The 144179-nt window shown below is 45.4% G+C and overlaps 1 protein-coding gene across 1 annotated transcript; it reads right to left on the bottom strand.

The window, feature by feature from the left end:
- Nucleotides 1-32059: 32059 nt before the first annotated feature.
- On the bottom strand, nt 32060-103437 carry TNFRSF21 (TNF receptor superfamily member 21). Its single transcript, XM_067544908.1, has 6 exons — nt 102918-103437; nt 89868-90525; nt 87631-88134; nt 60307-60572; nt 34820-35042; nt 32060-33503 (listed from the first exon to the last, which is right to left on the bottom strand). The coding sequence occupies exons 1-6, from the start codon at nt 103002-103004 to the stop codon at nt 33274-33276; spliced, it is 1968 nt and encodes a 655-aa protein (XP_067401009.1). The 5' UTR covers nt 103005-103437; the 3' UTR covers nt 32060-33273.
- Nucleotides 103438-144179: the final 40742 nt, after the last annotated feature.

The raw sequence follows: 144179 nt of genomic DNA, 5'->3' as shown, positions 1-144179 counted from the left end.
TCCATCTTCTAATCTAATGGCACTTCCCAGAGTTCCATATGTTTCTCAGTAAGCTTTCTCTCCCGTTTTGTTTACATACAGTGGTTCCTGGAACTGCTGTGATAATCACACTCCCACACAGTTGTTTCATTCAGTGACGTGTCCAGTACATTATTCCCAAAAGCAATCATTAACGAAGTGTTCTTCAGAAACTCTAAAGTCCTTGTTTTGCTTTTACTTTCAAGATTACTACACCAGTTCATTGCCTGGTTAACACGCGTGGGAGCCTCCTCAGAGGAAGTGTTTTCCTATTCAAAGAATTTATTAAAAACCAGAGGTCCAAGTCCCCAGCTGCCGTAAATCTCTATAGCTACACAGAAGTCAGTGCAGCTGTGTCAATGAACATTATCTGAGGATCTGGGCCAGATAATGGATTACTGCATGTGCCCTGGATAGTTAAGTTTTAATTTACAAACCTGGCATCCTTGGCCAGTCCATGTGCTCTGGAGGGGGTCTCAGATGAATCAGAGCAGGTGATCAGAAAATCAGCCACAGGCCAAATTCTTCATGGCCGTGCACCTATGGTCTCAGCAGCGTATAAACACCTGAGCTGCTGGCATTATTTGTCCCATGCCGTAATTGAGCACAGCCCTTTAAAGACACGTGTAGGAAGACAAGGACCCCCCCATCCTGAGGAATGTCAAGGCTGAGCTACACAAGTGATGCAAGACCAGGTGTTGTAGTGAGAGCAGAAAGCACAGCTCAGCAATGGAAGGCTGTGTGCAATAAGTGGGATAAGATGAGAGGAGGAGGTTATCCAGGAAAAGAAGTTGATGCAAACATAAGTGGTTGCTTGGGCTGGTCGCAAAAAAAAAAAAAAAAATCATTTATTCAAAACCCCAATTTTCCATCAAAACTGTTTTTGAATAAATGAAAATTTTTGCAAAAAAGTGTCTCTCTCTGTGGTAAATTTTGATTACGTTTCAAAAAACAAATGCCTGGCACTAAATATTTTACTGTAGCTATACTGCTGAAGTGCCTCACGGGAGCAGTGGTTCAGTTGCCTCATGTTCCCATTCTCTTCTGTGGGCTGGGCTCCACAGCGGCAATCTCCCAGGACACTCCGTGGCTGACTTGAAAGTTGCCGTACTTCTACAACAAAACTTCAAAACCAGACTTCAAAGAGAAACTGCAGAGCCGGAACTCGTCTGAACTCGACACAATTAAACTGGGTCTAAATAGGGACTTGGAATGGTTCTCTCATTACAAGAAGTAATTGTCACTGTTCACACATTCGCACCTACTAATCAATGGTTGTGAATAGGCCTCAACTACTCTAACTGAATGGACTTTGCTCATACCTAACTTCCCCATTGTTGTTCCTTACCCTTAGATGTACATATATACCTCCTCTCTGATTTCTATTCCTTACATCTGACGAAGTGGGTTACAGCCCACGAAAGTTTATGCCTGCAGAAATTAAATGTGTTAGTCTTTAAAGTGCTACAGAACTCTTGTTGTTTTTGCTGTATACAGACTAACACGGCTGCCCCTTTGGAACTTTACATCTCCTATGATGCCCATAACAAAGGACTTCACTGCCTTTCCTCTCCCAAAGGGCAGACCATGGTGCATCATGGGAGATGTAGTCTGACCAATGGTCCAGACTATAGAGGAAAGTGGGAGCATTTGGACACCCAAACTATAAGTCCCACAAGACACCATAGCACCATACCATATTTCCAAATAGAAATATTTCAGTTTTCAGATTCAATTTTTCAGTTTTCAGATTTCCACTAAAAATTAAAATTTTCCTTTGGAAAAACAATCGCCCAAAACTGTTTCTGACTGTTCTAGAGGTTCCAACTTTGGGGGTGGGGTGGGTGGGAGTACACTGCATGGAGGGGCTATGCACAGAGCTGCTCCTCTCTAGGGTCACATTGTTGCTGCTTTTGTAACATGCACCTGTGCCCATTGAATGAAGAGAGAGATAATATCTGTCTCCAGATACCTGCCAGAATTCGGCTGATCCTGCTTCCCTCTGATTACTAGGGTGTAATTCTTCTCTCACATCAGCTATGTATTAGTGTAGCATCAATAGCTTAAATGGATGTCATTGCCAATTTAAGTGGGAAGAGAATCAAGCCCATTGTGCATTATTTATATTATCTGTGCCAGCTACAGGCCCCAAGCAAGATGGGGGCCCCCATTGTGCTAGATGCTGTACATAAACATAGTAAGAGAGAGTCCCTGCCCTGAAAAGCTTACAATCCACATACACAAAACATACAAAAGGTGGAGAAAGGCAGTATAATCCCCATTTTACAGATGGGGAACTGAGATAGGGAGCAGTTAAGGGCCAGATTTTCAGAAGAACACTGGGGGCAGATTTTCAAGTGCTCAGGACCCATAAATGGGGCCAGATTTTCAAAGTATCGGAGTTCCCATTTAGGGACCTGAATAAGGGCCATACCTGAAAACACACTCAGCAGCCAGCAGCTACCCTTTGTCACACGTAGGGTCAGGTGGGGAGCTCAGCTCCTGAGCATAAGTGACTCGCCCAAAGTCTCACACAGGGAGTCTGTGGCAGAACCAGGAGATGAGCTCAGCACTCTTGACCCGGAAGTGAGTACTTTAGCCACAAGTCCACTCTCCCTACAGTCAGCTAATAGCTTCGTGGGCCAGGAAAGGCCTTTATGCCCTCCTAAGTGGGGCAGTGCTAGTGGGTAGAGCCCTGGACTAGAATTGAGGTGACCTGGGTTCTCTTCTCAGCTCAGCCACTTGCCTGCTGTATGACATGGGTAAGTCACTTCACTTCTCTGTGCCTCAGTTCTCCTGTCTGTAGAATGGGGATAATGACAGCGGTCTCTTTTGTAAAGCACTTTGAGCTCTACTAATGAAGAGAGCTAGGTATTATTAATCATAAAAAGGAACAGGAAGAATAGAAAGTTCCCACCGACCCGTGGAAATACATTGAAAAGAAAGCAACTGCACTCTTATGAAAGTGGTGCAAGCACCAGGGAATCCAATCTGTCAGATTAATATCCTCTCCAGGAACCTCTTGGTTTCCTCACTGAGGTCTGACAGGTTCAAATGAAAGCCACTGTGTGGAGAAGTTGGCTTTGGAAATGAAACGCTTGCATCATGATTAATTCCTTTCAAATACAATTAAAATGAGGTTAATCAAATACATGCTGGAAACAGAGCAGACGATTAAAGCTGACATTTCAGCCCTGAAGCCTTCTCGGGGTCATATGGAAAAAAAGGAGGAGCCAGGCACCAGTGTTGACATTTTTAAAGGTATTTAGGCATTGTTACACTCAGCATCGAAAGGCCTGAGTTCTAGATCCTCAAAGGTATTTAAGTGCCTAACTTCCACTAGAGATCTGGCTCTAGGTGACTAAGGCCTGGTCTACACTAGAAAATTAGGTCAGTTTATAAAAAAATCCACCCCCCTGAGCAGCACTGTTAATCCAACCTAAGTCCCCATGCTAAATTGATGGAAGAATTCTTCCATCAACCTAGCTATCACCCCTCAGGGAGGTGGATTACCTATGCCAATGGGAGAACCCCACCCGTCGGCATAGGTAGTGTCTGTCCGCAGTGAAGCGCTACAGAGGGGCTGCTGTGCTGCTGTAGCATTTTAAGTGTAGACAAGCCTTTAGACAGCTAAATCCCATTTTCAAAAGTGGCTTAGGCCTAGAAATACCTTTGAAAATCTGGGCCTAACCTCCTAGCCCACCTCAACCAGGAGTTCAAAGTGGAGTTACCACAAACTGTTTCTTTGCAGTGCATATAGTTTCCAACTGCTGACCTGAAAAATATTGACTTCTTCCTACCATCTACAAAAGGCCAGGAATCCATACTGTCCCGGAGCCAGAGTGTTCCAGCCACCCTGCAGCGTGGCCCATTGGATAGGGTGAGGAAATCAGGGGACAAGCGTTCTTTTCCTAGGGTTCCCACTGATGCTGGGACAAGTCACTGCACTTTTCAGTTTCCCCACCTGTTCAGATGGGAATGGTGAGACACATCCTCTGCTAATGCAGCACTGTGAGATCTATGAATGTAGGATGAATTCATCAATCTCAAAGAGTTCCTACCTTGAAATATTAGTACTACCCAGAAAATTCCCCCTCTCAGCACTGCCCAATCTTGTGATAAGTGGTGTTTTCCTTGAAGCACTGGCTTCTGGAGTCATGTGATCTCATGAGAATCTCAGCTTCCAGTTAAATAAGAGTACTTTCTAGCCCTGGGGGTTACAAGGAAAGGCTTGAAAACATGACCCTTAAAGGTTCAAAACTCAGAAGGTCAATTACAAGGATCCAACATTTCTTTTTTAAAAACTGCATGTTTTTAACTGATCTTCTGATATGGGTGGGAGGGACGAGATCTTGATTTTGGGGTCAGCAGTTCTGCTGTCTGACAAGCACATGGCCATGATGTTAATCCCATGAATCTATGCTGCAGAGCTGGTGCGATTTTTAAACTTCCTTGCCAGTAGCTGATGTTCCCCTTTGCAATTTTGGTGAGGCAAAGGGTGAAGCTAGTAGGAACAGTCTGAATTTGCTGCAATGCAAATGCAATGCTCTGGCAAGCCCTTGTTTATTTGACCTGTCTGCATCCCAGAGAATGTACAGGGACCATGGGCATAGAAGTGGGGGCAGAGATTCATCTCATGTTTTCCACCACAGGGGCTGTGCTGTCTGGTGTTGACACAACCTTCAAGCAGTTGCTTAAGATTAATCATCATAAAAAATGGAATGGCATATTTTATGCTGAGTCATATAATGCCAGGGCAGGGAGCTCCCATGTTCACAGGGAGGGGGTGGGGGGATTTTGCTATAGAACAATCTCCCACCAAGAAATCCTGCTCCCAGATGTAAAAGGCGTTACCCATGCAGCTGTTTATGGAGCAAATGACCAATATCTTAGAAGGGCAGGCACTGTGGGCATTACAGTAACTGAGTTCAGTGTTCACTGCTAGATAGAGCGTGATGTGTTTCCCGGGCCAGCAAAGGGCCCTCTGCCAAATCTTTAATTATAACGGTGCAGGAGGGGATGAGAGCAACTGCACATCTATTGCGCTGAGAAAAGCTTGCTGCACAAATTAAGGAGGGCTGTCAGATGCTGGCTTGGCTCAGTGCACGGGTTGACCTGCCTGTTAGTGGAATGATTGATGAAAGGACTAAACAAGGCTGCAGAGAATCCAGCTCGTACAAGAAGGCATCTGGGGAGAACCGCTTGGCTCCTCCAGAAACTGCTCAGCATTGGCACCTGACTCTGCAGATCTTTGCCTTCACTATTAAACAAAGTGAGCTGCTGTTCAATTGACTGTTGCTCTCATTAATCCCCAGGAAATAGCCTGCATCACCCAGTGTTATTGCTTAATTTGAGAGCCTTATTGCTTTGTGTTACACGTAGCAATATTCCTTACGTGGTAAATGGCCATTTAGTTGCCTAGTAAGTGCTGTCAGTGTCGGGATAGTTCCATGACAATTACATAGGGCTGTCTCTTACTATCAGTTTTTAAGCAGAATCTCCCATTGATTTCAATGGGGAGCTCCAGTGAAAAATCTGTAGCACAGTAAGATCCCGTGTAGCAGGCTTATTGCTGACTTTTAAATGGGAATGTAGCCATGGGACCAAACCAAGCCATATTCCAGAATTCCATAACTGCCTACTGCCCGATTTCTTGTACTCTCCTCTAAAGCATCCGGTACTGGTCATTGATGCAGATAGAATATTAGACTATATAGACTACAGGAGTCATCCAATATGGTAATTCCTATGTGTCAAACCTCTCCTCGACTTTTGGCGAGTCCAGATCAGGACTGAATTTTGCATCTGGCTCTTGGCTCTGTCCCAAGGTGATCCTAGACCCCAGACATGCACAGCACTGGACACGAGATTCTGGATCTAATGCTGTGGCTCAAACTTCTCTCTAGAACACAAGTTACAAGAACATCTGCACCAAAGAATTCACTTTCATTTTGCAAACTTGTACTGAGGAAGAGAAGGGGGAGATCCCTGCCTCCCAACTTCGCCCTGTGTTAAAGTCACCTCCATGTGGTTGCAAGATTCATGCATTCTCACATCTAGTTCCCCACCCTCAAAGTATTATTTGTCTTTGCACCTATACCCAAAAAAGGGTGAAAATGCCACTTCAGAACAAATCAACCTCAAACTAACATTTTGCTCCATTAATAGCAGCTAGAGGCCCCAGCTAGGGATCAAAGTCACATCATGTTACGTGCTGTAAACATATAATAATAAACAATAAAAAACAGTCCCTGCCCCACAGTGCTCACAATCTAGGCAAAATGTTATTTTCACACAAATACCCTCATTTTCACAGCAAAACTAAAGATTTTTCCCTTGCAACAAAAATTGCCTTTAGTATTGCTAGAAACAAAATGTCACAGGTAAAGATGTTCAATTTATAACATAGAATCATAGGACTTAAAGAGACCTTGTCTCGTGAGGTCAACTAGTCCAGTTCCCTGCACTTATGGCAGGACCAAGGATTATCTAGACCATTCTTGGCAGGTGTTTATCTAACATGCTCTCAAAAATCTCCAGTGATGGAGATTCCACAGCAATTCCACTCCCTAGGCAATTTATTCCAGTGCTTAACAGTTAGGAAGTTTTTCCAAATGTCCAACTTAAACCACCCTTGCTGCCATTTAAGCCCATTGCTTCTTGTCCTATCCTCAGAGGTCAATGAGAACAATTTTTCCCTCCTCCTTGTAACAGCCTCTTATGTATTTGAAAACTGTTATGTGCCCCTCTCAGTCTTCTCTTCTCCAGACTAAACAAACCCAATTTTTTCAATCTTCCCTCGTAGGTCATATTTTCTAGACCTTTAATTATTTTTGTTGCTCTTCTCTGGACTGTCTCCAGTTTCTCCACATCTTTCCTGAAATGTGATGCCCAGAATTGGACACAATACTCTAGTGAAGGCCTGATCAGTGCAGGGGAAAGCGGAAGAATTATTTCTCGTGTCTTGCTTACAACAATCCGGTTAATACATCCCAGAATGATGTTTGCTTTTTTTGCAGCAGTGTTACATTTGTAGCCCCAAGGTCCAGTGTGCTTCAACTACAAGTTGTGGACTACAAACTGCAGCATGTTGGGAGAACTTCCTGGTGCCTGCCAGGAAGTACCCTCTGCCTTCCCAGCTGGGTGTTTTTTCAGCACTGACTGAGGCTGGGAGCCTGTGACAGGCAAGCAGAGAGAGGCCGATGGACTGTAATCCTGTTCTATGTTTCCGTGCAGAATAAAACCTTGTTCTTAGTGGTTGGTCTGAGTGAGTCTGGTCTGAGATGAATACACACTGATACACAACGCAGAGCACACAGATGAGCCTCAGGCCCAGTTTCCCAAAGTTGTGTAAAAAGTCACAAGACAAACTTTCCCTATCTTGAATACTCTCATGCTGGGTGGGTAGAGTAGAGAGGAGGAGCCACACATCTTTGACTCCTATTTAGCTTGTGATCCACTATGACCCTCAGATCCCTTTCTGCAGTACTCCTTCCTAGGGAGTCATTTCCCATTTTGTATGTGTGCGACTGATTGTCCCTTCCTAAGTGGAGTACTTTGCATTTGCCCTTATTGAGTTTCACCCTATTTACTTTCAGACCATTTCTCCAGGTTGTCAAGATCATTTTGAATTTTAATCCTATCCTCCAAAGCACTGGCAACCCCTGTCAGCTTCGTACCATCCGCAAACTTTATAAGGGTACTCTTTATGCCATTATCTAAATCATTGATGAAGACATTGAACAGAACTGGACCCAGAAATGATCGCTACAGGACCCCACTCGATACGCCCTTCCAACTTGACTGTCACCCAGTGATAACTACTCCCTGGGAATGGTTTTCCAACCAGCTATACATTTAGGTTGTATTTCCCTAGTTTGTTTATGAGAAGGTCATATGAGACAGTATCAAAAGCCTTACTGAAGTCAAGATATACCACATCTATCACTTTCCCCCATCCACAAAGCTTGTTTTTGACAAATCCATACTGACTGTTACTTATTACATTATTATCTTCTAGGTGTTTGAAAACTGATTGCTTAATTATTTGCTCTATTATCTGTCCAGGTACTGAAGTTAAGCTGATTGGTCTGTAATTCCATGGATTTTCCTTATTTCCATTTTTATAGATTGGCACTATATTTGCCCTTTTCCAGTCCTCTGGAATCTCTCCAGTCTTCCATGACTTTTCAAAGATAATTGCTAATGGCTCAAATATCTCCTCAGTCAGCTCCTTGAGTACTCTAGGATGTATTTAGTCAGGCTCTGGTGACCTGAAGACATCTAACTTGTATAAGTAATTTTTAACTTGTAGCATGGTAGCTCCATATTAAGTAGGGAGAGCCAATGATTATATTACTGTACAAAAGTAAACAAAAAGTGAACAAAAGTTCACTGTTGTAATGATTATTGTATTGTCTGTGATATTTACATGGCTGGGATTTTTAAGTCTGTTAGAACTTCTTAAATAAAGACCTTGTTTAAGAAAAAACACCATTACATTGGGGGAAAAGTGAACCAAAATAGAGGCAAAACAGCAAAATGTTTTGCTTTTTGCAAAACAGGTATAAGAAGTGGCCCTGCAAAAATGCTACGTGGATATATATTTGCAGAGTCCTAATGGATTGGTATGAATGACACGGGGAGCTAAATGGTATTTAGGAAGGAAAATCCTATTGATTTTATCAGGTAGGTAAAGAACACAAAGAGTTGGACCTGGTGACCATGCTGGAAACATTAACACCCCGCCTTCCTTACTCAGATTCTTCACCACAGTGCAGCCAATGAGGACTCTTGTAAGGAATGCAGAACGAGGCATAATGGCTGGAGCTGCTAAAGATCCGCAATCTTTATTTGATGAAAACTCCCTTCCAAACCACCCGTAGGGTCCCATGAAGTCATCAAAACTACCACCAATAAAAATTATCGCCCATGAGCCCGAAAGAACTTGGCCCTGGAATGAATAGCAAGAGGGAGAGATTTCTGTGCAGAAAATAGAGCGATTACAAGGAAGGATGATCTTGTAGCTGAAGTACAAGCCTCAGGGTGCTTAGGAGATCCGAACTCTGTAGCTAGGCATGCTACAGACTTTCTTTGTGGACTAATTACTCAGTCAACATTTTCAAGAGAGGACCCTGATTTGATGTGTCTCTGTTTTTCAGGGTGCATCTTGAAATACATTAAAGGGCCAGATTTTCAGAGATGTCCTACACCCCCAAATCCAATTGCATTCAATGGGAGTTGTGGATGCTCAACAACTCTGGAAACCTGGGTGGCACACATATTTCCCCAATGAACACTTCTCCAAAGTCACAGAGGAGGGTGATTTTATTGACTCCAGCCCTTAGGCCACACTGCCCTGATGGGAAGGGACGCTTTATTGACTCCAGCCCTTAACCCAAAACCTTTAGTTTTGGTTACTATAGGATTGGCTAGCAGCGTGGTATTTTAGGTAAGATCCAAACATACAGAACTGGTACAGTGGCTGACCCCTTGGGGTCAGAGGGAACCTTTTTAGTAAAGAGCATAGAGTTTAAATAATTGGTCTCTTTACTGAACCTAGTGCTTAACCCATACTGCCTAGAGGGTAGGGACCAACATATTGATTCCGTCTATTAGGCCATACAGATCTGGGAGAGAGAACAGCCACATTGACTTTGGCCATTAAGCTGCACCCTCTGAGGATAAGGGGGTTGAGAGACAGCTGCGGGGCTATAGCGACCCCTACCCGCCCCAAACGGAGGATGGGCACACTTGCCCGAAGACAACTGGGGGGAGAATGCAGGCATGCCCAGGACCTGCTAAAGAGGTCCATAGGAGGAGAGAACTGTGACCCACCTCCTTCCTCTTCTCTCCGTCTGTCCGTCCGTTTGGACCGCCCCCCATGCCGAGTGAGATGGAGGTAGAGGAGATCCTGAAATGGCTGCTGGAGAGCTAACAGATGACAATCCAACAGCAGCAGCAGCTGTTGCGGCGGGAAGTGTTGGCGCTACCCCAGGCCCAGCAGAAGTGCCTGGTGCAGCAGAGGGCGACACTGATACTGCCCACCATTCCTCTGGCCAGGCACGGCCATGGGGCAGTGGCCACAGGTGACTTGATGGGCCCCCAGTATGGCTAAGCAAGATAGGACCAACCAGTGACCTCAGAGATATGAGCCAGACAAGACTGCAACCCCCACAGGCCCAAAGTGGGGAGCCTGAGACCCCAATGCAGACCACCGACAACTGGGGAAACAATGACCAGGAGATGCTCGGTAGGTCCGTCCCCTAGTCAAGGAAGAGTGGCCTGAAAGGCAGCCCAGCGGTCATGGATCCGTAGTCACTGGTGAGAGTGGGTCAAGGGAGCTGCTATGAGTGTGGCTAGGAGGAGCATTTCCATTGTGATGGCCCTTTCACGGACTGTAGCTATGACCAAGGCTTAGCTCTTCCCCCAGGAGAGGAAGAGGGGCCCTGCTAAGCTCATGGTGACTATGTGGGTGGAGGGTACCCTGGTGACAGCCCCTGTCGACTCAGGGTGTAGTCAAACACTGATCTGGGCCAACCTGGTAGAGTGCCCCGAACCGGAAGAGAGCCCCGTTCTCCTGTAGTGCATCCACAGGGATATCTGAGCATACCCGGCTGCCTGAATATGGCTGGCAGACGAACAGTGAGAGGAAGTGTTCAGAGTCGGATTAGCTCAGGTGTTGGCTTACCTTGTAGTATTGGGGTGAGATTGGTGGGTGTTCGGTAGGATTGTGCATGACTGGAGCCAGCAAGGATCAGAGGAGGGCCAGCCGCAGCCACTGAAAAGGGGGTTGTGGCTCAAGAAGGCCCGAATGATGCGGAAGACAGCCATGCCCCCACACTGGGTATCCCCCAGAAACCCCCTCTTGAAGACAAAGCAAGCACAGGGACTGACCCTGAACGGCTAAAGGCTGATAGGGATTTTCTGAGAGAACAGTGGGAAGACCAGACTCTGAGCTGAGCATGGGAACAGGTGGCAACACCCAATCTGGAAGAGGGCGGGGATCAACCGACCTTGTAGGGTCCCCGGTTTGAGGTGCATGGGGACTGGTTATACCGCATGGTGTGGGAACCCCACATGCAGGAAGATCCATGGCAGCTATTAGTCCCCTGGTGTTACCAGAAGGGTCTGCTATAGCTAGCTCACTCCGAAGCCTGGGCAGGGCATATGGGGAGAGAAAACCCTTCCGAGGGTGGCCCAAAGGTTCTTCTGGCCCGGCATCCAGCAAGAGGTACGGAACTTTTGCACAACTTGCCCTGAGTGCCAATGCACTAGACCAAAGGGAAAACCTACGGCCCCTCTAGTGGCCCTCCCCCATGGTCGGGGTATCCTTCAAAAGGATTGGCCTAGATCTAGTAGGTCCCCTGGAAAAAAGTGAGTCTGGATGCCACTGGTGGTGGTGGATTATGCAACCTGGTACCCTGAAGGGGTGACACTGCGGAACACCAAGGCCCCCACCATAGCAGCTGAACTCTTAAAAATCTTCTTGCCAGTGGGGATACCCAGGGAGATCCTCACAGACCATAGACAAACGTCTCATGAAAACTAATGGCAGAGCTGTGCCGACTGCTGGATATCTGGACAATGAAGACCTCCGTGTATCATCTGCTGACGGATGGCCTTGTGGAAAGGTTCAAAGAGAAGTTGAAAGTCAGGCTGTAGAAATTTGTGGAAGATGACCCATGCTAATTGGAGAAACTACTACCAAGCCTGTTATTCACAGTGCAGGAGGTTCCCAGGCCTCCGCAGGCTTCTTCCCTTTTGAACTACTGTACAGACGACAGCCCCAGGGGATCCTCAATCTCCTGAAGGAGACTTGAGAAGAGCAAGAATCCCAGGTCATGGGGTCAGTTCCATTTATACTTCAATTCTGAGAACGACTCCAAAAGCTCAGGGCATTTGCCCACAAAAACCTACTTTAGGCCCAATAGAACCAAGCTTGCTAACAAGTGAGGGGCGAGGTTACGTACCTTCAAATCAGGGGATAGTGTCTTGCTCCTGCTGCCCTCCACAAAATCAAAGCTGCTCGCCAAATGGCAGGGGCCGTTCGAGGTGGTCAGATGGGTGGGGCCTATAGACAACAAAATTAGTTTATTAGGGAGGCGAAAGGAAGCCTGGACCTACTATGTGAGCCTCCTAAAGTAATGGAAGGCCCAGGTGGGTCTAATGATTGCCCCTTACCCCTCAGAACCCGAGGTTTGGTGAGCCCATTGAACCCACACCTATTGTGATCAGAGCTGAGTTAGACCCAAGGCAATGGGAGGCACTACTACAACTAGTGCGAGCCTTCCCCACCGTACCGTCTGCCCATCTGGGACAGATCCAGCTAGTGAGCCACCGCATAGCCTCTATTCCCAACCAGAAGGTCCGCCATCACCATTGGCCACTCCTGAAGAAGATGTGAGATGTGATCCATAAGGAGCTACAGGCGATGCTGGAAATGGGTGTGGTAGAGGAATCGCGTAGTGAATGGAGGAGTCCAATTGTGCTGGTCCTAAAACCAGATGGGAGTGTGTAGTTCTGCATAGACTTCTGGAAGGTGAACGCAATCTTACGGTTCGATGCCTACTCCATGCCCCAGGTTGATGAACTGCTTGAACAGTTGGGCGCAGCCAACTTTGTCTCAGTATTAGACTTGACCAAGGGGTATTGACAAATGCCACAGACCCCTGCCTCATGAGAGAAGATGGCCTTTCCTACCCCCTTTGGGTTATACCATTTCACCACCATGCCCTTCGGTCTACACAGGGCTGCTGTGACCTTCCAGCAGCTCATGGACCAGGTATTGCACTCCCACCACCAATATACAGCTGCCTCCATAGATGATATAGTGGTGTAACTGCTCCACCCGGGAGGAACCTCTCTGCCAGCTCACTGCTGTGTTGGAAGCCCTGTGAAAGCGGGGCTCACGGCCAACTCAGACAAATGTCATCTCAGACAACAAGAGGCGACTTACCTGGGGTATACGATGGGGTGAGGAACTTTGCGGCTCTTGGTAGACAAGGTGCAGGCCTTGAGCACATACCTGGAACCCACAACTAAGAAAGAGGTATGCTAGTTTTTAGGCCTGGCTGGGTACTATTACCGCTTTGTGCCTGACTTTGCAACCCTTGCAGCAGCCTTGTCCGAACTTACCAAAGGCTCCCAACTGCCGAAGGTGTGATGGTCGGAGGAGCGCAAGAAAGCTTTTCAGGACCTGAAGGACCAGTTGACCAAGGAGCCTGTCCTATTCCTCTTCACCAATCCCTTCAGACAGACGTGTCAAATGTGGTACTAGGGGCGGTGTTGTCCCAAAAGATCGATGGAGAGGAGCACCTCGTCCTCTAGTTAATCAGGAAGTTGTTCACCCATGAAAGAAAGTACTCAATTCTAGAAAGAGAGGCTCTTGTGGTGAAGTGAGCGGTTGACAACCTGAGATATAACCTGCTGGGGAACCCCTTCCGTCCCTCAGATAGCTCCACAGCATGAAAGAAACCAATGCCTGGTGGTATCTCTCTACAGCCCTATGATTTCCAAGCCCACTCAAATGCAGATTTCTTCTCCTGGGAGAGAGGAGAAGATGGGGAAGAGGAAGTACCACCAGACACCCTCGTGAAGGGGAGGGTGTGTGATGGGGCCACCTTTGCCCTGCACTGGCTTACCAAGGGTTAACACTACTCCATGGGCTGAGGAGGCCAGGCCCCCTCGACCCTGCTGGGCATGCTCCAGCAGGAGACAAGGTATAAGAGGGAACCAAGCAGCTCAGGGCTGGCTGCTGAAGCGGGAGGATGCAGACTGCTGGTGCTCTCCAGGGCGCTGACAGGCTCTGAACCCAGAGCTAAGGCACACAGACGGATTCCAGGCTGTCGGATGAACCTAGAGAAGGGACCGAGCTGAACTGGCTGAGGACCCAGGAGGACCGTGGGGAATCGTGGTTCATTGCCACAGAAGACAGGGCTGGAAGTAGTCCAGGGGACTTGAACATCGCTACAATGGGAGAATGGGGGAACTGGTCAGCGTGTTTCAGGAGGATCCCCGCCGACTCGGTGCTGAGTACCCCCGCCACTGCCAGGGCCCTGTGTTAGGGCTCAGAGGATCAGGGAGGGCCTGAGCCCTCCTGTCCCAGGCACCACACACCCCTAATGGGTGCCCACTACCAACGTGCCAATAGGCCACTTTATCCCACAGAGGTGGGTGACTTTATTGACTCCGGCCATTAGGCCATGCTGCCCTGTGAGCTAAGGCCATCCTACTGACTCCAGCTACTAGGCTTCCTACCCTGTGCAACAGGGCCAACATATTGACTCTGGCCATTAGGCCATACAGTTCTGAGAGAGAGAACAGCCACATTGACTTTGGTCATTAAGCTGCACCCTCTGAGGATAAGGGGGTCAAGACACCCAGCCGCGAAGCTATAGCGACTCCTACCTGCCCCAAACGGGGACAGGCGCACGTGCCCTGGGATATACAGCATTCCCAGTTCACTCGTATTGAACGCCCCAAGTTCTGAGGGCTTTACAGACTCTCAGAGCCGTACATTTTAAAGCCAGAAGGGAACATTACAATAGTGGCTCTGAGGGCTTTATTGACGTCAGTGGGAGGTGGAGGGACTCATATTTAAATCAATCAGTAGGCGCTTCAATACATTTGAGGATCTGGGCCCCAGTGCTTCTTCAATACAATCCCAAACAGAAGGATTAATTCAGTACTTTGCGTTATCATCAAATACAGCAGATAAACCAATTAATTGGTTTTTTTTTTCTTAAAAATAATCGTCTCTAAATGACTGTTCTCTTCAGACCCGCAAAGAAAAATAAAAGCTTTCAAGGCTGACATATATTAAAAACTAAGAAGGCTGACAGGATCTCTGATATCTCCAGCTTTGTTTTTCACCCACCATTATCTCAGCCTCTTTTTGATACTTGCCGTTTTGCACCCACATTTAGCTACCTGAACGTATCTGCTTACTGTGTTATTAGATATTTCAACAACAGAGGTCTGAACCTTGCAAACGGCTGTACCTGGACGGAACCCCTTTGAAGTCAATGGGTGCTGGTCCCACTGCTGGGGCAGCTTGCAGGAACAGGGTCATCAACTGCTCCTGTAATTATTTGTTTCTGCAAAACTGCAGATGCCAAAGGGGACGCCAGGTTTTAAAAAACATCCCTTAATGTTCTGGGACTGTGCCGTGCTCCAGGCTTAGAGTTTTTCATTTTAAATAACTGAATTTAGAAGAACAAAAGGATCCAGTTAGAGATGGGTGTGTGAGGGGCAGTTGGTTTTTTTAGGGTAGGTTTTTTTTTTTCCTTGAGAAGCCCTTCAGCAAAACATGCGAGCAATGAATTGCTGACAAGGGTGGCCTGAAAACATTTTTAACCACAGTATGTGACAACTGCACCAGCAAATCTGCTGCATTAAGGAGGATCCAATTTTAGTTGTGCTGCCCATTGCGGAGAACATTTTTCCAAGGCAGGAAGAGGAAAAAGGGAGAGAGACAAAGCATGCTTTTAAAGTATCCCAAATTGTACAGAGCTTGGGATGGGATCCACAAAGGAACCCAGATTTAGGTGCCTATGGGTATGTCTACACTGCAATTAAACACTCGCCACTGGCCTATGCCAGCTGAATCAGGGTCCTGGCGCTCAGGCTATGGGGCTGTTTAATTGTTGTGTAGATATTCGGGTGCAGGTTGGAGCCCAGGCTCTAGGATCCCTGTGAGGTGGAAGGGTCCCACAGCTTGGGCTGCAGCCTGAGCCTGAACTTCTACACTGCAACTAAACAGCCCTTTAGCCCCAGCCCTGCGAGCCTCAGCGGGCATGGGCCTGCCACGGGTGTCTAATTGCAGCGTGGACATACTGCAAGTCTTGAATTTAGGCACCTAGGTCCTAGTTTTGGCTCCACTGTGATCCAAAAACTCCCGCCAAACCCTGACGGTGCCTAAACTCACTCAGCGCCTAAGTTTCAGCCTCTGAGCATGAGCACAGCTGCCTGCCTCTAGGTGTCCGGACACCCAGCTCCCACGTAAGCCCCAGAGTGAATCACGAAGCGGGGCAAGACAGGCATTGGGCAGCCTGTCTGCTGTGCAGGGCCCGATCCGGTAGGCAGCTTCAGAGCACGCCTACCAGATCAAGTTCCATTAAAAAATCTGGCTGGAGACAGAGCCCACCTTGTAACTTTTAGCTAGTGGTTACAGCACTCACCTGAGACATGGGAGACCTGCTTCAACCCACCCCTCTCTACCACAGGGGGAAGAAATCATTTGAACAGGGGTCTCCTACCTCCTTTAACCACCAAGCTATGGGATGCTGGGCAGGGGAGGGGCTCAATCACTCCTGTTGAAGCAGTTCCATTGTGGTTAAACCATTAAATAGTCGTTGAGCTAGAGAGAAAAAAGCAAGAGAGTGGTAATGACTGGAGTCCAGAGGTTAGGGCACCACCCGGGAGGTGGGAGACCCAGGGTCCTGTCCGCTGCTCCAATCACTCATTGTTTATCCGCAGCAAAACAGCTCCAACAGGAGAGGCAGAGGGAAGCCCCATCTCAGACCATCTCCAAGCTCAGAGGTGGGAGACCTCTGCTCAAATCCTTTCTCCTGCTCTGTGAGAGTGGGGAATTGAACCGGGGTCTCCCACATCCTACAGGAGTGTTCTAACCACTGGGCTAAGAATTATGAGGTAGGCTCCCTTCTCTCCACCTCCCCCATCAATTTTATGTGGAGCGAGGCAGGCATCTAACTCCTTCCCTCAAGAAATGCCTAAGCCCCATGGAGTCGGGTGGCAGGTGCCCATTCATGGATCTCTATTCACTAAGCAGAGGTAGGGGCCTATCTCAGAGAGGGTGCACACCCCTCTCGTTGGTATCTTCCATGGGCTAGTTTAAGTGGCTCCCTTTTGTGAACCCCAGCCAAAGGTGCCTCTCTCTCCCTGTGCATTGTATAGGGAGCAGAGGCACCAATCGGCTTTACGGATTGCAGTGTTGTTCCTGAGATTTTCTAGGTGACTCAGCATTGCAAAGCCTTAATCCCTTTGTGGATCCCAGCCTTAGAGAGCGTCCTGGCAGCTCAGTAGCATAATTTATGCAGCCATAATTCTCTTTAGTAGCACATCTTTTCACTTGCTTAATGATAGCAAAAATGAATAATTAGCAGAAGCAGAATGGCATTCTAGGCTGAAAACAATTTGTGTCAGAGAATGAATGTGGAGGGGTAAATCATCAGCCTTAAAGATTAGCTAAATGAGATAAACAACCTATTAGGTCATAATCCCTCAGGCTTCAGTGCAGAATTTTTCCCTGGTCTGGTCCAAACCTGATTTCCTGGGTGTGTCTGTTGTTGGTATGCAGAATTAGATGAGTCACAGCAGAATAACTGTAGAGGTACAGGTCTTGAAACAGGGGAAGAAGAAAATGGATAATGATTATCCTACTTCAGTCCAATCCAAAGGGGGAATCTTTCACTCCCCACATATTTTTGGTCATAGAATAATTGTTAACATACCAGCTTTTTATCTCTGGAGATGGCATTTAAACCCCACTTTAGGGCACACAAGATGAGTTTTCGTGCCCCATGCTATCTATGTAGGTACTTGCATGGCCCTTGTCATCGTAGTATGGTAGTCCACGTTAATGCTGGCTGGAAAATGATATGCATGTGCACCAATATTCCTGGGTCCAGCTACTTTTTTTTTTTTTTTTTTTGCAATGTCTGTTGGCCCACACCTGCACTGTTGCTCTCCTCATGCACTGACCTGAGGGCATAAAAGGAGGCGTTGGCTGACACCTTTCCAGTTTTCTATTCTTAATGCAGTTCGAACAATCCATAGCAGAGGGGATGGAGGCAGGTAGCAAATATAGATAGGGACCGCACATCTCAAAGGACCTCCAGTTACAGATAAGTAGCCTCCATTTCTTCTGAGTGATGGTCCCTATGTGTACTCCAAACGTAGGAGATTAATAAGCAGTAATCAGACAGGTGGGTGCGAGGACCCAGAAGTGATAGCTGACTGTAGTACTGCTGTCCCCACAGCTATATCCACAGGTGATAACTGGACCAGAGGGTAACATCCCATGAAGGTATTTCTTTATAAGAGGTGTTATATGGCAGGTTTGACATTACAGCTGTTATAAATGCCACCCTCACAGGCAGATGGGCCATAGAGCATGTGGCGAAAGGCTCAAAGTAGGGTTTAGTGAAAGATGACAGAATAAAATTGAGGTCCCACTTGTGCAAAGGATATGAGAATCCCCTTTGGAAATCTAGTTGAAAGGATGAGTGAATATGGTACAATTACCCACCAGAGGATGGAAAATGCTGATAGCTGCTAAATGCGCTTATGAAGAACTGAGCATGAGACCAGAAGAGTTAAGGGTAAGTAGATATTTGAAGACAGCAGGGATCCTGGCTGATTCTGGTGAGCCCAAAAGGAGAAACTTCCATTTTGGTGAGTGGCAGCTTCTTGTAGTGTCTTTTCTTTTGTGGTTAAGAATGGATTGCACCCATTTGGAATATAAGCACTATTTCCGATACCCAACAAAACACCAGGCTCTGAGCTGGAGTGATCCCAGATTGGTGTGCTTGAACTAGCCCCTGTTCTGAGTTTGAAGGTCCGGCAATGTGGGAATGTTCATGGGTGGTTGAACTGAGACCTTCAACGGATCTGTAAACCAGCACTGTCTCAGACAGCTGAGTGCAATCCGGATGACTTGTCTTGGCGGATCTTCTGTGGAACTCTTGGCATCAATGGAATGGGAAGGAAGGCATATCCCAGGGGATCCTTCCATGACACCAGTAGGGCATCTGCTATCCAGCTGTCGCCCAGGGCTGCTCTGAAGCAGTATCAAGGATGTTTTCTATTTGCTCATGAGCAGAGAAATCCCAGGCCAGCATTCCCCATGGGGATCAATGTAGATTTTTCATAATTAACACAGACACCCAGGGAAGGTAGAAGGCTGAGCAGAACACTGGTTGACTGCTGGACTTCCTTGTAGGAATTATCAGCCCAAAGCCAGTTGTCAAGGTAAGGGAAGACTGTAAATCCCTCTATTCTCGACCAGTCTGCCACTAAGGCGGCTTCTGAATATCAGAGGAGGGGACTGAAGTGGCATCAACAAAGGGAAGGAGGTGTTGACAGTCCCATCAAAAGAATCCCTTTGCTTGGCGGCTAGAGTACAATATGACAGTGTATGTTGCAGAGGCTGGGTTTCTGAGTCTATAAACCTCTGTCTATGGTGGTTCCTCAGGAAGTTGGTAATAAGGGTGAGGAGGTGTCTTGCCCTATACCCCTGTCTATGGGGTGGCGGTATAAATGCCCTGCAAGCAAAGGGTTGTCCTCAGGTCTTTGAGGGAGTGGAGACACTTATTCGTCTTCTGTGGAACAGGTTGATAGTATCGAAGGGCAGAACTTGGATGGAACTCTGCATTTCTGGCTACGGCTACACTGACGGTGGCAAAGTCACCGCCATCAGATCGATTTCTCTGGATTGACTGAGCAGTCAGTGAAGACCCGCTCAGTTGATCCAGAAATCGATGTACTAAGACCACCTTGACAAGTGGTGTAGCGCTGCATCGACGGGAATGCGGTTCCCGTCGGCGCAGTGCAGTGAAGATGGCGCGCAGAAGAGGAGCAGAGAAGTCGATGTGAGCTACGCAAGTTTTTTTCGTAGCTTGCGTAACTCCCGTCAACTGTCACCAAATCCCAGAGGTAAGTGTAGACAGGGTCTCTCTCTGAAAACCAGAGGATGGAAACCATGAATCCCTCCTCATAACAAGGGCCATAGCCATTCTCCCTAGATGCAGTATGTCCTGCATCCACCACAGCTTGGAGGGACGTTTTGGCCACCAATCCGTCCTTATCCACTAAGATCTGGAAGCAGGCCCTATATTCCTCAGGGAGGTTGGTCTTAAATTCCATAAATTATGTATAAACAGTAAAATCATATTTGGTCAAGAGGGCCTGATAACATGAGATTCTGAACTGGAGGGAGGTGGAAGAAAAGACCTTTCTTCCTACAGGTTGGGTCACTTGTGTCCCTTATCAGAGAGAGTAGCCTTTGGGTGTTGTTGCTTGGACCACTCTGTGGCCACCTGCACCACCAAAGTGTTAGGTGCTGGGTAAGAGAACAAAAAGTTCTACACCTTTGGACAGAACAAAGCACCGCTTCTCGGCCCTTTTAGAAGTGGAGCACAGGAAGCAGGAGTGTGCCAAACCGTCTTTGCTGGGTCCACAATGTCCTTGTTGATGGGGATGGCCACTCGAATAGGACCAGAAGGCTGAAGAATGTCTAGTAAACTGTGCTGAAGCCCCTGGACTTCCTTAAGGTGACTCTGTAGCTCCGCAGCCATCCTATGCATGAGCTCTTGATATTGCTTAAAGTTGTCTGGTGAAGACAGAAGATGGAGTAACCACCTCATCTGGTGAAGACCATGAGATTATGACCAGCACTATTGGGACTGGAAAATTTGGTTCACCTTCCCCTTCTGAATATTCCAACGGGGCTGGTTGTGAATGTCTGGGCGATGGGAAACAGGACTCCTGCACTGATCCTGGGTGTCTAGGGTAAGGCTCCCACAGTCCCCAATATTACCAGGAGGATGGATCAACTGGTGAAGGACTCCATGGGTACCATCTGTCTCTTGGCCAATTTTATCTGGTCAGAGGTCTGACCCCTGATCTGGAGCTCCTGTCTCATGCCACCTCTGCCCAATGCCACAGATCCCTGTGGGGCCCCCGACTCATCCAAAGAGAAAGCCAGTTCCTTGATCTCCAGTGGAATCAATGGTACTGATGGAGGCACTTCATGGCTAGTAGAGGGAATGGGAAAACAATTGCATCATCAGGTTAGTCTGTTCCTGTGGTGTAACATCATCTTGGAATAGAGCCAGTCCCAGTAGGTGGGATGAATGTGGATAGGGAAGAGCAAAGATATTATCCAGCAAGATGCAGCTCATAGATCACCCTGCAATATGAGGAGAGTACATTGGCAGAGCCACCAGAACCAAATTTTCCCTGGTCACCATGGTGGTTGGCTCCCTCTGGGGTCATGTTGCTACCAGTACTGCATCAGCTCCAGAAGTGATTGGGAGTACCAAGAGCTGATTATCCTGAGCCTTTGCCATCAGAGATGAACTGGCAGATCCATATCTTTGTGTGCATCCTCCTGTCAAGAAGATTTACTTGGGCCTAAGTCCTTAGCACCTGTGTGTGCTGGTTCTTCTGACTTTTACAGGCCTGGGGATGGATCCTCTTTCTTCGGACAAGTTTTAGATGAAGATGCCTTGTCCTTGTGTCTATGAGAGTGTCCCTTGGTCTCATGTGAAACCTTCTCCTTAGCTTCCAGTCCCGAGCTCATGGTCAGAAGGGTGCTGCTCGCTTGGTGAGGCTGATGTATTGCGGGAGATGAACCCAGCCTAGATCTGACTGGGGCTTCATTGCCTTCTCCATGAGATGTTTTCGGAGTCTCAGTTCCTGACCCTCTTGAGTTCTGGAGGGGGGAAAAGAGTGGCAGATGCTGGACTTGGCAGAAATATGAGCCTCACCCATGCAGTAAAGGCAGTGTTGACGTTCGTAGCTCACCAAAAGGATCAAGGACAGGAAACCCTATTTGAACCCTGTGACTCTGGACATAATCCCAGACTTCTTGGGGGAAAAAGTCTCTGGACGGGAAAGAAAATGGGGAAAACACTATCTAACTATACTATGCTAAGCTATACTATACAGACTACTAAAAACTAACTGTACTCAATACCTTACACCAACGACACAGTAAAAAAAAAAAAAAAAAAAAAAAGGAGCTGGACACTGAAGATGCCAACTCAACCAGGTGGTGGTAAGAAGGAACTGGAGAGGCGTCAACTTGTACCACCTTTTATGCCCTCAGTTTGGAGCACAAAGAGAGCTATGGCACAAGCGTGAGCCAACACATACGGTGCGCATGCACATCCCATGGGTTGAGTACACCGAGGGAACACCACTCAAAGAAGAAACAATAATTCCCTTTAGAAAAATGTTGAATTTGTTTTTGTTCCACATCAGAATGAAACAGACCTTTCAAAATTTTTCACCAAAAAGGGGTGGGGGGCTTGGGGAGCCGGGGAGAAGAGCTCCCTGAAATTAGGCAGTAGAGCAGTGGAGAGGGCACTCACCTGGGATGTGGGAGCTTCGAGTTCTTGCTGTGCCTGATTCAGAATCTGGCTCTCCCCCATGGCGGGTGAGGGCTGTAACCATCAGGCGATAGAACCAGTCAAGATGTATTCTCTACTCTTTCCTGTGGGAATGGTTCAATTTGGCATAAATAATGAAATAGTCACTGGTCTACACAAGACGCATGCAGTTGTTATTCAAATAACAAATATCACAGCATCTTTTTCAGGGGATAAGGCAACGAGGCACGTTTATTGTGAATACAGAAATTTGGTGAATAGTATCAATCAACACTGTAACATCATCAATATTGTTCTTTACTTAGTGAAATAGTATCAATAATGTAAATACTAGGAAAACAGTATCAACATTGTATCAATACTAGAATTACAGAGAGATTCTTGTTAATAAATATACTTTGTTGACACACATTTCAATTGGTACTTTCATTCACACTCACGCACACTAACAGGCATACACAGACAGGGAGACAGACAAACATACATAGGGATCTCACAGATGCTATAGTTACCAGCCTCTTGGTGCTTGTGGTAGTCACTGGCCAGATGACTGTAGCACGAGGGTGAGGAGCAAGGTTCTGCCCGATTAGCATCGGCACTCCTGGCTGGTGTGGTGATGTAGACCCGAACCTCCAGCCTTCATCTTTCTGTCCCATTTTATAGGGAAAAGACTCCATGTAAGTCTATGGGTTTTTGCTCTGTCATGCTGCATCTGGTGTGACCCTTAATCACCCACATTGTTGCAAGCCTAAACAGATTTTGTTCTTTGAAGTGGGCTGGCTCCAAAGTTATCAGGGTGGACTCCTCTTCAGCCATTTGAATGGTGAAAGTTGTTATCTTCACTCCTTTCTTCCTCCCTCAAGCATTTTAGGTGAGGCTGGTGTTTTCTTCATCTGTTTCGACATCCCTTACTCAGACCAATTGTTCAATCACTCTCCCTGTCTACACCCACCTCAGTTGCTCAGCCACTTACACTTCAATCACTCAGTGCCAACTCCTAGCTGAAGAATTCACATATTTTTAAGCAAACATTATTTCATTTTTGCCAGTGTCTTTCACAATTAGGTTGGCATATTACATTTCACAATGTGGATTTTTATACTTAAAATAGGGGTTTTACAAATATATTGAAAGTGGGTGAAATTAACAGATAAAATGGTCAGTGGAGTGGTTTTACAAACAATACTTGAACTATTATGCAGTAAATGGATATTTTATGAAGACTGAAGTGAACATTTCAACGGGTAGAACAATAGGAGTCAGCTGAGGTTTGGATTAAAGTTACAATGTATCAGGCTGAAGTGCCTCTTGGTAGAAGGGGGGGGGAGGTGTTTGTGACCCTGTTCTTTCATGAAAACAGGATTGGGCCAACACAGTGTGGGGACTCGAACCAGGGCATGTAGCTGTACTGCAAACAAGGGGTGGGACTGAAGCCCACCTGGAACACTGGGTAATAATTACTCACTGGGCTAGCCTGTGCTGAAGCATGTGCTGCAGCAGATTACCTACTCCACTATCCGAATCAAAGCTAGCACAGGTATGACTAACTCCAGCTGCCCTCACACTCAGTGACTGCAGTATAGAGATGCTCTGCATCCCCCATGTCTTACATGGCTGCCCTAACCCACTGGGATATCGGACTATTCTAGGGCTGGTCTCTCTTGCTCATATTTATATATAATTTATTCTGGAGCTGAAAAACCATTCTGACAAATCAGCATTTTCTGACAGACAAACATTTCATGGAGAAATTCACAACCAGCTCTAGTCCACATCACAAAGCCGGGGAAGACTACCTTAGAGCAAGTCAAGGATTGCATCAGACAACCCTCAAAATGGGAGCTTGGGTAATGAGTTCAGTACTGAGGACCCTCAGCAGATCCGTGACAGGAAGTTGCATCCTCCAAAGAAATCAATGCCTGGGGAGCATTGAATTCACACAACATTGCAAAGGATATAGACTAGACAACTGAAGTGGGGAGGAACCAGACAGGAAAGGGACAGCCACTGGCTAACCAGCGAGCACATGGTGCACCTCAAATGTGTCCATTTTAAAACTAATGATCCTGAACCCCTTATTCCTTAACAGAACCAGGAATCAGGACTGTAAAATCAGTTCCGCGTGGGCCAACGCACCTGGGACCTTCAGAGCTAAAGGAGTAAGGCCCAGATCTTCAAAGATATTTAGACACCCCACTCCCACAATGGGAATTAAGTGTCTAAATACCTAGAAGGGGACAAAGACCCACAGCGTCCTAGCGTGGGTCACACTGATCCAGGATTTTTCTAGATCGTAGACTGACATTTCAGCAGTCCTAATGACTACAGGAGGAGACGCCCGTACTGTCTCACATTTGCTCCACTGTCTCCTTCGAAATACTTCTCTGGCCAATTCCCAGTCCCTTCCTCAACTACTGGACCTGTCTTCATTCGTGGAAGGGGGTCACGGAGGGAATGTCTACACTGCAGCCAGAAGGTGTGATTCCCAGTGCGGGTAGACAGACTCAGGCTAGCTCTGCTGGAGTGAGCATGCTGAAAACAGTAGTGTGGACGTTTCGGCACTAGAAATGGCTCAGACTAGTTGTCTGAATCCAAGTCTGCCTGACCCCTCGGCGGTTAGCCCTGAGCTGCTGCCCATGCTGCATGGCTCACACTGCAGTTTGTAGTGCACTACCTGACACCGAGGTAACACAAGTCTGTCAAGCTGTGCAGGGAATCCAGATGCAATGCAGAGTGCACATACCCCAAGAGTCCAGAAGCCAGGTAAAGAGCAAGAGGGGACAGAAGGCCTTTGAGGAGGAGAAGCAGCTTGTCTACACTTCACATTATGTCGGTGTAACTGATGTCGCCCAGGGGTGTGAATAAGCCACCCCCTGAGTGACGTGTTATGCTGACCGAAGCACCGGTATGGACAGCGCTGTCAGCGGGAGTGCTTCTCGCAGATGTGGTTTTATTATGCCGACGGGAGAGATCTCTTCCATCGGTATAGAGCGTCTTCACCAGATGCGATGCAGCGGCACAGCTACACCACTGTAGTGCTTCTATCATAGACGAGCCATGAGGGAACCCTGAGAAAAATGGCATAAGACGTATGTTTGTCTGAACCCAGGAACTAGCTGTCTGCATGCAGCTGTGAGCTCATCACTAAGAATAAGATTATGTCACGGAAGTCATGGATTCCGTGACTTCCAGAGACCTCCGTGGCATTTTCCACCCTCAGCCCCCAGCACGGGGGAAGGAACTCTGAGCCACGGTAGGGGGTCCCCAGAGCTCTAAGCTGCCACAAGGGGGCCTCCGGAGCTCTGAGCCAGCATGAACAGTGCGGGGCCCCCAGAGCCATCAGCCACCACAGGCAGTGTGGGGGTGCGGGAACTCGGAGCTCCAAGCTGCCGGCTCTACGGTGCAGGAATGCCCCCTCCTTTCCCCCTCAACCACAGCAGGGCTCAGGTCCTCATCCCCCCCCTTGTCATCCTCCACCAGTCCCCGAGCCTCATTATTTTTAGTAAAAGTCACAGATAGGTCGTGGGCAATGAACAAAAAGTCATGGAAGCCTGTGACCTGTCTGACTTTTACTAAAAATAACCGTGAGAAAATCTTAACCTTACTCATCACCATTCCCACTTTGTCTGGATAGCTGAGTTTCTTTACTGTGTGAACATGAAACAAGCACTACAATTCTTGTAATAATTATGTAAATTACTGACAAATACAAGCACGGAGGAAAACCAGTTTACACACTTAAGGCTCAGTCCTACAAGGTGCTGAGCATCCTGCAGTCCACGCACATCAACATCATTAAAGCAACAAAGGAAAAGAATGAAAGAACAAGATACATGAAGATAACATGAGCTGAGGACACTCAGACCCAGATTCTCTAAACTAGTTAGGTGCCTAATTCCCTTCAATTTCAATGGGAGTTGGAGCCCGGATCCTTAAAGGTATTTAGGCTCCTAATTCCCATTGAAATCCATGGGAGTTAGACACCTAAATAGCTTTGTGAATATCACCCTAGGTGCCTAAAGATCTAGGTGAGTTTAAGTACCTTGCAAACTTAAACCCTCAGATTGGAATGGTTATATGACTGGAAGCCATTAGTATCTAGGAAATAATGGTAATTGAAACGAATTACTACTATTTGCATTACAGTAGCACCTAGATACCTCAGTTGAGATCAGGGCCCTAAAGTGCAGTGCATTGTACAAATACAGTAAGAGTGACCCTGACCTGAAGAGTTCACAATATAAACAGACAAGGAGTGGAATAGAGGAAGTATAGTTATCCCCATTTTACAGAGGGGCAACCGAGGCAGAGAGATTAAGTGATTTTTCCAATTTTCCACAGGTTGGTTGTGGCAGACTTGGGAACTGAACCCTGATCTGCCAATTCCCAGTCCAGTGCCTTAAATATAAGACCATCTTCCTCTGAATTAATACTGACTTACTGATGGATTTTAATAACAGTAGTTAGCCAGAGGGTCTTGACAAAATTCACATTAAAATCAATGGCTCTCAAAATGTCCACAAATATCCCGTTGAGAGTTTCTCTCACTCCTTTTTGCTTAACTGATAACGCCTTTCATGGACACAAGTGCCCTTGTTAAGAATTCGTCAGCTCATTGCTGTTTCCTTGCTCCAAATCATAATCCTATTTGTAACAAACACAATTAGTTGCTGTGGAGATTATGATGATGTCACAGAGAACTATGACTTTGGGTGGGGAATAAGCAACATATTTTCATCCTCCCCTCCCCCACAGTCCTCTTCTTTATGCAAGTCTCCTGATTCATGAAGAATGAGAAAAGTCACTGTGGATTGTACATAAATAGTAAGAGTATCTTTAAAAAAACAGTTCCCCATGGAACATCAGCAGCTGTTTTACTGACTGTGAAACGAACATGTTTTTACATTGGCCTCTGGGTTTAGAAGACACTAATGAATATTAGATGATTCCCAAAAGCTACAGAACATGCATTTGTCCAATAAAAGGAGTGTCCTCAGCTGTTTTATGTATGCACATGCCTGATGAACTTGGAATGTGGACATTACTATTTACGGTGTGACTGCTTCAGGGTAAAGAGTGCCTTTCAATGTGTGTTTGTACGGAACCTGGCACAGAACTCCACAGGCAAACTAGGAAAGTATTCTCGTCTCAGGAAGAGTTCAGTCATTCATGGTGACGTGTCTCTAGTCCATACATGCGGGTTTAGGTTTAGACAGCTTAACCATTACCCTCCATATGCACAGAAAGTGCTTCCTCTGCCTCTTGCCAAAAGGACTCCTTGCTTGGTCCTTTCTCTTCCTGCTCAGCTTTCCTGGTTCACAACCATGCTTCCTCTTTCCTGCTCAATTAGCATGTCTACTTTCTATCCCTCTGACGAAACAGAGGCTGGAAGAAAACCCCTTTTCATAACAGTCTGTCTGGACTGCTCCTGTTGAGCTGAGTTTCATTTCCCTTGTAAAAACCCTTGACAGTTGGCCAAACCAGGACTTGTTAGAGTGCTTCCAATCTTGCCACCATGGAGGGCAAGGATGGGGCACCAAAACCCCTGGACTGTGGCAGAAGAAATTTTAGAAACACACAGGGCCTGATTTTCAGAGGTGCTGAGCCCCCACAACGACAAGTGAGGTCAGATGGAACTACAAGGGGTCAGCCATCCTGGAGATTAGGCTCCAGGTATTAAGAATGCTCCATTTAAAAGAAGAACTGCAAAGCAACCATGAAAACTGAGTAAAATCCAGGTTTTTCACTATCAACTGAAAGTTCCATGTACCTACGGGCATTCAGCATAAAAATAAGTTTTAACGACCGTTTTTAAAATCCCCTGTGAGGATTCTTGTTGGTACGGCCCAGTTCACTGTGACATTACAAGCACCTTGGATAGCATGGGGGTTCAACAGGACATTGGACAATTGGGAAGTCACATTCAGTAAGTACCAAATTCACAAAGGGAAAAATTATTTAAAAACAATGAAAGCGTGTTTCTGTGCTGAATAGCCCCAACCACTTGGCCAGCAAGAACATGTAGTACAGAAAGCCAGCACAAGTTTTGCTGTGCAGCTTGCCTCTCAGACATTGAAACATTAATCTGTCATTGCTGAACACTGGCTTTTATTGACAATGTCTGAATGAAAGAGCAGCAAAAAAAGCCCTGGGGAGCCGGTGATTATTGTGAAAACTAAACTGGTTACAAAGAACTCCAACGCTATTAAACACACACGTGAATCAACACACTTCTCATGCTAAATGGCTCCAAGCCAACTTGGCTCAAGAAGGCCCATGGTTCTAAATCACCAGATACATTTCAGATTTTACTTTGTTTCTGATAGAGAGATTAGGATTGAAGGTTGTTTTATTATATCATCCAGCCTAAGCCCTTGAATCAGGTCTCCCTCCTGCACCGATTATATCCCCTTATGTGCCGTCTCGGACATTCTTCCCCTGAGCTCATGTTCCCCAGTCACATCTCAATTGGTGTGGCCTCATCAGTCACTCGGGTGTGGCCAAAGTGCAGTGAAAAGAAGGCAACAATGGAGCTGGGTGAATGATTGGTTTTTTGTTTTACCCCCAGCTCAGAAGGAGTGGGGCGAGAAGGGGGTTTGTTTTTTTGGTTCAGGTTGAATCCAAACATTGCATAAAGTTCTGGCAATTGAAAAAAAATCTGTTCCATTTAACTGGAAATGGATTTTTTTCCAGTTATTTTTAAATGGCTAGATTCACAAATGATAGCAGCAGCAGCCACCCATCTTATGACTTTTAGCCCAGGGGTCACGGCACTCCCCTGAGGTGTGGGAGACCCAAGGACTAATTATTTATAAAAAGTGGAACAGCTCCAATAGGAGAGTGAGAATGGGAAGCAGACACTTAAATACCTTTGAAGATCTAGGCCCTAGTGGGAGTTTCAGAAGTGCCTGGACATCTAATTCCCATTGCGCCATCTATCTGCAGTCTCCAAGGCTATCAATCCAGTTCTAGTATTAACCTTCCTCCCCTGTTCCATAAGTTCTCCTAAAAGATTGCCCATCAAGCTGGTAGTCACAGCTCTAGAATACATCACTTAGATCGTGAACAGGGCATTCTCCCAACTGGTTCGTTAGTTCCTCTGAGGCAGTGACCCCATCTCTGCTGGTGGTGTGTACCTATTAAAATTATACACCTATCAAAAGTACACACGTGACGGAGCAGCTCAGGCTGTCGCCTGGGCTGTTACTTTAAACAGGAAAGTGCAGGAAAGAGTGGCACAATGCCTACGCACAAGAGGAATAACTACAACACAGGAGGCCATGTGCTGTCTCAAATGCAAGATAATGCACAGCTAAATTCAGGCAGCAATTCATGATCAAAAGATGAAAGGGAAGGAACACAATTCAAAATGGGCACACCTCTGCTCTGTCAAAATCAAACCCTGCTCAATTTGTACAGGTGCAGAGCTACGGGAAGGGGTAAGCCACAAAGCACTCCTTCTCACCAACAGCAGTTTTCTGACCCATGTTTTGCTATTTCAGCTTTGTCTAAGCTTCACTGGTTTAACCACAGCTTTCACCACATGGGACAGTGCAATTTCAAAATGAAACAGCGAGCAGAATTCTTTCCCATCTCCTCTGATGTCTAAATATCTGTATTGACTTAGTGTCCCACAATAATCAGCTGTACCCATAAAAATGACAGAGTTCCAGCCATGAAGTGTCCTTTATATGGATTTTTATGGTTTCACTTTGCACCGCCAGATCATGAACCAATCCAGTCCTACCCAGCTGCTTGAGATGGTCTCCACGAAGAACAGGGGATCTGTTAGTCTGAAGCTCTCACACCCGCTACGGGGTGGTAATATCCGTGTGATAAACTGAACATCGACTACTATAAGCACATGCTGGACACTAACCCATCTCCCCACGATCTAACATTCCATGCCCCTGAGCAGCTCTGAACTGCTACCTCTAAAATGCTGCCAAAAAACGGTTTCCTCTTTGTTCCATTTCCCACCACGCAGTCTATCCTGCCTGAGCTGAGAAAGATCCAGTCCTGCGCCTCTGACAGGTTAGAAAAATAGAGAAGTTTATATCACTGGGAAAAAAAGATTCCCACTTCTCCAGCACTCACCTTACCTTGGGAAAGTCCTTAGATATTCTGCTTCCAAAGTACTTTGTGTATATACTGAGCAGCTAATTTAGGTCACTTTTAGATACGTTTGAGGTGTGTGTGTTATTTCTCTCTCCCCCCCAGTTCTTGAGTACTCAGACTTGTGGTAACTCTGGCATCTGGCTTTACCAGAGAGATACAAGAGTCCCAACACATTTGACTCAAACATTTTAAAAAAATAGTTCCATAAAAGGCGAGTCATAGACGGGACGCATGGTACTGGAGCTTTTATCGCCATTTGCTTGCCACGACTTGTATAAAAAGTGGTGCACTCCTGACAGACCACAGTAGAAATGGAACACAGATCTATTAATCCATATTTTAGAGATAAGGTGGGTGAGGTAATATTTTTATTGGACCAACAGCTGTCGGTGAGCCACAGTAGCTTTTCCTCTCATCAACAAAAGTAGGTCCAATAAAAGATATTACCTCACCCACCTTGTCTCTCTAATATCCTGGGACCAACAAAGCTAAACAACACTGCATAATATATTTTTGCCGGTTTGTGTTCTCTGTTCCTATGCATCAACAAATTTATTTAATCAGTTCATGTGTTTAAGTTCTATTCTGTCTCCGTATTTATGCTGCCATATTGGGAAGCATTTTGGACAACAACTACTGCACCTGAATTAGAACATCTCCATGGTCTTCCTGCCAGGTATTCAGTGACACCATACAGAAGCTCTCATTTGCTCAGGTTTCCATTTGTAAAATAAAATAAACCCAGGAGCCATTATTTGTAAGCTGCAATTGGAAACAAGGACATCGATAACAATTTAAACATCAGTTCTTTGCCACTGAGCTGATCAGTGTAGTAGCTGAAGACCAGAAGTATGCACAGGAGATTAACACTAAAACTGCAACACCAACCTTGGAATGTATCTGCAAGTTGCACACCATTATCCATTCTAAAATCTCCACCACCACATCCCTGTGTATCCCCTCTTCCTACAGCACACCCAGAGCCTTCCACAGGTGGCTGGTCTGTTCAGAGCCACTAAGGAATGGAAGGTGTTAGTTATAGCACCACTTTATTCTGTTTAAGATCTACTATGCCTATCTCTTCCAAATGAACTCTGGGTTCTCCTAATACAACCGTACCTACCCTGGGGTCCATATACTTTAGTTCCCTTAACATGGCTTGATTCAGCCTTTGAAAAATATAGCCGCCTGTTAGCCAGAAGCCAACATGAAAAATAAACAGATGCCTACCAGTACTGAAGGGTAACAAAATGAGAAGTCTCCTCCTCCAAACCTGCTGGGAACAAAAAGGATGCTACACTTCTACCAAGGTTGGATTTGTTCACCTTTGCCTTTGTCGTTTACTACATGCACTGCATCAGGCTCAGGCTTCTAGAGGTGGCAAGTTATGTTCAGTCTCAGTAAACAGAGTTGCAGCCACCTATCCTGGAGTAGTGGATCATCTTGGCTAGGTTGTGTTCGAGAAGAAAGTGAGGTTTCCAGGCACAAGGCACCATTCCTCACTGCTGTGGCAGTCTGCGCATCCAAAACCACCAACCCAAATGAAGAGAAAGTGATTATTCTTGTGTATGAATTTAATGCAACAGTTTCACTTATGACAGTCACCCATCATGCCTAGGTCACGTACAGAGAACTTCAAACCAAGCTACATTCTTAGAACTAGTTCAAATGCCCCTGATCAAAACTACGGCTTATTGAAACAGATTCCAATCACCTTGTTTATAGCAGCGATTTGAAGACTTCCAACCCGCCCAGCAAAGCATCAAGGAAGTTAACACAGAAGAACGTCAAGTAACAAACATCTAGTATTTATTAATAAATTAGTACACCGGAAGGCAATTTTTCCATGTCAGAACTTCCCCTCCCCTCGACCTCAGCCCATCCCAAGGTAGCAATGCCACCCTTGTATTATAGTTCTTCACACTGAGCATATTACAGACTGTTTGTTACGGGAGCATAACACTTGCCGATATAATCAGACCATTCTCACAATGCAGCTTTTCTGGTTTTTGTTTAATAAAAAGTGAAGTGTAATTTGAAGAGACAGCTAAGACCAGGCGAGGTCTTTGGAACCTTATCTCTAGGCCAACATCTGTATAAAAATCCCAAACAAACAAGAAACAACTGTAAAAGCATAGCTCAGTATGTCTTACGATCACAAGGAGAGTGTTACCGCCAGGGCTCTCCCTCACCTTCCATAGTTCAGCACCAGTGCTGACTGAGATGATTTATGCAGGGCCTGTTTATCTCTTAAGTTGCAAGGCAAGACACTCCTTGTTGTGGTTGGTACATTCAGCGGCAGGCCAAGTGACTTCGTTATAGTCTTGAAGGCTGGAGGAATTAAGCCATTTATCTTCTTTAAAACACTTTTGCTTTAGCTTAAAGGAGCACAAGTACTCAAGCATTCTATGCATTGTCCAGGTGAAAACCATACAATAAATAACTGTGCTAGTAAAATCTCATCAAGGAATAGGAACTATACAATAGTACATTAAAAAAAGTCAACTCAAGAAAAAAAAGCTAGTTGCATTATAGAGTAACAGACGACACTCAACTCTCACATTTTCCCATTTTCCACCAAGGAGAAGGGGGGGAAGGGCGGGGAGAGAAAGGTTTGTGAAGAGGAAAGTTACTTTGGAATAAGACAAATATGACAAAAAACAAAAATGAGTTAAGAACTATTCCAGATTCAATGTGTATGCTACACCGGATTTGTGGGCTTTAGTTAATTAACTGTGTTTTAAAGTGCATAAAATGATTGACTGGAATGAAAACAGAAAAATAATTCAGAAGGGGACAGAGGGAACAAAGATTTTAATTCTGGGAGAAAGTTAAGCCTGAAAGGTGCAATGTTTGCCAACTGCCCCTTCCAGAAACAAGGGAGACCTTGAAGAAAATACTGGCCATGTATTCTACAAAAACCCAGCCTGCATGTTGTCAGTCATCTTTAACGAGCGCCAAGCTAGTGCTAGCAAGATTCAGAGTGTGCAGTGGCCAATGTCTACAATAGATCAGGAAGGTGACTATAGACAGAGTCTAACAGCGTTTGGCTGGCTTCCTGGCTCTTGACTCCAGCAATCTCAAATAGCCTGTCCAGCTTATCCTCTGCCTGCGGAATCTCTTCGATCACATGGAGCTCCTCAGGGTTCAGGATGTGAAGCATGTCGTCAAAGATGGGTTGCAGGTCACAAGGATCCAACCGCACCTGACGTAACACTGTGTCTTTCTTTTCTGTGAAGGGAAGGAGGGATTGATGGTCAAGGCACTGTTGGGAAAAGCACCATTTGCTGGAGGAGCATCCTCCCAAAGAGGAGACAACTGACAAATTCACACCTTGGAGACCTCACTCCCCATTCCCTGCCCCTTGGAAGCAGGTCAGAGCTTGTGAAGAACATGAAAAACCTGGGTGTGTGTTAGTCACAGAAACTAGAGATGGAGAAAGCCTATTGAGTCACCCAGTCCAAATCCCTGCCACAGCAGCATGGTTCCCTACAGCGTATTTACATATACTGAATTACAAACAGAGAAGAATCACAGGGAAAAAAGAAAGGCCAAAAGCAAAGTGTGCTATAGTCTGTTGGGTTCAGTCATTTTAATAGGTCAGATTACTTTGTGTACTCAAGTATAGATGACTTGGGTTAGATTCCAATGAGTCATGCTTCAAATTATAGGTGACCTTAAAGAAAGTTTAAAAAAAAAAAAAATGTAAAACTATAGTTCATGGAACAGGAAGAGGCTCAAGCATGAAAATCTCCCTTCCTTGGACCTCTCAGATGTCAGGTCTTCCCATAATACTGACTAGGAAAGAGGCAAGTGACACGGAAATAAAAAATTCTCCAGGGAAATCACCATGTTGAAATCTAGTTTGTTTCAAAGACAGCAAATTAAAAATAAATTCAGGTATGATCTTGCCAATTCTTGTGGTTTTACATCCACGTTTTCCCGTTTAAAAAAAAGATCTCTCCCCCTATGTGTGAAAAAGCTTTACAAAGGGAAGGAATTGACTGAATACCCAGGGAAAACAATGAAATCAACTATAATGCTGGACCGACTGCAATGCCAAAATGTCAATGGAAGTCTATCCATTTCCTTTAATGGGAGTTTGATTAGGACCCATCAAGATACTAAAAAACCATCTCTGATCTGAGAGATCTTAGACATTATGTATAGCAATAGTAGACAAAGTTTGACAGAAAAGTGATTTTTAGATTGAGTGTCTCTTCAAAACACTTTGTTCTTTCTACTTGGGTCTTTATACCATGACTACCACTAAGGTATCTGGTACCTGAATCCCCATATCACGAGCCTATACTGTCAACTCATAATAGACTCTCCAAATTGATATTCAAACTGTGTTTATTCTAGTGACAGTGTGCTCCCAGTAACTCACTATCTAATTTCTTCTCCACATATCCTGGCTTCCTAGTTTTGCCAAATGCAGCACAGAAGCAGTAGCCCCTCCAATGGCCAGACATTAGCACCTTCTGCCTTGTATGTAGTTCTGAAAACACATTTAAACTTGCAGACTAGCATGCTGACTTGGGTACCTTTGGTAATAAAAGAGCCTGTTCGGCTGAGAGGAGAGGAGCCACTGGAAGTCGAATCACAGCGCAGAAGAGGTTCCGATTCATCGACAAAGAAGCCCTTGTTCTTCTCCAAAGGAGATGGTTCCACGGTGAGGATGGTGGCATCGGGAGGTTTTGGATTCGGACTGGCAATGGGACTGAGTGGGCTTGGGCTCACCGGAAGGGCCAGTTTGTCAGCTTCTAGCTGTGAGGAGAAAAGGTGATTATGATTGGTTATGCAAAACCTGAAGTACAGTTCATATTCAGAACCATTTGCATCGCAGCACACCAAACAGGGACGGATGCAGGAGATGAATATTGTGACTTTAAGTAGACTCTAGCCCCTTCTCAGTGGAATTTAGAGTAAATACTTAATAGCTCCACCTTTTAACAGGGTTCACGATATTCTGGTCATCTTCTCCCCCAAGAAAATTGAAAGTGACTAATGTGAATGGCCTTTTCTCAAAGGAATTTCCTTCTTACAAGTCTGCAGACCCAGTAAACAGGGAACAAATCAGAGAGCTCAAAATGATGGGATCTAAATTAGCTGTTACCACTCAAGAAAAATCTCGAAGTCATTGTGGATAGTTCTCTGAGAACATCTGCTCAATGTGCAGTGGCAGTCAAAAAACCTAACAGAATGTTCGGAACCATTAGGAAAGGGATAGATAAAACTAACAGTATCAGAATGCCACTATATAAATCCATGGTACACCCACACCTTGAATACCGCATTCAGTTCTGGTCACCCTATCTCCAAAAAGATATATTAGAATTGGAAAAGGTACAGAGAAGGGCAACAAAAATTATTAGGGGTACAAAACAGCTTCCACATAAGGAGAGATTAAAAAGACTGGGAACTTTTCAGCTTGGAAAAGAGACGACTAAGAGGAGATAAGAACGGCCATTCTGAATCAGACCAATGGTCCATCTAGCCCAAGTTCCCTGTCTTCCGACACTGGCCAACGCCAGGTGCTTCAGAGAGATTGAACATAACAGGTAATCATCAAGTGTTCCATCCCTGGTTGTCCATTCCCTGCTTCTGGGAATATATATGAATCTGATAGGACAGAAGTCTATAAAATTATAAATTGTGTGGAGAAAGTGAGTAAGGAAGGATTATTTACTACTTCACATAACACAAGAACCAGGGGTCACCCAATGAAATTAATGGGCAACCGGTTTAAAACAAATTTCTTCACACAACGCAGTCAACTGGTGGAACTTGTTGCCAGGGGATGTTGTGAAGTTCAAAACACTAACAGGGTTCAAAAAAGAATAAGATAAGTTCATGGAGGATAGGTCTATCAATGGCTATTAGCTAAGATGGTCAGGGATGCAATCCCATACTCTAGGTGTCCTTGTCCTTTGACTGCCAGAAGCTGGGGGTGGACAACAGGGGATGGATCACTCGATGATTGCCTGCTCTGTTCATTCCCTCTGAAGCACCTGGCATCAGCCAGTGACAAAAGACGGGATACTGGGCTAGATGGACCATTGGACCAAGGATGGCTGTTCTTATGTGCTGGAAAAGGTTACCAGTATTTGGTATACTTATTCATATGTCAGAGAGATCAGTACTTGTATTAAAAGCAATCACAAATATACTGGTCATTATGTATCTCATATCCATATTCAAAGTGTACATATATACTACAGCTTATCTTCATGTACTTTTCATTCCTTTGTGTGGTTAATGGAAATAGAGAGAGACAGTAAAGCCCTAGGATGGCTTGTTGATACCAGGAGTCAGGATTCCATAGTTCAGCAGTATAACATACAGGCTGCAATTCCTCACTATGGCTAAACTGTGCTGATGTACTGGAGAGCAGCAGCTGCAGAGAGCAGGTTGTAGCTCCCTAATTCAGGGTCAACCAGCTCTGGTGAGAGGCTCCACACACCAAAGGGGGTTCAGAAGTAGCTGAGCTCAACTCTGCTACAATCCTTCATGCCACAGTATAGACCTAGCCCACCCCGTCTTCTTATAGCAGGGTTGGAGGGGACTCGTATTGACAACAGAAATTCCCAGTACATGGGAGGAATTATCCACTGGGAATCACTGGCCGCATACGGTTGCAGAGCAGATTGGAGACCCATGGCTATACCTCTATGACCTCAGAGTAGTCAATGCGGTTGCAAGAGTGGAACACAGTAAACAGTTCTGCTGCTGACGCACCAGAGGACAAGAATCTAGCCCTCTCTCCTACAGCTGCAGATATTTTCATTAAGTGAAGCTACTTTTCAGAGTTACATTACTCATTTATAAATTATTCATTTATTTGGCCAAACTGTGTCTCCTCCCCCAAAATAAACACACCTGTTCTAAAAGTTACACCGTATTCCATTCCACTGTGGGCTTACTCTCACATCACAGATTTTAAGGCCAGGAGGGACCGTTAAATCATCTAGTCTGACCTTCTCTGGGAACACAGGCCATTAAAATTTCCCCCAGTTAACCCTCTTGTTGAGCACAATAACTTGTGTTTGGCTAAGGCGTAAATTCCAGAAAGACATCAAGCTCTGGAGAAGCCACCACTGTCCCTGGGTAGTTCATTCCAATGGTTAATCAGCCCAGTTGTGCTTATTTCTAATTCGAAGGTCTGCTTTCAGCTTCCAGCCATCAGTCCGTATGTCATTCTCTGCTAGATTTAAGAGGACTTGAGTAACCAGTTTTTCTTCCTGCAAAGATACTTATACACTAATCAAATAACCTCTCAATCTTTTTCATTCAGCTCCTTATGTCTCACTGGAACGCATTTTATCCATGGACTAGCCAGATACACAATGAAGCCAATTTAACTATACCACTAGATTAATAATAAAGGCTTAAGGTATCTTAGCATTGTTAGCCCAATAGTATTTCATAGCCACACTTGAACTCCACTCTCTAGTGCAGTGGTTCCCAACTGGTGGCCTGCAGGGTTTTTCAAAGTGGACCGCTGCTCCCCTCCCGCTGGTTGCAGAAGGGAGCCTCTGCCTAAAGACCCAGATGGAGTGTGTTGCTGTGGGGCTACAAGACCAGAGCAGGTACCTTGCTGCAGCCAAGGGGATGGGAGATCAGCGCTCCCCTCCCCCTGGCTGTAGCAGGAAGCATGGCAAAGCACTCTGCCTAGGTCCCTAGGCGCTGCAGTCCCTGCTGGAGCCAGAGGGAGGGGAACACCTATCTCCCACCCCCTGACTGCAGAAAGGAGCCACTGCCTAGGGACACAGGTGGAGCACACAGGGCTACAGGACACATGTAGTTTCCCCGCTGCAGCTAAGGGGACTGGAGAACAGCGAGGCGAGGAGGCAGCCTCCTCTCTGAACTCCTTCTGTCTGGCTGCAGTTGGGGAAAAGGGGTGACTGCTGGAAGAGCAGCCAGGACTCATCATGCTTGAGGAGGGGCAGGACTCTAAAAATCAGTGCCTTCTGGTTTGGCCTGCACTTAGCAGGCCACCCACCGTGACTTAGCTGCCAGGCCATGTGCTTCAGTGTGTAGGGACAGTCATTCATCTACACTAGTGCTCTGTCTGTGAGTGTGACACATATGGTGAGCAATTTGTAAGTGTAAAATAGTGACTGTAAAAATGAGCACAGTGGCATCAAAATGTTAACTTTAAATATATAGTGATTTGTAGTCCTTAATGCTGTATATTTTTTAGCAGTTGATACATTGGTGGCCCTTCAGGGTTGTAAAAATGATATTTGTGGCCCTCAGGCCAAAAAGGTTGGGAACCACTGTATCTAGAATACAAAGGAAATATGTATCAATGTTTGCATGCTATTGCCTTGTGCAGATTGTTTAGCATAGCCTCGCTCTGCTAGGCATTTTAGGTGTTGTATTAAGAAAGAATCTTGCTCCATACAGCCCTTTGCATATGTTGGGAATGGTAAATTGTTTCTGGTTTTTGCTCTGCAGCCTGGCCCCCCAAGGCATATGACACCTGCAGTCACTCCCTCATACCCATACAAATGTCTTATGCATCTAATACACAGCGAGTTATTTGTACATACAGTGCGGCTCCCAAGAACTTTTCAATGATCTTTCATACTGTGCATCACATTAATGTAATTCTGCATTCTGTGTGCGCAAAGAATGTACCTCCCACAAACGTCCATTGAGCCACCCACCTTATTTCCCATCAATTCATTAATTTCACTTTTAATCCTGTTCCACTGTAATAAAAGGGCTTCTTTCAGTAGGAGACAGAGGATTTGTTCTACTTCAACCTGTTTTGTAATATATTTAACAGTGGTGGTTGATTTTTTTTTTTCAAAAATGATTTTGTACGCTCCATTAAAATGCCCTACGGGATTCTGCACAATTTGTTCACAAGAGTTGGCTTATTGTTCTTAACTGAGAAAAAAGAAAACCAGTAGAGAATCAGTGTAGTAACCTGGATGCTTCCCAAGTGGCACCCTACAGGATAGGGATTTTACCTTTAAAAATAATGTGACACCAGAGTTAACTCTTCCAAAACTGTATATGTGCAATTTGCCTACTCAATACCCAATTGCAAACCTATGTTTTACCAACAAGAGGGGTCTTAAGAACAAGGGGCATGAAGAGACCAGACCAAAAGGATCAGAGAAGATGAATACTTAATGCCTCCTAACAAACACCAAATAAATCAAACAGCCACTAACGCATTCAAGAAAGGGTAGTTTTCTAGAATGTAAAAATCCCCAGAGCCTGATCTGTTTTGAACAAACAGTTGTTAGTTTGTTAGGCAAAGTAAACAGGATTCTGGAACATGTGTTAATGTTTAAATGAAGAGGGAAAGAAAGCAGAGTGGAATGACAGTGTTTAGGAGGAGAATAAAATGCTACTCTGGAGGTGAGGCCTGGGAGATGTGAACAAGAACTATTAATAGACAGACTCTATTAATAGTCTTATTTTTAAAGCTTGAGTCTTATTTTTAAAGCACTAGTCTAGAAAGCTGCTGTCCTAAACTGGGGTCATAGAGTGTTGTATCCAGCTGAGCACTGCACCATGGGAAGCAATGTTTCAGAAGCCGGAAAAAAAACAAAAAACAAAAAACAGTTCCCATACAGTTAATCCAGTACAATGGGCTCCTTGGAGAGCGAAAGTGCTACCAGAATCTGTGCCCAGCTGATCGTGAATAGTCTTATGAGTAAGATGCTGCCTGGGATCCTGGAGATCTAGATTCTGTTCCCAGCTCTGCCCAGGCTTCCCGTGTAACTCTCGCAACACGGCTTCTATGCCTGAGCCACCACCATTTGTGGAAAAAAGGGGGACAATACAATCTACTTACCTCCCATTGGTTAGAGTTTACAGATGCTCAAAGAGGAGCAGCTATGGAACTTCTCAGTGTTCTCATTCCCTTTTTGCATTCTACAGGGGAGCATTACATTACTCATTGTAGCTAGTGTCTAATGATTGTAGAAGCAAATATTGTCTGTAAAGTGCAGAAGAGGCAAACAAGAGCAATCTCACTGCACTGGGAACGGCCATGTCTAATCAAAGAGGCATTCCCTACCACTGATCCAAATACAGTTACTTCACCAAGCAGTTACACATTTGTTTTTCACCCAACTTGTTAATGGGTTTGATGAATCAATAACCCTCTGCAACGAAGCATGATTAAATAACACAAGGGGCACTGGGCCAATTTTTCTAAGTTATTGCAGCTAGAAATTTGCACCGCAAAAAGCCATCTTCTACTGCCAGGCTATTCCAGGCCCTCAGGACTTGACTGATTCCATCTCCCCCTGTGTCTGCTCAATCCCTAAATGTGATGTGCCAATGGGAATTGGCCCCATGGCAAAACAGACAGCTTCAAGCTTCCTGCCCTACCAGACGTGATGGATTAGTTTCTAGTTGGGAGCAGAGAGGCAACAATTTAAAAAAAAAAAAAAAAAAGTCCTGGAAGGCATTTAAAATGGCCTGCCGAAATACATAGGGCTTGTTTCCTAAACACAGCTGTGAGGGCCTTCTGCAACAACTATCGGCCAATGACCATTTGCCAAGAGCATCTTGACAGCCTGTATTTTTACAGCTGGTTCTTTATTTTGGCTGAAAATGTTTGCATTGGCTTTATTACACTGCAGTACTGACCAGACCAGATAGCCCCCACAATAATTTATCAGCCAGCTGAACTGATCTTTATGTATTAATGTCTGCGAATATATCTATTGATGTCCTTATACTCATTCATTTATAGGCGTTTCTAGAGCACTCTTCACGATACCAAAGTAACTCAGCCAGCAGCATCAGAAGTTGAGTGATCTTAAATGCAAGAGGAAGGAAGATCTACGTCTGAACCACTTCTAAGAGGAACTGTAAAAGCAGAGAAGGAACACTGAGGCTTGTATCTGAACACCCTTGCCTTTCCCCACCCACAACCACCAGCCCCATTAATCAGACTCTGGGCAACATCCAGACATCCTTGTCAATTCTTTCCCATTCGTGATGGCTGCCAGCTCTTGCTGGTTTACTAATAGTATCCCAGAATTTATCATTTTGACACATCACCAGTGTCTTCAGGGCGATGGAAGGTTTGCCAGTTGGGGGAATTTAGCAAATGATGCTGGACTTCTATTCATTTTAGCTTTGCATGACCCCTTCAAATTATTCTTTCAATTTAGCAGTAGTTTTTTGGGACATAGACAAAATTCACCTGACGAGCACAAGAAAGAGCCATGAAGCAGTCGCTTTAACTGTAGCTGGAAAGACGATCTGGTTCTCCGCATGCAAGGAGCCTTTCAGGAGTTTTCTGTGCATGTCAGCGAACTGGCAAGGCCTCTTACATCAATGGTAATTCTATTACAGCCAGTGCCCTATGACTCACTGAATACCTTACTTCATAAAAATGGAGGGCTCTGGAAATTAAGCAAAACACTGGGCTCAGCTAAATTCAATTCACATTTGTACAAAGCTGCATTCATACTGGGATGTCTGAGGACTCAAGTGAACTCAAATGTGTATTTGTTGCTCCTTCCATGGAAAGGAAAAAGTCAAGGAACATGTTTCGACAATAGCTGTTTGGATTGTTTTTTCCCCTAAAGAGACCCGTGTTCCTCTCTCTGCATTCTCTCACACCAAGAATCTTTGTTATCTCTTCACCTTACAGAGACCTACAGACTGCATAATGGGCTTTACATTTAAATGCGGCTCATGAACAAGCACTAACAGATGAATTTGTCTCACTTGCATCTTTTTTGTTATTAAACTACGAGGGAAATTAAAATGTTTGGACCTAAAGATTAAAAAGAAGCTCGATGGTAAGTTTTAATTAAATCATGCATTATACTGGCTAATTGCCTAATGCCAACGAAGCAGCAGCTGCCTGTGTTTTGGTTAAACTGCAATTTTCTAGCTTAACACACACAACTAATGGGGACCACTATTTTTCTGGCCAAATTAGCAGCTGGCTATAGTCAGAGAAAATCTGAGACAGATTTTATGGTCACTGGGTCAGGTGACCGCCCAGATTTCGCTGCATGAGAGATCAGGGATTTAAATTCAGGAGGGGGCTGCTATTTTCTTGTTTCCTTGCATTAAGATTCCACAGCCTTGGAGGGGATGACAAAAATGAAACAGAGAGCCCAGTCAGTTCCAAGCTGTGAGGGAGGACATACTTTGCGCACACACAGTGAAATAGACTAGACATGTCTCCACAGGCATTCACTGCAAGCAGGCACAATCTTACGGGAAGGAACAGAAGGCACAGCAGGTAGGAGGAACAAGACACTGTGCAGTCCCGGCCAGACTGCAATTAATAATCTCTCAAAGCACTTAACTCCCATTAAAGCTAATAAACCCTCCATGAACACGTGTAGAAGAAGATACTCCCTGATAAATTGTGTACATCAGTGTTTCTCAATTAAATTTGGCCACGGAACCCTTTCGAACTCGATAAATAGTTGCGGAACCCCCCCAAACTCTTAACAGTATTTTTCCATATGGGGGCCAAAAAAATGTCAAAATAAGCAAATTGTATACAAACAACTAGGTCAGCGTTTCTCAATTAAATTACACTTACACTCGATACCCTCCGCCGAAAAATCCGGGACATCTTCCCTTTTTTGGCAGCCCGGAGAACAGCTGCTCTCGCAACCCGGAGAACAGCTGCTCTCGCAGAACCCTAACAGTGTTCCTGCGGAACCCCAATTGAGAAACACTAGTGTACATATTCAACTGGCACCAGACTTTGTCTATCTTACAATCAGCCCTCTAGGTTAAAATTTCCAGATTATCTGCACTGGTGGAGGAAGTTAGGTTGGGTCATTAATGTCCACGGCCTAGCAGGTTTGACCTCTGTCTGCGGTATAAGGGGTGTACACCGGGTTAAGTTCCTGAACAGAATTTTAAAGGAGGAAGACATTTATATTGCAATTCTCTTCCCAACCCTCTTCAGAGCTCCAAGCTCATTTTTATCACTTCTCCAAGCTACTATATGTATGTTCATTAAGGGGTGACATTTTATTTCTGAATGGTCTTTTTCATTCAAAGTCAGTTAACTGCTGCCATTAACTGGACAGCCAGCCAAAGGAGTTCGACTGTGTCTACTGAAAGGCAAACAATTGGCTTTTCCCTATTACACTTTTCCACAGTTTTCCTGGCTTGAAACCAACTGACTGGCCATTTGGAAAGAAGTTAAAAGTGCCAGGAAGACACATACAGCATTTTCACACCTGTCTCCTGTACAGAAGAGGCAGAGAGATGACAGAGACTGTGTGTTCGCATGCGTGTGCATAATGACAGGCACCCTTGCTCTTAGTTCTTCAGCTCAATACCCTTTTCACTCAAAAAAAAAAAAAAAAAAAAAAAAAGCCACTTAAAAATCCATGTTTTCCCCACCTCTGCTTTCTCTCCCTCTGTTCAGACTAAGTCCTTCAAAATCTTCAAATCCTACCCCTACTACATACCTTCACTGGAAGGTATATCAGTGTTTAGATAGATCACAAAAACAGATTTCCAAAACCCCAACTGATATTCAGCCATAATCAAACAGACCATAATCTGATTTAGTTTGACCCAAGTTTTCTCTAAAGACTTGCCTTAATCCAAATTTAGGTCTCTTTACGCTCCACTTTGGTACAGTGGGAGGTCAAATAAATCATATTCCTGAAATTCAGAGGAAAAATCTTTTCATGCACGCTTCTTATTTAATTGGCTGCATTTGTGTTTCAGATAGTCACTATACAGACTCACATCTGTGCAGTGTTTAATTCCTTCCCATCTCGAACCTTACAAGCGAGGAATTTAGCTGTAACCCTGTTATAAAAGTGTCCAGTTCTCTGTTTTGCTAAAAGGGGAAATAAAGTAAATAATTTATGACCCAGGAGTCTGACACAGCAGAAGATTTAAGCAACATTTGAAAAGAGCTGCTTAAAAGATCCAGACCAAAGGGGTTTAAAGCTCTGAAAAAAAGGAAGTAATGAACAACAATCTTGGAACAGCTATTAGGACATTTGCAATACTGCTACATGTGGAACTTTCACATCCTCTTTTCTTTTACTGTCCCCCAGAATGTCACACAGTAAGTCAAGTGCAGAGTCAGAAACAGAACCTAGACCCTTAATTATGAAGATTCAGGAATGGTTGATGCACTGTGAATTCCCTTGTCTTAACCACCCCCTTTAAAAAAACGGCACCTGGGAGAACAAGCAGCATGGACCGCAGCTGACATGAGTAACACAAATAGTGCTGTCATGAGAATGTTTACTGCCCTTAAGCAAGGTTCAAAAATACTTCAGCTGTGTCCAGGAAAGCCACAAATAGGTAAGCTAGGGAAAAAAGTAATAAAAGTAACCAAAACCCTAAAGAATAAGACTGCCCTATGGGTTGGGGCACAGTCATTTCAGTAAATCTGTGTGATGCTGGGAGTTACAGATAGCTGCATTCTGCAGCTGGGGTGGAGATAATTATGGTCACATTGCAAGGCAAACTATACTGGCCAACTACCATCAATAAACGGGGCAGTGTGCTGCTTAGCAGTTCACTGCATTTGACCTTACACCCAAACAGAACCAAGCACAGCATAAGGGAGGGAAATAAACGTTGGGCTTCCACAACCATCCCAAAGACGCAGATTTGCACGTTATCAGGAACCATCAAGCAAAGCCCTTTCTTTGGGCAGAATGCCACTGGGATTCTGGGAAGAGCTAATACTCTACAAAGTGTTTGGGCGCAAATAGACAACACAACCCACTGTATGAAAAAAGCCATTAATGTGCCCCAACAGACAAGCCTGGAAGGGAAACATTTTGCAGAATGTGTTTACTTTCTTGCACACATTGCTCAAATCAGCTAATCACTGCGGCCAGAGCTCATTAGGAACTGTACATGTGTTAACACACCCCAAAGTTCTTCCCAGAGCTGTTCTGCTCTTCGCTAATTTTCACAGCAGTCACTGATCCAGAAGACACAAAGTGAGCCAGAGGGCTAATCTAGTTTTAACCTAAATTCATTAAGTGTGATGTAAGACTGGCATAAAAAAAATCCAGCAAGCATTCAGCAGAGATTTTTCTCTGAAGGAAAATTCTCTTGCTATTTGCCATGCTCCTGTCTACAGATGAATGAATTTAAATTAGTTCTATGTTTATGCATTAGTAGTAGTAGTAAATATTTCTATTATGGTAATGCACAAAGATTCCAATCAAGTTTGGGGCCTCTGTTGTGCTGGGCATTACACAAACCCCAGAAAGAATCCTGGCCTTGAAGGTAAAACAGAAGAAGGGTAGGAAAGGCAGACAAGTTACATGAATGAAGGTGGGGGAGGATGGTCCAGTGGTCAGGGTGCTAATATGGTACTCTGGAAACCAGACTTCAATTCACAGCTCCAGGGTAACTTTGCACAAACTTTCTGAATTCCTCAGTTCCCCATTTATGAAATGGAGATGAGAACTTCCTCACTTCGCCAGTGTGTTGTGACGATAACGTCACTGAAGATTGTGAAGGGTCACTTACTACAGTGCCGCGGGCCATAGAAATGTTGAAGGTTTAACATGCTTCATTACATGGATTTGTAGTGGGGATTTATAAATTGTGGATACAAACAGGGAGTAGGAAAAGGAAAGAAGGGGAAGAGGAACCGTCACAGCTTGTCATCTGCCCAGCCACACTCAGCGAGCTGGGTTTTTTAGGCATGGTGGCAAAGGAGTCTTATGGATGCATTAGAAGGAGGATGGACAAATGAGAGCAATAGAGTTCAGATTTCAGGTTAATTCCCAAATCTCTACATAACCTGCTCTGCCTATGTATGGAAGCACACTGGGTGTACACCACTGATTTGACCAGGGCAGGGCCAGGCCAGAACAAGCTAAGGGATGGAATGAGAGCCTCTGCAGTGGGGCCACCCATAGTTAGACGTTCTGTGGCACTACAATTGCTATTCATCTGCAATTAGTTCTGACCTGAAGGATGGCTCCCCAGTTTGATGGCCTCAATGGTGGGCACTGGATTAACTGGCAACTTTTCTGGAAGCCTCACTAGAGAGACCAAAGGCTGAAGTCAGCATGGACACTGAACTCCCCCATCACAACTGGCCCATGTGCGTCGCAATGTGGGGAAGTATCCGTGCTGCTTCCCATGATGTACCTATGTAATGGTTAGTTAATTTGACTCCCAGAGTCTCAATCCAAAGCATTTGGCATGCATGAGAATTCACACTTTGACTTCATCCTCTCAGAGCTCCTGTACCTGAAGCCATGCCTTTGAGGAAGAGCTAGTTACAGATGCAAAGAAATGAATGGTTTCCCATAGCTGAAAAGCTTGTACAAGAATGTTACTGCTTCAAAAGTGGTCACTGCCTGGCACTGTACTATGCACACAGCTAACTCTGCTTCTTGAAATGAACTGAGAATTCTTAAGGAACAAGCTAGCTTCATCCCAGTGAGAGCTACTGGGAAAGCCCAGTGCGGCAAGTCCTACAGGCCAGCTACAGCAACGCCATCGTCATCAGCACACATTATTACTGCATCTGAACCCTGCTCTGGAGGGGCCACCTCTAGGGGAGAAAACAATCCAGACTCCTTCCCAGTTTTAGTCATTGGCCAGGAATACCAGTCAGGGGGGATCACTTTCTACTCCACAGGTCAAACTGCAAGACAGCTGCCCCACCAACAACCTGGACTGGATTTGACAGACAGTCCAGAATAAGTGAGTGAATGAGTTCTAATGAAAAGGTGCAAATGAGTATTGTGGAACCAATGTGATTTCAGTATCCATTCCCAGCGCCCATCTGTTGTGTCTATTTACAGCAAACCTTAAAGGTAAGGTCCCAATGGGGACGTTCTTTAGCTTAGGCAAGGCTCATGTACATGTCCCAGAATCCAGTAGGATGCTTTCCCCTCACTTGTCTTCTGTGCCTCTCCAATCATCTCCCTAAGACACTTCTCCCCACACATCCTTTCCTTACCTCCATCTTGACATGGCCTTTAGCTCTACTTTAACACATTTCAGAAACTCGTTTACAGAATGCTTTGGGGGTAAACATGTTCTGGCAAAGTAGTAACTTGCATAAATGCACCAGGCTCCAATCTCAAATCCTTTCGGCCCTTTTAGCATTCATTTAACAGATCAGGCATCACCTCAGCACGCTAAATAGCCCTGTACATTCAGGAGATGGATCGCTGTCTAGAACATTATCAGTAGACACACAATATCCCTACAAAAAAAGAAGTTGGCCCAATAAGACTACCTCACCCACCCTGTCTCTCTAATATCCTGGGACCAACAGGGCTACAATTACACTGCAACCTTCTAAAAAAGGAATTGCGGTCATTAGCCTGATTGGCAGGGTGCTACATGGAGAAATTGAGAGAGTTGAGATCAGGGACAAGGTCTGTCACTTGCCAGGTGGCTGTCAACCTTCCAGCCTCAGAGAAGTAGCATGGATGTCTGTGTCATTTAAAATGAACAAGAGCTCCAGCAAAGGCGTTAATTTTAAGTGCCAATCAAAAATCATGCCACTGAGCAGCAGGAAAAAAGGGTTTGGTCTCACATCACACCAGTGGGTGAACTGGTTGAGAAGTCAAAAGCAGCGTGGTATTAGTAATAGGGCCATATCCAGTCTCCAAGCTACAGGAAGCTGCTGTTGTACATGTTACATGCTGCTGGGGATACCCAGAGCTGTGAGCCACTTTCTGCCTCGGCAAGAGAGAGTTTTGCTGGCACTCACCAGAAAACACCTCCAGGCGCTCCCGGCCCAAACCCTGCCTGGCAGGTAACAATCAGTGAATGCCAGCCCCTGAGATCTTTAGATGTTTTTCTGCAATGTACAACCTCTACCATGGTGCATTCACAGAATATATTAAGTCTGATGCTCTGTTAAAGAGTCAGTACATCACATCTTATTAATTTAACTGGGGTAGATACACCCTTCCCTTCAAACACAGCCCTGAATTGGCTTATGGTAAAAGTAAAACAAGTTTATTAACAAAAGAGCTGGGATTAAGTGATACGAAATAAGAGATATGAAAGGCAGAGACAGTTACAAGCAAATAAAAGTGAAAACATGCATCTAAAAGTCTAAAACTTAACCTAGGAAGATACAGTCTTTGTTCAAGATAGTTTCTTTCATCCAGTCTCTTTTCTAGTCTTTTACTGGCCAGGACGCATCAGATATCAAATTGATTGGTTTCTTTGTCTCTGAAAGTGAAGGATAAAGATGGAGTCTCTCTGTTCCTTATATTCCCCCCCCAAATGGATTTTTTTGTCTTACGTGTCAGCAAGGCTTCCTGGGGACTCGGTCTCCTGTGTGTCTCTGGGGTGAAGGAGCCATGTTAATTTTCTGTCTTTCCAATTCATGAACACAACACCACTCACTTGTTCAGCTCAATGGCTTTGTTTCCTGCTCAGATGTAAACTGAGGTAAACCCACATTCCTTTGTCTAGGACTGACCTATTTATCTAGGCTGACCTGACCTAGGCTAGGACTGTCTTCTTTCAAACAGTTCTGGTAACATCATACAGAGGAATTCATAACTTCATACATAAGGTTAACACATGCACTTTACTAGCATTACTAGGTTCCACAAGATGCCTCACAAGGCGTATTTTGTACAAATATCATTGCAGTAGAACACAGGGTATGAATACAAGGATGCCTAGAGTCACAATGGAGACCCTGTTGGAGGAAGGTGATTAGCAATCTGTTTAAGATAAACTAAAATATGAGTGTCCACAAAGGGAACGGCATCAGATTAAATATCTTAAAACGGAACCATTAGAGCTGCACGGCTTGAACTCATGTAAACAAGCCTACCGTAGCTTTCTGAAGAGATTAATGACCTAATTTCACTACTTGCCAGGAAAGCAAACCAATGCCACTGCTCGAAAGTGACCTTTAGAGGCCTGAAAGTAGATTGCCAGTCTTCAGATGCCATATGTTTGGAAAAACAGAACAGCACTTTTAAGAAAGGCATATCTTATCAAAGATTATTACAGATTATTCAAGCAAGTTTGTTCCATAGCAGTTAGACCCCTTTCCAACTCCCATACCACTTCCATTATATCCAAGGTACAATCACTATGCAAAAAGCCCCGCTGTCAGCCCTGCTATTTTCTACCAACATGGTGACTGGAGACATTTCCACAGTGCTTATCAAGCTGTATTGCTTCCCTGGCAACATGCAGGCTAATTTCCTGAATACATCCTCACTCTGCCACAGACAGGCATATGCAGATGGTTCGGCAGAAGAGCAAGGCTCTAGGCAATGGTGAGGCTGTCAGTGTGACTTTGCTATTCACTTTTTAAGATGGAATGCGTGCAAAGGAGTGCATGCCTTTATATTACCAAGACGCTAGCTTTCGGCCAAGTCCCACTCTCTGTGCCTGAGTAATCCCATTTACCTCACTGAGGTTATATGTGTGAGCAGAGCGAAGCAGGATCCTGCTCCACCCCTGACATCCTGTAAACACAAGTATGGTATAACCAGTTTGCAAGATATTGGTGGCAGAGGGTCACGTCTTCCTCTGTGCTTATGTAGTGCGTAGAACAACAGAGCTTTAAGTCCACTGGAACATTTGGACCCCTCCACCATATAAATAATAATAGCCTGAATGTTAAGGCCTGGGGCTTCGATTTTCAAAGCCACCTGTGGGAATTTGACACCCAATTCCCATTTACAAGAAATGGGCACCCAAATCTCTTAGGCAGCTGTGGCTGTCCCAGCATGGATGCCTAAAGTTATCAGCTGTTTATAGATTTGGGAACCTAAGTAGCTACAGAAGCTACAGTTTCTCCTAATTGGGAGCTAGAAGTAGCTCAGCTCTGCAAAGACTCAGGCCCTAAGTACCAAAATTAGCAGACAATGAAAACCAAGGCTTTTAAAATCTTCGCCATCTGCAAAAAGGGTGACAATTCTTGTTTACTTTCAAAAGCTTGTTTTGAAAGATTAGTCAGTTCAGTGTTTGCAATCACACTGAAGAGGGATGAGTGAAAAATCGGGGCAAATAATGTGAGCAACTCTTGGGATGCCAAATTACCCTAGTCTGAGGTTACCAGTGAGATCTGTGCTTGGAAGCCTCCACCCACCCCTGCATCCACATTCCCCTGACATCCATGCTCCTAAGATTCAGATCACAAGTCCCACCAGTTCATATTTCCTACCAGCAAATAAGATTTACTCCTGCACTAACTCTTTTTAATAAGTCCCCAAGTTCTAAGTACGCCGGAGTCACCTGCACAAAATGAGTCAGGGGAAAAAAAAAAAGGTTTCTAGAATATCCAATCCCCTGAAACCAATTAGATACCATCCCACCATACAAAAACCCAGAGTAACAAACCGACCTAGCACCACACTCCAGAACTGAACACAATCTGGTTACAACCAGCTCAGCAGCAGCAATTCTCACTTGTGTTTAAACCGTGCCCCCTCCCCATAACATTAGTTTCTGAGAACAAGCCCTTAGTTGGTCATGTTTTTACAATAAAGAGGTCACTCTGGACATTCTTTTTGTAAGACACTAACAATTAAGGCCTAGTCTACACTAGGAGGGTTTCTAATACACTAGTCCCCTAAACAAAATAAGCAATACCAGGAAAAGCAGTTTTTTGTCAGTATCACTGTGTCTGTGCTAGGGCTTTTACCAGTGTTGAAATACAAGTCACATCCTTAACCAAAATTACTATACCAGCAACTGTTTCCAGTGTAGACCTGACCCAAAGGCTACTAAAGAGCCCCCAATGACACAGACCTACTAAGTTTCCTTCATTTGCGAAACTCATGGATTAGTTCTTAAAAGATGACTTGCAATGTTTAAAACTGCATTTGTACACCCCTTTTTGCTTCTTTAGAAGATGTATACAGATGCTTAAGTTAGTGTGGTTGGTTGTGTGTAGTCTTGCTGGAGGTCTCAGAGACCATACATTGTAAGCTTCCATGTTTTAAAGGGAAAAAAATGTCTACTTGAACCTCTTAAGAGAAGCCATCCCCTCCATAATGGGCACTGGAGTTCACCAAGGCTCCAACTAAAGTTGCTAACTGAAAACTTGTCCCCCCCCTTAATTGCTTGGATCTCAATCTCGTATTTTGTGATGTCATAATTTTATTAGTTTTCTGGTTGGAATCTTCCATGGTAGACAAGATCTGAATTTCTACTGTAAATACTTTAAAAAATGTTCTTGTTTTCTTTCTATGTGATAAAACAGCGGCAGAAGGCATAAGCCTATTTCCCTTTTAGCAAAGAACCTTTGATGTTTTATCTAGACTAGGATTTAAAAGGTGGTTTAGAATATTTTAGCCGACACAATCCAAACACCTCTAAATCCTCACTAAGGCAAATCTTTTAGGCAGCCTTTTAAAATATCCCTCCTCTGAAAAATTTTGCAGTGTTTCCAAGCAATAAGTGTCTCAATTTCTTGACATCTCGCTCAAAGCAAGACAGCTCTCCTATGACAGCTCTATCCAGTGCAATCAAGTGCTGTCTCTGCCTTACAATGGGCTTTGTAGAAATCCATTTCCCTCCAAGGGTCTAGTTTTCAGAATTAAGCACATACTCAAGTGCCTTGCTGAAATAGGTCATTGTTGCTCATTACACCCAACAGAGAGGAAGTTCTCATACATACAAAAACCTTACACATATATGGCTGTAACTATAGGCAGTGGAGACGACAACTGAATCAAACCTAGAGGTTTTTGCTTGTTCTCAGAGACATTAATATACCGATTCCCTGATTGTTTTCAGAAGTCCTCTTATAGGAAATGCAAAGGTCAAACCTGATGGACATATCTTTTGTGTAAGCAAGCATCAAGTACTTATCCAAGACATTTACCGGTCAATGTATATATTGCCAGTCTATAAAAACCTAATCCCTGAGAATTCTTTCCAACAGTAAAGATAAGAATTTAGGGTAGGAGAAAAATGATGTACAGTACCCAATGGTTTTAATTAAATTACTCACTGTGATGCCTCAACAAGTCCTCCAACACTTATTAGTTCTGTTCTTGGGCAATCTTAAATTTTCTAATTGGATACTGATGACAAACCCAAACCAAATGTTCTTTTATCTGATGTCCTAATCCAGGATGTAACATAGATATTCAAGGTCAAAATATAACCAGACAAAATACATCATTTACGAAATACTCAAGGAGAACAGAAAGGTCAGTGTCTGTTCTTTTGATGTGCTACACACATAACAGGATTTTCATGCATGCAGACCACAGAGGGGAAAAACAAAACAAACAAACAAAAAAAAACCTCTCAGTATGTCAGGACTCGATTTTACATAAAATTATGCCTTATGCTTTTCATTTAGGTTTTTAAATCTTGCATGCAAGAAGTCTTGGAGAACAGCATACAGACCACACAGTTACATACTTTGGGCTATTTAGATTACATTTGAATAGAAACTGTTGCACTGAACACTGCAGGACAAAGCTATTCATTATTTAAACATGGAACAAGAAGCTGTGCTCCTGCACAAACGACTCTGATAGGGTTACAAAAGCTCTATATACCAGAGTCTCTCTCTCGAAAATTAACAAAGTCAAAGCACAAAGTCATTACTACAAAGTGTAAAAGACCCACTAATGCAATACATGGCTGCAAGAGCAAGCACTCAAACATCACCAATGGTAGCTCTTAATACATAACTAAGATATACAAGCTATTTGCAGTTTACTTTTAACCAGTGGGAGAGAGCGAGAGAGTATTTCTATTCCCACGTGCAATAGTGCCCCAGCAACTGTAACTTTTGGAATTGAGGTTTTCTTTACAGCCATAAAAGGCTCAGAATGTTGTATTTTGTTTGGGAGCAATACTGTGCTGTAAACATCTGAGATAACCCCTGAATATTTGTGCAGTGCATAATACTTAACTCTGAAGCCTAATGATTAGCTATTACACTGATCCTTTTAGCAGGGACATCCAGCTTATGTTCATTCTCATACTCCCAAATTGCCTTCCACATCTGATAGCCAACCCAGCCAGCCATCTGAATAACCTCTATTATAGAGTTTGGCAATACAAAAATCTGCAGCACACTGAGAGATGAGAGAGTTGGGGGTCTGCACACAGCGAACTGAAAACATCGATTAAAAACCAGGTGGATATCAGCATCCTATTTATCATAGCTCTATTGCAGATGAAGAATTTACACCAGCTGAGAATCTGCCCAGGGTCTTCTGTACTGACTTAATTCCTCTCCCATATGTTAATCCCATAAAACACACAAATTTCCAGCCTGCAGAGTGCAACTGACTCCTGGGGCCTGCCTGCAGAATTGACTGCACATGGAAGAAACAGTTACTAACCTTCCGTAGTTGTTGTTCATCGAGATGTGTTGCTCACATCCATTCCACTTTAGCTGTGTGCACGCACCCTCATGCATGGCTGTCGGAGATTTTTTTTTTTTTTTTTTTTTTTTGCCTTAGTGGTATCTATAGGGGTGGCTCTGATGCCCTCTGGGCCCCACAACGAGGCAGCGGTATATGAGGCGCCACCAGCCCTGTGCTTTCTCAGTTCCTTCTTGCTGTCAACTCTGACGGCAGGAATGAAGGGTGGGTCATGGAATGGACATGAGCAACACATCTTGAAGAACAACAGTTATAGAAGGTTAGTAACCGTTTTTTCTTCTTTGAGTGCTTGGTCATGTCAATTCCATGTTGGGTGACTCACAAGCAATATTCCTGGAGTTGGGCTCGGAGTTCATGGATGTGCCGCTTGGAATGCTGCTCTACTGAAGCTGGCATCATCCCAGGCCTGCTGGGTGATAGCATAACGGGACACGAAAGTATGAACTGAAGACCATGTAGCAGCTCTGCAGATGTTTTCAATCAGCACCTGCACCAGGAAGGCAGCTGATGAGGCTTGTGCTCTGGTCAAGGGAGCTGTTACAATCACTGACGGAGGCATTTTTGCTTGTTCATAACAGATCTTGATGCAGGCCGTTATCCACAAGGAGATCCGATGGGAGGTGACCGGCAGACCATTCATCCTTTCTGCCACTGTGATGAAGAGCTGTGTCAAGCTTCGAAAGGGTTTAGGCCTTTCAATATAGAAGGCGAAGGCCCATCTAACATCTAGGGTATGCAACCTACGCTCCTCACTGGATCTGAGCGGTCTGGGGAAGACAACAGGCAGGAATATATCCTGGTTATTGTGGAACTGTGACACCACATTTGTTAAGACTTTGTCTTTATAAAACACAGTGTAAGACAGTTCCGAGGTGAGAGCTCTGATCTTGGAAACCCTTCATGCTGAGGTGATCACCACCAGGAAGGAAACCTTCCAAGAGAGGAGCAGGCGGTGCTGTAAGCCTTGAAAGGGCTAGATTCAGATCCCAGGGAGGAACAGGATCTCTGACTTCTGGGCAAAATCTCTCCAGGCCTTTTTAAGAACCTGATCATCATGTCATGGGAGAAAACTGATCTATCCTGGACCGGAGGATGGAAGGCCGAAACAGCCGCCAGGTGCACCTTAAGTGATAAAAGGGCTAGACTTTGGTGCTTGAGATGTAACAGGTAGTCCAACATGGACTGCACTGAGGATTGGTGAAGAGAAAGATTGTGGTCCGAGGCCCAACAGGAAAACCTCTGCCATTTGGCCAGATATTTTGCTCTGGTAGAAGGCTTTCTGCTGCCCATGAGAACCTGTTGAATTTGTGTTGGGCAAACCTGTTTCTCTGCATTCAGCCACGTAGCAGCCACACTGTCAGGTTCATGGATGCTAGATCCAAATGCAACAGACGGCCGTGGTCCTAGGACTGAAGGTCTGGCCAAATTGGCATTTCTAATGGGGTTACCGTTGAGAGTTCCAGCAGGGTGGCGAACCAGTGCTGTTACTGGGGCTATCAGTATCACGTTCGCCTTCTCCCACTTGATCTTCAACAGCACCCTGTAGACTACTGGTACTGGCCCAGGAGAGCGGGAAGGCATCATACAGAAAGTCTCTGGTGAGCAAGCGGATGGAGCAGAACTAGTGGCACTTTCTGTTCTGTCTGGACAGGAACAGGTTCACTTGGGGAGTCCCCCCACCTTTGGAAAAATCATGCTGACAACCTGAGTGGAGTGACCCCTTGTGACGAGATGAAAAGGACCTGCTGAAGAGGTCTGTTAGTGCATTCCTGGTGCCTGGGAGATGTGAAACTACAATGTATGTAGCTCTGCGTTCTGCATGCAGAAGTTCCATAAGTGGGCAGCCTCTTGGCACAGGGGTGAGGACTGAGCGCTGCCTTGCTTGTTGATGTAAACCATTGCAGCGGTATTGTCTGTCAGAATTTGGACTACCTTGCCAGTCAGGTAGGGAAGGAACGCCTGACAAGGCAGGCTTACCGCCTTGAGCTCTCTGACATTTATGTAGAGGGAGCGATCCTCTTGCATTCAGAGTCCCTATGCACTGAGGTCGTTGAAGTGGGCTCACCACCCCAGATCCAAAGTATAGGAAACCGCGTCACTCAGAGGGGAAAACCCTTCAAAGGACACTCCCTGTAACACCAGTCGTCCACCAAGTTAGACGTGCAGTAATACTGTGACCACAAGGTCCAGACTGTGTCTGCTGGGAGTGTAAACTGACACTAGCCACGACGGTAGGGGTCGGAGACGTAGACGTAGACGAGCATGCTGGACCATGTACGTGCACACTGCCATATGTCCCAGCAGTCTGAGGCATGACTGAGTGGTCATGATTGGGTGGGATTGTAGATCTGTAATGAGACCTGACATGACTTGGAACTGGGACTCTGGAAGAAAGGTCTTGGCCTGTGTGGAGCTGAGAATCGCTCCTATGAACTCTATCTGTTGGACAGGGGACAGAGCTGATTTTTGCTCATTCATGAGCAGGCCCAGATCTTGACAGGTGAATCTCATGAGGCTGTGCTTAACCTGAGACTCAGATTTGCCCTTAATGAGCCAGTATGGGAATGGGTATGGGTAAATTTGCATCCCTGAACGCCTCAGGTAAGTGGCCACGACCCCCGTACACTTTGTGAAAACCCTTGGAGCTTATGAGAGGCCAAAGGGCAGTGCCTTGAATTGGTAGTGTTGTTGGCCCACCACAAACCAGAGGAATCTCCTGTGGTCTTGAAAAATAGAAATAGGTGTACTTTAAGTCGAAGGCGGCATGCTAGTCCCCTAGATCCAGAGAAGGGATGATGGAGGCCAGGGAGACCATGTGGAATTCCAACTTCCTGAGATATCTGTTCAGGCGATGCAGGTCCAGGATGGGCCTGAAGCCTCCTTTCTTTGGTATAAGGAAGTATCGGGAGTAAAACCCTTTCCCTCTCATGTTGTGAGAAACTTCCTCTATAGCCCCTCCCCATAGGAGGGTTTCCACCTCCTGAATGAGAAACTGCTTATGAGAAGGGTCCCTGAAGAGGGACAGGGAAGGAAGGTGGGAGGGGGGTCCTGAAGAAAACTGCAGAGTGTAACCATCTGATATGGTGTTGAGGACCCAATGGTCTGATGTAATCTGGGCCCATGCAGAAAGGAAGGAGAACAGTCGGTTCACAAATAAACAGGTGGAATGGATCCTGAGGCCAGATTGGGATGCCATCCTCGGGCTCACCCTCAAAACTCCTGCTGTGGGCCACCCTAATGGTGCAGACCCCGACTGGGAAGCAGAGGAGGAAGAAGTGGGATGGCAGTGCTTAAACCCGTTATCTCTGCCCCTTCTCTTATAGGTTCCTTGCCATGGCTGACCTGAATATCTAGGCAGTGGCTGTGGTGGACAGAACTGTCCCCTAGACCTCTGTGCTGCATACAGGCCAAGGGATCATAGAATGATCATGGAGTCTTTCACGCTGTGAAGCCTGCTTTCAGTCTGCTTCGAAAATAAGGCTTTCCCCTCAAATGGGAGGTTCTGTATAGATTGCTGCACCTCCTGAGACAATCCTGAGGACTGCAGCTAGGAACACCGCTGTGCGGGTACCGCCGAGGCCATTGAATTGGCTGTGGAATCAGCAGCGTCCAGCACCATTTGGAGGGAGGCTGTGGCCACCATTTTGCTCTCCTCCAAGATGGACGCAAACTCCTGCCTGGTATCTCTTCCAAATAAGTCTAGCTTCTTAGTGTCCTTGTTCTTCGGCATTGAACTTGCCTGGTCCTGCCTGTCCAGCTTGTTGCAGCCACCACAAGGGATCTGAGAGGGTGGGTTGGAGAACAGGTATTCATATCCCTTGGCCAGAACTTAATATTTCTTCTCAGCCCTTTTAGATATTGGGGGCAAGAAGAATGGGGTCTGCCAAAGGACTTTAACAACCTTCAGCAGCCGTCATGCACTGGCAATGCAACTTTAGCCACTGCTGCCACCGCCAGGATGTCAAAAAGACTATCCATAGGCTCTGGGAGCTCCTCAGCCTCCAAGCCCAGGCTGGACACAATCCTTTTAAGGAGTTCTTGTTGGGCCTGAAAATCCCCTGGCAGTATTGGGGGAGCAGGGTGGGCTACCACCTCATCCAGAGATGAGGACGACACTGGTAATGTTGGGGGAACGAGTGGTGCCTTCTCCTCTCCAAAGGGAGCAGTCTCTACCTCTGGGTTTGATGTCGGTATTGGATCCCGAGTCGGGGTCCCGTACCAGGCCAGTCTATGCCGTGGATCGTTTTCCGGCTGTGGAGGACTGGAGCAAGTAGGGTTCAGGTGCCGAGTCACTGGACAGGCCATTGTCCTTGAGCCCAGGCACCTGCTGCTGGGTTGGCACCAAACAGTGGTATGCCCACCGACCTGCATTTTTGAGCCTGGTGGCTGGGCTCTCCCTCTGACTCAAGAGGACAGTTCCTCCCTTGGGGACCATGGTGGAGCTAACAGTGGCTCCTTCTGTTGGCTGAAGTATGGAATTGCGGAGCGGTGCTGGGGAGATGGTGACTGGGTGATGGGACTCCCCTGAGCAGTGCTGTGCTGGAGGGGAGTGGTGCCAAGACAGCAGAATGTGACAAGGTGTCGGGTCGCATGGTGCCAGGGATCAGTGCCATGCTATTGGTGACCGGTGCCACAAGGGCAATGACCAGTACTGGGGAGACCAAGAATAGTGACACACTGCTGGTGAGTCCCTCCTCCGGGTCAGAGACCAGGAGCACAGTGCCAGAGACCGGTGTCAAGATGGCAGAGACCTTAGAGATGGCACCAGAAAACTTGGCTGAGGTGTTGTGGACCAGTGCCGAGATCGGGAACAACACTGATCCACTGACAGCTGTGGTGGCTGTGGCCCCATGGCAGGTTTACCCCGGAGACGGGTGCCTTTACCGGCTCTGATGCCAAGGGTAAATCCAGAAGCATGGAAGGCACTGGAGGGCCATCAAATCCCTGGCTGCTTGAAAGGCCTCCAGCATTGAGGGCACTGTTAGGTGGAGGGACCCCCTTCCGCTCCCAGGAGTTGGGGGTGGCTCCCTCAAAAGGCTTGCAGCCCTGGGAGGAAAGGCTGGCACTAGCTACTCTGAGGCAGATGATTGGCCTGACATGAGTCCTTCGCCTGACCTGACTTCTTATCCCTGTTGAGCCCGGGGGAATGGCCTTGATCGGTGCGCTGGGTCGAGAAAGGCTCGGTGCCAGCAGAACGCTCCGCGCCGAGTCCACGTGGAAGGTTCACAGGCCAATCTGAATGCAGCCTCCATTAACAAGGCCTTCAGGTGAATCTCCTGGTCTTTCTTAGTCTGTGGCCTGAAGCCCTTGCAAATCTTACACTTATTGCCTCACGTGTGTTTCCCCTAAACACTTTCAAAAACTGTCATGGGGGTCATTAAACGGGAAGGGCTTGTGGCAAACAGAACACAGTGTGAAGCCCAGGAACCAGGGCATGTCCCATCACTGGGTGAACATCCCCAACCTGTAACTTACTAACTAGCCCACTAACAACTATTTACATCTATCAACAACTATCTATGAATGAACCACTAAGCACTTGTGAACAGAAGAGAGAAAGCCATTTCAACAACCATCACGGGCAGAAAGAAGGAACTGAGGGGGCACAGGGCCGGCGGCGCCTCATATACCACTGCATGGGTGCAGGGTTCCAGAGCTAGCCCTACAGATACCACTAAGGTAAAATAATCTCCGACAGCCAGGCACGAAGGCACGCACACACCTAACATGGAATCAACATGAGCAAGCACTCGAAGAAGAAGAACCTTTGTAGTGGAAGGGAAGTGACCACCCCCAACTGCACATGGACTAGAGAAGCTGACGCCATGTAACAAAGTTATGAAGTCTGCTTCAAAGATTTGGAGATGTGAGAGCTGGCACCTTCATATGCAAAATCCTGGAATAGTTTTAAGAGCTATTTCCCCATGAGACAATCTAAATGACATACAAAACAGTAATAGCAGGCAGCATCACAGGAAAGAGAAAGGCTGACTGTGAAAGTCTAAGAGGACTTCACACCCCCACCCCCGCAAGCGCAGCCCTAACAAGGGTTCAGGTATGAGCTCATAAAGACAAATACCATTCCTCATGAGCAATGCTGCATGAGAACTCTGTTCCAGCAACGCTCAACCATGCAGGGCAGAAGCCTGAACATAACCCATGCTATTTAGGGGTCCCATAGAAAGACTGCACTGACAGAAGCTGCTTAGGAGATATAAGCGACCTTTAGTTAACCTGGAGCCTAAACAAGTTCAGAATGGCAAGACTTCCATGGGAGCTGATGAGAACCCTAGTGTTGCACTGTATACAAAGTTCTAGAGCCCACAAGATGCTCTGAAATAGCCTGCAAGCTTGGTGCAGTTCACTTCCTTGAGAGTTATCATCACATACAGCGCTACCGCAGCTTTAGGGAAGACACTACTAAGCCAAGGGGAAAGCTTCTCCGATCAGCATAGTTAATCCACCTCCCCGAAAGGCAATAGCTACATTGGTGGGAGATCTCCCATCAACATAACGCTGTCTACATGAGAGGTAGGATGGTATAACTACGTCACAGGTGTGGATTTTTAACACCCCTGAGTGACGTAGTTATACCGATAGAGGTCTGTACTGTACTGTAGACCTCGCCTTGGTAGGACAGACTAATACATATTTCTGTAATGAAGGAGTGTAATGCAGAAAATAAAATGAGCTGCCTCTGCACCAACCACACATTTTACCTGGGTTGTGTCTTCCATCAGGCCTCTGATCTTCTCCACGACATCATTACGTCTGTGCTGACGCAGAGCACTGATGAGCTGAGAAAGACTGGCTTCTGGGCCTCGGATGGTCCAGTGTTGTAAGGCGGCATAAGCCCGTTCATGATCTGCCGAGTACCCATGGGAGAAAGCCGCCATCTCACGGTCACTTGCATTGCACAGGAATTGATAGATATCTTTCCACTGGCTTCCAACCTGGGCTGCTACCAGCTTCAGAATGTCAATGCCTGTCAGACAGAAGAAGTGGAGATGAAGCACAGCTGTTTCCAGCCTCTCGTCCGCTCTTATCAGTTAAATATTGAACTACTATATTTTGTAGTAGAGCGGGCTTCTCTTCCATCTAAGAGCTACATTTAACACCTCATTAGGTCTTGCATTAACAATAAAGGATGCTTATAATACTGGATGTCATGCTACTTCCCAGTGATTGGCTTTAACAATGTGCCTTTGACACTTGTTATGTAAGTAAAGGGTGTAAAATAGATAGTTTCTGATGCAGACACATCTTCTAAAATTACCTACTATGTTTGAGCAGTGGCCCATATTAATAAGCTTCCTCACTGGTGGGTTGTTTAACGTTATTATACCTGGCCAACTAGGTTTTCACTTGCTGGTCTGATTTGGAGCAGGGGATGCCACACATTTCAGAGTGAATTCCGTTGAGAGGGACACTCATCCACCACTCTGCATGACTATCTTATCTAGTTCATCAGTATTGATGAAATCCAGTTATGTCTTGCATTCCACATTGCTACTCAGCTGAAATGGTACGGTATATGGCTCAGAGCTCCAGTATGAAACTGGAGAAAAACCTATTGAGAGTCTCTGGATTAACTTTAGAAGCGAGAGCAACAAGGGTGATGTCGTGGTGGGTGTCTGCTGTAGATCACCAAACCAAGAGGATGAGGTAGACGAGGCTTTCTTCAGACAACTAACGGAAGTTTCCAGATCACAGGACCTGGTTCTCATGGGGGACTTCAATCGCCCTGACATCTGCTGGGAGAGCAATACAGAAGTGCACAGACAATCCAGGAAGTTTTTGGAGAGTGTTGAGGACAACTTCCTGATACAAGTACTGGAGGAACCATGGGGTCGAGCACCTCTTGACCTGCTGCTCACAAACAGGGAAGAATTGGTAGGGGAAGTAGAAGTGGGGTGGCAACCTGGGCAGCAGTGACTATGAGATGGTAGAGTTCAGGATCCTGACAAAAGGAAGGAAGGAGAACAGCAGAATACAGACCCTGGACTTCAGAAAAGCACACTTTGATTCCCTCAGGGAGCTGATGGGCAGAATCCCCTGGGAGGCTAATATGAGGGGGAAAGGAGTCCAGAAGAGCAGGCTGTATTTTAAAGAAACTTTATTGAGGGCACAGGAACAAACCATCCCGATGTGCAGAAAGAATAGCAAATATGGCAGGAGGCCAGCTTGGCTTAACCAAGAAATCTTTGGTGAGCTTAAACACACAAAGGACGCTTACAAGAAGTGGAAGCTTGGACAGATGACTAGGGAGAAGTATAAAAATATTGCTTGAGCATGCAGGAGTGAAATCAGAAAGGCCAATGCGCAATTGGAATTGCAGCTAGCAAGGGACATGAAGAGTAACAAGAAGGGTTTCTACAGGTTTCTTAGCAAGAAGAAGGTGGTCAGGGAAAATGTGGGCTCCTTACTGAATAGGGGAGGCAACCTAGTGACAGATGATACGGAAAAAGCTGAAGTACTCTGGTTTTTTTGCCTCCGTCTTCACAGACAAAGTCAGCTCCCAGACTACTACACTAGGCAGCACAGTATGGGGAGGTGAGCAGCCCTCAGTGGTGAAAGAACAGGTTCAGGACTATTTAGAAAAACTTGACATGCACAAGTCCATGGGGCTGGATGCAATGCATCCAAGGGTGCTGTGGGAGTTGGCTGATGTAATTGCAGAGCCATTGGCCAATATCTTTGAAAACTCATGGCGACTGGTGGAGGTCCCGGACAACTGGAAAAAGGCAAATATAGTGCCCATCTTTAAAAAAGGGAAGGAGGAGGATCCGGAGAAGTACAGAGCAGTCAGCCTCACCTCAGTCCCTGGAAAAATCATTGAGCAGGTCCTCAAAAGGAATCCATTCTGAGGCACTTGGAGGAGAGGAAGGTGATCAATGGGCTTGTGTCTACTTGGCAGATGGCATCAAACAGAGTGCCCATGGGGTTGGTTCTGGGGCTGGTTTTGTTCAACAACTTAATTAATGATCTGGATGATGGGGTGGGATTGCACCCTCAGCAAGTTTGCAATGACAGTAAGGTGGGGGAGTGGTAGGTGTGCTGAAGGATAGGGTTAGGATACAGAGTGACCTAGACAAATTGGAGGATTGGGCCAAAAAAAATCTTATAAGATTCAACAAGGACAAGTGCAGAGTCCTGCACTTAGGATGAAAGAATCCATGCACTGCTACAGACTGGGGACTGATGGGCTAAGCAGCAGTTTTGCAGAAAAGGACCTGGGGGTTACAGTAGACAAACAACTGGATATGCTGCCAAGAAGGCTAATGGCATATTGGGCTTCATTAATAGGAGCACTGCCAGCAGATTGAGGGAATTGATTACTCCCCTCTATTCAGCACTGGTGAGGCCACATCTGGAGTATTGTGTCCAGCTTTGGGCCCCCGACTACAGGAAGGATGTGGACAAATTGGAGAAAGTCCAGCAGAAGGCAACAAAAATGATTAGGGGGCTGAAGCACATGACTTATGAAGATAGGCTGAGGGAACTGGGCTTATTTAGTCTGCAGAAGAGAAGAGTGAGGGGGAATTTGATAACGGTTTTCAACTACATGAAAGGGGGTTCCAGGGAGGATGGAGCTAGACTGTTCTCAGTGGTGGCAGATGACAGAAGTAGGAGCAATGGTCTCAAGTTGCAGTGGGGGAGGTCTAGGTTGGATATTCGGAAAAACATTTCACTAGGAGGGTGGTGAAGCAGTGAAATGGGTTATCTAGGGAGGTGGTGGAATCTCCATCCTTAGAGGTTTTTAAGGCCCTGCTTGACAAAGTCCTGGCTGGGATGATTTAATTGGAGCTGGTGCTGCTTTGAGCATGGGGTTGGACTAGATGACCTGCTGAGATCCCTTCCATCCCTAATCTTCTATGATTTTATGGGTTGCTCTGGTGTGAAGGGATCCTCAGTAAAGAACAGTGATAAGTTTCCTACAGTTCTGCACAGAAGCACTGAAGCAGTGACACATTATTGAATGACTGACTTGGGTGTGTTAGGGAAAAAAGATGAGTCACTTGAATTTTTATCCACAATTAAGTAACAGTCACTTTCCCAAATATTAAAGCCCCATAACAGTGGGAGACTGTGCTAGCTACAACCATGTGTAAATTTCTGCTTCACTGTGGAGACACTTGAAAGATCAGTGAAATACTTGAGTTTTAGGAGGCAAAAAGCACAACTCTGTCACATGAAACACTTTACACAAAGTGATCCAAGTTTTCTATTCAAGTCTCTCTCTCTCTCTCTCTATATATATATATATATATATCTCACTCCTCCTCCCCCCATGTCTCTCAAACTACTGAGCACAAAAGACTGTTACAAAACTACCAACACAACATCCTCTCATTGTGAAGATTTAGAAGGGATATAATTAAAAGCCACAAGTCATGTGGGGAGAAGGAATCAGTAACTACAAACCTTCAAAAACAAACTACAAGACATTGCTTTTCTTGTTCCAAAACAGTTTTTTTCAGGCAACTAAGCTCAGAAAAATCCACACAAAGGATCCACATAACTGCTTGTATGAAAATCAGTTAAGTTTTCACAGGGTGGACCACATCTTAAGTCTCCTCATATTCCACTGCCCTTTCATTTCATGATTACACAGACCACTTCCTCTCCCATTTGCAGTCATATAACATCTTGGTGGCAACTACAGCAATAGCTTAAAGAGAAATACTGAGACTGCCTGGGATCGTTCCTAGTGGGATCAGATTTAACAGCCTTGGTAAAGTAACTTTTAGACTAAGCAAAAACCCTAGTCATTGCGTTTCTTCACTCGGGACTGAAAATTCAAGCCACAAATAATGTCAAATTATGTTAGCGAAACGCAACACAAAAACCATACATTTCTTAACCACTATAAAAGTGAAGTGGGCTTAAGAGAACATTCTACATAAACTGGTAAAAATTCACTTTTAAACGATACCCCTGCCTAACGCAGCAGTTTTCAATACTCCAGAAACAGGCACCCTGTTATTAAGCCAGTCTAAACTGGCATGGAACCCATTTTCCATTTATCACAGGAAATGCCAACTCACATTTTAAATACAAAAAAAAACCAATTTATTCATAGTCTCTCCCACCACAGTCAAATAAGGGAAAGATCCAGTATTAGCATTTATGGGAGCCAAATTTAGTTTACCATAAATTAGATTAAGATCAGGAGGTTGTCCTCCAATACTGTACCTAGAATTCTCTTTGATAAGGGTACTATAACACCTTTATATACAATTTAGAAACTGCCCCCCCCTCCCCACATGGTCACTGTTTTAGTGGTAAAATCCTGGTGTGCAATGCCTCACTCACACCAACACATTAAGATGCTAAAGAGATCCTGTGAGCACTTGTTCAGTGATGAAACATTACACCATCTTTGCCATCCCTACACATCAACAATACCCATGTGGACACAACCCATCGTAGCTGCAGGCAATCCTGGCAATGGTACACAGTCTAGCATTCATAATGATGCCGCCATGTTCCTGAGAAAATCATACCAGTGTTGCTAATGTTTCCATAAACCAATACCAGGGTGGGGTAGAGCAGCTGTGCTAGAAGGATCTACAGAAACACACACTGGCTGGAAGCAATGACATTTGCAACAGCAGTGTTTAAATAAGGCCATTTAAGCATGTGCAAGCAGTCATCAACTATTCAATGACTTAAAATATAGAGGCACAAAGAAGGGGTTAAAGGCCATATTTAGAAGTATGCAGTGTTGTTGTAACCATGTTGGTCCCAGGATATTAGAGTGATAAGGTGGGTGAGGTAATATCTTTTATAGGCCCAACTTCTGTTGGTGAGAGAGAAGAAGCTTTTGAGCTTACGGATCAGTGTAAGCTCGAAAGCTTCTTCTCTCTCACCAACAGAAGTTGGGCCTATAAAAGATATTACCTCACCCACCTTGTCTCTCTAATATTGAGAATGTGCCACAGCAACACGTTCTAAAATTTTAACTTTGTGTCAGTGAGCTGCTTTGTAAGAAGCTTATTATCAGACCAACAATCAGCAAGATAGGACTATTTCTATTGTTCTTGCTTCTACATAAGTGATGGTAGGAAGATTTGCTTTACCACCACCGCAGAGAACATAGTACAGTTGTTCAAAATAACCCAGAGACATGAAGTGTCATGTTCCCAGTCACTAGAGAAGAGTTGTGACAAACACTGTTCCACTTTATGACTGTGTCCCATTATCCAAGTCACTGGGTTTTTTTTAAAAATGGTGGTGCTATGTAATTTCAGCTGCCAAACCACAAGTGGCAGTAACAGGAACTGAGAAGCCAGAACAATTAAGTTAACTCCAAAATAATTAACTTTTCCAGTTGAGCGGAAGATCTGGTACCTCCCAGTTCAGGATGTATAAATAACACATCCTGGTGGAATAACCTTACACAGAGCAAACTCCAGAGGCATCCAACCCATCTACAGCTGGAGCTAAGCCTTCCTTAATGCTTTTGGTTAAAAAAAAAAAAAAAAAAGCAGCAAGATATCAGGTGCAGAGGGAAAAAAAACAGTTGGTTTTGGAGGTTTAAGCTGAACAAAGGCTCTTAGAGATCACTGAAAGCAACAATCAGTGAGAATAATCAGTGCCAAGTATTGTGAATTCTTGTACTTGAGCCATGCCACTCAAGATCCAGAGCACCAAAATATGGCTAAAGTCACTTAGCTATGTTTTAATCCCACTTTAGTCTACTGTCCTCACAAATAAGGAAAAGCCTACAAAACATTTTCAAAGCTTTTGTGGTACAAAATTTTCAACCCCGGTAAAAACAAATGTAAGAGCCATTGTTAAAAAAAAGACATGGTATTGAGTTAGTCTCCGTGGGGTTCCATCGCTACAGACAGGAACGGATCAGCTAATGGTTATGGCATTAGCCTAGGACTCAGGAGAACTGTGTCCAAACTCCTGCTCTGATACAGACTTCCTGGATGATCTTGGAGAAGTCACTTCACCTACAAAACGGGGATAACAGCACTTCCTTACTCCACACAGTGTGTTGTGAGAGGAAACAAACTAGAAGGTAAGACACTTAGATACTAGGGTAATGTGGGCCATATAAGAATTTAAGGTTACCTCAGATTGTTCTGTCCACCAGCTGTAGACAAGTACTCAGAGTTCCACAGAATGAGGAATAAGTGCCCCATCTGCAACCAATATGAAAATTGGTGGAAGCTTTGCTAACGGCCTGTGGCCACACAGGTAACGAAACATAATCAACATTTTATTGTACTGGAGTATTAGCTATAGGGGTTCTACTCTGTTCTGGGCTACCTGTGCCTATCCAGCTATCTCATGCTCAAACCTCATTTTCTCACATGAGGAGGTGTGGGGCAGATCCTCAGCTGGTGCCAGTTTACACAAAGCTATGCTATTTAACCATTATGTTCTTGAACAAGACTTGGCTACATACAACGTTTTGTACACTCATATTGATGTTCTCAAGTTTAGTAAGCTGAATCACACAGTTTTGCTAATGCTATATTAGTAGTTCTATAAGCTATGCATGCTTATATCCTCTACAGATGTCATTAACTTCTCATATTAGGCTACCACACCCTGTAGAGGGCTTAATGGGCCTAAAGCCTTTAGGAACAATTGTTCCATTGAAGAGTGAGTTGTGAAATTTCAGCCTCATGCTATACTCAAAGGCTTAGACATTGGGATTAAAAGTAAGCTGTGAAATCTTAGATTCACCATATGCACTGTTTGTGTAAACAAACATAGAAAAGACAGATAAAATACTAATTTGACTTCAGTCAGCCAGAAGGCCATTATGCCCACTGCTCTGAAAAATAAGATTAAGATTATTACATAACATGTTATTAGTGTATGCTGTCAAATTGAAATAAATATTATTGAGCCATTTAGTGCAACTTAATTCACTTACTCAAAAAAAAAGTTGTTAATGCTCATAATAAGTTAGTTGTACCATCTTCATATTTCCAGAAAACTTACAAAATTAGCACTTGGGATAGAGGGTTATAGCTTCCTATTTTAATAAGAAGTAAACTGTGATATTATTAAAACTATTCATTCAAATGTTCACTCGTGTTTTGGATAGTAAAGAGTTTCATACAGTGGTTACACGCTAGCTGTATAATTCAAAACAGAATGATCAAGTCTAACCCTGCATGCACTGTTCTCTAAAGGATCAACTGCTACTCTAGTATGTTCATCTAGATATGACTATTAGTACCACCATTCATCAGGTCCTTTCACTACCTTATACCACTGGCCAAGTTTTCAAACTTGGGTAACCAACATTAGATTTAGGACTCTACACAGGTGCCAGGCACCTGCATCACCCATTGAATGTAATAAAATGGAGGGTGCTAAGCACTTTTGAGGTTTGTAGTAAGAACTTTGACCTGCACTATTTAACATTGAAATAAATAGGCTGGTCACAGGTTTTAACTATTACCTAAGGCCAAACCAACTAAGTGTTTGCTAATGGTTTATTTAGATTTCGTCACTTTTATCCCATTCCTCCCAAGCCAGACCCAATGCCTTTGACCTTAACCCGTGCTGCAACTTCTTCACAATGAGGTAACTGATAGGTGCTACTAGTATTGGTCTTTATTCTGTGGCGGTTACCGGGGCATGTCACCCCAATCAGTCAATCTTTTATGAGCTTGAACTATTAGTTTAGTTTCACTCTCACAGGAAGAGATTGGAACTAGAGCAGCAGGACTCTTGCTGTGAAACCCAAGACCATGCAAAATACCCTGCTAGTCTCAGGTTCAGACCTGGAAATTAAGCTATTAGAGTTGTCTCTAAACATTCACAGATCCACAACTTTTTGCAGCATCTGGGGAAGCACACAGGTTATTTTTATGAGGAGTCAAAGTGATTAAGAACCTTACCTTCCACTAAAAATGGAGCTGAGTTGTGCCATGAAAAATGCCAGATAATCACAAGGTATTTCAGAGCTGGGATGTGGGATGACCCGAACCCCACAAAACAGGGATTTTCGAGCAAAGCTGTTTGAGTTAGGATTTCATTGCTGTGACTGAATTAGAACTACTCTGTAATTTATGAATACTGTATGATGACCTGGTTATTGAGAGGCTGTATGAATATAATGATTTCGCTTAAAAGGGAACTGTAAGGAAAAACAATGGCTCAAGATCAGCCACTTCAACACGAACTCTTGCGGTTGCTAAGAGACAATACCAGGACAGGACAACGCCTGTGCACAGAGATCAAAAGGACTATGGTGAATTTAAAAAGGAACACACACATGGGGGGGGGGGAGGGGGAGGAGGAGAGAGAGGATGATGGATGATTTTGTTCCAGGGATCCAGACTAAGATATAGGCACAGTTGGGGGGTATCTGAAGAGATTAGGTCTGTCTATGAGACTGGTAAGAGGTATGCACATAAACTGTTCTAAAATTCTCTCTCTCTAATGCTTGGTTCCTACTCTTAAAAATAAAAAACAATACTTTTGTTTTAAGCAACCAGTTTTGTGATGAACTACTATTGGTCACAGGCTCCCCAAGGGAAGGATCGCAGGATACTATCGCCCGGGATGCAGAACTGAGGAATTCCACTCCAGGATAGGTGAAGGCACAAGGTTGACACCTGAAGGAAACCAGGAAGAGGACAAAGGTGCAGCTAGTCCTGTAACCATGACAACCACTACGTGCCTTCAGTCTCAAGTGCAAAACTCCATGAAATGAGAGACTCTGTAGTTCATCAAAACCCATATGAACCAGAACTAGCAAGTTTTGAACAGCTAATCTGAACCCCGTATGCATACAGAGCATATGCACATGCACTTTTGCTTGATATTAGCTCTGTAGAGGTTAAAAAAATAAAAATAATAATTCCACTCCTGACAGGACTGAGAGATTACCTGATGCTTGTAAAGTTTTGAAGATGTATGGCACTAAATCAGTATTCAAATTAAAAGGCACAAGGTGGGTGAGGTAACATCTTTTATTGGACCTCACCCACCTTGTCTCTCTAATATCCTGGGACCAACATGGCTACGATAACATTGCAAATACATTTAATTAAAAGACACCACTGAATGATGTGCAGTTGAAAAGCGATTCTTACAGTGCTTATCCAAAGAGAGCTGTGAGAGTTACGGCACAACCTCAAGTTATTCTCCAGCCTTCCAGTGCCTTGTTTTGATGATTCCACATTCTGTCGAAAGCAGCGCTGCCCTCCGGGTAGCTTTCCTGTAAGCACTCTCACAGGCTTGACCTGTCTTTTATTTGTTTGTTGACCTCTGAATAGCGAATTGGAAGTTTTTCCAGCTGCTTCAGACTTCTCGAAAGTCTGACCTTACTCTGGAGTGCTCAATGTTCTCCTTAAATTAAAAACTTTTGTTTCAATGCAGCAATTATTCATGCCATTGCTGAAACATACTTAATTGGCCATCAAGCAAAGTCTGCACAACGCCTTTGTGTTTTAATGACTCTCGATCTGTTCTTGGACAAATCTTACCCATTTCCCCATATGTCTAGTTTTTACTGTTTGGAAGTTAACAGCACCATTTGTTGATTGTTCAGGCTCAGTGCCGGCTTCTTTCCCCAGTTTAACTGAACTAAGGATCAAAATGTTGCTAAACACACTCAGGGCTTGTCTACACTGGCAGCTGTGCCACTGTAGCATTTAGTGAAGATGCTTCCTACAGTGATGGGAGAGTTTCTCCTGTCCACGTAGGTACTCCTCCCGGAGAGGCAGCAGCTATGTCAACTGGAGAAACCCTCCCGTCGGCATAGCTCTGTCTACACACCAGGAGTTAGGTCAGTAGGACTGTGTCACGAGGGGTGTGGAAATAGTTATACTGACATAATTTGTAGTGTAGACCAGGGATCAAGCATTTTTATTTAAGAAAGAGCTGCAGTAATATGAGATCATTTGTCTATGCCACCTTCATGTACATGTATCTATTCAAGCCCACTGTAGGAAGAATGAAATGGTCATTTCTATATAGCTATGTATTGTACTCACTATTGTAAGAATGCCTTACAAGAGCTACATGCAGTCAAAGGACAGTCTACACACAGCAGAGCTTTGCTTTCCCTCTCTCTCCAACATTCCTATGGAGACAGGATTTTGGTGTTTTATGCCTGGTCGACCAAAGTCAGCTTTTTGCGCCAGAACAGTGGTGGTGTACGCATTGCAATCCCCTTCCCCCACTGACCCAACTCCCCTGATTCTACGAAAAAATAGAACCACCTTGATGAAAGGCATAGAGGTTTTTGATCCAAACTTGTAGCAACAAAGCATCAGTGTAGACACAGCACTTGGTTATGTCATGGTAAATGGCCTCCAGGAAGTGTCCCACAATGCCCATCCTAACCACACTGGCCATCAGTTTGAACTCCACTCCCCTGAAACCATTCACCTCTCGCCTTTAAAGTCCCAAAATTTTTTGAAATTTCACTTCCTGCTTGGTTGGCATGGAGAGCTCACATCGCATCTTCCCAGCTGACCATGGCGGCTTCAAGCACCAAACGCTGTCCCGCTTGGGGATCTGATCAGCATTTGGAGAAAGAAGGCTGGGCAATCCCAGCTCCGCTCCTGCCAATGGAACTTTGATATGTACGGTCAACTTTCTCATTTAATGGCGGTGAAGGGTTGTGAACGGGACATGCTGTGCGAAAAATCAAGGAGCTGCAGCAGAGTTACCAAAAGGGTAGGGAGTCAAACCGTTGCTCTGGTTAACAATCAAAGACCTGCCACTCCTATAAGGAGCAGGAAGCCATCCTCAGTGGCGACCCAACCTCCACTGCCAAAAAACCCGTGGATACTGCCGTGGGCTGGGAGGCAGCAGACACCGGACTCAATCCCGACGAAGAAGTCGCAGATGAGGAGGTTGAGTTGAAGGACAATGCGGAGCAGGGTCATTTGCTGACATGGGGAACCAGGACCTTTTCTTGACCCCGGAGGCTTCAAGTCAGTCCCAGCCCCTGATGCTGCTCAGTTACATGAGGTACAGCTCTCCTGCACTTTGTTGCATTATAAGCTGGTTGAAGTGATAGAAATGCACAAGAGTAGCTGTGTTTGTATGTGCTTCTCATTCCCTTGTGCAGTTAGGCAGTGCAATGGACATGTGTGTTAATGAACACCGAGTTTTCACAGGCTTCCTCCAGAGAGATCTCTAGGAAATTTTCCTGGAGATACTCGCCAATCCTCTGCTGGATATTCCTTGGCAGAGCTGCTTTCTTACTTCCACCCTCTTATAGGAAACTTTCCCATGCCAACCAGCAATCACTTGTGCAGGGACCAAAGCGGCACACAGGCAGGCAGCATAGCGACCCGATTTGAAGCTGCTTGCACGGAGATGCACCCTAGCATCCCTGCTTACTCTCAGGAGTGAGATATCGGCTTCTATGGCCCCCTCATGGGGAAAAAGATGACACAATGTGAAATGTTGTCCCTATCTACTTGTACCTTTTTCCCCAGCTTAAGTGCCCTCTCCCCCCAAGCACAATTCATCATACCCTGGTTTATCATCAAGTTGTGCACTTACTCCTCTTTCTCACTGTTCCCTGGTATGTCACAGTAATGCACCCATGCTTTTATCACACACACAGTTACCCTCCTGTTCATTGTTTATTGTGCGTCTACAGATGTGCCCTTGAGGGGGAACCCCTCCACACTTGCCGAGTGCCTGTGGCTGATAAGAAAACAACCACGGAGAAGCAAAGAGGAGATGTTCCAAGAACACCTCCAGTCCTCTGAGGCGGAAAAAAAAGAAAAAAACACAGACACACTGTGTCTGAAACTCAGGAGCAAGTGACAGCAGGATGAGTGCATGATAAAAACCATGGAGGAGCAAATGGAACTGCTAAAGTTACTCAGAACACTGCAGACTGAATTCATGCATGCTCATTCCCCCTTTCAGCCAATACAGAACTGCTTTCCATGCCCTCCCCAGACTCCATCCACACATTCCTACCAAACTCCCGCCCTGCCTTGGATCCCAGTCACTCCACCCCTCCAGACTGCTTCCAGAAAGATATCTGGACTTACACCCAGCTGTCAAAGCGCACACTGCCTCTCACTGCTTCCTCCCCTGTAGCCCAGCTTTTTGTGTGTGTTGTGAATAATTGTTACTTAATAAAGACATTCTGTGAAGAATAAGCAATATTTGTTTGTCTCTTGCACACGGTGGTTGCACCTCACATTGCTACATAGTGCAAGCTGGATAGCAGTCATAGCATGGCACAAAACTGCTTACAAAGATACCATATTGGTGCTCATGGTCAAAATGGCTCCTCAAGGTCTCTCTGATTCAAATGGTCCCCGTTGTACCTAATAGACCTGACATCTGGTTGTTCATAGACAGCCGCAAGGCATTCTGCCTCTGCGCTCCGCCAGGGGGAAACCTTTCAGCCTTAGCATATTACGGAGCACACAGCAGGTGGTTATATCCATGGGAATATTTTCCTCATTTAGATCTAACCTGCCATAAGGACATCAGCAGCGAGCTTTAAACCTGCCAAACACACATTCAACGGTCATTCGGCACCTGCTCAATCTGTTATTGGAGCACTACTTGCTGCTATCCAGTTGCCCATATAAGACCTCATGAACCATGGCAGTAAAGGGTCGTCTGGGTCTCCCAGGATCACAACTGGCATTTCAACCTTCCCCATTGGAATCTTTTGGTTTGGAAAGAAAGTCCCTGCTTGCAGCTTTCTGTACAGGCCAGCGTTCCTGAAGATGCGTGCATCATGCACCTTCCCTGACCAACTCACGTTGATGTCTGTGAAACACCCATGGTGATTCACAAGCACCTGCAGTACCACAGAGAAGTACCCCTTTCTATTGATGTATGCCATCACAAGATGGTCTGGGGCCAAAATTGGCATATGCATGCCATCTATCGCCCCACCACATTTAGGGAATCCCATCACTGCAAAGCCATCCACTGTTTCATGCACATTTCCAAGACTCACAGTCCTTTGTAACAGAATGTGATTAACGACCCTGCACACTTTCGATAACACAGCTCCAATGGTGGACTTCCCAACTCCAAACTGATTAGTGACCAACCGGCAGCAGTCTGGAATTGCCAGCTTCTACACGGCGCTCACCATGCACTTCTCCACCGAGAGGGCAGCTCTCATTCCGGTGTTCTTGCACAGCAGGGCAGGGACAAGCTCTGCACAGAGTTCCATGAAGGTGGCTTTGCACATTCAGAAGGCCTGCTGCCATTGTGCATCATCCCAGACCTGCATAACGATGCAATCCCACCACTCAGTACGTGTTTCACGCACCCAAAAGGGGCGGTGCACCATTTGCAGATGCTCCGTGAATGCAAACAGTAATCCGGTGATGTCTGTTTGCATGGCACAAAAAAGGTCAGGCTCCTCCTGTTCCAACTGGGAGCTCATGATATACTGCATACCAGCCACGATTTGTTCAGAACACTGACAACAGTGGAGAGCAGTGCCAGATTCATCCTTTCAGACAGAGATGGCAGTCACTCAGGAAACTGGGGCTGTTGAACAATGCCGCGAAACGCAGTTGGAAATCCATGGAATGACAGGATGGAAATCACTGCATCATGGGATGTTGAGCCCACACCCATGATGCACTGCGATCCTCTCCTTCTTCCCACAATTCCTAGAGGCACAAGGTGGCAAGTTGCACAGTGGGATAGCTGCCCACAGTGCATTGCTCTCACTGTCGATGCTGTGAATGCATTTCAGTGACACAAGGAGTGCTGTGTGGACAGGTATAAGCATTGTAATTACAGCGCTTTTTAATCATCGCTGTAACCTGAGCCAACAACACTTTCTAATGTACAATAAGGTCTTAATGTTCTTTTCACGTTGTCCAGGAATGAACTGTACCTGTGACTTCAGTCTCTCCATGGGCACTTCTTTCAACAGCGAGGCCTATATCTGCCCTTCCCTCAGAATGGAAGCCCATTATTCACCCCACTTTTGACTGGACTGTCGGGTTATACCACTTGGTTTCCCCCAACAGGGCTTGGCCTTCACCTTCAGCTTCCCTCCTCAGCACCCCCAAACATCCCATTGACTCGCATGAAACTGTTGCAAGCCTGAGCACTTATTTAACACACAATGCTTAACTCTGACAGCACATCAAGAACTTACACTCACCCATGGACGGCGTTTGAGGGAACATGGGGGGGGGACATTGTCGCCCCCACAAAAAAAAATGTATGATGGTTAGAAGTGGGGACCGGCCACGAGGTGCACCTGGACCAGGCAGGAGGGGGCTGCTGCCACCAGGGTCCCGGCTTTGTGCTGGGACCAGCTGGAAGGCAGGCGGCTGCAGCCCTCCTGATTGCCTCCCAGCTGGGTGCAAGAACTGGGGAGGAGGCGGGTGGCTTGCAGGGGCAGGCTGGCCAGAGAGGGGGGGTGGAGCCAGTGGCGTTCCGGAGGTGGGGGCGGACCGCCTGGGCCAGGGTGGGCCGGCGTTGTGGCACAGCACAGGCCAGCAGTGCTCCGGGGGCTGGGGAGGCTTGGGCCAGTGGCAATCCAGAGGCCAGGGGTGGCCGGCCACTGGCCAGCTTAGGGTTGAGGTGGGCCGGCAGTGCTCCGGGGGCTGAGGCGAACCAGCCAGCCTGGGGTGGCACAGCGCTGGAGTATGGGCTTTGGGGGCACTCAGGCCGCCTGCCACTGGTGCTGCAGCACTCCAGAACCGCGACCACCTAGCCGGTCTGAGTGGTGCTGGTCACTCAGGGCGGGCCCGGGGCTGTGACGGGGGCTAGCCTCCCTGAACAGGTGGTTCACATGCTGCCCATGGTGGCTGCCCCTCCTTCCCCCCAAATTAAGCAGTCAAACTCCACCTATGCATTCGCCCCCAAGCCAGAATGTGTCAAATCCAAGCCACTTACCAAGGCATCACAAACAGCATGTGTGTTTTAACGGGGGAATTGAAAATCCCAAACATTTGTACACTCCGAGGATAAAAAAAATTAAAAAAAGATGTTGAGGTGGACTCTTCCTCCCCTTCCCCCCGAAGAAGTTTCTGTTCTGAAAGGACAAACTAGGGGAAGTTACAGGCGAACAAAATCCCTAGTCCAAATGCCAGGGTGGGAGTAGAGGTGAGAGGGACTTGGAGCCAGATGGTGTAGATAGCTGTGTGCCAACAGCAGATTTTACTGTGGAAGAAAGTTTTGCTATTAAATCCTCATGTAGATCAATGATGTGCTGCCTTAGAGAGTAATATTAATGCACTAAGGCACTGAAGAAATTTTTCTTCTCAACCAAAAAAGCCTTGTAGGATGGGAAATGGACTTATTTAAGATACTGAACAATTCCCATGTGCCAGATGGGAAGTAATAACTCCGCTTCTGACCAGTCAAGGAAGGTGCACACTCAATCAGTGTGTGCTTAGCATTTGCTGTATCCCAGGACACACACACAGTGGAAGAATCAGAGGGGCTTTAACTGCATTTCATTACACAGCAGCCACTGTTCACCATCCCCACCACATTATCAACCGCTGTCAGTGAATAACTAAAGATTATGCTTGTTCTACCTTTCCTAGTGCAATATGAACAGCCTGCACACAGAGGGACACTGCAGCCCTGGAATTAAACTCCTCCTATCACACAAACAAGTCACCCCAAGACCAGTACTCTGGAAGAAGGGAAGAAAGTTTGGGGGAAATTTTGGACTAACTCAGCAGCAGCTATCAAATGGACAAGTAAAGAGACTCTGTCACAATCCCACATCTACAAGAGAAACTAAGTTGTTCTTTCCACCTCCGTGCCACCTCCTGCCCTGTGTCAATCTGTGTGGGAGGAGAGGTTCCTCTCAGATCTCCCAGAGCCCAGGTGTAACATCTCCTTGTCTAGCCCACAGCTATTATCTTATCCTGGCATGGCAAATCAAAGCAAAGCTCACCCTCTCTCAGAGCTAGCTGGCCTTGCTAACATTTTAGAGAGGATGTCTCACAGGGGTGGGGCTGATTTTTTTTTAGATAAAGAGGTGAGCTCACACTAGGCATATATGGATGCTGAGCATGTTAACTAAAAGTTTTGGCGAACAATGGGATAATTTGTCTCTTTTGAAGTGTCCATTCTGAAATCAGGTGATTAGAATAATCTGCCAGGGCTCAATCGCAAAGGGATCTGCACGCACTAGAGTACACACAGATGAGCAGCACAGCAGTGCCTGTTAAGTAACTAAGAACCAGTCCTTGAGTCTCCAATATAACAGTGCTTGAAAAGAAGGCTACATGACATGTAAGCAACCCCATGTCTTTCTGATTATGTGTAAACTTACTCCAAACAAAACGGCCAGCTTTTTTCTCCTATTTGCACTTTCCATGTCTTGATCCCACAGGAAATCTAAGTCAAGAGAAGCAACTCCTGTATGTTCCCTTCGGCATTTAGAGGCGAGGCAGTTCCAGGAATGAATGCGGCAAAGGGAAGTCCGAGTGTATGGATGCGGTATTCAGTAAGTTTACATTTAAGAAAAGAGATCCCTCTCCCTCCCCCCCTTTAAATACAACCTATCCACATACAATTTAACTAGACACTGAGCCCCTGAATTCGGGATTGTCCTCAAATATACATAAACCACATCGTTTAGGAACCAGTTCGGAAGGAGGTTACATATCCAACTATGTAGTCAACTCAGGAAGAAAAGGAGACTGCCATTTTGTAAACCACAGCTATACTTTCAAAGGGCAGCTCTAGCCCTGGTTTTACATGCATGGCTGAATAGTAGTATAAGTGGATTTAGTGTAGCTCATATGGAAAATTAGCAAATAATGCAAAAATGCATCCCTTAATGCAACAGAGACAACAGAAGTGTTTTGAGGTCAAGAACATGACAGTGCAAACGCACGGACACTATCTGGATACATGAAGCACACACTGGCCTGTTTCAGTTTTTGCAAGCTCCACCTCACTCTTCCTCCTCAAGTAAGCTAGCGAGCTGCTAGAAACCTTCAAGTAACTTGGACCACAGAGTTAAGACTCAAGGCTTTTGGGGAAAGAGGACCCTTTGCTTTCCTCATTTCAACATTAAATTTAGTCCATTGTTTCAAACTAACCTTTTCAAAGGTAGGAGGCTTACTGGCAAAATGTGTAGATGAATGTTCACACACAAAACATCCCGCTCCCCGCCCCACATGGCACTGAACTGACTTCTTCCCTGTCTTGAGGAGATTGCAATTTTAACAGCCAGAGGGAGGAGGAATGCATAATAAAAGCAGAGTGATTGACCGCTACATCTGGTGAGCTCCAATGGCTCTGCGTTCAGACTATAGTGCAGGGTTAATTAAGGAAATGGGCCCAGGCAACAGAGTAAGGGACAAAAGCTAGCAAGTGGTGTAAGGTTGCTCAGAAAACAAGAGGCTGCACTGTTTGTCTTTGAGAGGCCAAACATCGATGGTATGTCTACTCTGCTGGTGGGGGCAGGCATCCCAACCCAGGTAGGCACACTAGCTCTGCCCAAACTACCATGCTAAAACGAGCAGTGTGGATGTCACAGTATAAGGCAAGCCAGCATAAATGTTGGTGGGCTAATACTCCAGCAGCTAGCCAGTGCTGCGACATACACACTGCTATCTTTAGCACGCTAGCTCACGCAAACCTAGCCTGTCTGTCTACCCACCCAGACTGGGGCATACGCTCCCAGCAGCGGTACAGACACACCCCTAGTGTGAGCTGAAAACCGAGGGATGTTCTCTTGATGCACAGCACTTACTGTTGAAGAGGTATATGTCTCTATATAGGCAGAGTCCAATTTCTTAAAATGGAAACAAGAGTACAATTCCTGAATGGTTAATGCAAGGTTGAAGGAGGTACTTTCAATCACCACAAGCCAGGCAATACAGTTCAAGCAGTCGGAAGGCTAGCCTAAAGGAAAAATTTTACAGCATAAGTCCAGGGACACTTCTGCTAAAGCAGAAGTAGAACCAAAACAGAGAATCTGGGATTTCATTTCTCATCTGGTTTAAAGAAAGACAGTCCAAACTTAGCAGACCAGAGATATCTGCAGATCGTTAAGTTGCAGTTGCCAGAGTAGCAACTGCTTTCAAATAAACACTCCACTTCACTCATCTATTTCGGCAGGTAGACAGACATTAATCCTTGCCTACCAGAGAGACATTGAGATTTACATGTATACACAAAGGGCTATTCCTTCACAGACATAGCTTCAAGTGCTATATTTTGCCATTTGAGTCTATGCCCTTTAGTGAGGTACTCCTGACAATGTATCAGCAGCTCTCTGAAGAGCATAACCTCGCTCTTGCACGAGACTATCAAGTCACACACAAAAATCCAGATACCTACCACACAGTTTGTGTTTCATTGGGTCCCTTTAATACCATCTCACCAACGAAACAAAAAACCTACTGTAACTTCAACAATAGATTACGGCTTTAAGTATGCACACTCGCACTTTCTCAGGGATCAAATCCCACTTATTCACATGAGTAGCCACAGAAGTCAAAGTGCCTGAGTCAACAGCCAGGATTGAGCCTTCTAATTCTACCAATTCAGATGACCAATCTGTTGGGTAAACTCAGTGACAAGTGTCACACTAGCATGGTTTAAACCAAGGCATTAGGATGAATGACTAATGTTTTACAGTTACAATGCGAACTATTCATAGTAGTATTTACAATGGCAACCTATTTAGTCCTTTTAATATACGGTTACCTGAATTTTACATTTGTATCTGGACTAAGCTCCTCAAAGCAGGGCCTGTACCTCTGACTTCCCGGTAAGGCACCACATAAGCCTGTGGGGACGTATATAGCAAAATCCATTGCTGGATTGGATTAGTGCACTTTCTCTGTTAAGCCAGGCCCCAAGTCTAAGGGATGGGAATGATTTCCCCCTTCACAGAATATTTTGCAAAATACTCTCTCAGACTCAGGAAGAGGAGTGTATTTAAACCAAAAAAAAAAAAAAAAAAAAAAAAAAAAAAGGCAGAGAGGAGAAAGCAATTTTACTTTGATGGCAAAAAAGGCATAATATGCCATGATTTTACCTAGCGCAGAATATTTGACTTTTAAAACCACACAACACATCTGCAATGGAATAACAATCCCCATGCAAAGTGCACTTTTAATTAGGCGTGTTGCCATGCACTCACAATAGTAGTTATATTTGTCAACACTTTGAAGAGTGATACAAGAAAGGAAAGTTTAAAGTGCAGGTGTGATCTGATCAGGCAACTATGAAAAAATGGCACTTACTCAGATCTGATCACTTTCCAGGCTCATACTTGCTTACATGGGGAACAGATTTTATGCCAAAGCACTGTCAAGCCAGCACAGCTAGGAAAAAGCAAGGATTCTACCCTGGTTCACACAATCAACAGAAACGCTAGCCAAGTCTGAACTACAGCAATGTTATTCCTGGTTTGTGCTTCATCAGAAAGAAGCCAACTTGACTTTCAGATCCCTGCTTGAGTTTGCAGGGCTGGCAATTAAGAAAACATTTTTACTTGAACATGAGTGACTCCATATCTCATGTCAACGAGAGATTAAAAATACAGAAATCCAGTATACCAGGTCACACTCCATTACAACTGTAGTGCAGATGGGCCAAACCTGAGTGGCACCGTAACCGTGTGTGGCAGGTCACAATGGGAAACCCAGGCCCAGCCCTGTAGGACAGGAGCTACTGCTGTGGGGTGGGCTCGCTTTCCAATCTCCTCCTTTTAAGGGTCTCCCCTCCACGCAGAGCCAGGATTAGGGTTGCGAGGTCGAGGTGGAGGATGCATATATGTAATGGTGGGTTTCAAAAAACCCAAAATGCAACTGAGCAGGTCACCTTAGTAAAAAGCTTGGGAAACACTGATCTAATGATCTGATTGCAGAACCCGGAGCCAGGAATAGCAGAGGGTTTTTTTGTTTTTTTTTCCTGAGCCTCACTCGGATACTAACCAGCTGCCTGGCCCTGGGCAAACAAAACCACCTGCCTGCCTCCATGTTTCTGTTCTGTAAATTGGAGAGTATTTAACTCTCAAGGGAGTTGTAAGGATTAAAGACTCGAGAGAGCTCTTCATTTTCTAGGTGCTGGAAAAAGCACACTGCAGTATTTGGATTAAAGGATTTTTTTAAAAGACAGCTGCTAACAATGCTACTAAATCTTGTACAACTCTCTTCTTACCATTTTAATGAAGCCCCTGAGTTGGAATTTTGCAGATCTAATTCATCCTTATTTAGAGAACCTACTATGGCCGTTTCTCCATAGCACCAAAAGTCTCTATATATCCCTGTGAGGTGGGGAAGTGCTACAGTTAAAAAAACTGAGGCATGAGTAAGCAGTTGGCCCAAGATCACACAGGAAAGAGAACCCCAGACTCCTAAATCGGTCTTGTTCCATAATCAGAACAGAAGGCAAATCTTTCTTCCCTTATGCAGAGAATTGGATTTAAGTTTGTATAATATCTGCAGCTAAAGATGGTGTATATAGTACCTAGACTCTCTTGGTGCAGTCTAGATATTGATTTATTTTGATTTTTTTCCACAATATTTCTTTCATCCTTGCAAGTACATCAATCCCCATCACCCACGGCTCCAAAAACAGCATAGCTTGCAAAACCCTGAACAAAAGTAGAGAAGAGACTCAGATGTTCTGCAGTCTGCATCTCGCAAATGTCAAGTTCTGCACTGAATTTTACAAAAACACAACTGTACCTTTGTATAACACACAACATAGCTACACAAGACTTGGACCACCACAATGTTCAACACAATTCAGACTATTAAAACAATCTTATTGTCTGGGGCAACCAAGGTTTACAAACTATTGAAAAACAATCATTAGCCAGATAGACTTTAACCTTATCTAACCCTGAGATGCAGTGACTTACTGTCATGTACATCTTGAGGCTGAAAATGACAACAAAACCTCGCAGCCTCACTCTTCTGCCATTCAGTGTTGTTTACAAGAAATGGAAGACCCACATCTCTGGCTTGCTACTTTGAGGTGCCAGTGAAGGCATTTATCATTGTCACTTGGGCCCCACCCTCATGCACTCTTCCCGAAATGCTGTCTCCAGTTTTCTGAACAATTTACAGCATGGGGTGCATCTGCTGTTACTCCTGAAAGAGTAACCAAAAGAGTAAAAGTACCAAAGAAAATAAAGGTGAGATAGGAGGCTACTTTTCAGCCTCTGTTTTTAATGGCAAATCAGCAGCTGACCACTGAGGGACAGACATAATCACAAGTTAAGTCTTAGAAAAACCTTATAATGGCTCCAAAAAAAAAAAAAAATCAATCTTGTCAAACACCCAAATCTGAGGTGTGGAGAGGATTGGTTATATGAACTTGGAAAAATTATTTTCCATTCCTGATCCAGTTGAGACTAGATAATCTATAACATCATCATTAACCAGTCTCTTTTACGAGGCCCTTAGTAGAACCAATGCTTCTTTCAAGGAACTGCAAAACACCAAAAGTGATCAGGCATTTAACATTGGCAAAATTTATGAACAGAGTGATGGTGTTACAAATACAGAATATACCTGCTCCCTTCCTCTCGATCAGCTATTTACCTGTCTGATTTCAAGTAACGATGGCGGTTATATTTAACTGCACCCGAAGTGCTCTGATCTTTGTTCAGTTACTAGAGGTGCACCCAAAAGGAAGGTCTCTTGCTTCCATTTTCTTACTAATAGAGTTAAAAAATTGTGCAAGCTGTGAGATAGGGTCCCTATAGGTTAGACTGCTATATTCCAGGAAAAAAGGACACTGGACCACCCAAGTAAAGCTTATGTAGTGAAATCATGACTACTGAAATCAGTGGCAGTCTTGCCAGTCACATCAATGGGGTCAGGCTCTCTCCCATGTACTGCATTCTAATTGAAGAACACACGTCCCTGCCACAACAGAATATTGTCCCAGACAAATAACACCACTTGCTACGTAATGCTGCCAGACTAGTTGGCTTCAGTGATCCTACACGGAAATTTGGGAATGACATGATGCAGGATACAGAGCAAGCATGCGGGTGATTTTTACCTAAGAAGTCGTGTGGAAGAAGCTATCTTGCAGAAAAGGGATTACATGATGATCTCACAGGAGGGGATGAAAACAGGAGGAGGTGATGTAATCTGCTGAAAGGTTCATCAGGAAGGCTTGGAAGCACCAGCAGCTTGAAAAATGAGATCTCTTTCCAGACCATGCGAAAAATTATTGCAGCAAGTGACAAAGGCTCTTGGCAACTTAGCTATGGGGAGAAACAGCTGTTCCAAAAAGCAAGATCACACTGCTCCTGCAGATTATTTGTGATCTCAGCAAACAAGAAGTACACTTGCTGGAAACAGCCCAGTCAACAGCACAGTGTTCAGTGGAAGCAGAGAGAATTGGGTTTTAAAGTGTGATTCTGCAAGCGTGACCTGGTATTTTGGAATTCCATATTTTTAATCCCTCAGTGAATCTGTATCTCACATGAACCACTTTCAAGTAAAAACATGAAGCACTGTTATTGAGGTTCACAAATGTTTTAGCAACTGAGGCTCAGTGCCATGAGGAGTTGGGTCAAGAGTTCAAGAACTTGACTGCTTTTATTGCTGCTGCTTTGCTTGATGACAAGGAAACATATTCGGGAATAAGAAAGCTTAGTATGGGATCAGTTGATTCTCCATGTACTTACAAAAAACACTGAATTTAGGAGGAGAGAGGTTCTGAGGTTCCTCAGTTCTGTGAGGAGTTAATTTAATGAAAGGATAGAAGACAATGAAGTGGAAATACAGAGGCATCTATTTTCCAACTGATCAGTTCATCAAAGCCAGACCTTCCATGTAAAAAAAAAGCAGAAAGGAATTTGGACACAACCCTACTGAAGAAATTAGTTCTATGTCACCAAGACATCTTTGTTGCAAGCCACCAACCATATCAGAATTAACAAGCAGTCTGTTCTAGTTATACACAAAATGATTTTGTCTGCATTCCCAATAAAACAAAATATTAATTGGTTTCTGTTCATTTTGTCTTCATTACTAAGCAATGAAGTTTCAAATGAAGTCATTTATGACAAATGCAAGCCATAATATCAGCCAGTCAGCTCGGCATTTCACACCAATATGCCTTTGTTACAAGAATGATTTACAAGTGCTCTTCCCCTCCCCCCAAAAAGCAAGATTTTAAAATAACTGGAGAACTTGTACATGGCCGAGGGGCATTGCTGGCACATGATGGCATATATAACATTAGTGAATGTGCAGGTGAATGAGCCCCTTATGGTGTGATTGATGTGGTTAGGACCAGTGATGATGTCATTAGAGACGATGTGTGGGCAGAGCTGACAACGGGGTTTGTTGCAGGGACCTATCCCTGGGTAGGATTTTTTGTAGGGTGTATGGTTGCTGGTGAGTATTTGCTTTAGGTTGGGGGGCTGTCTGTAATGCAATGCCCCTCTGCCATGTACATTGGCCAAACTGGACTATTACTACGCACAAGGATAAATGGACACAAATCAGACATAAAAAATAACAAACATCCATAAACCAGTGGGAGAACACTTTAATTCCCCAGGGCATTCTGTCTCTGACCTGAAAGTTGCTGTACTTCTCCAAAAAAACTCCAAAAACAGACTTCAAAGAGAAACTGCTGAATTAGAAATCATCTGCAAACGTGACACATTCAAACTGGGTTTAAACAGAGACTTGGAATGGCTGTCTCACTACCGAAGGTAAATTACTTTGCCCACCCATTCTCATCTCCTACTCAATGTTCGTCATTAGGTCTTAAGTACCGGATTCCACCTCCCCCATTGTTCTCAATGCACCTGGATTCCTATATGATACCTCTGTGTTACCTATTTTCTGTATTACTGCATCTGAAGAAGAGAGCTAAGTCTCTCGAAAGCTTATGTCTGCAAATATTAAATTTGTTAGTCTTTAAAGTGCCACAGAACTCTCGTTGTCTTTGCAGTATACAGACTAACACGGCTACCCCTCTGGAAATGTCATTATGATATCTTCTGTCTTATTACCAAATGATCCCAAACATTGTTAGCTTTTTTCTCTGCAGCTGCACTTTGAGCAGATGTTTTCAGAGAACTACCCATGATGATTCCAAGATCTCTTTCTTGGGTAGTAACAGCTAATTTATACGCCATCATTTTGTATGTATCCTTGGGATGTTTTCCAATGCACATTATTTTGCATTTATCAAGACTGAATTTCATCTACCATTTTATTGCCCAGTCACCTAGTTTTGTGAGATCCCTTTGAAACTCTGCAGTTTGCTTTGGACTTAACTATCTCAAGTAATTTTGTATAGTCTGCAAACTTTGCCACGTCACTGTTCACTCTTTCTTCCAGATCATTTATGAATATGTTGAACAATACTAGTTCCATTACTGATCCTTGGGGGACCCTGCTATTTACATCTCTCCCTTATGAAAATGGACCATTTATTTGTACCTTTAGTTTCCTATCTTTTAACCAGCTACTGATCCATGAGAGAATCTTCCCCCTTATCCCAGGACACCTTTCTTTGCTTAAGAGCCTTTTGTGAGCACCTCGTCAAAGACTTTCTGCACACCAAATCCACTGGATCACCCTTGTCCACATGTTTGTTGACAACACTAAAGAATTCAAATAAATTGGTGAGGCATGATTTCCCTTTACAAAAGGTCGTGTTGACTCTTCCCCAACATATTGTGCTCATCTGTGTCTCTGATCATTCTGTTCTTTACTATAAATTCAACCAATTTGCCTGATATTGAAGTTAGACTCCCCAGCCAGGATCACTGCTTTTTTAACGGCTTTTTTAAAAATCAGTGTTACATTAGCTATCCTCCAGTCATCTGGTTCAGAGGCTGATTTAAGCAGTAGGTTACATATCAGTTAGTATTTCCACAATTTCATATTTGAGTTCTTTCAGAACTCTTGGATGAATACCATCTGGTCCTTGTGACTTATTACTTTTTAATTTACCAATTTGTTCCAAAACCTCCTCTCTTGACACCTCAGGCTGGAACAGTTCCTCAGATTTGTCACCTAAAAAAGAATGGCTCAGGTGTGAGAATCTCCCTCACAACCCTGCAGTGAGGACTGATGAAAAGAATTAATTTAGCTTGTCCACAATTGCCTTATTTTCTTTGAGCGCTCCTTTAGCACCTTGATTGTCCAGTGATAGTTTGGCAGTCTTCCTGCTTCTGATGCACATATAAAACTAACAGCAAAACACTTATCTTTTGCTAGGTTCTTTTTTTGGCCTGTTCAATTCTAGTTTACACTTGCTTTCCAGAGTTCAAACCTACCAAGAAAAACAAGAAGGAAGTGTGAACTTCCACTTTTTAAAGGAATCCTTTTTGCCTCTAGCCACCTCTTTTACTCTGCTGTTTAGGCATGGTGGCGTTATTTTGGTCCTCTTACCCCAAATTAAAAAAAAAAAAGTATGCATTTAGTTTGAGCCTTTATTATGGTATTTTAAAATAATTTCCATGCAGCTTGTAGACACTTCATTCTTGTGACTGTTCCTTTCAATTTCTGTTTGACTAGCTCTCTCATTTTTATGTAATTCCCCCTTTTGAAGTAAAATGCTACTGTGGTGAGTTTCTTTGGTATTCCTCCCCTCTCCCCACAAGGATGTTAAATTTAATTACATTATAGTCACAATTACTGAGTAGTTCTGCTATATTCACCTCTTGGACCAGATCCTATGCGCCACTTAGAACTAAATCAAGAATTGCCTCTGCCTTTGTGGGCTTCAGGGACTAACCGTTCCAAGAAGCAGTCAATGATGTCTAGAAATTGTATCTCTGCATTCAGGCCTGAGATGACATTTAGCCAGTCAATAGCAGCCTTTAACTACCTGAAAGAGTGTTCCAGGGAGGATGGAGCTAGGCTGTTCCCAGTGGTAGTAGATGATAGAACTAGGAGCAATGGTCTCCAGTTCCAGTGGGGGAAGTCTAGGTTGGATATTAGGAAAAACTTTTTCACTAGGAGGGTGGTGAAGCACTGGAATGGGTTACCTACGGAGATGGTGGAATCTCCATCCTTAGAGGTTTTTAAGGTGCAGCTTGACAAAGCCGTGGTGGGATGATTTAGTTGGGGTTGGTCCTGCTTTGAGCAGGGGGTTGGACTAGATGACCTCCTGAGGTCCCTTCCAACCTTAATGTTCTAGGACTATGAATATGGGGATGACTAAAATCCCCCATTATTATTATTATATTATTATTATTATTGGGTTTTCTGTTTTTGTAGCTCTCTAACTGTACCCAGGGGCATTTCACAATTGCTGACACCATCCTTGTCAGGTGGTCGGTAATATATTCCTATTGCTATACACTTATAATTCAAGCATGGAGTTTCTATCCATAGAGATTCTATGGTAGAGTTTGATTCATTTAAGATTTTGACTATATTTGACTCTATGCTTTCTTTCACTTATAGTGCCACTCCCCCACCAATGTGATCTACTCTATCATTCTTATATATTTTGTATCCTGATATTACCAAGTCCCATTGATTATCATCATTCTACCAAGTTTCTGTGATAACTATGATATCAATATCCTCATTTGATACCAGGCACTCAAGTTCACCTATCTTAGTATTTCGACTTCTAGCATCTGTATTTAAGCACGCGAGTACAGAAGAAGGGGAGTCAGATGTACATTTAAGTGGCAAGAACAATAGGGACATGGAAGAAGGAAAAAGTGTGCATATGCCCTCTTCAGTATTCTCCTAACAAGGGTGCAGGTGGGGGGGAAAAAGCAAGGAAAAGGACAGATTCTCCTTTGAGGGAAGCAGTCAGGATGGGTGACACAGAAGACATCTCCTCTACTTCCATTTCTGGAGAAACAGTTCAGGAACAGCAAGTGGAGAAAATGGAAGGGAAGCAGGCAAAAGAGGGAAAAAGCTGGAGGGAAATGTGAAGCCTTAGGAATGGTATATAGTGAGGATCAGGAATGTGGGGTGAAGATTTGGCTTGCTTTGGATGAATACTGTAGGGTAGAAACTTTTGATTGACTCACTAAACGTGATCGTTGCAGATCAATGGCGTCTGCAACCAACAAAGAATCAAGCAAGGGACACTATTCCTTGTATAACTGCTGCATTCCCCCCGCAGTTAGTTTCTTGGTTGCTACTACTCACCGTGCCCATTGCAGTAGTAGATCCACTTCTCTCTGTTCTGGGTTGGAGTAATGGATTTTTTCAGACCAGCCTTTTCCACAATGGCACTGGGATCTTGCCGAGGACCCTTCTTCAGAGTCCGCGAGCTTTTCCGAACACTGCACACCACTATAACCACAAGAACTAGCAGCAGAAACAGGACGATCATCCACGGTAAGTGTTCATTGATATCAAAATGCTTGTGGGCATTCTGCCGTGGCGGTCCTCTCTTGGGGGGCATGTAGGGGATGCTTGATTTTTCACTGCTTGTCATCTCCATTGCTGGCTGCAGTTTCAGAACTGACGGGCTGTGTTTGTGGTAATCGTTTTGCTGGTGATTGGTAGCCCTGGAGTTTGAGGTGGTCATGTTGACACCATCCGTCTCATTCGCTGAGGTTTTGTTGTAAATGTCTGTTGGTTCTATCATGCCGTTGTACATATTTGGTCTAGGAGAGGCAGCAAAGCTGGGAACTGAAGAGTTGACACCTGTGAAGGACAGCAAAACTTGAGGACCATGGGGGATATTTTGTTTATTTTTTTAAATCTTAAGCCACACAAAGACCCCCAACTTGCAAAGCTTCCTTTCAAGGTCCAAAACACAGATTTGAGGGGCATCTACTTGTCTAGGACTTTTTAACTACATAAGAAATAAGAATAACACAAAGTTTGTGTTTTACACACCAGTCTGCTCACCTTATCTCTAATTATTTTGGCCTTACTTTGTTAGACATTGGATTCGTGGAAACTCCTCATTAAAGACTGCTGGATGATTAGAGGGATGTTGTCAATTTATTTCCAGCCCAAGTTATAGATTCTTTTTTAAAAATAAAGCCACACAGTTTTCACAGAGCTTATGGGCAATAAGAAAGCTTCTAAACTACTAAGGCATTCTCCCATGTTTGTAACCCAAATATTGCAGTAGTTAAAATTCAAACTGAAATTGACTTAACTGATTTTGGTAATAGAAATGCAGACAGTAAAATAGCATAAGTAGCTGCAGGGAAATTATTCATTTCAGGAGCATAGTTGTTCTTAGGAGAGGCTTGAGGTTGTTTGTTCACAAAGCATGACTTTTAAATAGACTGTGTTCTTTTAAGGTGTATTTTCCTTACCAATCTCAGTTATTTTTCTACCATGAATAGATTCATGCATTAGTGACAGCCCTCAATTTTTAGTCAATCTTATGAATTAAAAGCCTTGTAAAAGAAAAGCAACGGATGGCATAGTAGGGACTGTAGCCTAATACAGTGCTCACAAGGCTAGGATTTCTGAGATTGTTTCTATGCCCAGTCTTGCCAGTGACTGGCTGTAACTTTCTGTAAAAAGTTATTGAACCTCTGCCTCGGTTTGTCTGTAAACATGATATGAATCTTGTCCACATTTGAGAGCCACAAATTAAGGCTATTGCATAGTAATTGCTAATAATGTAACGGGAAAGAAAATGTGAACATAATGGACAAGGTTTGAGAGTGCCTAGAAATTTGGAGTGCCTCAGTGGGAGAACACCCAATTTCAGAATCATTAATGTGGCCTAATTTTAAGACAGCACTGAACACCCACCTTCTGAATATTAGGTCCCTTTAAGGCATCTCCAGTTGAGCATCCCAACCACTGACACCCCAAAAATTAGTCAATTCTAAAAAGTCTATGCTAAATGCACACCAAGTAATTTTTTTGTATAATGCTCAGCTTTACTCTGCTAAATCACTGAGGAATTCTTTTCAGACAATTTGTATAGTCAAAACAAGAAGTATTTGATAGGGATAGAGAGCATTTTGTATTTTTGATCATGTTAAAGCAAGATAAGGACATTTCACTCCAGATCTAATAGAAATACCAGAACAGCTCAGTTTAAGACAGGCCATCATGAGCCATATACAAATTCTATTGGGAGAGGACATATAGTTTCCAGGGAGTTACAGTTTTAAGCTTCCAACTCTCCTGCAGAAACCACTGTTGAAACAAACTCCTCCCAGTTCTAATATGTTGATTTAATATAGATGGGCATGAACTGCTTTTTAAGTGTGTTCCCAAACTGTGTTACAGCCTTAGACAGTATCAGCAGTTTGAACCCATCAATAGTGCAAGAGCAACTGCCTTTTCAACAGCATCAAGGAGCCCAGCTTTGCAACTGGGTCCAGGGATAGTTGGATTCTTGCTTCACTGCAGCAACATAACAGGCTTAAGGTATAGCTATCTTTTTAGTGGGAGAAATCTACCTTCAGGAAGATAACTGGTCGACAGAACTTCATAGTTTACATCATCCTCTTCTGGGCTCATTGAAGACATAATTGTGTTAGGAAGAGATGATGGAAACCCACAGATGTTATCGCTTTCCTTTGTTCCGGACTTTATCACCACCATGTTCTTCTCCAAGCAGTTAGTGTACGTTTTGCATCTCATCACACTTGAAGGCACATCAGAAAAGGTACCACGAGAGCATGGTTTACATCTAACATCTTCAGTCTCAGTTCCTTTCTTTCGCACACCCCAGCCAACTGGGCAGACTGAATAAGGGATGCAGGTATCATTAAGCTGAAATGTACCGGAAGGGCAAATGCACTCGCGGTCAGTCAAGGCAGTACAGTGCGTTTTCTCAACCATTGGCAGTTCACAAGGTTTCTGACAGACATGACATCTCTCTATACCATTCTCATGCTTAGTAAAGGTCCCATCTGCACAAGGGTTACACTCTCTTAAGGTTATCTTTGTACAATGCTTAGACACATAGGTTCCTGCTGGACATTTGTCACAGATCACCTCTTTGTTTGTGGCATGGTCAAGGTGGTGATATTTGCCAGAGGAGAGGCTTATGGCATTCCGTTCAGAAGTCAGTTTTGATTGAGCATTAACAGTAGTGCCAAAAAACACAAGTACCTGAAAAAGAGAAATATGCAAGGTGTTAGTAAATTGTAATAGTGAGCCCTATACCAGATCTATCCTTTCACCAACAAGTATTTGGTTAAAGTTGGAGTGCCATCCAAGGTAACTTCCTGCTTCTTGTACAGTAGTGAGAACAGCCCAGCTGCCTCCAGCAACATAGGGTAGACTGGACAGGTGAGGGACCAGAATAAAGTTCTAGTATTCAGGGGAGAAGTGGCCAATGTGGTTCGGGATTTAGCAGAACGGGATGCAGAGGAGAGAATGGGTTTTGAAGATGTATAGGATCTAGCCGGTGCGTGGATGCAACACGGAGTCGACTATAAAGTCATTTTGATATGAACACGCTTATAGCACTTTACATTTAGTCTGTCTGAAAAGCAGTGTAAGCATGACTTCATACCCTTGAAGGGATCACAACCAAAATAAGACTAGATGACCTGCAAGTTGTTTTTAAACACCCTCAATTTCAGCAATATGCACTTACTACCCAGGACGGGGGAATTCACATTAGTTTTACATTCTAAGATAATTTCAACTACAGCTTGGTCTACACTTCTGTTAGGTCAACATAGCTACCGCTGTCAGGAAACCACACACACACCAACTCTCACCGACATAGTTATGCTGACGTAACCCCCAGTGTAGACACAACTAGCTCGATAGAAGAGGGATTCCAATAAAACAAGCAAACTTTGTTTGGGGGAGGTGGCGTTCCTACATGGACAGAAAAGCTCTTCCATCAGCATGCACTGTGCCTATGCTATGGGGTGATGCCAGTATAGCTACACTGACAGACATGCTGGTGTAGTCTTTGTAATATAGATATAACTTAAGTTTTAAGCATAAACTGAATGCCTCTCTACTGGGGACCACAGCAGATGCTGAGGAAATTGTGCTAAGATACAGGTCAGCCCCAGACATAGGGCTGGAGAAGTTTACAAACTCATCAGCAATTGGGCCAGAGATTTACATTCATTCATGTGCAGGATAGGCAGAACTCCACACAAGTGTTTTATAACTGGGTTATGTTATTAGATTTTTCACACTATGGAATAAGACTCATGCTAGATAATAGGGTTGTGTTTACATGTGCCACTATGTTAGAGTTTTAGCCCCATAATCTACCATGCTAATTTGAAAGTCAATGTCTTAATGAAATGCCTCTCTCTCAGAAATGCACTGTTAAAATGAATTAAAAATCATTTTAAAGGGAGGAGGGATTCAATTTCCCAGTTCTGTGGGCTGACATCCAAGTTTTTAAGGCACTGAATTGCCATGAAGCAAACTAGGATTTGGTTCTGGCTAGACTGGGATGGTGAATCATTCTTCAAGAATTACTTTAACTTTGTGTCCAGGATTTCCTCCCCTATTCATCCCCATTTGGCCGCCCCAACTTTCACTCTTCAAGTGCTGGCAAATGTACCAAGTCTCCCACAGATTTCACATAAGAGGTGCCAATGGAAAACAAACAAACAAAAAAATAATTAAATCAGAACTGAGAGAAGAGTATCAGTGGGGAAGCATGTTCCCACACCAAACCCCACTACAAGATTTAATGTGAGGTGTGCAAAGTTCTAGAGGACAATTTTCAAATAGTTACAACATGGAGAAGCTTGATAAATAAATCAAAGTCAAAATTATTTGGGAACAGTGGTTTTCAATTTTTTTCTATTTGCAGACCCTTAAAAAGTTTTGAATGGAGGTGCGGACCATTTGGAAATCTTAGGCCTAGTCTGCGGACACCCCGGGGTCCATGGACCACAGATTGAAAACCACTTCTTTAGAAATCAAGTTTGGGAGTCCAGTTATTACACTGGTGAAGATTTAATTAAATACCAAAAGGAATATTGGTATTGAGGCCAATAAAACCAATGTGTTTGAATCTAATAGCTGGAGACATACATCACTTTGCTGAACTAGATGGTTATTTGCTCTTGCTCTGCTACCTATCAGCCAAGGAGAATACATTTAAAAACCCAACAAACATGATTCTGCAAAAAAGATACCAGTTATACTGCATCATTTTTGGTGCAGTCTCTAGCTTCCTGCAAACGTTTGCTCAGGCTAGCACATTTACATTTCCTCTGCTAAATAATTTATGGCCAAAAATTTGTACAAAACACAATATTTTTATAAAGGAGCAATTACTTGTGTACAGAAAATGACAAGGATGCTTCAGCTGACATGCCAGTTACTGTACATTAAGCGATTCACCTGACAACACAAAGCTGCTCCTTGTTCATCCCCCAGAGACTAGTCTCTTATTTTTCAATAAAGATGTATGTAAACAGACATACAAAGGAAGAGTAAATTACATATACTGTACATTGACTGCAAATAAAGGACTGGATAAAATGTTTCTCCTCCTCCCTGATACAGAGATAAAAAAGTCTCTTGCTACAGACAGGGAAACATCACATTTGGACCTGGTCTACATCTAAAACTTAGACTGGCCTAGCTGCCATAGCTCAGGAGTGTGAAAAACACATCCCAAAAGATGTACTGAAGATTGGAAGATGGAAGAATCCTCCGTCAACCTTGCTACTGCCTCTCAAGGGGGTGGACACTACCGTGATAGAAGACCCCCCTCCCATCAAAGAGATGTTAGAAGGGGTTAATAGGCTAGGCCCATTCATTTGAGATCAAGGAAGAAGCTGTGTGCATATTTATGTCTGGCTATATCCTGTAACTCTAATTAACCTTAAGATCAAAGATGTGTATATACTGTATAAATCTAATAAACATTACCTATATTGTCTTCAGTTTATCTATCCCTGTTAAAACAAATGACCGGTAATTACCTTATGTAAATCAGTGTAGCTGGATTGCGCCTGTGTACGCATAGGAAATAGAATGTCAACTTCAAAGGTGGGTCATTGTGGGCTCAACAAAGAGGAATCCTTGGACACATGCTGTGCTCAAAACACTTGGCAGCATTTCAGCTATTAAAAAAACCTTGGGCACAATCCTGCCTCTCTGGTCTGCTGAACTTTAACAGGGAAAGTTTGAGCCATTGGAGGGAGATCCTTGGGATGCCCTGACAGATTCATGGAAAGACTAACAGACTCTACATCTAAACTGTCATTTGGACTCTAATCTTCTGGATGTACCAGAGAGACTTATTACAAACTGGCAGATTTAACCTCACTATTATCTTGATCTACAAACTCTGAAATCTATTGTAATGTAGGTGATTCATTTTAACCTCTTAACTCTTCTTTTTTTTTTTTTTTTTTTTTTTAATATTAATAAACATCTAGTTTTAGTTAACAAAGGATTGGCTACCAGCGTGGTTGTTGGGTAAGATCTGAAGTATATTTTGACATGTGATGCGTGTCTGGTTCTTTGGAACTGGAAGAACCGAATACATGTGATTCTTGATTTTAATAATAATTTATCACAGAAGTCTGGTTTGTCTGGGTAATACATGAGGGGACAGGGGGCCTGACAGGGACTGTCTGTGGCTTCATAACAACTCGTATAGTATTTTGGAAGCACACATTTGTTACCTGCTTGGTGAAAGCTTATGATAGAATATAACACCAGTTTGGGATACATGCCAGGTATTTTGGCAGTCTGACCTGAGCCTGGTGCTCTTAGCTGTGTCCCATATCAGGCAGTATGACAGGTCTCCCTTCCCCATGTTTAACTATCACTGCAGACAATGGAGGTTGCCCAAATGGCAGGTTTGCAGAACTGAGCCTAGAGACTGTAAATATCCAGGTCGGGGGAGGGAACAAAAGCCCAATTATGTTCCAAGCCCCCCCCCCCCCCTTTTTTTTTTTTTTAAACAAAAGTCAAATGCTTATAGTTTTTCCCAAGTGTCAGAGGCACTTTAGGTGTATCAGATTTTCAGCTCAGTCTCAGGACAGCCAGTTTATAAAATCTTTGTCATTAACATCTGTACTGCTTTAGTTTATGCTACAATATCGCTTTTAAGGAGGGACTCTGTCAAGGTTTATCTGAAGATGCTGTGCCTCCCTCAGTAACATTAGTAAATCTCTTTAGTTTTAGTTTGTGAATTTGACAGCGCTTTTGCATGTAGTTAGTTTCACTCTCTCATTGCTGTACAGTGAGCTTCTCCCTTGATGGAAGTACTTTGGAAACAGGGGAGCAGAAAAAACCCTTACAATTTTTTAAAATTTTTTTTACAAGTAGGTGCTCAAAACACACTGTTCAGCAGGAGAGCTCAGAAATTGGATTTTTTTAAAAGAATCTCCATAAAGTTTGAATTATCATAGAATCATAGGGTTAGAAAGGACCACCAGGGTTATCTAACCTAACAGTGTCCCTTTAATGTACTTTAACCAATCACCATTTCCTGACAGCTAAAAAAAAAGGAACAGAAGTTTGAGTCAACTTGAATTGAAGCTCTTGGGTTGATTTCAGGCTGCATAGGTGCCAAATTCAAGATATATGGTATCAGTAATGTGTTTGCACTTGAGTTGAGTTGATTTTTTTTTTTTTAAATAGGAGCAGATGGTGAGCTTTTAACCCATTTGCTATTTTGGATCTTCCATAGCTTTTCTTTTAATAACTAGAAGTGTTTAAAGCAGTGACACCAATAAGAGCCAAGAATGTCAAGAGTTAAGGCTGACCTGTGGCTGTAATTGTCATACCACAGTAAAGATGAGGCAAAAGCAGAACATCTCTCTAACAGTCCTGGGTTTCACAGGACTGTCCAACTTTGACCTGCCACCCCAATTCCTGGTTCAAGCGGCTCTTGTCCCATGGAGCTCTGTCTGGGCTCAGCTCCCCACTTCAGGAGTTGTGACCTGGCGCTCCTGCTACATGGGGTCACAGCACCACTGAGATTTGGCCCAGCCACTTCGCCCTGTCAACTAGATCATAACAGCTTTAGATACATATTGCAAAACAAATTGTAAGTGGCTCATTAGTCCCTTGTTCGCACTCACTCCTTGTTTTTGAGGTGGCTCTAGGTTTAAATAAGAATACAGAAGTTGCCTTTAATGTTCTGGACTTACTCTGCTATACCTCCCAACATTTCCAGAGCCTAAAGTGGGATGAATCTTGCCCCGAGGATTGGGGGAATGGGGTGTTGCAGAGAGAGAGCGCGAGCAAGCTCACCCCGCAGTGAGGCTTGCTAGTTGACACAGTTCAGATGATAAGACACTATTAAGTGGAAAAAATGTCATTAAGGAAGAGTTAAGGTTACTTGGTGACAGCACATGCCCTTCCAAAACATCAAATTCAGAGAAACTCAAACTTCCGAAAAGCACAAAATACACAGTTAAGATAAGCACCCACACAAGCTTAACGCTGGCCCCCTGGAGTTGGCAAGAGCCACTGAGAATTATCTGCATGTACTCCAGCTGCAATCACCATGTTAAGTGTAGTTGTACTGAACGGTATAAGAATTAGGTGGGCATCTTTGAAGAGCTGTGACTGTGACATGAGACAATCTCATAGTGAGGTGGGATATAAGACCAGTCTGTGGACTTAATAATGGGTAGGGGGAAGTATAGGGTTAGATGATGTCCCACGTGCAAGCCCTGTGAAGGAGTTGTAAAAGGGTATGAAATAATTGTTAAATTTTACAAGCGTCATGGGGGGGATGGAGGGCGAGATTAGGCTCAGTGTTTGAATGTCGGGCATCATGTGCAGGTAGCGCCTGTCCATTAGTGACAATGCAGAGTATGTGTGAGAGAGATATGGGCATAAGGGGCATTGCTCAAAGAGGGCAGAGTTAAGGGTGTGGGGGGGGTCGCCTTCACTCTGTATTTCCTTGTTTTCATCCTACTCCCGTGGTCCTTCCAGTCGGCCATATAGATAACTATGAGATTTCCCCTCTGTGCCCTCCCTCCCCCCCATACACTGTTATAGTGGAATGGGGACAAACCATGCTCAGAAATGTCTGCAACATGTAGTTGTTAAAAGGGAGGGTGAGAGAAATCTCACTGACGGTCCATGTCACAAAACCATTTTATTACATGATTGTTACAGACTTGAAGCCTTTGTATAGACAATTACACTTCTAGAGGAAGAAGCAAGCAGCCTGTGTATGGCATTTTTTAAATCAACACGAGCTCCATTTAAATGTAAATGTGTCATTTTATTTATTGTGCATTTACCCGGAACGTAGGAGCATTTCTATAGATTAAAATAGAGCTAGTAAGTATTAGTAGAGCAAGCACACAGCAGGGATTCTGGTATTGTATGCACTTGTACCAATTTGCCAGATTAACACACACACACAGCTGTATCAAACACTGAACAGTCTTCCAGTCACCTGTCTTTGCACTAATTGGCGGGGAGACAAGAACTCTGAATAGCGCAAGCTCACAGCCAGTTAGAGGCCGGTAGTTGGGTACCAGAGTAGGATGAGGGAATGCAGGCCAACAGTCAGAAAAGCTCACGGTAATGGTTTGGATGCCAGTGCTGTATAGTGTCCAAAAGTTATTCAGCTCTGTTCTACACCCCTCACCCCCTCAGCGCGCAAAGCTAACCATGCTTGTGTCACTTAGCATGTGTCATCACTTGGATCTTTTAACGCGACAGCCAAGAGCTACAAAAGGACATTAGTTAAAAATTAAGTCAGTGTTGATAACAGATTCCTCATTCCCATTACTTTGCTTAGTAATGTAAAAACCAGATCTAACTAGATGACCCAAGTAATATTCTAATATCAACAGTTGCAGGAGCATAGTATAATGAACTGAAACTTGAAGCGTAATCCAATTAATTACCCAAACAAATACCAAAGGGTGGATAGGGTGAGAAAAACTGAGGAAAATGTACCTTGTGCAAGACACCTGTAGTCAATATATCAGATTTCAAGTTGTTGCTTCAGCACTGCCCTTAGTACCTGGTATGCCTGCTGAAGTTGCCATGAGCAGTGGAAAAAAGCATTCTGCATCCAGTGTGAATAAGAGTTGACACCCCAACTCTTTCCACCATAAAAAGAGCTGGTTTACATTTGGAAGAGCAGTTACAGGTCGGTCGTAATGCAGTATATGGCAGAACGTCTCTCATATCAAAAGATGTACTGCCATGAGTTTCAAATCCATTCAAATATTTTAAAGGGTTTAAACATCAAAGGCAACAGAGAGGGAGCGACACAAGGGAGCTTTACCAAGGACTAACTGGGTGAAATTGGGAAAGGAGGAAATTCAGACTAGATACGAGGTTTCCATCAGCTCTGGCCATGCCACTCCCTACTTGATTCCCTTCACTAGCTCCTGTTTCTTTCCACATCAAACTTGTCACCCTCACCTTCATTCCATTGCATAACTCTGCCCTTTTCTACCTACTCCCTCTCACATGCTCCCTGCTCAGCCCCCTTCTTGCCTGGTCTTGTCTCCCACTGTGGGGTGTTGCACTGAACCCTATGTACTGAAGACTCTTTACTTTTGCTCTCTTGCCCAAGTTCCGAAAAGGCATAGGCAAGATAACAAAGCTCGTCAGTCAGAAACCCTAAGAGTTAGCAATAAAACTGAAACGGACATGTGCATTACCCGTCTGAACTACCAGAGCATCCTCAGGCTTGTTGTCAACCTCAATCTTCCTTCCTCTTCACCCGCATGCTATGTTTGTTAGCACCAGGTGTTTTCTTTGTCTCAAATTAGTGCTCAGTTGGCAGAACTGGGCCGGGTACTTACTGTGGCAAGTAGTCCCACTGTAACCAGGGGCCCCACGTGCGGGCGGGGGGGGGGGGGGGGGGGGGAGAAGAAGGTGTACATTTTATTGGGGACCTGGAGGCCCTGGGGGACCTGGCCCAAGCTGCAACCCCCATTACCATGAAGAAAAAATTGAGGCTAAATTGTAGATCATGCCTGAGGATATTTATAGAAACAAAAATAGCAAAGGGGGGCATTTTTCAGAAATGTAGAATATGTAACAGTAATTTCAGAATTGAAACTTTTTGCATAGCTCATGAGATTGTATGTGTATGGGAGGGGGCCCGTGTTACAAGTTGGTACTGGGCCCGAAAAATTAGGCTTGGGCCCTGACTGCAACTACTCATCGCAGTAAGCACTAAACCCGATAGTAAGCGTTTACAGGACTAGGCCTTAGATGATAAGCTCTCTAGGACTGAGCTACTGTATCTGTTGCTACTCATTCCCCCTACAACTTTGTAAGGGTTTGTCCTATTTAGGACCCGATTCACTCCTTACCAAGCGAATCTGCTAGTGATCCCAATGGAAATGTTGGCCGAACAAGTGGCTTGGGACACTTGCAATGTACAAGCTCCTCAGGACCCAGCTGTGTCATCTTATTTCTGTGGTGTCACACACTCAAAGTTACGAAGGGAAGATCAAGGCACTGGTAAACTTAGGACAGCACAGAGACAAAAAAGCCATCTGAGTGGGGGGCACATGACAGTAAGCTAGTAGAAACAAGAGCTGAAGCGTAGGCAAGGACAGAGTTATAGTTAGCAGTGAACTTTGATGCTACAGCTGTTCGTCTGTGGAATTGTCTGTGGAGGGAAATGGCAAAATCTCACCACCTGGCACATGTACAACGGAACTGAACACCATGTTAGTAAATGTCTGATGGGGAAAATCCTGCAAGGGCAGAGTGAACTAGACAATCCACTAAGTAAAGTGTGTTTTCATTTGTCAAATAGCCATTTGAGCAGTTTCAGTTATGCAAGGACAATCTGCTATAAATCATTTTCACTTGTGCTACTAAGTTCTGTTTAAGTCAAGCAAAAGTCCTGTCACCTGTATTAAAGTAGTGACACACATTGAATACATGTTTTCTGTTCAGTCATGGACACTCTCCCTCTTCCCTGGTGGTGGTGGTTTTAACTTCCCTTACTACGCCTGCTTTCCTTTACAGTACAGGTCTGGAAAAAAGACACCCATGCCAAGGACAGATTACGTTCCTGAACAAAATCTACAGGTCTGTTTTGATTCTCTCTTCCACCCCTAAGAGATAGGGGAGCAAGGCAACAAAGGTAGTCTGTGCTTAAGACCCAGCAGACAGAAATAAATATGCTGTAAGTTATTTATTTTAACTTGAGTTTAATGAAGGGGAGGTTATTAAGGAAAACAAATGAGTAGAAATGTTGAAGATATTCTAATTAGGTTGGATTTTCTTTTTTCTTTCTTTCTCTCTTTTTTTTTTAAAAAAAGAGAATACCTGAATTTTGCTCTTACCTACCAGCAGTCTTCTTAAATTTCCTTATTCTAAGCAATGTGCAACCAAATTGTTCCATACTAATAAGCCAAAACAGTAGCAGGGCCTCATTCAGACCACACCTAAAGAGAATGTGTGACACGAACACACTATAGGAAAAGCTGTGAAAGTTAGTTCCTACCCTAGTTCATATGGCAGAAATGAGACAAATGTAATGACAGAACTCTATTAAAAGTGTGGAGGGAACTATACATTTCTATAGCACTTTATGAACAGTACGCACTGATCCTGTCCCGTCATCATAAATGGCAACACTCTAGCTGGCCTCATTAGGAACAGGCTCCCAAGGCCTCTAATGAAGCAGAACCCCCAAGTCCTCTTCCCTGCCTTGATAAGAGAAACAAAGCAAAAAACAGAAGAATTCAGGCAAAAGAGTATGAAAATTGACCAAAGAAAAGTAGATTAAGCTGCTCCCTCCTTCTTTAAAACTCATGGCTTTCAGCAATCTGAAAGAGTCACTGGCTGCTGCATGTTAAAATGACACAGGTACTAATGACCCAGGCAAACAGTTATGAACACAAGAACATTACATGATGTAATTATTGCCTGATCAGATTGCCAGCTGTAGCTTCAGAACCACTAACAGGTTGCACTGTTTGTACCAACGGTAAAAACTACGAACAGGCATTTTATTTTATACTTGAATCAGTGTAAATGTGTTTCTTCTTGAACACAATAAGGTGACATGGGTCATTAACCATTTAGTCGGGCAAATCAATTAAGTTATCAAATATGATCAAGTGCTAACCAGGAAAACACTGTCAGTAGTTTCAGAGCCTGGAGAACGGACATTTGTTCTCTGTAGTTTTTGGTGTTTACACTACAGGTTACTTTGCTCAAACATTTGTTATGTGTGGAGATAGCAGTAAAATGCATGTTCTGTGTCTCTTGGATTTTATTTATTTTTTTGGCAAGTCCCCAATTTGCTCACCTAGATGTTTAAATTATATATATCAGAGGGATTCAAGTGATCAGCACTCTGAGAATGACGCCCTGACACAGACCATATTTTGGCCATTTCTGAGCCTAACTTGACCTTCTATTTTCTGAAAGGGTATGACACTGGATAAAAGTCAGTGTTCTTATATCTGAAGAAGTAATTAATTCTGTTTTCCATTTAACATCTTTATGATCTTAGTTTACTTTTGTTTACCCAGGGATTCTTGTAGGGCCAGCAGTGACTTGCCAAGACCCACCCTGATCAAAGAACGAACACATTCCTTATGTACTCCAGTGAACTGTATGGCTAATTTATTTACTATCCAACTGGATGAATCCTGACATACCTACTTACTTTTTCTCCTGGGAAGGGATATGGGATAGGCAACGTGTTATAGCCTTACCTGTATAAGTAAACATTCAAATGATCTCTGCACTCAGGCTATAGAACAGTTCGATGCTAATGTAAGACAGCCAACCGCATTTAGCTGCAGTGAATTTTCACTTCCCTCTGTACAAGGACTGCAACAAAAATTCACATTGCTTCTGTATAATACTGAGTACACAGTGCCATAGCAACAGCAATGCTCAGATCCAGGGAGCTCTCACTCTACCAACCTCAGAAGATTTCTTAAGTCTAGACAGCAAAATTGCTTCCTTATGAATCCAAATTAAAACCAGAAATTCCAGTCTCTCACTTGGGTTTATAATACATGCTACTGCAAGGCTCCTCCAAATACCTTGCACGGGAGCCTTCCACAGAGCCCTGATCAACCCTGCAAGAGCTGGATGCAAGATGCCGCCCTGTTAAGTGTCAAGATGAGGCTGGCAAATAGAGAGAGGGATGCTTGGAATGGTGTGGGATTAATTCAACTGGCCTCTATTAAATTTCCTGATGCCTTTAGGTTTGGGTTTATTTCTGATGCCTTTAGTTTCACAGTAATAGCCACATGTATGGGTTAAGGACTGACATCTATCAGAGATGTGAGAATGGCCGAGGCCTAGACAACTGGACAATCTATTTTCCTGCCAATGCCGGACTGATCCCTGCACTATGTAATCTAATATTTTAGAAGTTTAGTTGTCCGAGTCTTGTGGCTTCTGCCCCTCTCCCCTGGGGAGATAATACCATGGTTTAATACCTCTCGCTGGCAGGAAGGATTCCACTGATGTTCAGCCTAGAGGGACCCCCCATTACACACCTTTGATCTTAGTGACACCACCCTGGGTAGATTTGTGTGAGGCATGCACAGAAAAACGGTGCCAGAGCTGTGCTGAGATCTCAGCAGCAGCACATCCCTTCCACCTCCCCCCCACCCGCACCCATCAATGCATCATCAAGACATTCGTCTCACCACCCCAAAAGCAACACATCCAGCCGCACACCACACCCATTGCCAGGCTGCCTCCCGCCGGAATCCTGCCCCAGGGAGCCGGGTGATGCAAGAACAGCCCCCCCCCCAATCCTCTTGGGGGGAGAGGGAATTGCTGGAACCCTTCCCCGGCTCGAGTGGGGGGTTCACATGGTCTCGCTGCAGCAGCAGCAGCGGCGGCGGCATCGTGCCATGACTCACTGCAGCGACAACAAATGCCTCCGCGGGCCGGCCCGGGCGAACACCGCGCAGCAGCCGGGCCGGGCCAGCCCGGACAAAGGAGCCCGCGCGCTGCGCCGGGGGGCCGCGGCTCAGCGCAGCCGGCGCCTCGTCCTCCGCCAGCCACGCACAGCCGGTCCCTCGGCCTGCGGAGCCCCGGCCCGTAACCCGCAACATCCACCCCGTGTGTCGGAACCCCGCAGCCAGCCCCGGCAGCAGCCCCATAAAAAGCCACCTCCTGTGCCCTAGACCCCTACCATCCCCATCCGCATCCCCAGCAAAACCACCCCCCAACCCCCCGCCATCCATATCCCCATGTGCCCCGGCCCCTCCCGCCATCCATCCTCAGCCCCATGTGCTTCATCATCCCCATGTGCCCCCGCCATCCATATCCCCATGTGCCCTGCCCCCCCCCACGCCATCCATCTCCCCATGTGCCCCCGCCCCTCCCGCCATCCATCCATCCCTAGCCCCATGTGCCCCCTCCCTCCCCCCGCCCCTCCCGCCATCCATCCATCCCTAGCCCCATGCCCCAGACCCTCCCGCTATCCATCCCTAGCCCCATGTGCCCCGGCCCCTCCCGCCATCCATCCTCAGCCCCATGTGCCCCAGCCCCTCCCGCCATCCACCCATCCCCCATGCCCCAGCCCCCTGCGGCCCCGCATCCATCCATGCATCCGCCCCAGCACTCACAATGAGAAGGCTGGAGATGGCTGCGGCTCTCCGGCCGGCCTGGGGGAAGGCGGCGGCGGCGGCGCGGCTGCCCGCAGAAGCCCCCATGGCTGGCTGCGGCAGCGGCGGCGAGGCTGGGTGCCGGGATGTCACAGCGCCATGGAGCCGGGGCCGGCTGGCAGCGGGAGCAGAGAGGGGCGCGCCTCGCCCGGCGCCGCAGCGTGCACGGCGGAGGAGCAGCCCATCTAGGCGCGGCGGCCCGGGCTGGCTGGCGGCGCTCAGCAGCGGCTGCTGCCCGGCTCTGCGGCGGGGACCCCGAGCTGCGCGGCGCTCCCGCCCTCCGGCCCCAGGGCCGCGGGCTGCAGGGAGCGAGGGAGCAGGGCAAGCCGGCGGCGGCTTCCCATCGCTACCGCGCGCCTGTGCCAGCCTCGCCGGCCGGCTTCGAACGAACTAGCTGCCCGGCGGCAGGGCGGAGCAAGGAGGAAGGAAGGAACCGGCGGGCGGGAGGGGGGAAGGGACAGGAGGGGCACCCATGTGGGGCGGAAAGGGGCGGTGCCCTCCCTTTGTTACGTCACGCGGGGAGGATACTGCGCCCCCGGCGTTCTGTCTGGGAATGACACATTAACCCTCTTCCTCCCGTGGGACTGAAACCAGCCAAATTCATTCAAACTACTCCAACTGAATGGACTTTGCTTTTATCTACCTTCCCCATTGTTGTTACTTACCCTTGGATGTGTATATATATATAAAACTCCAATCTGATTTTTATTCCTTACATCTGACGAAGTGGGTTACAGCCCACGAAAGCTTATGCCTGCAGAAATTAAATGTGTTAGTCTTTAAAGTGCTACAGGACTCTCGTTTTTGCTGTATACAGACTAATACGGCTACCCCTCTGGAAAAACTCACTAGGGAAGCCAAGGAAAATTCAAACACAGGAGCCCCAAACCCATTGAAGTCAATGGGAATCTTTTCCGTTGGAGAATCCATTTCACTGGACTAGAGATCTATCATCTATCAGGGCTTCTGGGGAGGTCCTTTAGTCCTAACATGCCAAACATGGAGTAAATGAAATTATCTCTATGCACAGCCCATTGTAGCCGGCATCAGCAAGCCGATAGGCACATGGAGAGTCTGGGTCAAGTATCAAATCCTTGGAGACATGCAGAAATAATCTTCCTTATCCCACCATCTTACCCTTGAATTAAATATTAGCTGTTGCCCTCTAATTTATGTTACTAACAATAATATACAAATATAAACAATCATGTGGGTGGGAGGACAGTCTAGGCAGATGATAAGTCAGACCTCAGTGGTTCAGGAGCCAAATTAGCAATCAACATTACCCAAAACAGCCACAGTAGTGTGAATTCATTCTTTCATTTACTATATATATTATTCTCATAGCAAAATGACTGACCATGTATTATTATTTTATCAACTACAATTGGTTAATAACATATCAAAAACTGATTGGTTAATAATTAAATCACACAGTGTTTTAATATATGCTACTAAGAACCACAGAAGACACATTAAAAGAGCTACTTGTGGCTCCTGAGCCTTAGTTTGAGTATCACTGGTGTAGGCATTAAAGCACAAGACCTTCAGGCAAGCACGGCTCCCGTCCTCTCTTTGGATCCACCCAGGGACACCTTCTTTCCTGTGTGAGCCCCACTAAACTCAATGGGGCCCTGTCTAAGCACGTCTGATTCAATAATAATTCGATGCTGATCAGTCAATTGTTTATTATTTGTATTAACTTAGAACCCCCGAGTAATGGACCAGGCTCCCATTGTGTCAGGCTTTGTCTAGATTGCAGAGTTTTGTTGACGCAAGTTACACTGACAGTCATAAACCACTATAATTGCATCACTTGTGTATGTTCACACAAAGCTCCATCTGTTGGTGGAGCATGTCTGCGGTTGGTGCTCTAGCATCAACAGCAAAAGCAGTGCACTGGGGGTAGCTATCCCACTGCAACTTGCCACCTTCTGCAGCTAGGAGTTGTGGGAAGGCGTTGTGGTTTGCAGTGCATCATGGGTGCTGGCTCAACCTCCCATGAGGCAGTTTTTTCTGTCCCATCATTCCATGGGCTTCCAACTGCGTTTCGTGCCATTTTTAAACAGCTCCTATTTACTGTATGCCTGCTATCACCGCCTAAAAGGATGGATCCTGCATTACTCTCTTCACAACATAGCTGATCATGCAATATTTCATGAGCTCCAAATCCGTGGTGCCTGCCCTGCTGTGTAACCAAAAAGAAACAAGACCAGATTACTTTTGGCATTCATGAAACAGCTTGCCATGGTGGACCATTGGTAGAGAGCTTGGGAAGCAAGCACTGAGTAGTGGGATCACATTGTGATGCATGTATGGGATGACAAGCAATGGCTGCAGAACTTTAGGATGTGCAAATCCACCTTCCTGGAACTGTGTGCGGAGCTCACCCCTGCACTGCACTGCGAGGACACCAAAATGAGAGCTGCTCTCTCTCCATGGAGAAGTGCATGACAATCGCTATGTGGAAGCTGGTAATTCCAGCCTGCTACCGGTCAGTTGCTAATCAGTTTGGAGTTGGGAAGTCCACCATTGGGCTTACGTTCACACAAGTGTGCAAGACAATTAATTACATCCTGCTTCGAAGGACTGTGACTCTTGGAAACGTGCATTAAATAGAGGATGCCTTTGTGGCAATGGGATACCCTAACTGCAGCGGGGCAATAGATGGCATTCCGTATGCTATTGCAGTTGCTTGTGAATCACTGGGGTTGTTTCATTGATATCAATGGGGGGTGGTTAGGGATGATGCATGATGCACACATCTTCAGGAACACTGGCCTGTACAGAAAGCTGCAAGCAGGGACTTTCTTTCCAGACCAGAAGATTCCAATGGAGAATGTTGAAATGCCATAGTGATCTTGGAAGACCATGCGTGCCCCTTACTCCCATGGCTCATGAAGCCTTACACAGGAAACCTGGACAGCAGCAAGGAGTGGTTCAACAATCGGCTGAGCGAGTGCAGAATGACCGTTGAATGTGCATTTGGCAGATTAAAATCTCGCTGCCACTACCTTTATGGCAGGCTAGACCTCAATGAGGAAAATATTCCCAACGTCATAGTGGCTTGCTGTCTGCTACATAACATTTGTGAGGCTAAGGGTGAAAAGGTTCCCTAGTGGTGAAGCCAGATACCAGGGCTATTAGAGAGGCACAACAGGGGGTTATTTGAATCAGGGAGGCTTTGAAGATCCATTTTAACAATGAGCATCAGCAATGTGTCTTTCTAAGAAACATTTTGCTATGTTTTGTTAATTTGCTGCCTTGCATGTAAATTTTGATGATTGTATACTGATCGTGATTTGTAGTGTGCAAATGTGCCAGTTGCCATGGTGTATTAATTCCAGCAGCAACCACTGCGTGTAGGAGAGAAATAAAGATTGATTATCTTTCTGAGAGTATTTTTTGTTATTTAATAGCAATAAATAACCCACAGAGAATGCTTGCTTGAAAGGGAGATAACCCTGAAGAGCACCCTACCGACGGAGGCTCTCATAGCTGTGTATAACTCCGGCTATCATTCTGGAAGCTGTCCGAAGGGGTGAAGTGAACAGGGTACTGCGACAGGCCGTGAAGAGGCAAGGAATACATGGGAGGAGCAGCCAGGCCTGGGCGGGGAGCGGAGGAGGAGGCTGCTGCCACCTTTCCAACCAGACTTTCTCTCAGGCAGCCACCACACTGCACAGAGGCAGTAACCAGAAGTAGCCACCCTCAACAGGCATGAGAAGCAATTCTGTCCTGTCACCTCAGCTCCCCATCCAGGGCTGGCTACCGGGGACAGGGGCCAAGCGAACTGGAAATGTGCCAGGGGGGAGGTGCGGCGGGAGAAGGACAGCGCCCACCCCCCCACAGGTAACTCTGCCGGGGTGAGAGCGGCAGCCCAGGCTGGGCGCAAGGGGGGGGGGAGGGGTCACTGGGAAAGGCTCCGGGAGCAGGGTCCCTCTGCTCAGTCAGAGATAGGGGCATTGCCCGCATCCCTCCCCCTGCTGAGGTGTCCATGAAGGTGCAGGAGCTCAGGGAGACCTTGGTGTGTGAGTCTTCCTGGCTGGCTGGCTCTAAGACATATACTCCCTGCTCCTGTGGCTCCAGCCCCACAGGAGCTGGTAGGATTGGCTGCCCTGGCCCAGGGAGGTGGGGTGGAAGGTTCCTCCTAGAGGCAACATGTGGGGCAGTCACATGTTCCCCCTTTTACATTGTGCCCCCCCCCAGTATAAGTAGACACAAGTAATCTCTGGGTCTACACTTAAAAGTTAGGTTGACACAGCTATGATATTCAGTGGTGTGAAAAATTCACAGCCCTGAGCATCCTAGTTACGTTGACCTAACGCCTGGTGTAGACGCGGCTAGGTGAACAGAAGAATTCTCCAGTCGACCTAGCTATCACCCTCGGAGCGGTGGATTACCTGCAGTGACAGGAAAACCCCTTCCATCAATGGAGGAGGTCTTCATTACAGCGCTACTGCTACAGCGTTTGCGGTGTAAATGTAAGGGGTCTGCTGGCCCCTTACTGAAACTTAGTGGGTTTTTTGGTTTGCCTTCTCCCAATACCAGGAGAAAAGGGAAGGGCTGAAGAGAAATCAGGATGCTGAGATTGACAGTCCCCAGGGTCAGTGGGGAGAGCACAATGCTCCAAATCAATGGCGCTGACAGGGCCAGCAGGCCAATGAGGGAGGCAAAAGCCTGTCTCCTGTCCTCTCTGTGAGCTGGAGCCACCTGAGCCAGAGTGGGTAGAGCTAAAGAGAGGCGGAGCTGGAGGCAGAACAGGACTGGAGGCAGAGCTGGCAACCTGGAGCAGCCTGGAGCCAGGGCCTGGAGCAGCAAAGACAACTGTGCTGATGGTGAGCCAGGGCTGAGCTATAGCGGGGAGCTGTGGGCCCAGAACTGGGATAGCAGACGCTGGCCATGCCACAAGTAATACCAGAGCCAAGAGTGGGGAGAGCGAGTGAGGTGGGGGCCTGGGTGGAGAAGGCCCAGCGGAGGGAGATGTCTCCAGACAAAAGGGCCTTGACGGTCAGACTTGGGCCAGGGGAGGGGAATGCAGCAGTTCTGCAGAAAAGGACCTGGGGGTAAAAGTGGATAAGAAGCTGGATATGAGTCAGCAGTGTGCCCTGGTTGCCAAGAAGGCTAATAGCATATTGGGCTGCATTAGTAGGAGCACTGCCAGCAGATCACGGGAAGTGATCATTCCCCTCTATTCGGCATTGGTGAGGCCGCATTTGGAGTATTGTGTCCAGTTTTGGGCCCCCCACTACAACAAGGATGTGGAGAAGTTAGAGAGAGTCCAGCGGAGGGCAACAAAAATGATTAGGGGGCTGGAGCACAAGACTTATGCAGAGAGGCTGAAGGAACTAGGCTTGTTCAGTCTACAGAAGAGAAGAATGAGGGGGGATTTGATAACAGCCTTTAACTACCTGAAAGGGGTTCCAGGGAGGATGGAGCTAGGCTGTTCTCAGTGGTGGCAGATGACAGAACTAGGAGCAATGGTCTCAAGTTGCAGGGGGGGAGGTCTAGGATGGACATTAGGAAAAAGCTTTTCACTAGGAAGGTGGTGAAGCACTGGAATGGGTTACCTACAGAGGTGGTGGAATCTCCATCTTTAGAAGTTTTTAAGCTGCGGCTTGACAAAACCCTCACTGGGATTATTTAGCTGAGGTTAGTCCTGCTCTGAGCAGGGGGTTGGACTAGATGACCTCCTGAGGTCCCTTCCAACTCTATGATTCTATGATTCTATGAATGCGAACCCAACAGGAGGGCCGATGCTGGGGAGAAGGGTCCTGCCACCTAGCGCCTGAGGCTGAGGGTATGTGGCGACTGCCAAAGCAGGTGTCTTACCCACCGTATCACCGCAGGGAAGCCAGCTCCTGGGAGGGGGCTTGGGACGTGTGAGGAATAGGCTGTGACTTTTCTTAAGTTCCAGAAACTGCTTTTTATGGTGCCCCATGGCCATAGGTTGGGGCTCTTTGATCCTTTTCAATTTTCCCCTTATTTTCCTTACAGCTGCTGTTTAATACATTGTATTTGCTATAAACTTAATGTCATCATCAGTGGGTCAGGGAAGTGGCCAGTGTGGAGAGAGTACCCCGAGTGGGGACACCCTAGCCCAGGGGTGTCATAGTTATCTGGCCACAAGGGCTATTTAAGACACAATTGTTCACTTGGCGGGCCGCACTGTAAAAATATATATAATATTAAAGGGGCAGCACAATGGCACAGTGGGTAGTACTCTCACCTCACAGCTTCAGCGTCCAGGATTCAGACCCTGATCCCGGCTCTGTCTGTGTGCAGTTTGCATGATGTTCTCCCCATGTCTACGTAAGTTTTTCTGAGCACTCCGGTTTTCTTCTCACCCAGCTGGCATCCAGCCCAGCCAGAGGGATTTAGGGTTTTGGGGCCGGTGCTCTGGGGCGGGCAGACCCAGTCCAGGTCTCCAGGGCTGGGGCCGCCTGGCTCAGTCTGGTGCTCTGGTGCTGGAGCAGACCGGCCAGCCCAGGGCCAGGGTGGGTCGGTGCTGTGCCACTGGGGCAGGCCAGGCCGTCATTTTGGCAGTGGGGATGGGTGGGTTGGGGCATGGCATGGGCCGGCACAGTGGCAGCACTCCTGGGGCTGGGAGCACTCAGGCTTGTGGCGTTTTGGGGGCTGGAGGGAGTCAATGTTGTGCTGCTGGGGAAGGCCGGACCAGCCTGGCACTCTGGCAGTAGGCGGGGCAGGCCAGCGCTTGACGCTGAGGTATGGTGCGGTCTGGTGGTGCTCCGGGGACTGGGACCTTGGGCCGACCAGCCCAGGGCCGGGATGGGTCAGCGCTGCGCTGGCCAGGTCTGCCATCAGCCAACCTGGGGGTGAGGCGAGCCGGCACTTGGCACTGGAGACGGGCTGGCCACTGGCCAGCCTGGGGATGAGCAGGCCAGCGCTCAGGCGGGCCGGCACTGGTGAGTGGCGTGGGCCAACGGTCCTCCTGGGGTCGGGCGCTCCAAGGGCTGGGGCAGACCGGCCAGTCCAGGGCAGGTTGGGTCAGCACTGGTGCTGGCTGGGCTGACACTCCAGCAGTGGGGGTGGGGAGGATGGGCTGGTGCTCGGGTAGGGCAGGGCGGCCTGCATGGGGTTGGGGCAGCGCTGGGGCAAGGGTTCCGGTGGTGTTTGACATATTTGACACCCCAGCTCTAGCCCGTGTCCTAAGTGACCATGACAAGACTGGGAGTTAAGCCTCCCAGGAATCCCAGTCAAACCAGCTTAATTTCCTTCTTTGACAGGGTGACTGATTTGATGGATGGGGGGAATGAGGTGGACATAATATACTTGGACTTCAGCAAGGCTTGTGACACCGTCCCATATGACATTCTGATAAGTAAATTGGAGAAATGAGGGCTTGGCAGACCTACCATTAAGTGGATACATAACTGGCTAAACTACAAACAAAGTATAGCTATTGATGGAATGATGTCAGACTGGAGGGAGGTCTCCAGTGGGGTTCCACAGGAGTCTGTTCTGGGTCTGGTGTTGTTTAACATCTTTATTAATGACCGGGGTGTAGGAAAACAGAGCATACTGATCATATTTGCAGATGACACACTTCTAAGGGGGGTCGCCAACACTTTGGAGGATAGAGCTAAAATTCAGAGGGATCCTGATAAATTGGGGAACTGGGTTATAGACAACAAAATGAAATTCAGCAAAGACAAATAGTGCTACACATAGGGAAGAAAAACAAAATGCACATATACAGAATGGAAGAAAACTGGCTTGGTAGCAGCACTGTTGAGAAGAATCTGGGAGTTGTGGTAGATCACAGCCTGAACCTGAGTCAGCAATGTGATGCTGTTGCAAAAAAAAAAGCAAACATTAATTTCAGGTTGCATTAACTGGTATAGTGATACCAGGAAGTGATAATCTCACTCTACTTGACGCTGGTGAGGCCTCAGCTGGAGTAGTTTCTCTAATTTTGGTCACCAGTGTAAAGAAATGATGTAGAGAAACTGGAAAAGATCCAGAGGTGAGTGACAAAGATGATAAAAGGGATGGAATGCAAGCCATATAAGCAAAGGCTGAAGGAACTGGGTATGTTGGAAAAGAGATTAAGGGAGGACATGATAGTGTCTTCAAATACTTGAAAAGCTGCCAATAAAAAGATGGAGAAAAGTAGATCTCTCTTGCCACGGAGGGTAGGACAAAAGACAATGGGTTCAAACTACAGCACAGCAGATTTAGATTAAATCTCAGGAAAAACTTCCTAACTGTAAGAACAGTGGGACACTGGAACAGACTGCCTCGGGAGTTTGTGGAAGTGAGCCAGCCCAGCAGGGGTTAAAGAGAGCCGTTAAGCCCAGATAGACTCACCCCATTATAACAGCAGCCAATGCCAGGCCTGGAGGGGAGAGAAAAGGAGAAACGTGGGTCAGTTTGGGGCTGACTGGTAAAGGAGCAGGAGCTAGTTGCCTCTTCAACTGAGGGGAAGGATCACTAACCTGCCCTCCAAGACAGCCACCTGGGAAGAAGCACTGTCTCCCCATCCACGGGAGATTATGGAGCAGACCTAGGAGCCTCTGACACCAGAGGCAAGTGAGTGGGTGAAGCCCAGGGACATTATGGGCCTTGGCTTCACCAGCTTGTGGCTGCCATGCCTGAAGGATCCTTGGAATGACAAGGCACTGCTCAAGACCCATGACACATGAAAGGGCCTTACGGGAAGTAGGCCACCCAATTAACTAGATTACAGGGGCCATACCCCAAACTGAACAGACACTGGTAGGAAGTAGCCCAGGGTTTGATGATCTCCATTACCAAAACTCCTTGGCTCTGGACTTGAACAAAGGACCAAAGCACAGCTTAAGGCAAAGCTGTTTCAGAACCTGCAAACAGATACGAAGACAGCGGCAACAGATGGCAACATTAAGTGCACAAGGATTAATTTGATCAGTGCCTGTGGTGACAGGTCTGTAAGAAAACTACCGGAGAAGAGAAGAGAGAAGAAAATGAGACTGCACAAGCACTCATGTAGCTTCTGCTCCACCCCTTGGCAATAAAAAAAAGAAAGGGATAATTTGAAAACTGAAATGTCAAATCCTTTTTAGGTGAGTGGCATGCTGTATGGAAGGATTCTTCTTTCTCCCCCAGGAGCAGCACAATAATGCAAATATTCCAAACTGGAACAGCTTACCTGAAAGCAATGGCTAGCTAAAGGCTGCCTTCATGGGGAATTCGGCCGAAGGAGAACTAGCCCAGCAATCATGTCTGTTCTTGATCCTTTTACAGATGTTCATGTCTTTTTAAAAGACAGAAGTAAGTTATACTCTTCAAAATGTGGGAAATGCCTTGCTTTTGGAAGGCCTACAATAAAGAAGCCCAGTTTGATTCAATGGATGGAGTGCTGGACTGGGACTCAGGCTGCCTAGATTCTAATCTTAGCTTTACCACTGACTGGTAGGTGCCTCTGGGCAAGTCACCTTACTTCTCTGTGCCTTTGTTCCTTCTCCTCAGTCTCTCCTGACTTTAAACCCTTCAGGGCACCATCTAGCTCTTATTATCTGTTTGAACAGTACAAGAGGACCTGATCAGTTAGTGCCTTTAAGTGCTACTGTAATATAAATAATAACAATGATTCTTATAATAATAATATTCACATCTATACATTTCTCTTTGGATCTCCAAGTACTTTATGAACATTCATTCATGTCAAGTCTAACAAGTTTATCCCAAATTTACAAATGGGGAAACTGAGGCAGAGAAATTATGTGACTCAGCTAGGGTCACAAAGAGTCAGTCAATGACAGAGTTCTGCGTAGAACCCATCTCTCCCAACTCTACACTATGTGCTATTACTATTAAACAAAGTTTCCTTTTAGCAGAGAATCTGAATAAAAAGTTTATTTTCAATGAAAACTCAGAAGCAAATTGTTATGGTAAGTTCCCTCTTGCTTTACTCTCGACTGTTAGTGAAGAAACACATTTCACTTTGCATCAGTATCTTGATAAGTACTGCATGATCCAGACACAACCATATAGTTAGTAGTGGAGTGGAAGTAGCAGAGTCACGTTCTGCTATCATCTATCCAACTATGCACTCGTGGAGCTGCACACGTGTATTTCAGGACCGAATTTGTCCTGTTTTTAAAATTAGCTGAGAGATAATGGGGTAGATTCACCCAGCTTTAGCTCAGCTGCTGTTGCTGTAAACCAGGATGCATGGCACCCAGCAGAAGAAAGGCCACCAGGTTGATTGTGTCAGCACAAAGCAGTCCATGGGGACTTAGAAAGATGGAGCCTAGTGCAGTGAGAAGTAAGCAGCAGTGACCAGGAAAGGTGGATGGGTAGCTGCACTATGTATTCAATGCATCCTAGTTAGTAACTCCTTCCTTAGAACTCCTGTTGTGGCCCTTCTGGCAACCAAGGGTATGTCTACACTGCAATTAAACACCAGCGGCTGCCCCATGCCAGCTGACACCTCCCCTCCCACCTCGTGGGGTCCTAGAGCCTGGGCTCCAGCCTAAGCCTGAACGTCTACACCACAGTTAAGCTGCCCCTTAACCAGAGCTATGTGAGCCTGAGTCAGCTGCATGGGCCAGCCGTGGTTTTTAGTTGCCATGTAGACATACTCTAAGAGCTGCTTTTCTCCAGTGTCATCCCTGAGGGAGAATAGCAATCAAAACAGCCCCAGCGCTTGCATAGGGATGAATCCCCCCTCGGTCACAGAAGACCTCCCTAATACAGGGAGATACACTGTGCCATAGTGAATGCAGTTAAGTATCCAGAGTGTAGATGGGTCCGTAATCAGGCAGAGTGATTCACTGTGTGGAACAGGTGACTCATGCCTTGTAACAGATGCTTTCGAGAGACAGGATCTTTCTCATATGGAAGAATTATCTATGTGTTTCAATTCATTTACACTCAGATCCTCAAAAGATATTTAGGCAACTAATTTCCACTGATTTCAGTGAGTTATCTGCCCAAATACCTCTTTTGGATCTGCGCCTTAGATCCTGATCCACTGCCCATGGAAGTCAATGGAAGTCTTTCCACTGGTTTCAATATGCAATGGATCTGACCCTTAGATGAATATACATAGATGAGAAAGAGGGACTGAAATCCTCTCTGCTCATGACTTTAATAAAATCTTAGCTTTCCATCATGGAAACCCCACATTTTACTGCAAGATCTAGATCAGTGGTTCCCAACCTTTTTGGCTCGAGGGGCACAGATATCATTTTTACAACGTTGAAGGGCCACCACTTTCCGTAAGCAGTGCCCCAACCTCTCCAATGCAGCCAAACAGAAGAAGTCCTCGCTGATCTCCAGTCCCCCTGGCTGCAGCAGGGAAATTGCACGTGTCCTGTAGCCCCATTCACTCCACGTAGGTCCCTAGGCAGTGGCTCCTTTCTGCAGCCAGGGAGATGGGAGATCAGTGCTCCCCTCCGTCTGGCTCCAGCAGGGATCCCAGGCAGAACTATTTGCTCTCTGTGGGAGCTGGGAGAGGGTAGCGCTGATATCCCCTCTCTCTGGCTCCAGCAGGGACCCCAGCACCTATGGACCTAGGCAGAGCGCTTTGCCATGCTCCCTGCTACAGCCAGTGGGAGGAGAGCATTGATTTCCCGTCCCCTTGGCAGCAGCAAGGAGCCTGAACTGGTCTTATAGCCCCGCGGCAACATGCTTTGCGGGAGGGGAGCAGCGGGCCACTTTGAAAGACCCCACGGGCCATGGGTTGGGAACCACTGATCCAGAGCCTCCATCTTACATTATAGACAGGACTGGCGGTGCCATCTACAGTTAAGATTGCCCAACACTTCCCATTATAAGTCCCTATTTTCAGTTGCTTTTAACTTTGTCACATTTCACCCATTCAGACTGAAATTTTCCATGCTGGGTATCTGCCTCAGGGTGAGCTTCTCATGGAAAGTCTCAGTAAAACAGTTCAGCCATTTCTGAGAACTAGGTGAGGGGGAAATGTTTGTTTTACCCACGTTAAAAAACAAATTCTTACAGCCATTTTGAGCAGCTGGTGTTGTTCCTCGCTTTGGAATGGGTTGGACTCTGCAGAACCAGATATGGAGCACATAAAGGTTGTCATTATTAAGGGCAGGGAATACACAGGACAGGAAGATACAGGTGCAGAGATTTCTGCGGTTAAGCAGCGTGTAATCCAAGAAGGTGATATATTGCCAGGACAAATGCAGAACTTTTATTAGTAGGAGGATTCAGGATTCTTGTGCCTTTGGCCAAAATGCACATAGAAACTGATGGGTAAGAAAGTGAATTAAAGGAGGGGAATTGTAGGCTGGTGGCATGGTCCAGCCGGGGGCATCGCAACCCTTTCTCGGGCCCAGGCTCCAAGGAAGGCCACAGCGCCTTCGGCGAGGGGAATAAGCTCCTTCTTTACGTGGCTGTAGCCCCAGCCCCCAAGCGGGGCGGACTTCCCTGTCAGTCTGTAGCCCCCGGGCCCTCATGTAGGGCAGGGTTGGTAGGGTGTCCATGACCCCTGGCCTTCCAACAGGTGGGGAGGGCAAGCAGTCTATTGCCCCCAGCCCTCAGCCAGGACGGGGCACGCAAAGGAGTCTTTGGCCCCCGGCTCGCAAGTGGGGCTGGCAACTATAAGCTGCCTATAGCCCCTGGCCCTCAAACAGGGTGGGGCTGGTAAGCCATCCAGTGCCCCCGGCCCTCAGGCAGGGTGGGGCAGGCAAAGGTCCACAGTTTACAGCCCCCAGCCCTCAAGCTGGGCAAGGCTGGCGAAGCAGTCAATAGCCCCCGGCCCTCAAGCGAGCGGGGCAGGTAAGTGGTCTATAGCCCCCCGGCCTAACAGTCAGGCGGGGCTGGCAAAACTCGGGGTCCTCTGGCCAGCGATGCAGAGGACGCCAAGCACTCCTGGGGTGGTTAGGGAAGGGGGGAGGAGGGGTGCAGGCCCACCCGACTCTACTGTGTCCAGCCCAAGGCCCTATCAGTGGCAGAGCGTTTTGCCACTAAGTCAGCAGGGATCGAGCTGCAACACGCTGACTGCTCTGGCCATGCACTCAGCCACTCCCTAGTCAGCTGTCCCTGGGCTCCTTTCTCCCACCCAATCCCCGGGTACCTGCATCCATGTATCTCCCTCCGGGTCGCTAGGGGAGACGGCGAGCGGGCATCCGGCGAGTCCCTCACTGTCGACCGGCGGCAGGTCCGGAAATGCCTCAGGGTCATCCATGGAGGGCAGCTCCTCCAGGTAACAGGGCCCCAGGCATTCCTCCCGTCCATGAGGTTCGGTCCACTCTGGTGGGTCCTCCATGTCAGGCAGCTCCTCCAGGTCAGGGCCGGCCTCAGGGGGTTCCTCCCACCCAGCGGGCTTGGGCAGCTGCTCCCAGCTCCCAGGGTCCGGCAGCCCTCTCCAGTCACTCGGGTCCGGCAATCCGGGCAGGCTTTGGAGGCTCCGGTCGGCGGGGTGGTTGCGCCAAACAGCCGCAGGGTCTGGGTCAGGCCCAGACCGCAGCCTCTGGGAAGACATGTCTGCCTCCAGCGGTAGCTTCCCCCTGACTGAGCTGCTGGGCCTGCCTTTTATACTTTCCGCCCTGGCCCTGGCTCCGTTCCTCTGCTTCTGGATGGCTCGGCCTGCAGGGCCTGGTTCTGTCCAGCAGGGGCATCGTGACCCTCGGGCCCAGGCTCCGAGGAAGGCCACAGCACCTTGCTACATGGACACCTTCCAGGAGCAGTGGGCACTGTCCGAGGTTCTCTGTTCCGTGTCCCATTCTGGTTCCCTTCGTTTAAACCTGTGACACCCACGCCTGCTCCTTTTTTCATTAGTTGTCCCACTCACTTAGTTGTGTCCTGGGTCCAGTGACTGCTCCCCTTAAGGGGGAGGGGCCTTTAGCACTTCCCAGGTTACAAACAGTACATGGGCGATATCCCTGTTTACATGCTTATTGGGATTGATTTTTTCCACGTAGCTCAGGCTGTTAACGTAGTTGCCCACAGCAAGAAGGAATATTTTGCTGGGACTCCAGACGGAAAGGGTAAAGTTCCCAAAACTGCTGAAGGAAGTGGAGAAAGACTCTTTGATTCCTCTGCAGCAAAGGGAAGCAGCATACTTCCAGTGTGTGGAAGGGGGTGGGGGAGTTGAGACCAGCTCCTGCATCACAGCTAAAGGCAGCACCTCCTCAGGAAGGGCGGTGGATAGGGGTGCCTGTCACTGAGAAAGCTGTCCTAGCTCTTTGCAGCTGAACAAGAGACAAATCCCACTCTAGAGAGCCTAGAAAGATGTGTCCTAGAGGGGGACCCAGAGAAGGAAAAGGGGGAAAGGATTTCTATCTGGAGATAAGCAACCCTGTAAGCAAGTGGCTTTGCCTAGCCAGCATCATGGGGAAAGGATAGGGGGAGCACATGAATGTATCCTCACTGGTCACTTGGGAGAGGACGCCCAGGACAGAATGGTTGATTCAGCATCTGTGCACTCAGGCACACAACCTGTAACTCAGGTTGAGAGAGGGGACTGTGTAACTGATCTTCTGGAGGGAAGCAGTCACACTACTGACTTCTCAGAGACAGAGAAAGGGGTGACGAGTAGTACCCCAATCCAGGTCCCAGTTTTCCAGGACACCAGTCCTAATGTGCTTGGGGAAAATAACTGTGTCTCTTTAAGTCAAGATGGAGCTCCCACACCTGTAACAGCCAAGAAGTTGAGTCCAGGAAGTTTCTGGGCATCCACTGTCTGTGAGCATACCAGCTGGCAGAGGGGAGGGGGTCTTCCCTTGGGCTTATAAAACACAGAAAGCAGCTGAGGGAGAGCTTCTGGGAAAAGGTGTATCTGACCAATGAGTAGACACCCTTAACACAGAGGACACAAATCATAACCCTATAGGAAAAGGTGGCGGGGAAAGTCCCAGAGCTGGGAGTGGGGAACACAGAGTAATCCCAAGAGGGGAGATGATTATATTTGCATATGTAGTCCTGGGGTTGGGAGACAGCTCCACAAAGGGCCAGCCAGGATCCTCTTGTACCCTTATCTCACCAGACCCTGAGGTACCAGAATCCCTGAAATATAAATAGATTAAGAATCCATGCAGAAGGGGACACTGTAGTGAAGGAAAGCCAATAAATGATGACATACAAAGGTTAAAGAAAGATAAAAGACACAATGGATATTGAACAAACCAACCTCAAAACCAGACTATCTGAACAGAAAGAGGGGATGATAAAGATACTTGTAAATGCCCATCTGTGATAAAAAATTGGGTATTGATGTTAAACCTTGTGATAAGAAACGTGGGGCAGATGCTAAGCACTGTGAAAAGGTACATTGTGCATAATTTTTGGGAAAAGCCCTTGGACATGCTAGGAATGATAATTGGGAACACATAGAATCATAAGGACCTCAGGAGGTCATATAGTCCAACCCCCTGCTCAAAGCAGGACCAATCCCGAATAAATCATCCCAGCCAGGGCTTTGTCAAGCTGGGTCTTAAAAACCTCTAAGGATGGAGATTCCACCACTTCTCTAGGTAACCCATTCCAGTGCTTCACCACTCTTCTAGTGAACAAGTTTTTCCTAATATCCAACCTAGACCTCCCCCACTGCAACTTGAGATCATTGCTCCTAGTTCTGTCATCTGCCACCACTGAAAACAGCCTAGCTCTATCCTCCCTGGAACCCCCTTTCAGGTAGTTGAAGGCCGCTATCAAATCCCCCCTCACTCTTCTCTTCTGTAGATTAAACAAATTTAGTTCCCTCAGCCTCTCCTCATTAGTCATGTGCTCAGTGATTTTTGTTGCCCTCCCCTGGACTTTCTCCAATTTGTCCACATCCTTCCTGTAGTGGAGGGCCCAAAACTGGACACAATACTCCAAATGTGGCCTCACCAATACCGAATAGAAGGAAATAATCAATTCCCTCGATCTGCTTGCAATGCTCCTACTAATGCAGCCCAATATGCTGTTAGCCTTCTTGGCACTGTTGACTCATATCCAGCTTCTTGTCCACTGTAACCCCCCAGGTCCTTTTCTGCAGAACTGTTGCCTAGCCAGTCGGTCCCCAGTCTGTAGCAGTGCATGGGATCCTTCCATCCTAAGTGCAGGACTCTACACTTGTCCTTGTTGAACATCATTAGATCTCTTTTTGCCCAATCCTCCAATTTTTCTAGGTCACTCTAGATCCTATCCCTACCCTCCAGCATATCTACCACTCCTCCCACCTTAGTGTCATGTGAAACTTGCTGAAGGAGCAATCCAATCCATCCTCCAGATCATTAATGAAGTTGTTGAACAAAACTGGCCCCAAGACCAACCCCTCAGGCATTCCGCTTGTTAACAGTTGCCAACTAAACATTGAGCCGTTGATGACTATCCGTTGAGTCTGATGATTTAGCCAGCTTTCTATCCACCTTATAGTCCATTCAGCCAACCTATACTTCATTAACTTGCAGGCAAGAATACTGTGGAAGACTGTATCACAAGCTTTGCTAAAGTCAAGATTTATCATGTCCACCACTTTCCTCACATCCACAGAGCCAATCATCTCATCATAGAAGGCAATCAGGTTGCCTGTAATGTAATGTTAAGAAACCTTATGGTAATGCTGCCTCTCAGCTATTACCGGTAAACAGACTTAAAACTAGTCACAGGAAAGAAACCATAATAAATCTGGTCTGATGTGTGGAAAGAAAAACTGAGGGACACTACCTCATTGCTTTGATGGCTAGATGCCAAGATATCTGCACACTGGAAAACATTAATATCTACCTTGAGTTAACACCAACTGGAAAAGCAGAAGTGTCAACAGTAATGCAAAAGTACAAAGAGATGCTTTCTAGCAACTTAGAGAAAACACACTTGTCAATTTATGAGATCACAGGATTGGTCCAAAAAGTGATAAAAGATGCACAGAATTTTGCAAGAGCACATGTGGGTAACACTACAATGTTTATCAACACTTGGGGTGATGTTTTCAAAACTGAAAAGGACCCTAACACACACTGCCTTCGAGTTAGTCAGTGACTAACCCTCTTGCAGTAAATTAAGGGGGAAGGTGTGACATGCTGTACCTCAAAATAACACTCTGTAACCCCCATATTCATCACTGGTATATGGTTGTGATATTTCATACAAAGCATGCCTTAGAAGGTATCATATGAAAGGTCATGATCTGCTGAAACTCATTGTTCTGTCACAATATGTATATGTGTATGAAGTTATGAGATTTTTCTGTATGGTTATTGAAATGTGTTGTGAGTCTGGGTCTCCAGTGGCAACAAAGGAGCTGGCCCACACCCAGATGGGTGTTAAGCAACCATCACAAGCAGGGGCATTGTAAACAAAAGATTTACAATTCAATAAGAGACTGTTGCTCAAGCACCACACAATGAGGATTCCTGAACTCCTTCACTCAACAAGGTCCACAAGGACATGTCTGGGCCAGTATTTTTCCAGGAATTGAGAGTATAAAATTTGGGACAGTGGCATCATGACACCACCTCTCTCCTCCCCCACCTACTCTGAAGGTAACAAGAACTTTGGGAAGTCAAAGACTTTGAACTGGGGAGGTTGGTCCCAGGCTGAGAAGGGAATTCAGCCTGTATATTAAGAACAGTAACCTGTCTGCAACATCCAGTGAGATGAGAAAAGCTGTTTGATTCAAATCCTACTTAGCCTGCTAGAATTTAGGATTTATGCCTACCACTTACAATCACTTAAAATCTATCTTGCTGTAGTTAATAAACTTATTTTAGTGTTTTATCCTTACCTGTGAGTTTGTCTGAAGTGTTTGGGGGATCTACTCAGATTACAAAGGCTGGATCATGTCCACTATTCTTTGACGAAAAGGCAAGCTAATTAATGAGCTTTCATTGTTCAAGGTCTTGAGCAGTGTGTAACAGTACATTTCTGGGGTGCAAAGCTGGGGGCTGGGTGGATTTGCTGGTGTCTCTCTCTGTATAGTTCATGAGAGGCTGTGACAGTCTGCATGTAACTTTGGGTGTGTCTTCACATGCTAACGGCTGTGTGAGAGCTAAGCCTGAAGGGGAAGCTTATAACTAGCAGAGCAGTATGAAAGGTACTCGAATCCAGATAGTAAAAGGGGACTACCAGTCCCACACTCCAGATTGTGCCCCGGGGGTCCAGTCACATGTATCTGTTGCTATTCCCATGAGAAAACACTTAAAAATGGCCAAGTGATTAGCCTGTCAAAAATGCAGTTTGCACATGCTCTGTAGAGTTCTCAGCTAAATTCGCCAAAGATTCTATCTGCACTGGGCACAGGCTGAGCAGGATTTACCCTGCAGCTGCCCAGAGCAGCAACTATGGCACGAGGCACAGGAACTGAGAGTAGAGAAACTGTCTCTCTTGTGCTCTCAGTACAAGATCCTGGCTGGAAGAAATGCCCTGATTGCAATGCAGAGGGGACAAGAGCTGGACCTGGAGGAGGAGGCGTGCAGCAGAAGGAACAGATGGGGACAAGAATCTGGTAGGGTGGCACTTTAGCGAGGCAGGGGACAAGACAGGGAGAAGAGGTGTAATAGGGTCATAACTGAACTCGTATCAGACTTTGCTGTTGCCTCAGTTTCCCCCTCTTGGGGGTCCCTAAAATTGTCCCTGACTCTTGTTCAAGTCAAATTACGCCCCTTCTTGGGGTCGGGTTTATTCAAAGAACAGTTCAAATGTCACCTTAAACCAAAACAAGTATCTCTCCCCCATGCATACATACACACACAGCTGTTTCAGCCTCTTGTTAGGCTCAAGAATGCTTTTCCCAAACCCAGAGTCTGCTGTTTTAGCATTTCCTCAAGCCTCTTCCTCTGAAAGCTTCCTCCTCTGTCCTTCCCTGCAGGTAGCTCCAGCCAGGGTGGATTAGGCAAAGTGGGGCAGAACCTAGTTCTCTTACAAGGCCAGCCCACCTTGTGACGGGAGTAGACCGGGACAAGGAGATTGACATGAGGAGCTGAGAGGGGAAACAGGAGATGGGAGAAGACTACACTGAGATCAAGTGAGGAGTTGGGAGAGGAGAGACTGGGACTGCGGGGGAGGGGGTAAGGAGACTGCAAGCTGGGAGGAAAGATTGTGACTGACTAGGAAAGGCGACAGTGATGAGGAGCCAAGAGAAGAAGATTTAGACAGGCAGCTAAAGTGGAGGAGACTGGGATTCGAGACTAGGATTGATTGAGCAAGGAAACCAGGATTGCATGAGGAGCCAAGCAGGATAGAAAATAGAATTGAGGTGATGGGGCGGGGGGAAGAAAGGGACTGAGACAGAGACAGGGTCAGAAGGAGTCAGGACTGGGGTGTGTTTTTACCGTGGGATAACTAATACATGTCGGCTATCCTGTAAAATCCTAGTGGAGACAAGGCAGTGGTAGTTTTTACCACAACACAAACTAGGTGAGGTCAGCTCTATCTCTCAACTGTGGTTGATTTCGCGTAGCTTATGTTGTTATTAAACTACAGAGCCTCATCTCCACTAGGATTTACAACAGGATAGCTAGTGTGCATTAGTTACCCTGCAATAGAAACACACCATTGTGGCAGAAAAGACAAAGCCAAGGCTGGTGGAGCAAGCAAGGAAACTAGGCCGACTGGCTAAAGCACAGTGCTCCGTGCTTTCTCCCTCAGATTGCCCCCCCACTCGGCACTCAGTGTCTCCTGTTTTCTCACCTACATAACCTGCCTTCTGATGTCTGTAGCAAACATAGTTCAGCACGTGCACACCTGGAGTCATTGGCTGCTTTCCTATCATAGGGTATCATCACCTAGTCCTGCAAGATTTTCGAGGAGATGTTTCTATCAGAAATGGAAATAGGGATTTAATGGTTTTACAGCTAGCACCAGGTTATTAGCTCTGTGGAACACAGTAATATAACCATGGTCATTCCTGGTAGGAAGAGTCACAAAGATATAATTGTGAGCAACTGCTTAATGCTCAGAACAGCACGTTCAGAATGTATCCAGATCCAATATTTGGAGCCAAGGGGAAGAGAGTTGTTCCGAATCACCTCTGATAATTGTGTTGTGTAATCCAGTACATGCCAGTACATGCCACCTTAGGACATGAGGGATAACCATTGGGAGCACAAATCCCTTACCATATGGTAATTGTGAGGGTGAAGACACAAACAGCAATGCAGTGAAGGCAGAAATGGTCAACAGTTATTTCTGTGCTGCATTAGAAACGAAGCAGGAGGATGGGAGGCAGCATCTGCTAAAAATCAAACATTTTCAGATCAATAAGCCTGGGTAACTTACCTCCAAGAGTCCCAAAGGATCTAGCTGAGGAACTCTCTGAACAACTAATGTTAATTTTTAACAAATCATGGAAAAATGGAGAATTGCCAAAGCACTGGAGAGCTGCCAGTTTAATTCCAGTATTTTAAAAAGGCAAAAGGGTGATTCATGTAACTAGAGAGTGGTTAGCCTGACATCGATCTTGGGCAAAATAATGGAACACTTAATTCAGGACTCTATCAACAAAGAATTAGTGTCTAAAAATATAATTAATGCCAGTCAGCATGGTTTCATGAAAGATAAGTCTTGTCAAACAAACTTGTCCATTTTTATAAGATTACAGATCTGGTCGGTAAAGATAACTGTGTTGATATAATATACTTGGATTTCTGAAAGGCATTTGACTTATTGCCACATGATCTTTTGATTAAAAACTTGTTTTATTTGGAATTAACAGGCACTATTAGATGGATTAAAAATGTCTTACAGCTAGATCTCACAATGTAATTATTAATGGTGAGGTATCAATGGCCATTTCTAGTGACATCTCCCCAGGATTCGTTCTTGGTCCAATGCTATTTAACACTTTTAATCAAAGATCTAGATGATATAAAATCTTTATTGGTAAAGTTTGCAGAAAACACAAAGATTGGAGGAAGATAGTTACTGTTACAGAGAGATCTGAATCATCTGTTTAATAAGCACAAGCCAACAAAGTGCATTTTAACACAGCCAAATGCATCTGGGAACCAAGAACACAGGTTATACTACAGCACAGGAGATTTAAAGCAGTGATTCAGGAGTCATGAGAGATAATCACCTCAACCATAGGCCTCGATGCAATGCGAGTTGCCTGTCCAGTCCAGCAGAGCAGTGCTATGACAAAAAGTGTGATCCTTGGATGTACAAAAAGGGGAATATCAAGCTTCTGTTCACAGCGTTGGTAAGACCACTATTAGAACAGTGCGTCCAGTTCTGGTGTCCGGACTTCAAGAAGGATGTGGAATTAGTGGAGAGAGTTCAAAGGAGGGCCACAAAAATTATTCAGGGGCTAGAAAACAAACCTTGTGGCTAAAGGCTTAAGGAACTCAATTTATTCAGCTCCTTGAAGAGATGACTGAGCGGTAGGTACTGACACATGGAAAAGAAGTCTGATAGAGGGGGACTTTCCAATCTTGCTACAAAGGCATGACAAGACCCAAGGGCCGGAAGTTGAAGTTAGATAAATTCAGTGTTGAAATAGGATGCAGTTTCCAAGCAGTGAGGCTGATTAAACATTGGAACCGTTTACCAGGGGAGGTGTTGAGCTCACCATCACTTGGCGTCCTTAAAAAGATTAGATACCTTTCTAAAAGACATGCTTTAATCCAGCTTCTGGGAACAAATCTATGGCCCGTCTGTACTGGAGAGCAGCCTAGATGAAAAAACAAACAAATCCCCATTATCAATGTACTCAGCCCAACTCTTCGCTAATCATATCCCCTCTACAGCTCCTAGACTGTAGACTGTCTGTGGGATGGGCTGTGTCCTCCTAGGTGTGTGCACAGGGCCCCTGACAACTGGGTTCTGATTAGAGCTGATCAGGAATTGGCCAATGAAACAGGTGTTAGTTGGACAATGCCAATTCATCAACATGGAAATGTTTTGCGGAAGCACGTGGGTTTTGATAGACTGTCAGACACCGAGGAGCTCCAGCTCATATGGTCTGTGGCTCTGGGACAGCCCCACCATGTGGACTGCCTCAGAGATGGGAACCAGATCTCTGGCTCTGGGACCTACCATACCAGGCTCTCAGTTCTGCAGCAGGAAGTTTGAAATCCATGACCCTAGCCTGGGTTCAGCAGCTCAAGCTGGGGCTTGGGGTTCCCTGCAGTGGAGCTGGGATCCCGAGCTCCCCAGCGGCCAGGTTCCTGGCTCAGCCATGGCTCCCAGAGCTTCTAGGATCCTGGCTACCCTTCAGTCTAGCTGCCAGAGATCCGGGAGCCAGAAATGAGTCTGCAGCCTTAGAGTTTGGGCTCCTAGGGTCAATTTTGTTTTAGAAATTGTCTAAACAAAAGTGCTTTGATGAATCTGAAAGATTTTTTCCCCCACATTTCCCTTTCATGGGAAATTTAAAAAATGACTATTTTGGTTCCAAAACCCAACTCAATTATTTTTTCCGAATTTTCCCCAGAACAAAAATTCTGGCATTCGACCAGCTCTAGTCCTGATCCTAATCAGAGCCTTTGAGCATTACTACAACATAAATACTAAATAGTAATGCTGAGGTTTCATGGGCACATGATAGCAATGTTCACTTATGCTAAGTGCAGTACAAGCCCTAGCTGACCATTAGATTACATCCCAATGCCTATCTCAGGCATAGTAATGGCAAGATTCAAACTCTTACGGTGTTTATTGATGGGATGGATTGATTAGTGACAGGGTGCAAGATAAATGGTTATTTGTGCCTCCCACCATCAGTGTCACAGTGCAGTGGTAGAATTTTTATGACCAATCTATGGGATAACAACATGCTGATCCCAGCAGAGGATGAAATTGCTACCCTCCCTTTCCAATATAAAATGGTACAATGTACACATTGTGTCATCTCCCACAAGAGCTCCTCCCCACGGGTGAGATTTAGCAACCCAGGCATAAAGATTTTGGTTCAGCCACACTCAAGACTAGTTGGTTCATCTGCTGTTCTTAGGATGCTGTGCCAAAAATGAAAAACTGGGGTTAGATTCATCATAGTAATAAGGATTAACAGAATCCAAGCAAGATGCCTCCAGTTGCTGTTACAGAGGAGAAAAATAAAACCTTGCCTACAGCTTGTGTCTGTGAGGTTGACAATGATCAGGCAGGGTCTAGACAGTGGAAGAGTGAGACGAAATCTTTCTAATAGTTCGGGCACTAGCCCTAATTTGGGAGACCCAGGTTCAAGCCCCAGATCTTCAAGAGACTTCTTGTGTGACCTTGGGCAAGATGCGAAAGGCCAGATTTTAAAAGGTATTTAGGCACCTAAAGTTACAGATAAGTGCTTAATGGGATTTTCAAGGGCACCTAAGCAGGTTAGGTTCTTAAGGACTTGACTACACAGGTGCACTCAAGAAAATGAATCCAAATTAACTTTAAACCCCTGTGTGGACTCTCTTATTCAGAATTAAAATGGCCTTAATTCAGTTTATCTTAAATCACAAAGTGAATTAAGATAAACTGAATTAAGTCTACTTTACTTTAAGTCTACACTTAAAACGCTACAACGGCACAGTTACAGCACTGCAGCTGCACTGCTGTAGCACTTCTGTGAAGCCAATCACTACAGCTACGGGTGGGGTTCTCCCATCGCTGTAGTTAATCCATCTCCCTGAGAGGCAGTAGCTAGGTTGAGGGAAGACATCATCCATTGACTTAGCCTTGCCTGCTCCAGGGGTGAGGTCGGTTTAACTAAGTTGCTCAGCGGTGGGCTTTTTCACACCTGAGTGATGTAGCTGGGTCCACCTAACTTTTCAGTGTAGACCAGCCCACAGGGTGTCCATACAGGGGTTTGATGAGGTTTAACTAATCCACTTGAAATTCACACCTTTAATTAATTCAGATTCATGTTCTTGAGTGTCCCCGTGGAGACAAGCCCTAAATCCCACTGAAATAGAAAGGAGTTAAGCCCTACGAATGCTGACACACTTTTGAGAATCCTAGTAGGCAGGGCCATTTTAAGACCTTCGTAGGCCCCCTGACCAAAATAACTAATTTGATTTTAAGCTATTAATAAATAGTTTTTAAAATAAAAATAAAAAATTATATATAAAATGTTTTTTCGTAGGCCCTGAAAGTTTTGTAGGCCCTATGCACTGTGCCTATTGTGCCTAATGGATAATACGGCCCTGCCAATAGGTTCATATCTGCATCTTTAGGCAACTAAATATCTTTAAAAATCTGGCCCTTAGGGTAGGTCTACATTTAAAATGCTGCAGCAGCGTAGCTGTGGTGCTTCAGTGAAGAGGTTACCTATACTGATGGGAGGGCTTCTCCCTTCGGCACAGGTATTCCAACTCCCTGAGAAGTGGTAGCTACATTGATGGAAGAATTCCCCCATCAACCTAGTGCTGTCTACACTGGGTTTAGGTTGCTTTAACTGCATCACTCAGGGGTGTCTATTTTTCACACCCCTGAGCAATATAATCATACCAACCTAATTTCCTAGTATAGACCTGGCTTCGATCTCTCTGAGCTTCAGTTCCCCTTCTGTAAAAGATGCTAGCAGCAGTCCTTCCCTTGCAGAATGCTGTGAGCAGAAATACATGAAAGAGTGTGAGGTGCTCAGGAACTATGGTAATCGGGACCATAAAAGTACCTAAACTAGATAGTAATGGAGTCTCAAGTTGAAGACTTTCTTACCACTCGATGCCAGGAAAAGTAGTCTGTGACCTAGACTCCTCCTGTTGATCTTTGGCCAACAAATGCTTTTGAAAATAGACTTCATATTTTGTGGAGAGTTCATTACTATGTATATCATGGTAGCACTGAAAAGCCCCCAGCTGGGGCTGGAAGGCTATTGCACCAAGCACTGTACATAGCCAGAGACAATCCCCGCCCTGAACAGCTTCCACACGAAATAGACAAGACAGAACAATACTTCCTTTCTCCCCATTTTACAGATAAGGAGCTAAGATGTGGAGAGATCAACTGACTCGCCTGAAGTCACCAGGGAATCGGTGTCAGAGTTGGGAATTGCACCAGATTTCCTGAGTCCCAGTCCAGTAACAAACACAAAACCACCCTTTCTTCTCAGGACCTTCAGAAGCCTTATTCACTGAGCCATACGGTACAACTTCCTGGTGACGCACTCACTTCTGTAGCTCAAGCCAAAGACTTTGCCTTTTCCAGACAACAGCTCTCATTCTTCCCATCTTAAAACAATAGCCACTCACAGGGTCCCAGACATGTTACTTCTGAAGGACTCTTCAGCCCAGAATATGTATTGTGGCACTGACATGGAGAAAGCGTTCTCGTTGCTTTCCAGCCTCCGGGGGGGCCAGCTGCTCAGCTCATCTCTTCCAGACATAGCGGAGCCTATCAGCACAACATAAATGGAGCAGTCAGAGCTAAGCCACAAGACCCTTCAGCACCAAGGGTGATAAACACATGGGATAAGCTACTGGGGAAGGTGACTGAAGAAAAGACTGGATGTCAGGCTTCAACATTGTTTCTGCTGAGAAAGCAGGATGATGAACCAAAAAACATGCCACGGCACAGTGGTTCTCCGGCTCCTCCAGTCTGCCAACCTGTTCATAAAACATGGAGCATTTCCCCTCCCAAGCCCCCTGTGCTTGGGCTTCAATATTTCTTGCCCTTCCTCAGCCTCAACTTTTTCTCTGTCCCAGGATTTCTCACCCAGGCTCTTTGCCCCCAGGATTTTCCTCGCCCTCTTCTATAACCCTTATCAGGGGTCACCATGCCAGGCTACTGCTGTGGTCCTTTGCTCTGTTTCCCCTGCTCTCTGTAGCAAGGCTGGTTGTGTGACCTGGATATACTGGCCAGCCTTTTGTGTAGTACTTGGAGAAAGGCAACTCAATTTAATGGTAGTCAAGCAGTTCTCCTGATGCAACCAACAGGATATTCCATGATAGGGTGGCTACAATGTGGGAAAATATAATATGCCTGTGACCTATCCATGCCTAAGGAAGACCACCTGAAAATGCCAAGGTCAGGGTAGGCTGCAAAAGGAGAGCAGATTCTCCTCAAACTGGTAGGCAACACTGAAGTTAGACTCCCCAACCAGCCACAAACCATGCTTCTGATTTCCCACACTGGTTATCAAGAAGCTAAAACAAAATACACCCAGCCCCCTTTAGTGCATTTCAGTCTCTGGCTCCCAATCAGCCACTAGGTCCAGTAATGAGATAAGTTATTTAAAATGCTATGGTCTTTACCAAAAAGGTTCTCCTGATCCCAAAGGGTCAGCCGCAGTACCAGATCAATATGAGTTTGGATTTTACCCAAAATATCACGCTGTCAGCCAATCCTTTAGTAACTAAAACTAAAGGTTTTTTATAAAAGGAAAGAAACAAACTCTAAGAGAAATATTAAATGATTAAAGCAATCACATACAAACAAATGAATGGAAAGTCCATATGTATCAAGTTTCCACTAGAATTGTGGCATTTGCAGGCTTGTATAGTCCCTCTGGTATACATCCAGTACCTGGATGGATCTCAGTCCTTTGATTCACAGCTTTAGTTGTAGATGAGTTGATCCAGAGGAATGAAGACTAAATAGTCAATGTGCAAAGTTTGTTCAAATTCTCCCATGAGAATTAGCAGGGTGATTCTGGGCTGGTGCTGGGATCTCAATCTTGCGATCCAAACTTTCCCTGACAAGCTTGGACAGATTTGAGATAAAAAGGATCAGTCCACTATAGTCTTTCATAGATCCATGCAGGCTGACCGATATTTTCTTGACAGCAGGTATGTTCTTGAACAATTAATAGATGATTACTTGGAACTCTGAAGTACCGTCTCCTATGTCCTGAGCATACCAGTAACTAGTCACATTAGTACAAGGTAACTGGCTATTTACAACCATTCACAGGTATTTACTGCTTAAACTTCAAAGAGAAATACAAACAATAGTATTGTTACATTCAAAGTTCTATCTAAATATTCATATGTTCCTTTTGAACTCTTAATTAATAAAACAGTGATGGACAGAAAAGCAGTTTATCTACACTGCTAACCTCTAACAAGAGATACATAAATAACATCAAATAACTACCAACCATACACTTGCACATCGAGCTCTAGTCTACTTATAAGGAATGACCCTCACTACCATTGTATTTTCCTATAATATATCTTGAAAGGTCAGAGTTGGGTCATGCAACTTGCAAAGTTGCTTGGCTTTTTCGGGCGTAGCGTTACAACCTGGGCAAGTCCTGGTGACTCATAAAGGTGTAGCCTTGGTTTCTCTCCCTGAGCTCATTGTACCTGTGAGTTCCCTTAATGGACCATTAAGCAGGCTTATTACTGCTGCCATCTCGTCTGGGGTGCTGCCCAAAAACACAGCACAAATTGAAATACAGATATATCAAACATATCCATAACTTACAATACAAATATGACACATAAACAATAACATCATACTTAGCAAATTGTAACCTTCCTAATGGTACCTGACACGGCCTCTCTCAAATGAATTATTGTAATTTTGAAATATTGATGTTAAATAATATCATAAATGGACTTCCTAATCCAGACAGCATCACAATGCTATGCAGAATCTTGGAATTCTCAGCTTTTCCGTGCATGGGGAGATGTGTGGGCAGCGTATTTATTCTGCACTTCGCCTGACAGACATAGCTGAGCCTATACAATAGGACCTTCTTGGATACAGTGACATTCTAGTTATAGGAGGGATGGGTCCAAGCTGCAAAATCAGATCTGGATTTAAAAAAATCCAAAGGTTGGGAGTGTCCATCCATGGGTGTTGGTTTCACCTATTTACAGAGATAAATCTTGTCATGAAATTCTGATCTGGGGTCTGTATTTATAACCCACTCCCACCTAGAGCTCAGGAATGTTTGGATCTTGGAGTCTGGTTGTGGCCTTATCCTGCAGCCTTACTCATCTGGGTCTAGACTCATTGACATCAAGGGATCTATTCACATCAGTGTCCTGATATATGGAATCAGCCTTTCTTAAACAGGGGGTTTTGGTAAAGAAAACAGCTACAAATACACAGAAGCAATGGTGATTCTACACAATCTGAGTTCCAGCGTTGTCTCTGTTGTTTTCCAGGGGCCACCCCTGTCAAGAACTGCATACAGCATACAATAAGGATTGAGTAATAGGCTGCAAAAAACATCATTACAGTGACTAAGGGCTGCAGAATCAGGCTCCTAGTTTTTAAAGAAGCATAAAAGCCCCCAGTTGCTCCTCTGTGCAAATTGCCTTTCCCGTTGTATCAAACATTTTTTGAGATTGTAGGCACCCTGCAGCTAGCATAGCTTCCCCATAAGATGGCTCCATGAGGCACAACAATGCTTAGCCTGATTTTGCTGATCCAGACGATTCCACAAATTTGCTTCTTGCAACAAAGATGTGGTCACTGTCTCGGCTCAGGAGACAAAGGAGACAGCAGGATAAAAATCCAAAAAATTCTAAGCGATCCCTTTTATTAGACAAACATCAACATGCAAATAGCGCAGGCATGCTCTCCTTCATGGCACAGAACCACTGAGCCAAGTGGAGCAATGGACACCCTCATTTACCCTGCTCTTGGTCAAGAGCAACTCCACTGAGTCAGTGCTTTGAGACTGGTGTTGGTGCCCCCTGGAATTACACTGGGCAGTGTGGAAAGGCTCCCAGTGACTTCAGTGGCAGTTGGATTGTGCCCTGACAATCTGACCCCTATAATGTCTGGGTGCTGATTCAGGCTCCATAATTAATTTGTAATTCCAATTTTAATTATGAGGACTGAATTTTAATGGAGAAATTTGTCTAATTTCATTTTATAGCCTCTCCCCAAGTCAGGTCATTATCAAAGAGATTCCTGTAATGAGTCTGGAATAAAAGAAAACCCCACACAGATTTCTTTCTGACTCGAATATGCAGAAGAACAGCACCGTGGAGAAAAGGGGGAGTTACCAAGACTAAATCTTTCAGATCAGAAATGCAAAGCTGCCAGCAAACTCTGACAGCCAGGAGAGGATACAATGGATTTCATAATGCTTTATGGTATTTAGAAATATTTTATTATTTATTCATTTACCAACATGGCACTTCAGAGCACGCAATAACTTGGGCTCATAAATTAAACATGCACGTTGTTTTAATATATCATCTGCATCTTACATCAGGGTCTTATAATAGGATTTTGAATTCCCCATCATAGAATCATGTATCCCTTCTGCAGGCTTGTATATACGAAGGCAACTGCGACTTCAGCGGTGCAGGCCAGTATTAAAAGGTGCATTTAAATCCCCACACTAATGGGAGAGAGTAAGATAAATGGAGAAGCTTTAAACATGAGACAATCTTAAATAAGGCAGGTTGTTTTTCATGGGGAGAGACATGGCAAAAAAAAATGTAAATAATTATTGTAGGGTTTTTTAAAAAAAGGAAAAGTGATGCCATGCAATACATTAATTACTGTTAGCTTTGTTTTCTATTAGTAGAGGAGCAAGTAACTGGCACCGATCATTTATAGATACATACAAAGATGGCAAAACACTGGTGAGGAGGCAGATGTGTACACAGTCATTGCAACATCTTGCTCAGCGGTGTGAAAGACTGGGTGACTTTCAGAGAGGAAGGATGGTGCAGAGGCTTGCCAGAGATCAGGATTAAATTTTCTGCTCCGCCACAGACTTTCTGCGTTACCTTGGGTTTGATCATGTAAGGCACTTCGCTGCATTGTAACCCATCTCCCATCCACACACACAAATCTCTAGCTTGTGTGAAGTGGTGCTCGAGTCTAAACTCTAGCCAGCTGGCCGGGCAGGACTAAGCTCAAGTGCTGATGCTGGAGCTAGTAATGCTGGGGGGGTGCAGCAGGTCGAGTTACAACTCAGGAGCTGCTACTCCCAAGGTGGGTAGTTCCAGTGTTGTGTCAGGGTGTGGTCACTCACAGTTGAGCTAGGCTAGTTTGCTTGGAGTAATTGCTGCAGTGAAGACAAGCCCTCTGTTTCTCTGTGCTTCAGTTCCCCACAAGCAAAAAGGGGGATAAAAGAACTTCCCTGCCCCACAGGGGTGTTGTGAGGCTCAATACATTCAAGAGTGTGATGTTCTAAGATGTTATTCTCCAAGCTAGATTTTTATGGAAAACCAAGCCTAGGGGCCTGCATCTGTTTTGTCTTTGACAGCGATCTGATGGCATAAAAGGACTGTAAAAGAAGCAAATCTGTCCACTGGGTTATATTTAGCACAGGGCTTCTGCACATGAAAAAGAGCAAGTGTAAGCCAGCTAGCATAGGGGTCATGTCAGAGGCATGATCAAGGAAGGGGTCATGGCTGAAGTACCACTGCACTCTGGCCATTCCTGGCTACTGCAGTGGTCCCCAGGGGCTGTTCACACCTAAGCATAAGTAAGAGCAGCCAAGAGGCTGCTGTAACAAATGGCAGGATCTGAGTAGGTCAGCAGAAAATCCCAAGCTAGGCAGAGAACTAAGGTGGTTTAAAAAATAGAACTGGGCCAGAACATAGAATCTGTGGTGTTTGCCATGGAAATGATAACTAACAAAGACACGGCCTTAGTCATGAGGCTGTGTTCAAAACCAGACAGTTCTGTTTTTTCCAGAGTTCAAGAAAGGTCTTGAGAGACTATGAACAGCTGCCGTGAAGCAGAAACCATACTTATTTGGTGAATCAAGCATTCCAATGCCATTCAGAACGTGGGCTGGACAAAGGGAGGAAAAAAGGCTGTCGCATTTAGACAATGGAGATTAGCATACTTAGTGATTGCCACCATGCAACTCTCGTGTCTGATGTTGCTATCGTGCAACAGTGGGTGGAGAGCAAGTAACAGGTGCACAGTTGTTTAATTCTACAGGTATTGTGTTGTGCAATACCCTTCCTCTTTCTCCCTTCCTTCGATAGTCAGTGGATTTCATAGTAAGCAGGTTTGGAATTTATGAGTCACATTTGTTTATTTTAGTTAGCATTGCAGCCAGGTGAAGGGCCAGATACACCCGCAGAGTAACCAGTGATGTCAATAATGTTACCCTTGGGATGGGTTTTGCCTGAAGTCTTCAAAGAGATGATTCATCGTTTCCAGGATTGTGCAAATTAAAAAGTGTTCCTGAGATATTAGACCTATTACTGCTATTAGGTAAGCCTGGAGATCCGGCACCTAGTTGCTCACCTTGTGTGGTCATTTGCACCTGGAACGTGCCTGTTATTCATTGGTATGTGCACTGGAGTAAATTAGGAGTACATTTTACATCTGAGTATAGTAATCAGTCGTATGGGCACTCAGTTTATGGACCACGGCGCCAACTGAAAGCAAAGCAAGAAGGTTGGGATTGTCTACTGTGCTCATCATTGGCCTACCATTAGGCCAACAGTGTGTGCATTTGAAAATCCCACTGCCCCCTTTGAGAAAAGCACACAATGGACCAGATCCTGTGAGATGTCAAGCTCCCTCAACTCCCACCGCAGTCAGTGGGATATTGAGGGCTTTCAGACCCTTACAGGGCTGCTTGGCAACTAGCCCGACTAGGTCTTTTGGTTGCAGATTTCACCTAGCACCAAAAAGAACAGGTTAAAAAAGAGCCAATACCTAACGGCCAGAGGATAGTTCCATGTTGAATGCAGGGGGCAGATCACAGGGTTTCTCTACTCACTGCTGAGCACCCTCTTGTGGCTGCATCTGGGGAATATCTCCACCTGCTCTGAAGCCCCTTTCCATCCATTATTAGCATTGTAGTGCTTTCTTCTCATGACTCAGGATGTTCCCTTTTCATGGCTTGGCCCTCCAGCCAGGTCACTATAGTTCTCCTGTTCTGGGCTATCGAAGTCTTACCAGACTACCTGTCTGTGTATCATTTCCAGCAATCCTCCAAATCAAGGTTATGCCACTTCCCCAGTATCTGGTAAGGAAACCAGGGCCTACTCACTACTTCAGATTCCAGCCCAGGGACCCTGCAATCCACAGCTAAGATCTATACTGTTCCAAAAACTTGCTACTGTTTCCCTGGACTGCTTCCTACTCTACCTCTATCAGGCTTCCTTCTCCGCCCCCCCTCTGGGTACATCCTTTGCTCAGAGCCAGGATCCCAGGGCTTCTACTCTCTCCTTGCCAAGCCCAGTGAATGATTGCAAGCATCTACACTGCCACCTCTTTCTGCTGCCAACTTCCTGGCTTTATACCAACCTCGCCTGCGCCTGTGCCTGTGCCTGCCCCTGCCCCTGCTCCTGCCCCTGCCCCTGCCCCTGCCTCGCTGGGCTCCATCCTCAATCAGCACTTGCCTATCAAGTCTAACTCTCCCTCAGGTGTGGCCTACCCCATTACTTAGCTCAAGCCACTTTAACACTCTAGGCTAGTGTGAACACCCCATCACAGGGCATTTAAAATGAAGTGTGACAGGGTGCACCTGGCCTTTGTGGCTCCCTACAGGAGTCCTGTGGCCCTACCACACCCCGCCATGGGAAAGGAGCACTAAAGATGGGTCCTCCAGGCCTGCCTAGAGGCCTCATGGAGCCAGCTAATCAGAGGCTAACAGGATCAGATAAAAGGAGCTGCAGCTGATTAGCAGGTTCCTAGGAGGACCAAAGGGCAAGGAAGGGTTGCACCTTGTTAGCTAAAGGCTCTTAAGGGATAGCCAGAGTTTGGTTGTGGCTGAATTTGCTTAATCTGGGAGAGAGGACCTGAGAACTTTAACCATAAGGTAAGGGATAAAGATGAAGGGCCAAGGTGGGAAGAGGCCCAGGAAAATAGTAACAACAAATTTAAGGGAGCAGTACATAGCCGCTGTTCATAGTGTCCCTGGGTTGGAACTGGAAGTAGTGGGTGGGCCTAGGTTCCACTCCTGGCAAATTGGTATAAACCCAAGAAGGGGACAAGGCTTGTTTGGAACTCCAACAGAAGGCTGAATTTAAAGGGCCCAGAGCTGGGGCTGAAAGACTGTCGTTGTTAGACTCCGCTACCCTGGAAGGGGTTCATTTGGACTTTGTGACTTGGCCAGAGGGCCAAACCACTGAAGACCCTGCCAAGGTTGGCTGGCAATCGACAAGAGCACCAGGAATGAGAGAAGGACTGCAGTAGTGCACCCGGCTGCAAGGAGGTGCTCAAAAGGTGAGTGCCCCCATTACAGGAAATTATTGGGGTTTTGACATTGACCCTGAGCAGTGAGGTCCATTGATACATAACTGGCTGGGAGGTGCCAGTGAAAATATTGCTGTGGGAGTAGGACTATAAGAAGCAAGACAAAGCAGACTTCAGCACCCTTCTGAAACACTGATTTTATGTTGCAATTCAAAAGTCTATTTATGGTAAATTGCAAAATAGAGCACTCTTTCCATTCCATGCTGAACAAACAATGCTTTACCTCTCCACTCACTGCAGAATTAGGAAAAAGGGGGTCATGCATATAATTCTACAGCAGGAAACAAAAGGCCATTCTACCCTTCTTGGGTCCCCTACTTATGGATGCTGCAGCAAATTAATCTCATTTCAGTTGATTCAGGCATATAATTAATACATTTTGGTGATGACCCTGTACTATGAAGATGTTGGAAGTGTTTGTGTTGCTATGAAAAAGACTGAAATAAATCATTTATGGAGTTCTTGTTCCACGCACCCAACTCCTTTGTCTCTACTTTGCATTCTGGTTCTTCTTGTAACTGTAATTAGCGAGAATCTATCTATAAGCTTTAAAGACTTTGCTCAAATTCTTTCATCTATTTCTGCTCAGCTCCCCCCCTTCCTTTTTAAAAAGGACACAGGCCTCATGTTAAAAATGCTGTTCTAGGATTTATAAAATCCCCCTTAGCAGATGCATAACACAGCTGTCTCCTATATAATCAGAGGCATTGGACAATTCAGCAAAGTGGGGAATTGGGGACGGATTTATACAGAAGGGAGAAAATATTGGCAGATGACTTGGTGTATCTAGGGCCACATCACCAGTTTTCAGCAGCTGATGTAGTTTCATGGATCTCACTAGAGCCATGCTGAGTCATACCAGTTGGGGATATGGTCCCTAATTCATGATTCTCTGAAGGACAAAGTTGGGTGCAAGATACCCAACAATAGAGGAATGATCTCTATAGATAATTGTACATTGTGTGATGGGAGCTGTCAGAGAGATGTCTAAATGCATACACCTCGCTGGCTGGGTTTTGCTATATTTCTTTTTTTGTCTATTACACAGACAGACCCAAATACAGAATCACAAAGAATATACATGTGTGTTTGCATTGCCCAAAACACACTCAGATCTGAAAACGAAAGGTCAGCGAAAGGTTTTCTGATTAAAAAGTGTCACAGGAGATGAGTAGAAAAGGCACAAGGAATCAAAGTGGAGAGAAATGCTTTGAGGGCCTATCAGAGAATCAGTACAGTTTTGCTTTGTTTTGGTCAGCATCCAACAGACACTTGCCTCTGAGCAAAACTAAACCGAAGAACGTAAAGTAGCAAAATCACTATCATACTGGGATTGGTAGAGGGGCAAGATCATGTGATAGAAGTTTCTCCCAACTTGTCAACTCATACATTGCCAGTGCACTTACTACAATGGATACCAAGTTCAGAGTAATAGATGGTCCGCAAAAGCAACCATACAGATGAGCTGATTCCCCCCTGTGGGAAGCAGGAGCTCCCTCAAGTCCCCTCCAGCCCCAGCTTCCGGTCCTTTATAATATCTTTCTCCCCCCTTCCCAGCAGACACCCCAGGAGGTTCTTGAAACAAACAAAGAAGTCCTCTCCTTTCTTCCTTCCCTTATGAGAAAGAGAGACATCTGTCAGAAAGCCGAGGCAAAGAGGACCTGGATATCAGGCAGCCTTCCTGGTTCAGTCCTTTGGGCTTAGTCTAAAATGGAGGCTACCTCCAACCCTCCTCTTGGGGCATACTGCTCTGGGGCTGGGTTATGTAGCTTTGGAATCAATGAGGCCTGCTGCTGTTTCCATCTCATCAGGTCTCCCTCTGCTGGCTGGGGCAGGGCAGCCTTCTTCCTGTTCACTGCCCCATCCTGTGGCAGGTTTTCCCTTTTAAACTTGCAGGCCTCCAGGCAGAACAAGTCTTGCAGATGTACCTCATTGATGCTGAGCAGCCCAGAGGAGCTCGTTGGTCTCCTCTCTGCCGAGCGAAGGCGTGTCCATTCACACCCCTCTGAACACACGCATGCACTTTTCAAAGCATCACAGCAACTACTACACTGCCTGCAAAGTATTTAACAAATATTAACTAAAGGCTTGTCTAAACATGGAAGTTAACTCACAGTGAAGTAGGGTGTGAATTCAAAGTGGATTAACCATTCCTGATTAAATCCACTTGTGGATCCTGTGAGGCCCAGATCCTCAAAGGTATTTAGACTCCTAATTTCAAAGTGGCTCCTAACCAAAGTGGATTAAACTAATTCAGGATAAAGCACTCTTATTCCAGAGTAAGAGCATCCACACAGGGAGTTAGTCAGGAATAGCTATTCTGGAATAACTCCCTGTGTAGACAGTCCCAAATTAAGGACTGATTCTGCACCTTCACTACCTACCAGCAGCACACTGTTTACTAACAGACATTAGTTAATCCTCCCAACAGCCTTGCGAGATAGCTGACCATCAGTATTATCCTTACTCACGCCAAGTAGTACCTGAGCTACTGCAATCAATGGCACTAAGTGTGGAGTAGGAGGCTACTCAAAGTAAGTAGGAGTATCCGAATCTGGCCAGAAGTGGTCGGACTGATGAAGTGGTTGGACTGATGGGGCAACCAAAGGAAGGTGGCAGTGCCTGTGCGGTTCCTCTTCCATGGATAAATGGATTGTATTTCTGTTCGCTGGGTGCATTGCCCGGTGCTGGCAATGTACCTGAGCTCTGCTCTAGTGGTGAGAGAGCAGGTCAGTCTCTGTTCAGTCAGTCATTGGCCTGGCTGCTAACAATGTGCAGTGATGAGGTCACGTCCACTAGAATAGGGACTTCAGGCCACTATAGCTCAGAGGGGCTGTACCGCAGAGGTGCCAATTCAGATGTTTCTGGTGGTGGGGGAGGGGGAAAAATTCCAGTCCCAACTTGTTTCCTCCCACTCCCCCCCAACTCCTGCAGTGACCCTGGGTATCCCTTGACCAAGGAGTCAAATTCATTGTGGACTCCCCTGTGCTCTACAGTACATGAACAGATTTCCCATGCACCAGGTTGCAACACCATTTGAGCTGGCCACTTCTCCATGTGGACGGAGTGCTGGCTGGACAGAGGGTGGCTGAACCAAATTTCAGTGGCATTGCAATCCTGTGTGCGAGGTGGCAATGCCACTCCCTGAAACGCGACCTGGCTGCTCCTTTGTTTGTATGAAGGGCCAGTCGAATCAGATTTCAGTGATGTTGCAGCTACCCAGCTGGAACAACATTCCAGACTACTCCAGCAGCAGCCATACAGATTTAGTACAGGACCCCTGCTTAATAGTAGGTGGATCATGGCTCCCCCAGTTCTGCAGCCTATGAAACTTTGAGCAAGTGCAAAAAACTGGAGGGGCATTCCCCTTCCCCCAGCTATCCCTAATTGGCACCACTGTGATATAGGCGCAAGTTGGATTAAAGCGGTGATTTTACATACTTTACCCCCTACCTTAACCACAGGAGAGAAAGGGTGGGCCAGTGATTAGGGGTGCTTGCTTGAGACTCTGGAGATGGATGTTTCATTGTCTGCTCCCCCTGTGTTGGGCACGTTCTCTAGTCTTTCTGCCTCTCCTGGGACCGTTACCTTGTTGTGGTGGAGAGGCTTGTGTGTCCCAATGACCCTCAGACTATGTCATCTGGAATCTTATACTCCTGGTGGGGCCACCCTTGGTGAACAGGTGTGAGGTGAGGTTCCCGACAGAATCCGGTCCAAACGTCTCAAGACAGGTCAGGCTGCGCCTGCTACGGTAAGTAACAGTAGACAGTACTACCTGCGACTGTTGACCAGAGTGGACAGCTACATCTGGCTCCCTCTGGAAAGTCTTCTCTGGTGGATCAGAAGGTCAAGCAGATATGCTTATCTTCCTGGGTGTGACAGTGGATGATAAGAGCTGTGTGGATGGTCTAGGACATCAGTTCAGGTGCAGCAGGACCTGATGGCCTTCCACTGCACCCAATTCTGTCTCCAGATGTCTCAACATTGTCGTGCCACTGGATTCAGACAGGCCTGGATGAGAGAATCAGGGAGACTCTGCACAACTCCCCCTCACTTAAATTCAATTCTTGTGCTAGTCATGACATCAACTATGCATTTCCCCCTCAAGTCCTGTGGCGATCGGCGAGCAGCAAAGCAGAAGGTCTGGATACCCTGGGAGCTGTAGCTGCAGACCTGCACACGGGCAGTTCAGGCTATAGGGTTGCTTTTCCCTGGACTGAAGCAGCAGTGGAATTTGGCAGCCCCCTGGATGACTGAGCAGTCCTATTTAGGATCACATTGTTCACCTCTGTAGTATGAGGAAGGGGCTAAAAAAGGTGCCCTAAACATTGTCTGCTTCACCTTAACCCTGGTCAGCATACCATGGCTGATGGGGATCCCACTACAATGGTCAAAAAATCACATGAAAAGACAAATAATAAAAAAAGACAAAGGAGACACCACTCACCATCTGGGGGAACATTTTCCCTGATGATCATATGGCACACCTGGTAGCTGAACTTTATGAATTTGTCCTGACCCACAACTATTTCAGATTTGGAGACAATCTATACTTTCAAGTCAGTGGCACAGCTATGGGAACCTGCATGGCCCCACAGTATGCCAACATTTTTATGGCTGACCTAGAGCATCACTTCCTCGAAACTCGTCCCCAAGCACCTCCTCTTTACCTACGCTACATTGATAACATTTTCATCATCTGGACCCACGGAAAGAGTCCCTCGAAGAATTCCACTGGGATTTCAATAACTTCCACCCCACCATCAATCCTAGCCTGGACCAGTTCACACAAGAAATCCACTTCCTGGACACTACAATACAAATAAGGGATGGTCACATTAATACCACCCTATACTGAAAACCAACTGACCACAATACATACCTTCATGCATCCAGTTTCCACCCCGGACACATTACACGATCCATTGTCTACAGCCAAACTCTAAGATACAACCGGATTTGCTCCGATCCCTCAGACAGAGACAAACACCTACAGGATCTCCACAAAACATTCTTAAAACTACAGTACCCACCTGGGGAAGTGAAGAAACAAATTGACAGAGCCAGACGTCACCTACTACAGGACAGACCCAACAAAGAAAACAACAGAACACCCCTGGCCATCACCTACAGCCCCCAGCTAAAATCTTTCCAACACATCATTAAGGATCTACAACCTATCCTAGAAGATGATTCCTCACTCGCTCGAGCCGTGGGAGGCAGACCTATCCCTGCTTACAGACAGTCCCCCAGCCTGAAGCAAATACTCACCAGCAACCGTACACTATACAAGAAGAACACTAACCCAGGAACCTATCCCTGCAACAAACCCCGTTGCCAACTCTGCCCGCACATCGACTCTGGTGACACCATCACAGGTCCTAACCACATCAGCCACACCATCAGGAGCTCATTCACCTGCACATTTACTAATGTAATATATGACAACATGTGCCAGCAATGCCCCTCTGCCATGTACATTGGCAAACCGAACTGTCACTACGCAAAAGAAGAAATGGACAGAAATCAGACACAAAAAATGGTATCCTCCATAAGCCAGTAGGAGAGCACTTCAATCTCCTAGGACACTCTGTAGTTGACTTGAAAGTTGCCATTCTTCAAGGAAAAAACTTCAAAAACAGACTTCAGCAAGAAACTGCAGAGCTGGAACTCGTATGCAAACTTGACACAATCAGACTGGGTCTGAATAGGGACTTGGAATGGTTCTTATTACAAGAAGTAATTGTCACTGTTCATACATTCTTACCTTCTAATCAACGGTTGTGAATAGGCCTCATGTACCCTAACTGAACTGACTTTGTTAGCACTTGCCCTCCCCATTGTTATGTTTCTTACCCTTGGATGTATATACATACACCTCCGATCTGTGATTTCCACTTTATGCATCTGATGAAGTGGGTTGCAGCCCACAAAAGCTTATGCCTGCAGAAATTTGTTAGTCTTTAAGGTGCTACAGGACTCTCGTTGTTTTTGCGCACATTAATGGACCGCATAACAGCAGATAGACCAGAGAGAAGAACAGCTCTAGTTGCTAGAGAACTGGCCAGATGTAACATCCAGATAGCGGCTTTGAATGAAATTCTCCTGGCAGAAGGACAACTTACTGAAAAAGGAGCTGGCTATACCTTCTTCTGGAGTGGCCATAGTAAAGAAGAGTGATGCGAAGTTGGTGTTGGGTTTGCCGTCGAAACACAGCTAGTCATCAAGTTTACGAATTTCCCAAAGAGTGTGAATGATAGACTCATGCTAATGAGACTCCCACTGTTGGGAAAAGATCTGCAACTATCATCAGCGCTTATGCACCCACCATGACCAACCCAGATGTGATCAAGGACAAATTTTACGAAGATCTGGGGTCCCTTATTGCAGAATTGCTGAAGGCATCCTTTAGAGACTCTGTGTACTCAGCTGCATTCAACACCCTCGGTTCCATTACACATAAGCATCAAGATTGGTCTGATGAAAACATTACTGATATAGGGAGCCTGTTGAATGAGAAACATTGGCCCTATAAGGCCTGTTTAGGCGACAGCACTTCAACGGCTAAGAAGGCAGCCTTCAACAACACCAAGAGGACTGTCCAACGTAAACTCAGATGCAAAACTCATGGCTGAGCATGGCAGAGAAGATTCAGTCCTACGCAGACAGGAATGACATGAAGAACTTCTGTGATGCTCTGAGGACAATCTGTGGGCCATGGTCATCAGGAACATCTCCAATACAGAGTGCCAATGGCACCACAATGCTCACTAATAAAGAAAAGATACAGCAAAGGTGAGCAGAACACTTTAACAACATCCTCAATCATTTATTAGCGAGGAGGCAATTGATCAACTGCCCCAGACTGATATCAACATATCTCTTGCTGATCCCCCAACGTTGACTGAAACTGCGAAAGCGATTGACCTGCTGTCAAATGGTAAAGCACCTGGAGCAGATGCTACACCAGCAGAAGTCTATAAGACTGGAGGCTTGCATATAGATTTGAAACTGACTGGAAAAATTCAGTCAATGTGAATTCAAGGAACTATACCCCAGGAGTACAAGGATGCATCTATCATTTATTGTACAAGCGGAAAAATAATAGACAATCCTGCAACAATCATTGGGGCATCTCCTTGTTGTCAATAGCTGGCAAAATTCTCACCAGAATTCTGCTGAATCGTCTTGTGCACCACATTGAACATACGCTCCTCCCTCAGAATCAGTGTGGCTTCAGGAAAGATCACGGGACCATAGACATGGTGTTTGCAGCTCACCAACTTCAGGATCACTGCCTGGAACAGAACTCCAACCTGTATATGACTTTCATTGATCTGACAAAAGCATTTGATACAGTCAGTTGGGAGGGCCTTTGGAAGATCATGGCAAAATTCAGTTGCCCGGAGAAATTCATCTCAATGGTTCAGCAATTCCATGATGGCATGCTCGCTCCAGTTATGGATGACGGTGAGTCACCCGAACCATTCCCAGTCACCAGTGGAGTCATGCAGGGCCCCAACCCTCTTGCCAACTTTGATGTATGCATGTGAAATCTCTACAGTGTACAGACGCCATGTTATGAAGCTGAATCCCTTTCACATGGGCAGTCTGAGGAAACTGATGAGGATAAGATGGAAAGACAAGTTTCCAGATACTGAGGTTCTCATACGGACAGGTGTTCCAGGCATCCATACTCTGATGAAATCACAGATGAGATGGGCAGGCCATATCACCAGAATGGTCAGATAAACAACTGCCAAAGATCTTTTATGGTGAGGGACAGCTCTCTCAGGGAGGACAGAAGAAACATTTCAAAGATGCCCTCAATTATCCTTGAGGCATTTTAACATTGACCCAGAGTTTTGGGATGATCTCGCTCAGGATCACTATCAGGTGACGTCTGATCCATTCTGGAGTCACACTCTATGAGCAGAGGAGAACTGCTGCGGCAGAGCAGAAGCTCCAGCAGCGTAAATCTCATAACAGCAGCATGTCCACTGTTAATCAAGTAACCCATAGTGCCAACTCTTGTTCAGTATGCCACAGACAATTCAAAGCTCAAATTGGCCTGATCAGCCACTCACGTGTTCACAGAAACCAAACCAATCAGTGATGTCATGGTCATCCTCAAACTCTAAGAAGAACGATGCCACCCCATTAAAAATCCACTTCCCCAACTGCAGTTTTTGCTTGTGGTTATTCTGCAGCTAGGTCTGACTTAAATGTTGCTAAGCAAAGTATAAATAAATAAGCACACAA

The sequence above is a fragment of the Emydura macquarii genome, unplaced genomic scaffold, assembly GCF_026122565.2.
Source record: "Emydura macquarii macquarii isolate MOO-44397 ecotype Brisbane River unplaced genomic scaffold, CSIRO-AGI_Emac_v2 contig_1039, whole genome shotgun sequence".
Lineage (NCBI taxonomy): Eukaryota > Metazoa > Chordata > Testudines > Chelidae > Emydura > Emydura macquarii.
This window is presented reverse-complemented; position numbering and strand designations above follow the sequence as displayed.

What these genes read in the sequence shown, in the direction of transcription:
- TNFRSF21 (XM_067544908.1), bottom strand. Translation starts at nt 103,004, where the DNA reads ATGGGGGCTTCTGCGGGCAGCCGCGCCGCCGCCGCCGCCTTCCCCCAG. An exon ending in GACCAGTTATCTTCCTGAAG is followed by an intron (nt 88,135 to 89,867) that starts GTAGATTTCTCC and finishes TGTCCTTCACAG; the next exon opens with GTGTCAACTCTTCAGTTCCC. An exon ending in AGGCTCTTTTATTACCAAAG is followed by an intron (nt 33,504 to 34,819) that starts GTACCCAAGTCA and finishes TTCCCTTCACAG; the next exon opens with AAAAGAAAGACACAGTGTTA.